This window comes from Carex rostrata, chromosome 16 (genome assembly GCF_964058835.1).
Source record: "Carex rostrata chromosome 16, lpCarRost1.2, whole genome shotgun sequence".
Classification (NCBI taxonomy): domain Eukaryota; kingdom Viridiplantae; phylum Streptophyta; class Magnoliopsida; order Poales; family Cyperaceae; genus Carex; species Carex rostrata.
In genome coordinates, this window is record NC_135933.1 from 6,262,837 (window position 1) to 6,407,015 (window position 144,179).

Genomic DNA, 144,179 nt, shown 5'->3' on the forward strand with positions numbered 1-144,179 from the left:
TTATTTATTAAACGAGTTTGCCAACTCGAGTTGTAAATGAGCCGAGTTAAACGAGCTGTAAATGAGCAAGTTACGAGTTCGATGTGAATATTTGCTGTTTTAACTATTGTTACTTGTCATTTTATAAACTTGACTAATTAGTGTGAATACTTGCTGTTTTAACTATTTGCCAAAATTTGACTAATTAGATGTGAATACTTGCTATTTTAACTATTGTTACTTACTGTTTTATATATTAATAGTTTGAATATTGCCATTTTAAAAAAAAAAAATTTAAATACTTTTATCGATACTTATCAATATGTTTAAGCACCAAACAAATTAATTAATTTATGTAACTTTACAGCAGAACAATTCACACTTCAATGTATACATATGAATACTTGATATGTTATACATTTTTTTAGAAATACAAATGTCATATGTAAACAATTTATATTTTAGTTATAAATACTTTATTTAATACCTATCAATACATTCAAGCACCAAATAGATTAACTAATTTACTGATTTAAGTTACTTTACACCATAACAATTTACACTTCAATGTATAAGTATGAATACTTGAAATTTCATATATTAATATTTTTACAAAAACTACCGTGCTGGTGATTGTACGGTGGTGGTCTCCTCAGGTAGTTAATTCACGAATCACATTTAGGAATTTTTTAGAAATATTTTACAACATAAAAATTCACATTTTAATGTGTAAGTATGAATACTTGATATTTTAAAAATGAACGTTTACAACAATTACAATGCTGACACTTGAGATGGTCATTACGCATTCGCTTGTCCTTGGTTTTCTGCATGTGGTCCCTATCGTAGTCGCTTTCAAGCGACGTTTGTGGCCCCCCAAAGTCGATAGTCATTCCCCAATGTAGTTAATGCCAAAGACACGTCTGTGAGTTTCTCAGAAATACTTTACAATATAAATATTCACACTTTATTTAGTAAGTATGAATACTCTGTATTCTCGAGAAGAATACTTGACAAGGTATGAATACTTGAACGACGAAGAACCTGAAAGTACTTCATCTTGGATCTCATTTGAAAGAGAAAATTACGTAGAAGATGTTTATGGTTTTAGATTCGCAAAATTTCTCACAAATCGTTAGAAATATTGACGAAATTAAACGGAAAAAAAAAACTCATTTCTAAAAACGTGTAAAACATGGGTGTGTAAAAGAAAGTTGATGTCTAATTTTTTTTTTAATACTTTGTGTCTTAAGTATGAATACGTAATATATTATATGATAATATGTGGACATATAAGTATTCATACATGCGCGCAACAGTTGTAAATTTTTTTAAATATAGGTGGTCTCCTAAATAGTTAGTAGTCATCCCATATATTTAGTGGTTCTCATCATATTTTATGCATCAGTTAGTTAGAAGAACGTTTATGAAACTGAAGTAGGAGGACTGTTAGGCGATCCCAAATTTGTATACATCCACTTCTAAATTCCAGTTCATATATATTTTTGGTTCTAAAAATGAAAATGGAGTACTGGGATGGGACATGATTTGAATGTTCGGCCCTTCTAGCCTCTAGGGACAATAAATTCAAACAGCAATTTTCAAATAGTGTCTTCAAGAGCTGCTACCGAAAGTCCGACCAATGTTATATGGAAAAAGAAAAAGAAATTGTGAGGCATTTGGAAGTCCACTCTAAAATTGTCGAACAACTGATCAATGAACTTGGTGAAAATTTAATTATTGCTTTCTCATTTGTTTCAACTAGGGGTGGCAACGAACCGAATCGAACCGAACTTACCTTAGGTTTGAGTTTAGTTTGAATTAATTTCGAATCGAACTTGGTTTGATTCGTTTCAAACCGAACCCATTTCGAACTACACATTTTTCGAATCGAACCCGAATCGAATCACGAACTAAATTATTTTTTAGCAGTCCTAGTTATACCAGTAGTTTATACATTAATTTTTTCTCGCGGGACAATTAACATGGCTTCCTTTTACCGGTATAAACTAAATGAGTGTTTTTAAGTTGAAAAATTGTTCATGAAAAAATACATCAGAGACGGCTTTCCTGGTATGAACTATGAGAGACGACCGAAGAGAGAGGAGAGACAGTCATCTAGGCCGGAGAGAGGAGTGACAGCCAGTCGCCGAGAGCGTCAGCTAGATTTTAGAGCTAGAGGGAGAGTGAACTAGGTTATTGAGATTGAGAGCGAGTGAATGTCGGCTAAGTTAAATTATGACTCTCTATCTTAGATTTTAATTTCATCAGGTAAATGGACGGCCGATGTTATTATGAGATTCAAACCATAAAAATGATCGAACCAGGCTAGGTTTGGGTTTGGTTTAAATTAATTCCGAACCGAACCTGGTTTGGTTCATTTCAATTCGAATCCATTTCGAATTGAATTAAACTCGAATCAAACCCGAATCGAATCACAAACCTCAAATTTTTTTGCCAGCCCTAGTTTCAACAATAGTTAGGGCCCAACAATTAATAACTTATTTTTTTAGTTTTTTTTTTAAAATAGTTAGAGTTGAAATTTTTTTTTTTTTTTTTAAAAAAGGCAGAAGCCCATTTCATTAGATTGAAATTGGTTAATTACAAAAGTGTCGATTTTTGTGAATTCCAACAAGGAAAATCACACCGACTAAGTATCTAGGATCTTAAGCCACAAAAAACAAAAAAGAGCTCATAAACTATCCACATAAGTACCATTACTAAACACAAAAAGTAAGACATAATAGCTAAGCCACTCTGATTGGGGCTAAAGGGAGGTTTATAACAAAAACTGTGAGCTTTCTTCATAGGTCTATCAAAGAGTCTCGGAGGGTGCATCTACATCTGGGTCAGCATACACCACCATCGGCAGTGGCATGAACTGGTTAAGAGGTATAGCGTCTTCTATCACAGGAAGCCAGTCCATCACAGCCTCTTGAACGGGTTTCTTCTTTTTACCTGTCCAATACAAGCAAGTAGATTTAATCAGCATAATTAACATTCGAGCAGATTTTTGGGAGACATGATTAAAGCACAAGTCATTCCTATGTTTCCATATCGTCCATGTAACAGCACAGAGTACAATTAAAAAACCAGCTCTATCAGAAGCTTCAAGTAGGGAAGCATACTGTATCAAATCATTCCAAGTATTCCATTGTTGCATTACATTTTGGCTTTTTCCTAACCAGAACCATATCTGTTGAGCTAACCTACATGTCAGGAATAAATGGTCTACCGTTTCTTGGTGATGACAAAATTGACACTGTGTATTACCTAACCAGCCTTTTCTAATCAAGTTATCCTTGGTCAAGATGAAATTATGCGCAACTAACCACATAAAGATCCTTATTTTAGGGGGTATAGGTAAATGCCACCATAGCATTGCATTATTCGGTCTTGACCCTCCAAAATTCAAAATATTGTAAATAGAATGAGTGGAAAACTCCCCTGATTGCTCCCATCTCCAAGCAAGGTTATCATGAGGCAAGGTGAATGAGATTGAGCTAATAATATCAAGCAATTCTACCCATTCTTTATGATCTATTCCTACCAACTCTATCCTAAATTTTAGCACCTGCCCTTGAGAATGAATGACATCAGCTAATAGGACTGATTTATTAATGCATTTATTGAACAAGGAATAATATTTGATGTCTAAAGAACAGTTTTGGTACCACTGGTCTAACCAAAATCTGACCTGTGTTTGTATGCCGGGAGAATAAGAGGTACTCATATCCCCTATGTGACTGATTTTCAGTAAAGATGACCAAAATGGTGAGAGAGAAGTAGGATTGGATACCATATATTTATGATGTATAAGTGTTTTCCAAAGGCCCAAATAATTATGATTTTTAAGTTTCCACCACCATTTAAGCATAAGAGAAATATTCATTTGTCTAAGATCAAGAATTCCTAACCCTCCAAAGTTTTTAGCTAACCTAGATGTATACCAATCAAGAAGGATATATTTTTTCTTTTTAGAATTACCCTGCCATAGAAATCTCCTTCTAACTTTATCTATAAATTTTATGACCGTAAGAGGAAGTTTATATACTGATAATGCATATAGAGGTATAGCTGTAAGTACTGAATTGAGAAGTGTAAGTCTACCGGCAATAGACAACATATTACTTTTCCAGATTTGTAATCTACTATCTACTTTGTCTATTAAGAAAGACCAGTCAGCTATTTGTAATTTTTTATAATGTAAAGGAAGACCTAGGTATTTCATAGGAAAAATACCCCATGAACATCTAAACAACTGATTAAGATTTAGATCTCTATCTACATGTATGTCATACATTTCAGTTTTATCATAATTAACCTTAATTCCAGAAATTGATTCAAATGCTAACATGGCCCACCAGGCAGCTTCCACATTCTCCTCTTTAGCTTCTAAAAAAAGGATTGTGTCATCTGCATAGTGGGTTAGAGTTGAAATTTTAAATTTTGATCTTACTGAATTGAAATAGAAAAATTCGTGTGTACGTAACTGTGTAATTAAGTTTTTATAACCTGTGCCGGAACAGCAAGTCGGCAAATAGACACGGTCCGTCCGTACCATAATCTACCAATGAGATGCGAACAACAAAGTCAGCAAGTACGAAAGTTGGATGTCTCTCTTTGATCCCCCGATGCAATCTCAGAAATGGTTCATGATGTGGCCTAATAAGATAGTCCAATCCTTTGTAGTAACTCAAATTTTATGATTATATACAAACCGTCCGATCAGAATCCAACAAATTCAGCTAAAGATGGAATCATGGGAAATAGACCGGATGGACGGGATCCAAACTCAAAATTTGAGTTACGTGATTTGTTTCCCTAATAAGGTTGACCACGTGGAGGAGAATCATTATTAGTCGTAGACGTCACTAAAAGTGTAATCCCCCAATGAGATGCGAATATGCCAAAAGATACTGTATTGGCTTGAAATAGCATATTTTATCATAAATAAATTTACCCTCATTTGTCGACTTTATCACGCCCGTGCCATTGTGTCCTCCTTTGAAAGGTAAGTACGAGCCCTCTAGTGAAAATTTGTTCTCTGAAAATGGTAAACTTGCGAAACATTATGACTACTGGAATAGTGTTGTCGACGAAATGCCACGTGTAATTAAAAGGCGTAGAAGCAACCTCAGGCCCGGTCGTTTTCAAGCCAGAGCATGGGAAATTATGGTTAAAAATTCAAGTCAAATCTGTTCGGTGGTCAATAATATAAAATTGAGATTAAGATAATACATAGATCTGAATCATATGATCACTCTTTCCTTTCTAATTTTAAGAAAAAAATGTTTCTTTACTCGCAGCGTGTCACGGATTTCTCTGTTTTTTTAAATTCCCACGCTGGTGCGGTTGTGGTTATCTCTTTCCTCTTTTTTAATTTTTCAATTGAGAATTATATTTTTATTTCATTCATATAATTTTAAAGACAAAGTTAGAAATTTTAAATTAAAAGAATTAAAAATATAAATGTATAATTTGTAGAAGTTTAGATTTAAACTCAAATTTATACAATCACATAGTATAATTTTGAGGAACTTAACGTACCCGAAAAATTTAAGTCAAATCCATTCAGTGGTTATTTCTTGAGAATTATATATTTATTTTATTCATATAATATTAAAGACAAAATTAGAAAATTTAAATCAATAGAGTTAAAATATAAAATGTATTATTTGAGGTAGTTGAAATTTAAAGTCAAATTTATACTAGCAAAACTAGAGTGTAATGTGCTCACAAAAAAGGATCGGTGAGCACATATCTAAAAGACTATCAGATTGACTTCGAACTATAAATTCAAACTGTTGAAATTCAAGTACTTCGTGAGTGATGCATTACATGCAATTTTTTTAAAGTTTCAAATTTATTTAACATATGGTCAAGCGGTCAAAACAATGAACATCACACTCTAGTTATTTTTCTAATTGTTTTATGTATTATTTTTTCATCATCTTTTGACCACTTGATCATGTACTAAATGAATTTGAAACTTTAAAATTTTTGTATGTGCATGCATCACTCACAAAATCCTTAGATTTCAACGGTTTGGATTCATAATTTGAAATCAATCCGATAGTCTTTTGGAGATGTACTCATCACCCCTCTTGATGAGCATATCACATCCTAGTTTTGCTCCATTCATATATACAATCACAAAGTATAATTTTGATCATTAATTTTATAAATTACAAGTACATATTTAATATTTTATGAAAGTTAAATGATATATTTTAAAAAAAAAGTGTGTGATTTGTATTCATTTGTCCGTAATTTATATGTTTAAATTAATCATGAGATGGCTAGGCACCCATAACTAGAACAATAAATCCAACCCTATGTACTAACATACATGATTGTTGTCATGTTGATTAAACTGAAAGGAACAAGGTCTGTGTCGGCGTGTGCGCAATTTTTTTCCTTTTTTCTAAATCATTAATGTGATCATCGCTTGAAGTTGCTGTTTTCAAGGAAAGAACTTATTAAATAAGTAACTCGGCATTAATAAGGTATCTCGTGCTCGAACTCGAAATTATTTCAGTGGTTCATTCGGGGCTCAACTCGAAAAATTCCGATACATAATTATATTATTAAAGAGATGGGCTAAAATGAGCCATAGAGTAAAACAAGTTTTTTTGCTTCATGACACTATATTTTTATTTTGAAAATTCAAACAACTGATCTGAACTGCTCAACACGATCATATTGAAATGTGCTTGGACACCAAATTTTATATTTTTGGGATTTTTTTACTATTTATTAAGCTAATTTGAAAATCGTTGATCCGATGGTCCAGAAATTTTTACTGTTCAATATAGAGAACATGTTGGAAGATTTGAATTGGTTGTTTAGATTTTCAAAATGAAAATATGTGGAGTACAAACTTGTTTTACTCCATGACTCACCCAAAAAATTTTAAATATTTGAATTAATTTAGTATAAAATCAGACGGTTAAAATTAAAATATTTATAAATTAATTTTAATGTATTTATTTTTTAATATATTTTGACCACATCACTCGTAAAGTGGATGGATTCTAAATGATTTTAATTCGTTATTTGAAACTAATTCGAGAAATTTTAGAGTTGAGTTTACAAAGGAGTTCAGTAAATTTAAGAACACACTAATTTTACTGTATTACAAAAAAAATTATAATTGCAATGTGGTACGTACAATTTATAAAAAAAAACGACGTGCATCCAGACTCCGTTGGTTTCCAAAATCAGCGGTGGTCTCTGATCCTCTGAAGTTAATCATATCTTAAAGAATAAACTTAAAGAATAAAGAATATGCTGTTTTAGAACACGCTTTGTATTTTCTACTTACAGAAATAACCTAATCATCACCATTATGATCATTTTATTTTGTTAATAATTGGTAATGGCACTCTAATAACCTTTCGTTTGATGACACTAACTATTTTTAATCTTGATAACACCTACCAAGTTTCACAAAAAGAAAAGAAAAAAGACAATAAGTAATTTTTCATTACCTTTCATTTGTTTCCTGAGAGTGACTATTTCATTTAATTTTCATTAGTTTCAACTATAAAAACTATTAACGAGGAACAAATACAGGCATTTTGATATTTTATTTTGTATGTTACTAACTTAGTCCGAGTTTCAAGCTACTGATATTTGAAAATTTTCATGCTTTGTTTGTATTATAACGATTTTAATTTTTGAACAAAAACATAATTTTGGAATTAGAACATGCATGTACACACATATATATATATATGAGGAGAAATCCAATTACACCCTTTTTTGGTGTCACCGAATTACACTTCATTTTCAAAGTTTTCAAATTTCAAACAGTCGATCCAAACAATTTAACATAATGGATATGTTAAAATGTGCTTGCAGATCAAATTTTACATTTTTTTGAATTTTTTTTACTATTTATTAAGTATTTAACAAAATCACTATATTCAGACCGTTGAATTTTTGTACCCATCTTAATAAATAGTAAACAAATTTAGAAAAATGTAAAATTTGATCTGCAAACACATTTTAACATATCCATCAAGTTGAACGGTTTGAATCGACTGTTTGGACCTTGTAAACACAGGGTGTAATCAGGTGTCACCCAAAAATGACGTAATTGGATCCCTCCTCTATATATATATATATATATATATATATATATTTTTTTTTTAGGAAAGGTTCTTACATATACGATACATACATGAGTGAGTCTATGGTACTATGCATATTACGATTTGGCCCGTAATACTGCTCAATATTCGACTTTTCAAAATCCTAACGATCGATCCGAACCGTTCATCTTGTTCTCCATATTAATATGTGTTTGGAGACCAAATTTTACATTTTTTGAAATTTTTTTACTATTTTTTTAGATTTATTGAAAATCACTATTTTTGGATGGTCCAGAATTTTCAGATCAAGTGATTTTCTAAATATCTAAAAAAATAGTAAATTTTTTTAAAAAAATGTAAAATTTGGTCTCCAAACACATATTAATATGGAGAACAAGATGAACGGTTCGGATCGACCATTAGAATTTTGAAAACTCGAATATTGAGTCGTAGCACGGACCAACCCGTGATATGCATAGTACCATAGACTCACTCTACATACACATAGATAAACTATATCAATACGAAAAAGACGATTGAATTTTGTGCACATATGATATTTGATTTATACAAAATATATGATAATTTAATTTTGTTGTTAAAAAAGAATCAAGAATATATATGCCTGAGGGTTTTTATTTATTTATTTTGCATCTCTTTCGGTTCAAACTTTTTTTATTTGGTCGTCTTTTCTAAGAAACCAATGAGAATATTATAGGGACAATCTGACTAAGGCAGATATATATATTTTTTTTAAATTAAAAAAGTCAAATTTTTACGGAGGAGATTGATTATTTTTTTTTTTTCGAAAAATTGATAGAATCGGTGCAATTCCATCAAAGACATACTGATGGAATGACACCAATAATTCGATTCCAACAATATGTGATTAAGATGTAGTTTAACTTTTGAAATTTTTTAAAATTGTACTATTGGCGAGATTCCAAAAACATGGACCTAAAACTATATTGATAAGGTTTGTTCTATTTTTCGAATAAACAATAATTAATTTTAATTTATATTCCAAAAAGTAAAGTGTTAATTTATAAAAATAAAATTAACAACCGATGTTATAACTGCAAGGGGTACTAACGTAAAATTTCTTTTTGTAAACTGTCCGGGGGCTTAAAAGGGTACTAAAGTAATTTCCTACAAGAAGAGAGCTCTGTAAAGAGAAGACGTGGCATTCGTTTAATGCTACTCCTCCGTCGGAAGGCTCCTACGAAAAGAAAGGAACCGCGACAGAGAGAGAGAAAAAAAAAAGGAGATTGAAAAAGACTCAAACTAAAATTTGAACATTTGAGAAGATAGAGCGCGAGAAGAGAACAAGGCTCCGAAATACAGCGACTTATGGTAATGACCGATGTCCCTTTCTAGTTCTAATTCATCCATTTCTATCTGGTGTTTCGTTTTTTTTTTTTTTTATCTCTCCGTTTGATTTTTCTTATTTGTGCCTAATTTGAATGAGATTTTTCTGTCTTTTCGTAAACGACCACTTGATTGCTGAATTTTAAAATCGACTCTGTTTTGTTTTTGTTTTTTTTACTTATTGTTATTTTTATATCTTTTCCGATTTCGGTGTTAGTACCGTCTCTTTCTCTCTCTTTCTCGCGCACAGACTCAAAGAAGGCCTGTGGTAATAAGCATTTGCCGTGAGGTTGAATTAAATCTATCTGGTTGATGCTATGTCTTGTTGTAATTTTGTAAGGCAATTTTTGTAAGCAGTTTCTATTTCAACCGCTATGCAATTGGATTGCGGTTATCTTTGGATGTTCTCGAAATTCTTCACCGTATATTTGTATTGTAGTTCGGAACCTCAGTTTGAATCTGTTCCCGTGTTTTCATAATTTATGGTTTGATTAATGTCGAGGCCTAGGTCACTGATGGCACTTGAAACTGGAGTAATTAATTTTTTTTTTTTTTAATTTTGATCTTAATCTATAGTTTCTTAAAGGCTCTTTTCAGTCTGTTGTGCTGATTACAGGAAAACTGACTGGCTTAGCCAGTTAGCCTTCAGATATAGAAGTCTACCTCACCAAATATTGGGCACTATTTAATTGCAAGTTTGCAACTGATAATAAAGTGGAATGAACAATTAATTAGTAAATATCCATAAGATATTCTATATTTGCTTTGTCAATGTGAAGTTCAAGATGTGCTTCTCAACTGTATCTCCACTTTGTTTCTCTTCCTTTTTTCTTAGTTCACTAGTTTTTGATTTATATAATGTAATGTAGCTTTTCTGTTATCATAAATTGCTTTCATTTGCCCTGTCTAATACATAATATTTCTTTTTAGGGAAAGCTTTTCTTGTAGACTTCTTAGTGCTCTCCAAAAAAACTGAAAGAAAAGGAAGAAGAAATTAAAGAAGAACGGAGAAATTAGAATGGATCGTACACCACCTGCATTCCGCTATTTGACTAACAGGACCTCTGTATCCCTTAAAACATACCAATACCTTATTTTAATTCTTACATTCTTGGCATATACAAGTTACCATGCAACGCGAAAGACCACAAGCATTGTTAAGACCGTGCTTGACCCGGAAACCAATAATGTGGGCATGTGGTTCCACTCAAACATACATCCGAGGGCCACAACAGGCGGAGGGTGGGCCCCGTTTGACGGGCCTGGGGGCCCATCTTTACTCGGCATACTCGACCTTTCTTTCTTAGCTGTCTATTCTATTGGCATGTACTTTGCAGGACATCTGGGTGACCGGTTGGATTTAAGAATATTTCTGACAATTGGAATGATTGGTACTTCAATATTTACTTCGTTATTTGGGGTCGGTTATTGGTTAAATATACATGCCTTTGGTTATTTCTTGGTGGTCCAAATGTTAGCCGGACTTTTTCAGTCAACAGGCTGGCCGTCAGTTGTGGCAGTAGTCGGAAACTGGCATGGAAAGAGAAAAAGAGGCTTGATTATGGGTATATGGAATGCACATACATCTATTGGTAACATATCAGGCTCTTTGATTGCATCTCTTATGTTGAATTACGGCTGGGGATGGTCATTTGTGGTACCGAGTTTGTTGATGGCATTTGTTGGGTTGGTTTTGTTTGTGCTCTTACCGCCTGGGCCTGAGTCGGTTGGTCTGAATGGGGATGAGATAAGAAATGGTGTCAGGGAGCCTCTTTTGGGAGGAGAAGGAGAGGGGAATAGAAAGAAGAGGGAGGCTGTTGGGTTCTGGGCAGCTTGGCAAATACCAGGTGTGACTGCATTTGCATTTGGCCTCTTCTTTTCTAAGCTGGTGGCGTATACCTTTCTGTATTGGCTTCCGTTCTACATTAGCCATACAAGTATGTATCATGTTTTCCTCTCCATCTTTAAGATTTGCTTTACAGTTATTTTGTAGCATTACAGAACCACATTTACATATCAATGGGATGGGTCCAGTTTGCCAAGGAAATTGCTCCAATTTAATGGAATTTTGTCCAGAGTAAACTTTAAATGACTATTTAGCATCAAATTCAATTCGTTAGGAAATTAAAGTCAGATGACAATAAGCCAAGAAAAGAAATGAATGCTGGCAAAAAGGGACTCCAACTGGAAATAATAATAGAGGTATCCTTGGCAGTTGTAGAGCCATCGTTACAAAGATATTCTTGTGCTTCTATCAATTATTTTTCTACCATGAGGAGTCGGGTTATAAAATTAATTAGTTGACTTCACTGGCCAAATATTCTGGCTCTCCAACTGATAGTTGGGTGTTGCCTAGTGCTTGTTTATATATGATTCCCAGATCTGACTAGTACAATATCAAATAAATGGGTATCATAAAAAAATTAAGTTATTCCTGTACTGCGTAAAAGAAAATAATTAGTTTGTATTACATAACCAACTTTACTGCAAGCTCCATTGTAAGTTCTAACACATGTTCAACTTATGTTTTAGAAATTGGTGGCGAGTACTTGTCAAATTGGAAGGCAGGAATGCTCTCCACCCTCTTTGATGTAGGTGGCATCTTAGGTGGCATACTTGCTGGTCAACTCTCTGACAGCCTGGATGCTCGTGCCTTTACCTCAGTTCTCTTCACCTTCCTCTCGATGGGTGCACTTTTCATCTACCGCTACTTCGGCAGCTCCTCTCTTTTAATTAATGCATCCCTTATGATTGTTACTGGTATGTTTGTCAATGGTCCCTATGCTCTCATTACCACTGCTGTATCGGCAGATTTGGGAACACACGAGTCGTTAAGAGGTGACTCAAGAGCATTGGCAACAGTAACAGCGATAATTGATGGCACCGGATCGGCTGGGGCTGCGATTGGGCCGTTGTTGACAGGTTACATCTCCTCAAAGAGCTGGGATGCTGTTTTTGGGATGCTTATGGTGTCAGCTTTCTTTGCCGGGTTATTGTTGGCGAAACTTGCTTGTGCGGAGATAAAGAGGAGTGAACTATTGCATTTTTGCTTTCGTGGTAGGAATTCTTCGGGTGAGATGGCTAATGGGGTCTCACATCCTGTTTCTGGGGTTTGAGTTAAAAATGCAGACTTGAAATATTTCATTGTTTGTTGTATTGAAGTTAATAGGCTTTTTAGTTGCAGTGAAGTCCCTGGTTCGATTAATTCTGCTTGGAAGTGGTAGATATTGAAATTTAGTTGCGGTGATCAGGTGCCAGTGGCTGGTCCCGGGGATTGGGTTTGTAGTCTTTTATTTATGCCTTTTGTTTTTAAATTCGTTTCCAACTTATCCCTTCTTTGTATGTTTTTTTTATTGGTTTTGTTTTATACCTTTATGGGATAAAAAAAAGAAAGAACACTCAAGAACAATGCTGTTCCTGGGAAACAAAGGATTTTTTTTTGCTTTTGTAAATATATAGAGGTTGTATACTGTTTGTCCTGGAAATTGAATGAAGAAAGCATCCTCAATATTTTTGTTTTTTTGCATTTGTTGAAGGAAAATATCATTCTAGTATAAAATGCTGGTTTAAGCTGGAATCACAATTTAAACTTCTCTCTGTTTTCTTTTTATCCCGTCCCTGATATGTAATAAAATGAACCAAGTGGTGGCTAACCTCCTTTTCTTTCTTAAGAAAAGGAGCACCCTCCTATTCTTTCATCTGGACCGTTTAAAATTGATTATACATTTGGACCGTTTAAAATTGATTATACGGCTTCAATTACTTTTTTTCTTTTTTATATCAATATAATATATTAAAATGAATCAGATGTAATTGAAGCCGTGTGATTGGTTTTGAAAGATATGGATTGAAGAATAGGAGGTGCTACTTTTCTCAAGAAAGAAAAGGAGCAGATTGGAATTCCGCTAAGGTGGGTGGCATTGCGCTGCTATAGTCGCATCCAAAGGTTTGCATTCCAAATGATATTCTGTTGCCGTTATTTTATACTGTCTTTTATATATTCATTCTCTTAAAGATTAAAGTTCAATTATTAGAGATTTAATTTAATTGAAGCTCAATATTGTTTTTGTTTACTTTGTTGATATCTATTCAGTGGAGGATTTATAACCTTGGTAAAGGGTGTTTTGTCATCTCTATATAAAAACTTTAATTATGTATATTGAAATTTAATTTTTTTTTTTTTTTCAAGTTATTATATACTTGAGCCTTTCTCATAAAATGCCTAAAAAAATACTTGTAGTTCAGTGGTCAGATTGTAATCTGTGGTTGTAGAGACTTGAGTTCAAATCTTACTGCTACACATTATGCATTTTACAAGTTAGCTCCCCAATCTAAATTTTTTAGTTCAGCCCTTGTGTCCATTACTGGTAGTGTACGGTTTGGGAACTCCAATAATAAAGGAGGCTCACTGAAAGTATTTTGCAGAAGGCTCAATGTGCTCGTTCTAAATTGTGAATACTAAACTTGTGCAAGTTCAATGTGTGAACTGCACGCCTAAAAATCATTTTTTGAAGAGATGTAGATTAAAATTTAAATCACACAAGAGGTTTCTGAAGTATGCTGGACAGCTGGAGTTGCCCGAATTAAAAAAAAAAGACAACAGTGTGCTTTCAGATTCAAACACTCAGCTGGTTTATGATAGATTTTATTTTAGAGCTTCTTCCATGCCGTCTCATAACACAAATTAGCAAATGAAAATCAAAGCACATTAGCACATTGTTTCATTTATACATTTTAGCAATCTGATCCTGATATTTGGTGGTTACTACGTCTCTCCTTACTTTCATGGTTGGCGTCAGAAGACCATTATCAACCTGAAATTGTTAAAAAGGGTGTGAACTTAATTTGATTTTGTAATTCTGTGGGAAAATAGTGTTTAATAGTACGAACGAATAAATTACATAGGTTAAAATGGCTTGCCGTGAAAGGCTCGTCAATAATCAATACTGGTCCAATCTGGAAAGTGCAACCGGCAGTCCTGAATTATATCACAGGGATTAATCCACTAGTAACTGTTGAAGAAAAAAAAAATAGAGTAACAGTAAAAATAGGTTAAAAAGACTGTACCAAGTTCTGACTTCATCGTATAATAACTTCAGTAACTTTGGGTATTTCCATTTTCTCATCCAAGATGGACAGTCGCTTTGCTGATTCTAATATCTCATCCTTATTGGGAACAATGATTGCTCCAAGGCGCCTTTGATCCTTGTTATGGTTCATAAATCAAATGTCATATGACAAGAATTGAAGACCAGTATATATTTCCTTGGTGCGAATTTGATTATTTAGTTAGTCTTAAATTGTACCTGACCAACAACCACCATTTGGTGGATCAATATACTATTCAGTGCAGCTTCTTCCAGATATTTTGGGTCCACATTCTCTCCTGTAAAATCAGAAATTAAATAAATTAATTGACATTGAATTGCCATTTTCATAAATGATTTTTGATGCTAATGTAATCACCCCATTTGGGAACTCACCAGGCTACGACATGTAGGAAAAAGAGTGAGCCTATGGTACTATGCATAGCACGGATTGGTCCATAATATGGATCAATATTTTCGTTTTAAAAATCTTAACGGTCGATCCGAATCGTTCAATATGATTCTCATATAAATATGTACTTGCAAACTGAATATATCTTTTAGAATTTGTTAACAATTTTTTAAGATAAGCAGGATATAACTGTTTTTGTGATTTTCTACTTATCTTAAAAAATAAAAATAGTAAACAAATTCTAAAATATATAAATTTGGTCTGCAAGTACAAATTCATATGGGAATCATGTTGAACGGTTTGGATCTACAGTTAGGATTTTGAAAATTTTGAAAACGAAAAAATTAATCTGTATTATAGTCTTATAGATCAATCCGTGCTATGCACATTAACATAGAGATCTAGAAAATATATATTTTCATTGATAGGTTTTATTTGACAACTCAACCTGCCCAAAATACACTCGGCCCAATGTAAACTAGAGATCTAGGCTCTGTGGGCTGGTAAGGGAAAGGAAAGATGAAGAGTGAGAAAGTGCGGAGGAGAAATATTCGGACCGGTCTTACAGATTTTGAGGTCTGGAGCAGAAATTTTTTTTAGACCCTTATATACATAACTTTTTTATTAGTATGTTAATTGATTATTAAATTTGTAGACTAATAATTAAGTTCTAAATTAATTAATGAAAAATTAATATTCAGAATATGAAAAATAAAAGCAATTTTTCAATGATATTGCGTCATCATACTAAAATCTTGCTATCTTGCTATTATTATTTGGTGCCATTAATAACCCCTACATTATTAAATATATATAAGATGTAGTCATGCATGGAACTCTTTAGAGGAAAAAAAAAAAAAATCTGCTGCGATTCAAAGATCGGGAACAGTAACTCTGAAATTCATGTTTTTTTTTAATTCAGCCTTTAAATTTTTTTTGTGCAAGCATCTCAAAACAATTTGACAGTTAGATTTGAAAAAAGTAGGAATTTTATAGTACTGTTCACACGTGAAAGATCACAGCAGATTTGGATCAGAAAAAAAAAACAAGAATAATAATTAGATCCTTTTAATTCCAAATACGTGATTCTTAACCTTTTTACTCGACATATCACATAGAGTAAAGCTATGGTGTGATGTGCTCACCAAGAGAGTTTGGTGAGCACAACTCCAAAAGTTCATTGGATCGACTTCAAACGCAAAATTCAAACCGTTGAAATCCATGTGCTTCATGAGTGATGCATGTGCATGTAAAATTTTGAGTTTATTTGCTACACGGTCAAGCGGTCAAATAAATAATAAAAATTGACTATATAAAACAACTTATAAATTAACTTAATAAAATGTTAATTTCTTTGACCGCTTGACCGCGTAGCAAATGAACTCGAAACTTTCAAAATTTTGCATGCACATGCATCACTCATGAAAACGGTTTGGATTTGACATTTGAAGTCGATCCGATGAACTTTTGGAGTTGTGCTCACCAAACTCTCTTGGTGAGCACATCACACCCTAGCTTTACTCTATCACATATATAATACAATGAATGTATTCGTCACTATATCAATAAATAACAAGAGTAGAACCAGGGTGTTCTTAAGCTCACCAAACTAGTTTGGTGAGCTTAACTCCAAAACTCATCGAATCGGTTTCAAATAACGAATCCAAACCGTTAAAATCTGTCTATCTTACGAGTGATGTGTTTACATGTAAAAATTTTAAACATTCGAATTAATTTAGTATAAAGTCAAGCGGTCAAAAAATGTTTAAAAAATTAATAAAGTAAAATTAATTTATTAACTAAAATTAATTTATTAATCTTTTAATTTTTGACCAATTGACTTTATACTAAATTAATTCGAATGTTTAAAAATTTCACATATAGACGCATCACTCGTAATGTAGGTGGGTTCTAACGGTTTAGATTCGTCATTTGAAACCGATTTGATAAATTTTGGAGTTAAGCTCACAAAACACTTTGGTGAGCTTAAGAACACCCTAGTTCTACTCAAATAACAAAATGCAAGGTGAGCTCATTGACTATTTGAATGAATGCGTGACAATGGGTTATTTTAATAATGAAGAAAAAACCAAAGAGGCGTACAAGGTGAGCTCTTTGACTATTTGACTTCAGGCAGCGCATCAATTAGTATATTACCATTTATAGTTATCTCTGGTTGCCATAATGAGGGAGTTGTGGGGGCAAAGATGTTGCTAAATAGATAGACCTAAATGGACTTAAATTATGAATACACTTCGGCAATTAAGCCTAGGTCAGGTCCAGGACAATATCATCATGATAATTTTCGGTTGAAGTTCAGATGAGCGGTTTCTCACCTCTAATGTGCTACAAGCCCAACAAGCCCAGTTAAGCAAGAGATCATATTTTTGTGAGCTTCTTTTCCTACTTGACTCAATCTTGCTTCTTTGCCCGCCACAGCACTTTCTTCACATGAGTATCGATCTCCAGTTTTACAGTTGAGCCTCAATTAATACGCCAATAGATGTTATATTATTTTGGGCCTTTTTACACAACTAATTTTTTGTTTTGGGCCCTTTGGATTTTGGGGTCCGGGGTCAGGGCCGGGCCTGCAGGTACCTACTCTTTGTGACACTTCTCATCCTCTTGTGACTAATCCACCTGTATCACTGTATGGTAATCTTGGTATATGTGGATTTTCTTTTATGAAATGGAGTAGAATCGCCTGTGTCAAATCTGTTTGAAATGTTTTGCATGGTGGTGTATGTGTAGATGATTGATGCTACAAGTACAAAATATTTACATCAATGGCCACCTTCTTTTACCAGTAAGTCAACAATATTTTTTTGAATTGTATTAGAGGTCTATCTCTCATTTTGATATTTACCTGTCAAGGGAGAATTGAAACAAAAAATATTAGCTCAAGTACAAAAGATTTCACAGACAGATACATTTGAAAAGGGGCCAAGTATTTCATAAATCAAGAAGTATTTTTTACAACCTAAAACTATTATCCCTCTAATTACTGTTAGAAATTAATAAACTTAATTTTAGTCAAATGTATTAGTTAATGGTTGAAATTCTAGAATTGTCATGAATGTATTGAAATTCTCTAGATGCATGTTGTGGTCTTGTAGGTTGTCTTGAAAGATGAAAAATGTGTATAGAAAATAGAGAGAGTTAATGAGACGATTAAATGTCATTTAGTGTTAGTGTAATGTGTAGAAAGTTCTTATGGGTCTATATAATATGTAATGAGTCTTTTGGATGTAACAAAGTAAGAAAATATTGATAATACAAGTAAATTTTCTACCGTACAGTGTTATATCTCCCATTACTAAAATATATTAAGTTGGCTCTATATTAAATCCATCCTATCAACTATAGCGTATGTTTTCTTTTTAACCCCTATGCACTATCCTTTATACATCCAAGTATCAAAACACTGCACAATTTCATACACATGTAATTCATGCTTTTGATATGCTCCATTGGACCTCCTGATACCTCCATCAGTATCCGATATGAAGCTCCATGTAGCATGTATTTCACATACCATCTCTATTCCATAAATCACAAAATCACTGATGAATCAACAATTAAATATCGAATGAAATTAACTAAACTACATGAATTGTTTACGTCAGTAGCAATGTTTGTGCAATTATGCAATTAATGAAAACAATATACATTTCTTCTAAGTTACACAACGACGACAACTAGTCCGTATCATATGTCTGTCAACCAAAAATGTATAGCTTTCAAAAAACCTGTTTTTATTGTTTATCTATTTAAAGCTAGTAGGTGAAGTGCATACTCATAGGTTAGGCTTGGAAGAAAGACAAAATAGTTGAGGCCTAATTGCTGGATTGGAAAAATTAAAACACGAGGAGCTTGAAATGGCACTACTTGAGAGACAGGTGGAGCAGGACTGCAGGAGTACCACATGGATTTCAACTAAATCGTCAAAATCGAAAGGCGAAGAGTCTTTCCTTTTCTTATTCAACCATCTGTAAATTTAATTTTGTTTTAAATCTCAATGGAAATGTCCAATTAAAATGAAAGGGCATATTAGTTAGGAAATTAGACAAAATACTCTCCTTTTTCAAAACATAGAACAAAGGGGAATTTCATATATCCCCCTCAAAAACCTTGAAATTACGTATTTCCCCCTCTAAAATTCATAATATCATATTTACCCTTCTAAAGTTCAAAAACTCACAAATTTATCCAATTTATTGATATTTCTAATAAAACTCATTTTAACTATATAAATTTCCCATTTTACCCTTTATCCCTCTTTTCTTTTCTTCTTTTCCTTCGTTCCCAGAGAAATGATATCCCAAGCTCCTTATGCACATGTGCTCTCTCTCTCTCTCTGTTAATGTTAGATGCCAAAATGTAAACATGGTTGTCAAGCCGGGCATGTTGTGCAGTTGATTGAACTCCATTTATAGGTGCTAAGTTACAAAGCTTGCTCTTTGTTTCCTAAATACAAAATCAGTATCCGTTTATATTCATATCACATCAATACAACTATGGACACAATTTTTTTTGAGTAAAACTATGGACGCAAATTAAAAACAAACAAAAAATGTATCAGTTCTTTGAACTCTAAATCCCGAATCCTAACCCTTCACACCTCTACCACTTCAATTCTACAAACAACTCCTTTGCCTTATTCACCTTTTCAAAATAAATCAAGCTCGTTGTACTGTTAAGATAATTTCTTGGTTTCTTATAACTGTTATTGTTACCAAGCACAGCTGGTGGCACGTGCGAGTTGCACTGTGGGCACCGTTGGTTCTCCTTCGAGATCAAAACATAGAGCAAACACTCGAGACATGCAGTTGCCATCGTGGACGAATCACTACTGTCAACCAGATTGATTTGTCGTTTTATCAGCAAGTTTGACTTTATTGATGATGAAGAGAGAGATAGTGAGCTGTCAGAATGAGCAAGGCTCTTGCTCTGAGATTCACGCCCCATGCACTCCAATGCAGATTTAACTTTTTTTCGTCTCTAACATTATTTTTTTGAAGGTGAAGCCCTTAGACGTTTAGATCAATAATTGAAACCATAATGTCTTACAACTCATAATAATTGCTGCCGAAATTACAAATTAAAAATGAAAGCCATAACGTTTACTGGTAATGTTACCAGGCTACTACAGAAACATATAAATTTACTTGAGTGAGATAAAGAAATGAAAATAGAAACAAATTATAAACTACTAGAAACTCGGTGTATCCAAAATCAAGTATTTGGAAGAAAGCATTGTTGAGTTGTGTTTCCAATTCTAACTTTCCATCATCTCACCTCTAGCAATCATTCCTTAAAGTGGACCTTCAAAATGTTGCTTCATTCTTCTTATCCAATTTACAAAATCATGTGGTTGTCTGAGCATTCTTATACTGATGTAATTTATAGTGGGGGTTATTGGTATGTTGCTATATGTGTGTATGCATTGTGCCACCAGCTGACATGCCTGCCAAGATGTTAGGTCGTCGATCTGATATTCCATCATTCCGTCTCTAACATTAACAGAGAGAGAGAGAGAGATCGATAGATTGAGCGCTCATGTGAATAAGGACTTTGGGATTTCATTTCTCTGGGAATGAAGGGAAAGGAGAAAAGAAAAGAAAAGAGAAATAAGGGTAAAATTGGTAATTTATTTAGTTAAAATGAGTTTTATTAGAAATATCAATAAATTGGGTGAATTTGTGAGTTTTTAAACTTTAGAAGGGTAAATATGATATTATGAATTTTAGAAGGAAAAATACGTAATTTCAAGGTTTTTGAGGGGGATACATGAAATTCTCCCTAGAGCAAAATATCCTCCTTTCAAAATTCTTAACAAAATGTCCCTGTGAACCCCACTTGTTCCCTCTGTTTCCCTGCCTCTTCCTTCTTCCTATTTACTCTCATCTATTATTTGCTAATGTAAAAATATACAATTGTGATTTTATTAAAATTTTGAATAATTTTTATTTTTTATGTGTATAAATGATTTAGAATAAAAAAATTAAGTGTGAAATTTTATTTGCTAAAATCAGAAAGTTATCAGTGTATATGTAAAATATTTCCAACAAATGGGTTTTGTACTGCTAGTAAAGTAATGCTTTTAATTGGTCTAATTGAACTACTAGTAGCCATTCCCAGGATTGTCCTTACGCTGAGAAGTAGCTAGGGAGGCCCTCTTTAAAAAAATATTATAAGATATGATATTATATTAACTTATTTTATAAAAAAAATATCTAACATATAAATATTTTTAACATATGTATTTTATCTAATTTATTCGGTATAAAATTTCATATTCTTAGTTTTCACAAATATGTGAATTTTATCATATCACATGTTAAGAAAATTTAGTGAGGTACTTGTGCTTCAATAAAAATATACTAATTATGTATATGATATAATCTTAAGAAATAAATAACTAATGCAAAAAATATTGAGTTTGAATACTATAACAATGAGTGGTGTAGATGGTTTGGGATATATTTTTTACACCTTTGAAGCGCATATCTGGTCCGATTAATTACCAGATTCAACAAAGTTTAGTTTTTAATTTTTCACCATAATGTATTTACTGGCGAGTTGTATTACTTGCATTGTAAATGATTCAAAGCTACTGAAATTATTTCTTGCATTGGTTATTTATATTCTTAATTTCTTAAGATTATGTCATATACATAATTAGTATATTTTTATTAAGCATAAGTATCTCACTAAATTATTCTGAACATGTGATTGATAAAATTCTTATAATTGTGAAAACCAGAAATATGAAATTTTATACCGAATAAACTAGATAAAATGTCGTATGTTAAAAATATTTATATGTTAGATTTTATAAAATAAGTTAATGCCATGTCTTATAATAACTTTTAAAAAGACCCATATATATATTATTCAAACAAAAAAAAATACATATACACTAATAACTTTCTGATTTTAGCAAATAAAAGTTCACACTTACTTTTTTATTCTAAATTATTTATACACATAAAAAATAAAAGTTATTCAAAACTTAAATAAAGTCACAATTGTATATTTTTACATTAGCAAAGAATAGATGAGAGTAAATAGGGAGAAAGAAGAGGGAAGGAAAGAGAGGGAACGAGTGGGGTCCATAAGGACATTTTGTTAAAATTTTTGGAAGGATGGTATTTTGTTCTATGTTTTGAACAAGAATGACACTTTGTAAAATTTTTCATATTAGTCAATTTAATTTTTAAAATAATTAAATAAAATATTATATGGTTAAAAAGGATATAAGAAATAATATTAAATGTGTACGAGGATATTGGATATTGTGGTGTTTAATTTGATGGGAAAATTAGCTATTTCAAAAGTTTAGATTGATACATTAGAAATTTTCCCTATCATTTTATACTTATGTGCTCCCAAAGGAACTAAAAGGAACTGGTGTGTTTTTGTTAAGTCAAGCTGTTATATATTTGATCTCTTTTTCACATGTTAAATTAATTAACTACATGTCCTCTTTGTTATCCTTCCCATGGTATACAGGAATCTTAATTATTTTCCCTTAAATGTTCTCTCATATATATATACCTCACTAACATGTATATGATAGTTGCATAGTTATTGTATCACCAGTGCACCATCTGTAATGAAAGGTATTTGTTAGATATTTTATAGATAACATTTAATTCAATTTGCAAAGTATGTAGGTGATGTCTCTTTCTATTTGGGAGTATAGATCTAGAGCGTTAACCAAGGAATTGTTTGTTTGTAAGGGATTGAATCGTCTGTCCCCAGAGTCACTGTTGGTGGACCCCCTAAACCCTAAATTCTAAACCCGGCCCTACCTCGCATTGACTGAGGGGGCAGGATTTTTCTGCACCCCGGGGGGCAAGTGATCTGCTTCCTTGTTTGTAATTTTGTTTGAATTTACTGATAATAGATAGGGAAATGTTCTATGTTGGAATTAATAGCTCTTCTTTCAACATTGCTATCAGGGTTGTGGTCGCATGTAAATTTTGTATCACTCCAAATTTTTGTAATCCATGTAGTATGTTAACATTGCTATCATGGTTGTGGACATTTTTGGAATTTTAATTTCATTTTGATGACGAGATTTGTCAAACTCTTGTAGAAAACATTGTTTGTTGATGTTTTAAACAGTCAATCAAATTGAAATTTTTTTTTCATAATATTATTGAAGCAATGGAGAAAATGAGGGCATTTGCACCCTCATATGCAATTCACTAATTTGGATATCAAATTAATTAATGTAGCTCCGTAGTTTAATTGTTCATTTTGGTATAAAATGGCAGCTACTTTCCAGTATCCAAACGATAACCATTACCATGCCTTACATGCATATTATACTTGTCTATCTCTTGTTTTGAGAATTGACGACGCTGAAGCAAGAAAGTTCGTATCTGCAGGAACCAATAACTATAAAGAACTCCATATTAAAAAAAGAGAATAGTCAAGTGGGAGTGCTAGTAAGAATGTAAGATAGAGCCAGCTAAGTCAGATATACAAAGTCAATATTTATTTATTCAATGCTGTTAGATCTGTGTTGGGAATGTTGGAGTCGGTCTGCCTATGATAACGAGAAATCTTATTCATAACACTAGTTACGAGAAACTAAATGCACACTAAATGTTTATAAAATATTACTGAAAATAGTACGAGAAAATGAAAAAAAAAATATTAAATCACACTATAAGAAGCATCCACACAAGACCTCAACCAAATTGAACCCATTTTCTAGTTTCCATCTCTATATATGTTTTTAAGAATGCCACCAGTAAAAAAAAAAAAAAATAGTCAGGAAATATTCAGAGGAATTTGTTTCTTTATCTCCTCTGACTTGTTCAGCTAACGATTTTGAAACTAGCTAACCGAGTTTAATTAATTTGCTCCATTGCCTCAGTACCCAAATTGAAGACGAGTTCGACTGAATTCGATTTTGACCCATAAACGTTAGCAATATTTTTGTTTTCTTGCTTAATTAAAGTTGTACAATTTACTAAATGTACGTAGTCCATAGTTGTATCTTTTTATTATAGGGAGATAAAATAGATACGTTGGGAAGGAGCAAGATTTTCTTTTACAAAGAAAACAGAATTTAATTAATTAAGCACAAAACAAATAACGAGGAAACGCTATCCCTAGTAAAAATATTGAGGAATTAATTAAAAGTCAACCACTTGTACTACAGATAGGAAAATGCATGCAAAGGAGCAACTAGCTCCTGGATGTAAGTGCACTTGCATGGGAATAGTGCTCATGCTACCTTCAAAGCAGACATGTCGCTGTGTCCCGCATAGGCCAAATTTCTAAGAACATCAGATCGATCTTCTACTTGTTCTTCCAGTTACTGAGACTTCACAGAGTATTTGGTAATATCTAATTATGTCAGAGTTATTATTATTATTTTTTTTGAAAAAAAAAAATTCAAGTCAGAGGTAATTATTACATGAAACATATATATGAAGAAGTCTCTGAACACTAAATTAATATGCACACACATACCACATGAACAAAACAACAAAAAATTTATATCATAGCAAAGAAAACCTCAGATATAACCATTCTCATAATTTTGCAAAGTAAAAGCTAATTATAGTTAATTATTAGGTTATAATCACAAAGTCTTAATTAACCGTCTCTAGTTATGAGACGGCGGGTGGGTCTTTGGGGGATCATAATCTATATCGATACCCCGGCCTCTCTTTCTCTTATGTCCACCATGCGAAGACTCCCTGTTCGATTTAGCCTTTGTCTCACTAACGCCTACTATAAGTTTTCTCCAGCCCTTGATGGATTTGTACTTCATTTCTTCTTGATTATTTTCTTCTTTACTAACAGTGAAGTACTTCCATTGTTCACTTTTCGATAAAATACTCTTCGTCACATCATCTGTGTTCTTTAGCACATGCCCTTTCACCGTCTCTGGCACCAGATACGAAGCCTGCATTGCATTCGTTGGGTTTGATTTTGCACGTGGAAACAAAACAAGAGTCATTATTTTGCGTAATTTAGAATTTCAGATTAATTTTGTATATGAAAATTACTCCCTTGCATAATAATACTTGAACAAACGCTTAAATTTCAACATTCCAATCAGGAGCAAAAAAAAAAAAAAAAAAAAAAGTTGATATGCGGTGCAATAATGCAGGGGAACAATGCTATTGGACAACAAGAAGCTGCAGGAACAAATGAAGTCCTTGTCAAGAAACTTGTTGGTTCCATTGATAAAAATGTCACTGTATAACTTATACTAGCAAGATTATATAGAAAAAAAGTATGAGAACATGTGCAGGCATATTATATTACTGGACTTAATTGGTAAATAATGATAATCACTTTAAAGACACATCATTAGTACTTTGATTTAATCATGGCTATATAAAAGATCCGAATAAACAAAATGCATAATATATTGCTCGCAATACAACGACAACTTGGGCAAAGAACTTCTACCTCAACATAGGAACTAAATTTGCCCCAAATACATCACATTCACTGTTGCTCTTGCTAGTAATTAATATACTAATATCACCAAATTAAAAGGAAACCATTTGCTATTAAAGATAAAATAAGAAAGACAGCATTGTACTAACCTTCTCTGAAATACGAGTTACTGGTAATGAGTGGCAAAAATGAACAGGTACGAAAGAAGAGAGAAGGATTATTAGGATGCTACTCATGCTAGCAGCAAAAGACATTGCTTTGTGAGGCTTCGTATTTTTTTTCAGGTGGGGTTGGGAGGGGGGGATAGGGGAAGGTTTTTAGCTTACTTGTTAGTGTGGAGATTGATGCCCGGGAACAATATTTGTAGACATGAGATAATTAATATGTTAATTAAATGAAGCCGGTTTCCATGGAAGGGAACAAATAAGCATCATGTACCGAGAAGAGGAATGAATGTTTGCAAGGTTCGATAGTATCTCCATAGACCGGGTCTTAAAAGCCAATGTAACAATTACCATGTAAATCAAGTTACCTTCAAAAAATAATGTCTTGCGAAAGTGCAGCGGAAGGAAAATTGTTTAAAATATCCTTCATTTATAAAATTTGAAACAATGTTTTTTTTTTGTACTAAATTTTTCAACAAAATATTCTCAACAGTCACATGATGATTTTTATCATTTCCTTCCTTTCTCTTTTTCTTCGCACTCACTTGCTTCCATATTTTATTGTTTTTACATTTTTTTAAATAAAATCGCTCTTCAACATTTCAATGTTAATTTATAAAATTTAGCCTCATATTTTAGAATAAAATATTATATTTAAACATATTAAGATGTCAAATGGATTATAATTCAAAAATCTCAAGCACAAAACATTAAATTTGCACCTCTCAAATTTTGAATATTTGATAATTACTTCGAGTGTCAAATTTGATATTTCAAAGTGTGCTTTGAATTAAAAAATAATAATTTTAGTTGTATGGAAATAAATAATTAGAAATTTCAAATGTAAAGTTTGAAAATTTAGAACTTAGAAATAGAAATAGACCAATAATAAGAACATTGAATTTCCTAAATATCATTTTTATTCTAAACTTTCGTATTATTAAATTTGACTTTTCAATTGTTTCCGTAATTTTTTTTTTTGAAAGCAACACAATTTGATAACATCAAATATGAAACTTGAAGCGATTACAAAATATTCAAATTTGAGATGTGCAAATTTAATATTTTGTGCTTGAATATTTTGAAATATAATCCATTTGACCTTAGTAATTTGTTTAGATACTTCATAAAAAATATTGTAAAATATGATGTTAAATTCTATCAATTATGAAATGTTTAAAATTGTTAATTTTGTATAGTAAAATTTAAATTTTAAAATGTAGAAATATAAAAATGTGGAATTAAGTCAGTGGGAAGGAAAAGAAAGAGAAGGATAGAAATGAAGTTTCATGAGATTCAAAAGGATATTTGTTTGAAAAATTCTAAAAAAAAAAAAAAAAAATCTTGTTTTGACTTTTATAAATGAATGACATTTTGTAAAATTTACCGTATCAAAAAATGGTGCTTCCCAAGTGGAAACACTAGTGAAAAAATGTTTTTCATTGTAATAAGATAAAGGTTCCCGAGCTACAAAATACAAAAGGGTCTTACATTGGTCCGAGTACACGACCATAAATATAGGAAAAGTCAAACGGTCTTTTCCGAAGACCAATCAATTAAATGTGATTTGTATATTATCGACATTCTTTTTTTTTTAAATTAAAATGTTTATGTTATGAGAAAGTAGTTAACTTTTATTATTATTCATAAAAAAAAACTTAAAAAGAAGGATGTTCATTCTATATTTGAATTCCGTAAGTTGTTATAGCTGTTAGTGTTGGCCTCACAAAATCAGGAATTCATACCATAAACAAATCAAATTGAGTGAGTCTATGGTACTATGCATATCACGGGTTCTTACCGTGTTACGGCTTTATATTCGAGTTTTCAAATCCGAACGGTCGATCCGAACCGTTCATCTTGTTCTCCATATTAACATGTGTTTGGAGACCAAATTTTACATTTTTTGAAATTTTTTTACTATTTTTTTAGATATTTAGAAAATCACTTGATCTGAAAATTCTGGACCATCCAAAAACAGTGATTTTCAATAAATCTAAAAAAATAGTAAAAAAATTTCAAAAAATGAAAAATTTGGTCTCCAAACACATATTAATATGAAGAACAAGATGAACGGTTTGGATCGACCGTTAGAATTTGAAAACTCGAATATAGAGCCGTAGCACAGTGCCAAATCGTAATATGCATAGTACCATAGACTCACTCAATCAAATTAACTACATATATAGTAGATAAGTTTTAGTTTGTTTATTTTTTTTTACCTGACTTGTACAAATAAACTACAAATATTATAGAATTTTATTTTTAATAGAACATTTGTGAAGAAAGGCGTTTAAATTCATTATAGTTGGATTTCAAAATTGTCCCAAATGCATCCCAAAGTTTAATCTTGCTAGTTGTTTTGTTATTTGCTAAATTAGTTGCAGATTGTTTGCTTGCCTTTCTTATTACTATTTTGAGGATTAAAAGTTTAAAACTATTTTGAGCTCGATCGGCTTTATCGACAAAGTTCATGTATTATAAGATGAGACATTATTGCACGAAATTGTCAAGTCTTGAAGAAGAGAATTTGCAGTTACATATTCTTGCTACTTTTACTTCTATCTGTTTGTTATTTGCGGGGCCTACATAACAGTATACAATTTTTCTTGTATGGAAAAATAAAACTTCATTGTTTTGGAATTCGGATCTCCTCCGGTATCAAGACCGGAAGATAAAATTATTAAATTCAAACTGCTTTTTAATTCGGACATGAATCTTAATAGGGGTGGATCTACAGCTAAGTCATCCTTTGATTTTCATGAATTATGAAATTTTCTTCGAAAGGAGTTGGTTATATTTTTGGGGAATTTCACATATACCCCCTCAAAAGCTTTAAAATCACGTATTCTCCCCTCTAAATTTTGGAATTACGTATTTATCCCTCTAAACTTCCAAAACTCACATATTTTCCATTTGATTGTTTTTTTTATATTAAAACTCATTTTCAATTTATAAAATACTCCTTTTACCTTTTATTAAAAGCATAAAATATTTATAGCTTGTTTACAAAAAAAATCGCTCTTATAAGATACCATCATACCATTACTCCTTATAAAATATCCATTTTCTCCTCGAAACTGGATACCCATTATACTCTTTATCCTTTATAAAATATATATTTTGCGTTTGAAACCGATCAAACATAAGAGCGGTATTTTTCTTAAACAAGCTACAAAATTTTGTGCTTTTAGTAAAAGGTAATTTGTGGATTTTATAAATTTAAAATGACTTTATAAAAGATAATAAAATGGATAAATTTGTGACTTTTTGGAAGTTTAGAGGGGATATGTAATTTAAAAGTTTAGAAGGAGAAATACATATTTTCAAGTTTTTGAGGGCTATACACGGAATTCTCCTTATAATTTTTTTGGATACATGTCCTCCGATGCAAGGTCTATGCTGGTTTAAATTTATTCTCAGAATATTTTATTACTTTTACAAACATAATGAGTCTAATATTAAGAGTAGAACTAGGTTGTTCTTAAGTTTCAAAGTGTTTGGTGAGCTTAACTTCAAAACTTATCAAATTGGTTTTAAATGACGAATTCGAACCGTTGAAATCTGCCTACCTTACAAGTGATGTGTCTACATGTGAAAGTTTTAAACATTCGAATTAATTTAGTATAAAGTCAATCGGTCAAAATTAGAAAGTTAATAAATCAATTTTAGTGCAAACAAATGAGGACATTTGGTCAAATATATGTCTGTGTAATTTATTATATTAAAAAAAATTGTATATATTATTTATGAGTCTGGCTAGTATAACATTGGTGTCATGTGACACTAACTTCAAAATTGATTAAATAGACTTCAGACAACTAATTCAAACCGTTCAAACTGATTTATTTTATGAGTGATGCATTTACACGCAATTTTTTATTTTTTTTATATTTTGAAGTTATTTTAGTATCAAATCATGCGTAAAAATGTTGAAAAATGAATGTATTAAAATTAACTTTAAAACTCGCACATTTGACCGATTGACATGATACTAAATAAGTTCAAAAAGTTATAAATTTTGTATGTAAACGCACAACTAATGAAGTAGATCGGTTTGAACGGTTTGAATTTATCGTTTGAAGTATATTCGATAGGTTTTAGAATTAGTGTTATATAGGCTAAAATAACACTGATGTTATACTAGCCAAACTCATTATTTATTGTTCACTTAACAATGTGCAAGATACCTGATTAGTAATAATTTAGTGCATCAAATATATATGTCTAATTATTTATTGTTGACATTACAAATTATTTTGCGTTATTAAATTACTTTTTATTTAGTAATGTCTTGTCTGTGTATCTAATTTTTTTTTTTACTCATGTGAATTACAATATCAATTGATTTGAAGTTATAATGATAAGTTATGGATTGAATTAGATTAGATAATCATACCCCCGATTATACGGATCAGATTGAAAATATAGACCAAATCTAATCAACTCAAACTGTGTACACTCCTATGTTGCACATGATTTTTTTTTTTTTTTTTTTCAATTGCATCTTGTTTATTTTATGAATTATCATGTTGTCAATGAAAGAAAAAAATTTTTGCTCGGTACTGATTTGACAACAAAAAAAATGACTCATACATAGCTCCTTTAATATTAATCATATAATTAAAAAAAATAAGTTTGCGATAGAGCTTTTTTACTTTTTTTAAATTCCAATAAACATGTTATCGATTGTTTGATTTTTATAATATATTGTATTGAAAAAAGTGTCAGACGACATATTTTTTTATAGGCAGATATTTGCTTTACGTTTATCTAAAAATATACATCTATTTCTCCGAAGTGTCAGACGAAATATTTTTTGTACGACTATATTACTCTTGTTTGTTTATGACTTGTATGAAATTAACAATGTCATATTGGCATATTTTGCCGTACGCAACAAAATGAACTTGGGCATTGTTGAATAATAATCTCATAAATAGTATATAGATTAAGGGTTCATATGCAAATGTACAAAATAATTAAGTAGTTCACTGTAGCAAAAAATGAGATAATTCCAACCGTCATATTAACCATGTATTGTATATAGTCACTGTAACAAAATAAAAAAAATAACTTGTTCAAATTACAAAATTCTTTCTATCTCCTCAACTTTGCATCTCTAAAAATAACATGGTATCAGAGCACTAAGATCTCTGACTACAAAAATCATAAAACAACAACAAAATCAGCAAAGGGCAAATGGCTCAAGAAGGGCAACACGAGGCTACCAACAATTCCTCCAAGCTCACAAATGCGTTGCTTAAAGACAAAAATTACCTTACATGGGCAAAGGCTGCAGCAAGAGCGCTTAGCGGCCGAGAGATGCGTGAATACATCACAGGAGATAACAAAGTGCCTGAAATTGTAAATCCACTTTCGCTGACCAAAGCGAAGAAGAAAGCAATGAAAAAATGGCGAACTCAAAACGATAAAATCATAACATGGCTCACGAATTCTATGGAGACGTCCATTGCGGATCTATTCCTCCTTCCCGACACGGCTTTTGAGCTATGGCAAGTCATAAAAGATATGTACGGGCAAGAAAACAATTATTCCCTTATATATCAGCTCAAATTAGAAATCCAACAAGAAAAACAAGGCACAAGAAAACACGTAAAGTACCTTGGTACTCTTCAAAAGAAAAAAGATGAACTCCGGTTGTACCGACCTGCAACCATCGACTTGGCAATAATAAAAAAAATGAGAAGAAGAAGATGATATATTTGAGTACCTCGCGGGATTAAACCCGAGCTATGCAGCCGTACGGACTCAGATTATGAAGACCATCCCTCTTTCCTCTTACTCCCAAATCAAAAACATGATTCAACAAGAAGAAAGCCGAAGAGAGGCGATGGGTGATTCTCAACTCACAATCGAAGAATAACACGAGACCCATGCCTTTGTAGCAGCAAAAAAATTCCAATTTTTCCAAATTCGGCCAATACCCTAGATCCCAAAATTATTCAAATAGCAATGAAATCAAGAGATGCACGGGGTGTAAGAAGGAAGGGCACACTCACGAAAATTGTTGGTTTCTTCATCCTCACTTGAAATCGAAGCACTGGAAGAATCAAGGAGGAAGAGGAGATCGAAACAGTGGGAAAGAAAGAAACGGAGAAGGGTCTGCACATGTCGTGCGTGGATATTGCGCTGAACCAAAGTTCACTTCTATTGAACCAAAATTTATTTCCGAACCATGCCCAACTAATTTTATTAATGGGCTAGCGGTAACAAATGGACCAGGAGCAAACTCTTTTAATGGGCCCTCAGCAACACACAGAGCTGGAGCGAATTTTTTCGCTGGCGGGTCAAGTTCTAGCCGAAACGGGTCAGAGGCAGCAGCAGATCAATTGCAGTCTCTATTTCAACAAATGTCTGTGTTGCTGACTCAACATAATTAGTCTAAATTTTCTGGTATCTCTTTATACTCAAAATATTTAAGTTTATTAGATAAAATAATTATTGATAGTGGTGCTACAGATCATATGATTGGCAACTAAGCACTTCTAAAAAGTTTAGATATGACAAAAAATGACCAATTTGTCTTGGTAGCGAATGGTATGAAGGCTAAAATAAATGGTATAGGTGAAACTATATTTTGTAACAAAAAATTATTCAATGTGCTACATCTAGATATGTTTCCTATAAATTTACTTTCGGTTAAAAAATTAACACAAGAATTAAATTGCGATGTGATTTTTTCTTGTGAAAATGTTGTATTTCAGGACCGGGAAACCGGGACGAAGATTGGTGAAAGATTTCTTGAAAATGGACACTACTTTTTGAATCCAAAAAATTATTTTTGTGCTTCCGCTAAATCCATTGATATTGGACTTTGGCATAGAAGATTTGGACATCCCTCCGACAAGATTTTAAATTATATTTTGGATTGTAAAAATTTAAATTATGCTAATTGTGAAGTTTGTAAGTTGGCAAAACAAACAAAACTTTCTTTTTCTCATTCCAAAAGTAAAAGTGAAGCTATGTTTGATTTAATTCATTCGGATGTATGGGGTTCTGCCCCAATTGATTCATACAATGGATTTAAATATTTTGTTACTTTTATTGATGATTTTTTAAGAACCACTTGGTTATATTTACTCAAATAAAAAAAATAAAGTGTTTAGTAGCTTCAAAGAGTTTTTTTTATTTTATAGAAAATCAATTTAATGCCAAATTAAAAATATTTAGATCGGATAACAAAACGGAATTTGTGAACAAAAATTTTGAAACCTTTTTTTAAAGAAAATAGAATTATACACCAAACCACTTGCATTAATACACCCAAACAAAATGGAGTGGCGGAAAGAAAAAAATAGACATTTGTTGGAAATGACAAGAACCTTGATGTTTCAAAGCAATGTTCCTAAAATATATTGGTCGGATGCCATACTTTGCACTACTCATTTAATTAATAGATTGCCAAGTTCAAAGTTAGAAAATAAAATTCCGTTAGAAATCCTTTATCAACAAAAAATCACTTTTGATCATTTAAAAATATTTGGGTGTACAAGCTTTGTACATATTAAAAGGAAGGACAAGCTAGATTTTGTATCAACAAAAACTATTTTCTTAGGATATTCACCATTTAAAAAGGGGTACAAATGCTATGATCATATTAATAAAAAATTATTTATTTCTAGAAATGTTATATTTTTTGAAAATGAGCCATATTTCAAAAAAGAAGAAGAAATTCTAGAGCCTAATCAAACCCAAATTGAAAGAATATATTCGGTAACACCCTATATATATTGCACAAAATAATTTAGAAGAAAATGAAACAAGTGATGTTGAAGAAGAAATATTTGAAAATAATAATGACATAAATGAAACTGAGGTAGAAAATAATTCGGGGCTTAGACGAATAATTAGGGTATTACAACTGTCAACTAGACTTAGAGACTATGTTACTTATATCGTACAATACCCTATACAAATTTTTGTTTCATATGGAAAAATTTTGCCTTCATACCAAGCCTTCCTTACCACCATAGAAAAAGAAATAGAATAAAAAAAATTACCAAGAGGCCATTCAAAAACTGTCTTGGAATAAAGCAATGAAAGAAGAGCTAAAAGCTCTAGAAAAAAAAATGAAACATGGGTAATTGTTCCATTACCAAAAAATAAAAAACCCGTTGGATGCAAATGAGTTTAAAAAATTAAATATAATTGCAATGGTACCATAGAATGGTATAAGGCAAGGTTAGTAGCCAAATGATTTACACAAACATATGGCATAGACTATAATGAAACCTTTGCACCGGTTGCAAAAATGAATACCGTTAGAGTGTTATTCTCCATTGCCGTAAACAATGGTTGAAATTTATACCAAATAGATGTTAAAAATGTATTTCTTCAAGGAACACTTGAGGAAGAAGTTTATATGACCCTTCCACCGGGTCTTGTAAAAGAAAAGAATACTAACCTCGTTTGTAGATTAAAAAAAAATCAATTTATGGACTCAAGCAATCTCCAAGGGCATGGTGTGACAAACTATCTCAATATTTAATTTCTTGCAATTTTAAAGTTAGCAATGCCGATCACTCATTGTTTACCAAAAGTGAAGGAAAAAACATAATCCTTGTCTTAGTATACGTAGATGATTTAATAATTACCGGAAACAATTTAGAAGCAATTAGAAAAATCAAACTCCAATTAAAAGAAAATTTTGATATTAAAGATTTAGGATATTTAAAATATTTTCTAGGAATAGAAGTATCATTTTCAAACAAAGGTCTATTAATTTCACAAAGGAAATATACATTGGATTTACTCAAAGAAACCGGTAAATTAGGTTGTAAACCGGCCTCTACACCAATGGATAATAAAGACAAATTAAATACCGAGGATGGTGAACCCTTAGAAAATATAAACCAATTTCAAAGACTTGTAGGAAAATTAATTTACCTTACGGTAACCCGTCCGGACATTTCTCTTTCGGTAAGTCAAATTGGTAAATTCATGCATTCACCAAGAACACCACATTTAGATGCCATAAATAGAATTTTGAGATATTTAAAAGGAAATCCCGAAAAGGGCATATGGATGAAAAATAATAATTCTAATGCAATATGTGGCTATTCCGATGCAGATTGGGCCGGTAGCTTTGATAGAAAATCCACCACCGATTTTTGCACATTTGTAGGCGGAAATTTAGTCACATGGAAAAACAAGAAACAAAATGTCGTGGCACGGTCAAGCGCGGAAGCGGAGTATCGAGCCATGACATCAACCGCAAACAAATTGATATGGCTCAAGCAATTGCTCAAAGACATGGGAATCAATGATGATCAACCCATGAAAATGTATTGTGACAACAACTCCGCACGTCACATCGCTCAAAATCCCGTATTTCACGAATGGACAAAACACATAGAAGTTGATTGCCATTTTATTAGAGAGAAGGTCCAAGCCAAGGAAATAGAAACACCGTTTGTTCGAAGTGAAGATCAACTAGCGGATGTGTTCACAAAAGGATTGGATCCAAAGTAGTTTGAAGAAATCACAAACAAGCTAGAATTACTTGATATTTATAATCCTAGGGGGTGTTGAATAATAATCTCATAAATAGTATATAGATTAAGAATTTATATGCAAATGTACAAAATAATTAAGTAGCTCACTGTAGCAAAAAGTGAGATACATTCAACCAGTGTAATAAAATGCGCCGCATATGCATATGCAGTCCAAAACCGCATAAAGCCCGGCTATGCGGTTTCAATATGCAGATTTTATAGGTTTCAGTATTCACCAAAACCAAACCCATATAAAATCGGATCCGGACTGCCCAGTTGATGCGGACTGACAAGTTAAGTAATGTTGCAAGTTGTTCCCATCTATTAATAGGCTCTAGAGCGCTTTATTTTTCTTGTTTCAGAGAGTTGGGACTAAAGTATTCATTGATTATAAGTGTACCGGATGCGCTTTTTTCTTTCTTTCACGTAGCTGTGCCTGTGTTGCTTTTTTGCTTAGTGACGTTAGGCCCAAGAGGACACATATTAGTATTTTGGGCCAACCAATGCAATTCTATTTGATTTAATAAAGTTTTGGGCCAAACTTCAAAATACCCCACTAATAATTTTGAGTGTTTTTCACATAAAGCTAATAGAGCACTTCACTCAAATAAAATACTTCAAGGATTTTATATAATTTTCACATTTGCAGGCTTATATATTTTTGTATTTTCTATTATATCTATAAAATTATGAGATATTATGTTATATTTTATTTTATCACTCTTTTTAATCCGCATATGCGATCGTATACCGTATATGCGGTATGCGGTGGCCTTCCACATACCGCATAGAAACCGCATTTTATAACATTGCATTCAACTGTCATATTGATCATATATTATATATATATAGTCACTGGAACAAAATAAAAAAAACAACTTGTTCAAATTACAAAATTCTTTATGTCTCCTCACCTTTGCATCTCTAAAAATTAGGCATCAAGCCATCAAGTGCTTGTATTTCTTGGACCAGGGGTCAAGGTAGAAGCGTTGACGAATTAAAACCTCTCTCCAGTCCATCTTATCCTTGAATTGCATACAGTTATATAAATGCAAACGATGATGTACCGGGTACCTCCAGTGATTTAAAAAATGGAGAAGTATTTTGACACACGCCTCTGTGTTTGCATCATGCTAAACTATTTATCTCGCGTCTTCTCCACTAGAATTTCAACCCAAATACAAGTAGTCCGACAATAGGCAACTCCTGAGAGTGAGAAGAGAAAGGAAAATAAGAATTTAATTGATAAAATGATTTGTTTAGTTCGAAGGTTCTTCCCTTTCATTGTTGGTACGGCTTTTGGCATATATGTGGCACAGAATTACAAGGTGCCCAATGTTAGAAATGTCGCTGACTCAGGCATCGCCATGGCCAAGAAGTATGAAGAGGCGCATCGCAAACCTGCCCCTACCAAGAAAAAGATTGAGGAAGAGGATTCGGAATGAAGTGGAAGAGAAATTGTTAATATTTGCTACTTTATGTATAACTGATCGATATATTGACTTCGGGTCTTTCTTTTTGTTATTTTTGTATTTTGTATTCTGTTTCAATATATAATTATGCGATATATAGCATATTAGCGTACTAATTATATTCTTCTTCTTGTTTAGCTACTTCTAAATGTATGGAATTAAAAAAAATACTCTAAACTACAGCATCCTTCTAAGTTCTAATATTATTTTATTTTATTTTTGTTGCTAATTGCAATATATACATTATTTAAAATGGAATAATAACACAAAAAAATTTAAATAAAACCAACTAAGTATATATCACCTCATTTCCAGTATTTGAATATACCAAAGAAACAGAGCTACAACTCAATTAACTTGAGCAGAAATTTTTAAGAATACCACATTCAAAAAATAAAAAATAAAAAAATAAAAAATCAAATAATCATGTTTTCTGAAAAATTAAAATTTTGATATGGCCGCATTTCCTAGATGTAGTCACTTTTTTTTATTTTTTTTCCTTCTCATGCCGTTCAATTCAAAAAAAAAAAAAAAAGGATTCGAACTTTTTGACCAAAATCACGTTTGACTGAAATTTTTGACCGAAGCTAACAGAGAGAAGGAAAAGAAAAAAGGAAAAAAAAAAGGTGGCCGCATCTAAGGAATGTGGCCCCGATTAATGGTCTCCATTCTCTAAATGCGGCTCCCAGAAAAGGAGTTCGCATATATGGGATGTAGCCATGATATTTTTTGAATTTTCAGAATTTTGTGGTTATTTGATTTATTTCTTTTTAATATGGTATTTTTAAAAATTTCGGTAACTTGAGCAACTAGCTGGATGCAATTAATTTATAAATAATTTGCTAATCAACAAGAAGAAAAGTTAGGTGGTGCAAATATGGAGATAAAGAGTAAATCGATCAATTTTATTTTCGATAAAAGCTCCTAATACATAAAATTAGAAAGGGAATAAAATAAAGTGTCTTGTATTGATGATGACGAGATTAATTGATGAGATATTGATGCATGGGCCATTGGTTATTTGACTTATTTCGAAAGTTCAGACATATATAATAACAAATGAGGAGAAAAGAAGTTATATTTAGGATGTAGAAAAGTCATGTTATAATCATACGTGTGACAGTACGATACAGTTTTTCTTGACACGTTACGACATGCGCATATTGATTATGTACTGGGATTATCATTCGACACGCATGTCGACGTGTGACCAAACATTATTACACTTAATTAAAACAACATAAAATAAAACTTATGTATTTGTAAATATTCATATTTCAAACAATAAATCAGTTTTCACACATTATTTAGGATAAATTTCACTTGAGGTCACTAAATTTTGCACTTTGTCACAAATTGGTCACTCAATTTTAATTTGTCCTAATTAAGTCATTCGACTTTTTATTTATCCCAAATTAGTCACTTTATAACTTTTCCGTTCAAAATTCTAACGGATTATGTTCATTCCGTCCAAGATACTAACGGAATATGCTCATTCCGTCCAAAAATTCTAACGGAATAAGCATATTCCGTCCAAAAATTCTAACGGAATAAGAATATTACATTAGCATTTTAAATGAAAAATTTATAGAGTGACTAATTTGAGACAAATTGAAAGTTGAGTGGCTTGATTGGGACAAATCAAAATTGAGTGACTAATTCATGACAAAGTACAAAGTTTAGTGACCGGGGAAATTTACCCCATTATTTATTTATTTATTTTAATAATTTTCTCTTATGTTCGACACTTTTTTGTAATTTTTTATTCTTAAATAGACTTAAAAATTGCAAAACAAATATGACTGCATGTGATCGTGACTAGAACCATTCAATTATTTCTCACAATTTTTTATTTTTATTTTGATAAAAGACTGTTGCCCGTTTTATTAAAAAAAACTTGTTCAAACTTACAAACGTACAAAACACATAAAAAGTTAAATCGACTATGGCACGAAACTACACTACACAACATAAATTTACATTCCTAGTAATTATTATATCCGGTCCTGAAGTTTAAGAACAAATCAATTAATTGGGTGTTTGACAACTAACGCACACAAATTATATATTTGGTCAGGAATCAGGATCAGGTTTTCTACAATACCACAGGATGAGCGCTGACTATTTCAATATCAAAAAGCAAGAAAAAATATTTTATTAGATGGAAAATGTATTATACGTACACGTCGACGTACAGGAGCTTGGACAAGGGGCCAAGAAAGAAACGTAGACCGACTCATCATTTCAACCCCTGTCATTCTTTTTCATATATAAAGCTTATAATCCTTTGCGAGTTACCATCAAAATTCAAAGCCATTTCAAACCCCAAATTAACGGAACAGCTTAATTAGCAATTAATGGCCTTCTTCAAGTATGGTCTAGCTTTCCTTCTAGGAGCTGGATTCGGTTCAGCCATTGCACACAACCGCCACCATTGCCACCGCCGCTGGAAGCTGGCTAACTCAGATGCTGAGGTGGCAACAACTGGACACCACGTGCGTAAACCGTGCAAGCTGAGGAAGAACGAAGAACCCAAACTTGAAGGAGAGCAAAGCACTACAACTATTTAGAACCTTTTTATGATTTTTTGTTGATTGAATAAAGCAACTTCTATGAAGTTCAAATTATTATGTGTTTTCCATTGTGATGTATATTTCTATGTAATGGAAGGGATCGATCGTTCTTTGTTTATTTATTTATTTTTTAATGAAGGGACTGATGTTTACATATGTGGTTTTTGGTAGTATATGTTCAACACTTAACGTTTCTGCATATCCAATAACTCTTGTAAGTTGAAACTGAAATCGGAGGATTAATTTACAATTGAGCATCAATACCTGAAAAATCTGTTAAAATATTACACTTTTCAATTGGCCCAAATTAACGTTATCCATAGTCAGGACTAATAAAAACTTATAAGATGTACTCTGTTTCCTCTGTTATTCAGGACTTGAATAGTAGAATTTTGTTTCTTCCATTTCGTCCCAGTACCACCTATGGCATGTACCTTCTGCTATGAACCAAATGATTTGAACTTTTGATGGATCAAGTCTGAGAAGAAACTGGGACGAGTAACTTGTAATTGGAATTGCTTTCCTTGGGCATATCGTCGAACAAGTTGTGTGCTTGATTTAAATGAAACTATGCATGGGGCTGAAGACTACAAAGGTTTTGAGCCTTTAATATGGGCTCAATCTCGCTTTACATTTCCAAGGTTGTACCAAGGCTGAATTGTGTGTTTGAGTTTTATTTATTCTAGGCCCAAAATAAGTTTGACCATGTATTACGCCGATGTAATGTAATCTTTTCTTTGTCTGATGGAATAAATCCAAACAGGACCGTTTTTGGGGGAGATGGGACCATAGGCAACCGAAGTGTATTAACTTAGAAACGACAATATAACCAGGGCCCACATATTTATGGATTAATAAATGGAGGATAAGGAGTAATTAAGGCTAAACAAAGACTTGCATGCTAATTCCTTGCAACCATGTAAATACTTTGAATTATTCCTCCTGTGACTTTTAAGAGTTATTACTTCACTGCTTCAACCTGAGGAGTAGACAATTTGGGTCATAACTACAGTCACTATAGGCTTTTTTTTCTTGTTTGCTGTATATAATTTATATTGCGTCTAAAGAGAAAATGGAAAGAAGAAAGAGCGCTAAAATTGTAATTTGTTGCTTCCACGAAGTTTGTAGAGTGAGAGTGATATGCATATTATGGAGAAGCCCGTGTTATGAATGCAAATAGTCGGTTCAAATAGCTGAACTTGATCTTTATATGAAAATGTACCTTGAAAGTTGAAACCAAATTGTGGTTGCGCTATTGTGGAAGGCAGAGAGATGTAAACAGGGATATTTATGCTATAACATAGCAATTGGTAAAATAATGTAGGAATTGTGGTTGTAAACACTCTTATTAATTCAATCTTGGTAGTCTCTACCATGCTTTCAAAAAAAAAAAAAAAAAAAAGTTGAAACCAAATTTTGTTGAATATATTATAACTTTTTATGAAGGTAGAATATTATTTGATTTAAAAAAATTGGACCCTTCGAAATTAGTGATTTTCTATCTATAAAAGTATAGTTAAAAAATTCTGAAAGTTTTACAATTTGATCAACAAATATATTTTCATACAGAGATCATATCAAGTAGTTATGATTAACCATTTGAATCTTGAAAATGAAGATATAAATTCATAGTACAAGTCAATCTATAATATGTATATCACCATCTCCTCACTCGACAAGTTTGTACATATGCACTCTTTATGTCTCTAATTAGATATGGCTTGTGTTACTTTTTGTTTCATTTTCATTTCCAATTATGGATCTAACGGTGACTTATAAAAAGATCTAACGCTTCTGATCCTGGCGAGTACAATGTAATTGTCAGTTAAATCATGACTCATCTTTTTATTTTCCACTAAACAGGAGCAGAAGTGATGAATATATATCATATATAAGTAAGTGTTAGGAAATTGATTACTCTTGCCAGAAATATTTTTATTCCAATCTAATCCAAACTATTAACTAGTCAAAAGATCGAATTGTTTATTCCAATGGAACAGTCAACCTAGCTACGTTTATACATGATATTTGGTGGATTTTTGGACAAGAATTTCTCTAAATATATGCAGATCATGTTCAGCAGTCCAATACAGAGAGAGCATCTTCATGACATGATACCATTGTCATCACGTGGATCCTTAAAATAGAAAATAGAAATTCAATTAATCAGTTCTACTTTTAGTTGGAGTACAAGTTTCATTAAACGGCAAGTATTATATATCTACAACAAATAAACCAATAAAACTGATAAAGGATTCTCAATTCAACCAAAGTCTACATTGATATTTGATAATATGGCAATATATACACGTGGCTCCACTGAGGACAAAGCCTCCACAATTACGTGCTATTTACTCATCCATATATAAGCTCCAAATTTAATTAAGGTAAAAAGGGCCTTAATACTTGTGCTCCACAAATTATCTGAAGTTGCAGAATCTGACCAAATTGCCTTGCCTTTGCATTATATAAACAGTTAGCCTTCTTGACTCTCCATGCAGCACTGATAATTCACTTAAGTTGTAGGAGAGAACATGATTGCAGAAAAGGATGCGGCACTTGACGTGTTACCAGATGCATGGGATTCCAAGGGTCACCCTGCCGTCAGAGCTACATCAGGCGGCTGGTTGAGTGCAGCTATGATATTAGGTCACAATATATTAATTCTTTCTACTCAATTTACTGTAGTTAAGACTTAAATGAATATTTTTTGGAGAGTTTTATAAGATGGGAAATAAAATTTCGTATGTTATTTTCATGAATATTATGTTGATTAGGGATTTTATGTATATACTGCATCAGAGCAAAAGTGACTTGTTGATCATCTTAATTAGCTCTACTGTTATTTCCAAGGAAAAAGTTTGATATGAAGTACTATAAGAAGTTGAGAACTAATATGTCTATGGATATTAGTTTATGTATTATTTGTAGATTGAAAATGGAAGGAAATTGTTTCTAACAAAAAAGTTTTGTCAAATGCCAGAAGGTCAAAGGCAAATTCAATGCAAATTTTATCTATATACGACAGTGTGGAGGAATCTTTATAGCATATAGATATGCATATGGATCTAACTAAAATAGAAACCACAACTTGAGATATATCTTGTACTAATTTAGTAAAGTTTAATTAATTATATAATTTTCATTGATAGGTGTTGAATTGTGCGAGAGGCTGACAACACTAGGAATAGCGGTAAATTTTATCACCTATTTGATTGGCACCATGCACCTCGGCAACGCTGAGGCTGCCAACACAGTAACCAACTTCATGGGAACATCGTTCATGTTGAGTCTATTTGGTGGTTTTGTTGCTGATACCTTCCTAGGCCGCTACCTCACCATCGCTATCTTTGCTGCTGTCCAGGCTTCAGTAAGACCTTCTCTTCTTCTTTTAATTTTGCAATGAAAAAACGAAGAGTGTTAACATGCACCATCATTTTTTATTAGCATGAACTTTCAGGGATTGGTTTTGAAGAAAAATATGATCTTTAATTAGTAGGACAGTTTTTGTATGAGATCAGGGAATTATGTGATGTTTTATTGATTTGATGCATTAGTAGTTCTTATAAAGTAAATATAACGTTGTAAGAACAGTAAATCAAGCCTTTATTAGAGTATAATTAAGATATTTTGCTTTTATGAGATGCAAGCTAGGTTATTTTTCAAATTATTTATTAGTAATAACAATTTCCTTTTAACACCTTTATTTAATATTTATTAGTCATGTTTGGCATTTGTCCATCATTTTCTTCTCTCTCTTTTTCTTTTCTTTTGAAAGGGAGTTGCAATCTTAACAATATCAACTGCCGTACATAGGCTACGTCCATCCGCATGCACTCAAACCTCTACCTGTATTAGGGCTTCAGGCTCACAGTTAGGTGTGCTATACTTTGCGCTTTACCTCACCGCACTCGGCACTGGTGGACTCAAGTCAAGCGTGTCAGGTTTCGGGTCTGACCAGTTTGATGCGAAAGACCGAGCAGAAAAGGTCTAGATGATGCAGTTCTTCAACTGGTTTTTCTTCATAATTAGCATTGGCTCTTTGCTAGCCGTGACGGTTTTGGTCTATATTCAGGACAACTTCGGCAGGAAGTGGGGGTATGGGCTCTGCGTCGGGGCGATTTGCTTAGGGTTGATTGTGTTTCTTTCTGGGACAAAGAGGTACCGATTCAAGAAACTTGTCGGGAGTCCTCTGACGCAAATCACTGCTGTTGTTGTGGCTGCATGGAGGAAGAGGAAGGTTGAGTTGCCGGCAGACCCGTCATTGTTATATGATGTGGATGGAGATCATGAGAACAGAGGAGGAGGAGAGGATGGATCTATCAGAAGCAAGGTTAAGCAAAAGCTTACTTCCACACACAAAGCAGTTCCGGTATCATTCTTCTCTTTCTCTCTCTCTCTCTCTCTCTCTCTCACAAACAATATCACATGCTCACACGCATAAACACAAAATTGATTGATGTTTTTCAAAAATTCAGCTTGATGTAAAATTTGGGTAATTTTACATATGAATAGGTAAAATCTAAATATATTGATCTAGTATATTAATTTAATATTTATTACTTTAATTTACCTGTTCATCATCAGAAAAATCCAAGTTACCCTTCATTTATATCTTAATGTATAAATGGAATTGGTTTATGAAAAAAATATTTATCCAGATAAATATATTGTATATAGGATATTAATAGTCATCTATAAGCAACGGGTTCCCCTGACTATGATAAAATGCAATGGGTAATTAATTATAATGTGCATTCAATGTTTATAATACATTCATATGATATCTTAAATTATTAAAAAAAATGTTGTAAACGTGTTTTACATCATTTAGATATAGCATGCGTTAAACTTAAATCAATTTAGAATTTGATTGGTCAACCATAAAAATATTTTAAATTAGACCATTAAAGACTCCGGGACCCTTTAATCAAAAAACCGTTTAAAGACTAAAAAGTAAAAACTGTAGATGCTGCAATGAAATCCATTACTAACTACTTTATAATGGAAAGATGTGAGCTAAAATTGGCATCTGGCATTGCCTTTTCTTATTGCTGTCTTTTCCAGTTTCCTAGATCATGCTGCAATCAACAAAGATCCATCATCATCCAAGCGAAGCAAATGGCAATTATGTACTTTAACAGATGTCGAAGAGGTAAAGATAGTGGCCCAAATGATCCCAATTTGGGCAACAACCATCATGTTCTGGACCGTCTATGCGCAAATGACCACCTTCTCAGTGGCTCAGGCAACCACCATGAACCGCCACCTCGGCCATTCCTTCAAAATCCCAGCAGGATCCCTCACTGTCTTTTTCGTCAGTTCTATTCTCCTTACTGTTCCAATCTATGATCGAATTGTCGTCCCAGTATCTCACCACTTCACTGGCAACCCACATGGCCTAACCCCACTCCAACAGATCGGGGTAGGCCTTGTGATGTCCAATCTTGCCATGATCGCAGCTGCTCTGACTGAGATCAAGCGGCTAAAGGTTGCCAGATCAAATCCAGCTTACCTTAAAAAAGGAGTGATTGTTCCCATAAACGTGTTTTGGTTGGTGCCACAATTCTTCCTTGTAGGTTCCGGCGCAGCATTTACATACATAGGCCAGCTTGATTTCTTTCTGAGGGAGTGTCCCAAGGGCATGAAAACTATGAGCACCGGGCTGTTTCTCAGTACACTTTCTTTAGGTTTTTTCGTCAGCTCGATTCTAGTTGCAGTCGTTCACAAAATAACAGGACAGACTGGGCATAAGGCCTGGCTTGCCGACAACTTAAACCAAGGTAAACTGTACAATTTCTATTGGTTATTGGCAGCAATGTGCCTGGTAAACTTTTTCTGGTATCTGGTGGCAGCGAGATGGTATGTTTATAAGGAGAGTAGGACACCAGAGGAGGAAAGCATGGCAGAGATGAAATTGGTAGAGGCAGAGGCATCTTTCGCAAAATTGGCATGAATTTAGTGAAGCAAATCTTAATGTCAAGTTTGGGTCATCCTTTTGTTGAATGTTTTGGGCTGGGCTTGGTGCAATCGCAAGATTGTTGAATTGTAATTTAGATGTTTTGTGTTGGTACCGTATATTATTCAAATGACTTCTTATGTTTGGTTTACCAAATGATCCTACAAGATACTGCATATAGGAGAAATACAACGCTACACTCCTTATTATACGATAATTTCTGGCATCAACAATTTTTGTTTTTTTTGTTATAAAAAACCCGTAGGTCTAATACAATTACAACACACATTCAGACAGTAGGTGATACTCAGAAACTGAAAACCAAATCTAACCCTCCTGAGTCCTGCTATTACAGCACCTTTTTTATATTCCTCTTACAGTCAAAACAGGGAAAAGTATAGCCTACGTGATCCCAACCATAAATTCTCCCTTTCTTAGATAGATTGTCAGTCAAATCGTTCTGGCATCTTTGCACGTGAATCCACATATAGCTTATTTTGCTGCAGCAATTATTTACCTCACGTTTGAAAGTTGTAAATTTAAAGCAGATGTTGAAAAGATAAGTACCTTATTAACCAATTTTTATAGAAAGCAGAATTCACCTAAAACATTTTAAGTGGAGAAAATCTCACAATCAATCTCAATAAAAAAAAATTACACATCAGGGACAAATAAACACTCCATATAAGGAGAAAATTATCAATATAAGACTTGTATAATGTACTAAAACACTACATGATAAATCGAAGTTTCCACTTGGTCTCTTTCTATGTTCTCTTCATGATGTATCCAACTAAGGCACCAAGGAGACCCACAATAAGAAGAAACTTGAAAGAGAACCCACTGCTCCTGTTTCTCGCTTTTTTCAGAAGTGCCTGATTATTGTTTATACAAGAAATGATTAATTACCAGAGAAACTAACTGTAAGTTAAAACTACTAGTTAATTTCACTATAATGGTTTGTACCAGCTCTTGCCGAAGCTTCTCATTTTGCTGAAGGGCAGAAGTTCTCTCCTCTGTAAGCTTGACGATTTGTACCTGTTTGTAAAGAAATTGCAAATAAATAACATCTCAATTTATGAAAAAACAAAACAGTAATTTAAATGGTCAATGATTAAACTCAACAAGATACCTTGGGTTCCACCTTTGACCTCTCATCAAATGATTTGGATACCTGTAATCATTTGCATAAAAAGAAATAACTTTGCATTAAATCAAGACTAAACAAGTTTGTATCCAGCCATGAATGGGTAATATTTTAAACTACAAACTTACAGAATCAAACATGACTGAACTACGATTCCCGTTTTCAACATTGGAGAAACGAGGGGATGTTCCTTCTTCTGGCTCCTCTGGTACAGGTGATGGGTGGTTCGTTGGTATGTACACAACTCGCAATTTGCACTCTTCTATAACCTTTCCTGGTTCTTTGCTAAACTGTAAATTGATTTAATTGCAGTCAGCATCAACTACTCTTGTTCAATTTATGTCATCAAGTACACTAGTACAGAATAATAGTTCCATGGCATGTATTACATACTAGATTGTAGCATGCATTATCATAATAAACGGCTCTGATTAATTTTTTGCTCTTTTTTTCTGATTTTCCTTTGTTTTGAGCATAGTTCAATATTTTGCCAATTCATAGTTCTGAAAAAGCTAAGTACCAGTTCCGCAGTTACGTCCTTGGTAGTTGAACCATCTTTTGTGACAACAGTCTGTATTAAAAACTTGTCTCTGCAATGCATGTCAGGTGGAGCCTCTTTTTGTGCTTGCATAGTAACTGTTCAAGATATTTTATGCATTATAAGAAAGTAAGCCACTATTTAGCTTAAAGCTGTTATTTTAATAGAATCAAGGTCTAAATTAGCCATTGTAGCAAAACTGGATACTACTACTATGTGCTGAGCATCCAGAGGACAGATTAGAAGGGTAAAATCGGAATGATAGGGTAAGGTTAAAATGGATTATCCAACATGTAATCTCTTCCACTGCCAAAAATTGACTAGTGTATTTTCCCCATCTTTTCCATTCTTTATATCGTAAAGTCAAATCTCAACTACACCATGCAAAGATTGAATAAGTGACAAAGGTGAACTTATACTTGATCTATGACACCTCACCCCTGCAAGTTATGCAGTTGGTCTACAGTTGCATTCCGTGATGCATCATAACTGTCCATTTTAGTGTTGGTTATATATTACCAAGCGTGGCCACAGGATATGAAAAAGGTTTTTATTTGTGGATATTTTCCATACATATGGTAATGATTTACGGGGCTATACCTGTTACATCACAAATAGATCTGGGTTGCACAACCCCGATATTTGGCCGTACACAATATTGCTTGGGATTTGTTGTTTTAACCTGCAATTAAATCAATAAAACAAATAACTAAGCAATAGTCCATGAAAAAAAAATTACAGGAGTTCATAGATTTAAATATAAAATTGCTTTCTTAACTAAAAGAGTCTCTTGAAATGGGAATTCAATAAAGAAAAAAAATTACACTTACAAACCTTAAAGGCCACAAATTGATCACTTTTGTTGGTGAATTGCATAGAACATGTGCTTTGCTTCTTTACTTCAACTACATAAACAAATTAGAAAAGGATAAATTGGTACATTTTAATTAAGATACAGATATGTACAGCTAAAATTTGGATAAGTTAAAAAAATTGAATTGGAGTAGATTTGAACTAAGATGATATCAATGGTAACATTCAACAGCAGGAAAGCACATAAATCAGAATTCAGATATATATAAACAAATGACAACTAGATATAAAAACTAGCCCTCCTTTCATTGATCAGCAGATCTCCAATCTAGATCAGGTTCAGAATGGGGGACAAAAGAGTTACTGATTCATCTGAAAAGAGAAATATTGTTTTGAATAAAGGCACTAATATGATTAACATACATATACTTTGTAAAATTAGATAAATCAAGTCGAAATCTGTTTGGGGGGGGGGGGGGGGGGGGGGGGGGGGGGGGGGGGGTGGAGGTGTGGAGGAGAGACAGTTCCTCTTTCATCCTTTTTAATGTTTAGATCCAACCCAAAAGAACTACAGAATGTGAGTTGCAGTGAACGTAGATCAGCAAAACCAACTAAATTATACATAAAATACCCAAAATGGAGAGAAAGTCCCTACATACATTACCACATTTTCCCAAGTAATTCCCGTAATGAATGAGGGAACAGAAACGAAAAATGAAAATAATGCAGAGATTGCGACTTACAAGGAAACGCAAGCTCGGAGGGTTGGATCTCAAGCAAACCACTAGCCATTTGTCTTCTGATCTCTACTCAAAAGAGCACGAATGGAATCAAATTCCGAATAAATATTTCTCCTTGATCGTTCAAATTAGTAAGAGAGGTCGAAATGTTGAATGAGGAAGGGGTTCGAATTTGGGGATATTTTACTTGTCGTTGGTTTCAAATTGTAGATTTCCTATCTGTATTGTTTGTTCCGTGTCTCTTCGCTTGGAATTTCGCTCGGATCAAACATCAGCGATGTTACTCATATGCATCCTCAAAGAAATATTTATTTCAAAATGCTCCCTTTATAGCTGAAGTCAACGGTCAACATACGTAGGTAAACTTTACTAAATTTGTAAGGTTATATGAGAAAATTATACAGAGAAATTTTACTTGAAGTTCAAACCTTCTTGAACAAATCTGGCCTTTAAAGAAATTAAAAAGGGTTGGCCTGGTACTCTGGTAGTTATTGCCAATGATGAAGGTTAGCAATCTGACAACTTTACCCCGATTGAATAGAACGGAAGCGCTTTAGATGGAGGTTAAAATGGGAAGAACGGTTGAGGAGAAGCTTTTACAGCTGGCACTCCAACGGTGTCAGCTGGCAGCTACGAGGCCTTGAACCTTGAAAGAGAAAGTGCTTTTCAGAAAACATGATTTACCATAAAAAAGAGGACCACAGCAGATCCATCACAGTATTCATCACGTGATCTCTCCAGTTCTGTTGTCAAAACTCAAAACAGTAATTCAGAATTCACGGCAGATCTGGACTGCTCGGTCTGACTTATTGCTCACAACAATCTAGCAATTTGCAAGTGCATATCAGTGTTGTAAAAAAGTTCTTTTAGACTGATTAATTGATTGATTAGTCGTTGACGGTAATCAAATTGTCACTAATTTTTTCAATTAATTGGCCAATTATTTTTAATTATGACCAATTATTTTTTAATTATTCTTGATTAATCGTTTGACGGTAGCATGTCCGTCCGATAACCATATATTGTTATTTACAAGTTACAACATTGGTGCACTGCATATACCCACGGAATTCATATCCAGGTCAATATGAAATCTGAATTGTTCGTTTAAATCTGATACGAATCTCATAGCAGATCCTTATATTTCATATTTGATTATGGTACCTAATTTGGGTATCATATCAAAATATGTTTGATTTCAATGAAATCGATGATATTACCACTACTTTTCAAAAAATATATATATATATTTCAAATAGACATCACATTAATTTTAATCAGACTCTGCCAGTAATGTATCCAGTCCACCCACCGAACTTTCAGATATGTTTTTAATGGCAAATAGGAAACATGAATATGATGAATAACCATCTATTCCATCTAACATTGGATTTTTTTTTTTCAAACGTTGAAAACTTATACAAGTTCACACTTTGAGTGTAGTATTCGTATAGAAAATAGGATAAATTTCTTTGGACATTTAGAACAAAAAATTCCTATACTAAAGTATAATAAAATTAGCCTATAAATTATAATTCCAATTCCAATTTTTCCTCTTAAATTATTTAAATTTTTATTTATTCTAATCAAATTCTTCCAAAAGCTTTTCGGTCTAAAATTAACATTAATCAAAAGTATGTCAATGAAAATAATTTCAAAAGTTTTTTTTTCATTTAAATTAATATAGATAAAACTAATATTACGTCAACAAAAATTGTGTCACCTCAGCAAAAAGATGTGGTTCGCCCCGGCAAAGGATGTGAACTTAACAACAAAATATCAACCTTTTATACAGTGTAGCCTAGTTTTAAATCTGAAACAAATTAAAATTTCAGTGACCAGAGGTTAGACAGAATTTAACAAATAATTTATAATGTGGACGGATTCAATTATATTATTTTATAGTAACACATTTTGATATTATATGTTTATAAGTTATTTTTGTGATTTTAAAGTTCAAATAATCGATGTAAACCGTTCAACATGGTCTTCATATTAAAATGTTCTTGGAGACTAAATTTTATATTTTTTAGAATTCTATAGTATTATTAAGATGCGTACAAAATTGTTGTTTTCAAACAATTATAGATCATTGAAAAACAACAATTTTCAAAAATTATAAATAAATAGTAAACAATTTCCAAAAAAAAAATGTAAAATTTGGTCCCAAGCACATTTTAATATGGAGATCATGCTGAACGGTTTGGATCGACTAATTGAATTTTAAAATCACAAAAATAACTTATAAACATATAGTGTTTAATCTGGAGATCATGTTGAACAGTTAGAATCGACTATTTAAATTTTAAAATCGCAAAAATAATTTATAAACTTATAGTGTCACGTCACCGACACAATAAAATTGGGAAATTGGATCGTCCCTCATTTATAATATATAATATGTAACGAAATTAAAACTCGTTTGACACCGGCATTTTTTTGAGGGAATTATGGACTAACTGACTACTCTGACTCAAAATTCCTTCGTCAAACCAAAAAAAGTTAATCGAGAATATCACTCAAAGTTATTTTCTTAAAACCACTAGTAAAATATTTTGACCCTGTAAACAAGTACTTTTCTATCTCTAAGATTTGCGCTTCACATAGATACTCCGTAGACTCCAATAAAGAAAGGGACAATATGCGAGCTATGCAAGTAACAAAGTGACAGTAAAGCAAGTCTTCCAAATTAGAGGGCTTTGGAATATTTTCGAGGCCCAAAAAAAATTAAAGTATTTTATATGTAGACACTGAGTTTGGCTAGTATAACATTAGTGTCATTTCAACCTATATAACACCAACTCTAAAACCTATCAAATCGACTTGAAATGGTGAATCCAAACCGTTCAAACTGATATACTTCATTAGTTGTGCGTTTACATGCAAAATTTATAACTTTTCGAATTTATTTAGTACTAAGTCAAGCGGTCAAATGTGTGAGTTTTTAAGTTAATTTTAATACATTAATTTTTCAATATTTTTACTGCTTGATTTGATACTAAAATAACTTGAAAATATAAAAAAATTGTATGTAAACGCATCACTCATAATGTAAATCGGTTTGAACGGTTTGGATTAGTCGTTCGAAGTCGATTTGATAGGTTTTAGAGTTAGTGTTATATATGCTGAAATGACACTGATGTTATACTAGCCAAACTCGTAGACACAATAATATTTTAAGTTTTTCATATATATAGTTATGTTATATTTCACAAATAAAATTATTACTTCTACATATAATTCAACAACAATAATTAGATTTTAGTCTAGTTTGGCAAATACACATTATTTTTATGTATAAGATCACAAGTTCGAAATCCATATAGAAAAAATCATTTATTATAATAATATGGATATTAAATAAATAGGTGGCTTGACCTCCAACCTTTACTTAAAAAAATATTATAAGTCAACAACTTAGTATGTAGTTTTGAAAATTATGACTTTCAATATTTTTATAGAATAATAACGAATTGTTGTTATCATTAAATTCTAAATTTTAAAATTTTAAATATAACAGTTTGATTTTTCTAATTGTCTTTTTCGATAAAACTTATTTAAAATTACTAAGTTTTTTTTTTTTGAGAACTCAATGCAATATGTTCGAAATTTTGAGAGGTACAAATTTAACATATTGTGTTTGGTGTTTTCGAAATGTCATCCAATGACAGTCTTTTGACTAAATATAACCGAATTTTTTAAAAATATCATAATAAAAAAAAAACCAAATAGTAGGGGTGTCAATGGCACTCTTTTATCCGTTTATCCGACCTGTACCGTATTCGATAAGATAGGTATAGGTAAGATTTTTTTTTCATAAACTTATCGGGTACATGTATGGGTATGGGTAAAGATTTTTTTTCGTTATCAAAACAGGTAAGGGTACGGATAAAGCCTATTTCGTATCTGTTACCCGATCAAGTAATTATATAAAAAAATTATATACATTATGAGGAGGGATCCAATTACATCTTTTTTTGGTGACATCGAATTACACTCTCCATTTACGAAGTTTTCAAAGCTCAAATAGTCGATCCAAACCATTCAATATAATGAATATATTAAAATGTGCTTGCAGATCAAATTTTATATTTTTTTTACTATTTATTAAGTATTAAAAAAATCGCTATATTCAGACCATTGAATTATTGTGCCCATCTTAATAAATAGTAAAAAAAATTCAAAAAAAAATGTAAAATTTGATCTGCAAGTACATTTTAACATATCCATTATTTTGAATGGTTTGGATCGACTGGACTTTAAAAAATATAGAGTGTAATCTGGTGTTACTAAAAAAGGGCGTAAGTGGATCTCATATATTATATATCTTAATGAGTATTGAATTATTATCCATGTCCAACAGTCCAACTGGCAACTACTCTTGATCTTGAAAAAATAAAATTTATTAAATTTTCTAACTTGAACAATTGACCATTTTATGTAACTGTGTTAAACATAATTCATCATTAAAACACTTGAACAATTGACTATCTTGCTTTTATTTGCATGCCTGATTTTTTTTTATTAAAGGACAGAGATATTTGTGTTTTTGAATTTGTTTTTGATAAAAAAATAATTTAGTTGGAATTAATTTTTATATTAGTAATGTGATTATTGATAAGCATAAATTATATACACATTTGATCTAGATTTTATCATAAAACAACCTCAAATATCTTGTATTTTTTAATATAAAGTGATTAAAATACACCTGGAATCAAGTTACTGCGGTTATTTGGCTTTTCATTGCAGGAAATGATGAAAAATGGCAAAAATACCCCTCAGTGCGGATCAACCACACGCACTGCGGATCAGTGCAGCCGCATTTCCAACATCCAAGCGCTGCACAGGAATTTTTCCCAAGCCTAGTGCGGATGTAGTTCCACCTGCAGTGCGGATGAGCCCAGCCGCACTCAATACTTGGCCGATTTCAGAAACTTCAGAAAAACATTATCTACACATAGTGCGGGTCATCCATCCGCAGTTCCACCCGCACTCAAATAATTCGCAGGAGTTAAATAAGGAAACTTAGACTCAGTGCGGGTGAGACCATACGCAGTGCGGATCAGCCATCCGCACTGGACCCGCAGAAAGCCAAATTTACACAGTTTCAACACGATTTCTATTTTTGGTGCTTCATGGACATGTTTTACAGCTAAATATGGACAAGACAACCTAGGAAATAATCCGAATATAGCCCCCACTCACCTCACAACTATGCTTCTTAATTGGGCATAGTCCTTGGCTATAAAAGAGGAGGTTCATTCCCATCCAATTCATTATCTCATTCTCTCTCTCCACACACACAATACTTAGCGATAAATTTTGAAGTAAGGAAAGCTTTCAAATAAGAAGAAGAAGGGTTTCCTGAGCAAGATTCGGCAAGATAGAGGTTTTTGATTTGTTAAAGGGTGTAATTACTTCTTTTATTTCATTTCTTCTTACTTTGCCAACTTTTTGTAATAGATCTCTTTAAGAGAGAGTAGTTATCTCTCTAGGGGTTTAGGGTCAATTTTATGAACATTTTTTTTTCTATTTAATCAATGGTAATATAATATATAGAATAAGAGAAAAGGTCTTGGTCCACAGACCTTTGTCCACTAACTGTCCACAACTTTATTCAATTCCAAGTTCAACTGTTTAAACTTCCGATGGTCCCCACCTTCTAACGAATCCCGTCTCCTCCTATTTAACGCGACACTGTACCTTTCTTTTTTTGAATTTCATTTCTGATCAGATCTGCTCTGCGATTTCCTTCCTCTTTCGTCGCGACGGAAGATTTAGACGTGAATCTCATTCAAACTATTCGCAATTTGTTTCTTCTTTTGGATTTCTCTTCCCTAGTTCGTCGCGAGTTGATTCAAGCTAGTCGCCATTTCATCGGTACTGACTTTCATTCAAACGAAATCGTGATTTTTGCTCTTTTTTATTTTTCTTCTCTCATTCATTTTTCCTTTGCAATGATGATTTTTTTTTTAGATTACTGACTCGATCTCATTGTTTAAACATTATTGCGACGGAACCTTCAGGAGTGGATTTCGATCGGATAGAAGACAACGAAATTCAAATCTATTAAGTTTTTTCTATTGAATTTGTTGTTTTCATTGCATGCAGTAACAGATCTAGCATTTTAACATAAATTTTATTTGAATATTATTTGTATGTTGTAATTTCGTTTGATTTTGTATTCTCCATTTTTTACAGTACATATATATCTGAATTACAAGATATTGTCACATTTTACAGGATATCGCACATTGAATTTGGCAGCGATGACTGTTGACGTCATCTCTCCAGCAATATGGAGTATATCTATTAATTTTTACAGTATTTATCTTAAAATGAGATCCATGATGACATACTTTCGGGTTCATCGTCACACAAGTATTTATACCTCATCGTGCAAGTATTTATACCTATACTTGAAGTATTTATCTCCAACCGTAGATCCTGCATCTCCGCATCAACCTTTCCCAATCATCCATGTGTCAACCTTTCTCTAACAAAAACTAGTTGGCCACATAGGTATAAATACTTGTAATACTTGATATTAATACTTTTAAATGTCAACAGTGTCATATGTGGAAAATACTAGGTATAAATACTTAGATGACAAGGTATAAATACTTGTGTAACGACGAACTCGAAAATATGTCATCATGGATCTCATTTGAAAGATAAAAATGCGTATAAAACGTTCGTGATTTTAGATTCGCAAATTCCTTGTAGATCGTGAGAAATATGAACTAGATTGAACAAATAAAATTGAGAGATAATGGAGAGATGAGAGTAGAAGACAATTATCAGGGCCCTAATATATATAGATTTTTCCGCATTAGAATGAAACACAACAACAACAACAAAAATACTTTAAAAAAAACTGCGACAAGAAAATATTGCGAAAAAAAAATTATAACTACCAAAAATAACCTGAATCAAGAGACGAGAGCCACATATATATTAACCGTTGATTAAATTAGAGTATACTATTCAGATCAATTAATCCTGGAACGTCACAATCTGATGGGAATGTTTTTAATCAAATTAATGTGACTAGCCCTCTAAGAAGACCAGGAAAAGTATGCCTAGACTGTAAATAAAGGAACTTTTGATTTGTCAATAACACAGAAAGCAGCACAAGAATGCTTTACCAATTAATACATTTTCATTTTTCTCTTGGAGTGGTACTAATTAAGGAGCGCCTCTCCGAAATCAAAATATAAATTTTCTTGGAGGTAAGATCCATGCTGCTTCTTCATCTTTTTGTTTCCTTTTTCTTTTCCTTGAGAAAGGATCGATGGTAGATGCATCTTTATGTGATCCCATGCTGAAGTAGTAAAACTGGTTACAGACCGATAGACGTTCTCATCTCTCTCTGAAGAGTTATATATATTTATTTAATTTCAAACAGTACTTTGAATTACCACTTACCAAGAGGCCAGATAATCCATATTTTGTCAGGCTACATAGCAGTTCTGACTTTCTCACACTGTCTGGTTTTAGTAGTAAAAGGGTTGGATCCGATCTCTTCTAAGCGATTTGCACATGTGATTTAAAAATGACAGTCCAAATCTACCTGGAAGCATTCAATGAATTAATTCTGTATTACTGGAGAGGAATCTCTCTGGTGACTGGTGAGGAATCAACTCAAAGTTTGAGTAGCTTCTTTCGATTAGATTCAGGTAGCATAGTTCGGACTGCATCATCAAATCTAAGATCAATTATACAAGTCGAGCAATTTTCGAGCTCTTGATCTCTGTGTTCTCAATTTAGGTGGTGGTCAAGTTTGATTATCTGGTCAATCAAGATCTATATCTGGTAATGTTGTGATTGTTGTCTTATCTGCCACAACAAAGTTGATTTCGAAATATTGGTGAGGATTTTTAGGTCAAATGTGCAAAATGACAGATTAGGTGGGTAACTGATCAGGTCTCAAAGTTTAGTGGATACGTATTAAAAATACATAAGAAATGTATGATAGGAGATGCATCAATGGGGTACTCTTAACAGCCCCTGTGTGAACTTTCGGTTTTTTACCCAATTCTGATTTTCCTACTGTATTCTTATTCCTTCCAATAAATACCAAAAACAGCATAGTAAGGCTTTATTTTGCTTTTGTTAGAAACATTTGTAACGGCTCTATTGTCTCTTAGGAAAATAGATATACACGTATTGTGTAAATTGTAACTATGAGAAATACATCAATATAATAATTAATTCATTCAATTAGATAAATATTTCAACTTGGGTTACAGGTCCTATGGATTTTGAATCAGTCAGATTGATTTTTGATTAGCTAGCCAGTTGTTTAAGATGAGGCTTACTTAGCCAACTCTTTAATTTGGATAACATACCTTAAGCTTTGAAACACCCCTTTTGATATGTTTTCTATATACATTTAATGCTTTTCGGAGTTTGCTTTGCATAATAATTTGATTTTGTTTATTTATTTGTAGGTCAGCTATTTATCGGGTCGATCAACATTCGAATAACTCAATTGTTGGGAGGGACGTAACCAAACAAATTTATCAAGACTACATTTCTGACAACGACCCAAATGGAAAATTTGCATCCAGACAATGAAAATTGGGAAAATTTATATATTAACCTGGGGTACATAAGCCAGATACTTTTTGAAGAAAACAAAAATGACACTATTGATGAATGTTTTGAAGGGGGAGCTCTTCAGGCCATTGAGAATTCCTTCTATGATGTTCTTGAAGAGAATCATTCGTCTCTACAACTTAACGGACATCATTCCAACCAGTTAGAAGCCTCCACATTAGGCTTGAATCAATTTTCGGGTTCCATCCATGGTAAAGCGCAAATTGAGAGCGTAACTGCTTTGGAGTATAAGAGAGGGATAGAGGAAGGATTGAAGTTCCTTCCTAGTTCTAGTAACAATAAACTGGAGGTTGATCCGCAATCTATGAAGTTTTGGTTTCCTTTTCAATTTAACAATGAGACCGGTTTAATTAAAAGGAAGTTACAAGAAGGGAAAGGTAAAAGGAAAACAAATAGTATCGTGTTGTCCTTCCTCGAGGACCAAAAGTGTAAAATTCCTATGTTTTATTTTAGAAATCTCATTAGAGACGAGATGTTCGACAAAGTGTTGCTTTGGCATGGAGACAATTTTGAATGCCCAAGTGCTAATAAAATTGATAAGGTGATAAATGAGGAAACTATCCATCTTAGAGCTCTCCTTCTCCAATGTTCAGAAGCAATAGCTATGAATGAGTATCAGAGAGCAAAAGGACTTGTTAAAGAGATAAGAAAGCATTCTTCTCCTGATGGAGATGGTGCACAAAGGATGGCCCACATATTTGTCATTGGGCTCGATGCTCGCTTAGCTGGAACTGGTAATGAGCTCTATAATCAACTAGCACTTTCATGCTCTCCTACCAGGGACATTTTAAATGCACATTCTCTACTTCAATCGGCAAGCCCTTTCATAAGGGGTTCTTTCTATTTTGCCAACAGAGCAATAGGTAATTCATTTGATAAGGCACAAAAAATGCATATCATTGATTTTGGCATTGACTTTGGCTTTCAGTGGCCATGCCTGATGCAAGGTATTTCACAGATGAAAGGGGATGCTCTAAAGCTTCGAATCACAGCTATCGATATTCCCCGACCAGGCTTTAGCACTGCCCAACAAATTGAAGAGACGGGACAAAGGTTGGAAGATTATGCTAGGAGCTTCAACATTCCCTTTCAGTATAACGGTATTTTAGTTGCCAAATGGGATTCCATTTGCATCGAGGATCTCAGAATTGAGGGCGATGAAGTGCTTGTAGTTAACAGCCTGTACAGGTTTGAGAATTTAGGCAGTGAAGCTGATACCACAGAATGCTCGAGAAATAATGTTCTTGATATTATTAGAAAGATGAGGCCACATATTTTCATTCATGGAATTATAAACGGGTCATTTAGTGATTCCCTTTTCGTCACTCGCTTTAGACAGGCGCTGCTTCACTACTCAGCAATGTTTGATTTTCTCGACAGTGTTGTTCCAAAGGCAAACAAGCAGAGGCAGTTCATAGAAAGGGTAATATGGGCCCATGAAGCTATTAATGTGATAGCATGCGAGGGTTCAGAAAGGATTGAAAGACCAAACACGTACAAGAAATGGCATCAGAGGAATCTGACAGCAGGGTTTGAACAACTGCCATTAAATCCTACTATGGTTAAGAGAATCAAGGATAGAGTAAGTGAGGTTTTCAACAAGGATTTCTTTGTTGAAGATGATCAACAATGGCTTCTACTGGGATGGAAGGGGAAGATAATACATGCTCTTTCAACCTGGCAGCCTAAACAAACTTAATGTAACATTTATAATTATTACACATATTTTGAGCAATTCAAACAATTATGTTTGGTTTTGTGATAATATAGTTGCCAAACATGCAACAGCCGAGTGAAAATATAATTGGTAATAACATTTCCGTTATTGGATTTAAACAATGTCCAAATTATCCCAAATTTACTAAAGAAACATATGTTTCAATTCTTTTTAAAACAAACCATATCTGAATATTAATCTGCGCTTTCCTACGTTACTAGACATCAAAATCTACTAAAACATATTCACGAGTAAACTCTCATAGTTGGTTGAATTAAGAGGCTCAGATCATCCATCTAGATCCAGAACGTGAGAGTAAGATAAAATAAAAATAGAGTGAAACTATGGTAATATGCATATTACACAAAGGACCATGCCATGGACTCATATCCCTGTTTTTAAAATTTGATTTTCTGCCTATCTACAAAAATAGTAAAAAAATCTCAAAAATATAAAATTTGGTCTACAAGTACATTTTGATATGAAGAACAGGTCAATCCGTAATATGCATATTACCATAGGCTCACTCTAAATATACACCGATTGAACAAGAATACATGGTGCCTTCTGGTGAAGTAAGAAGGAAATAGAATTATTTTTATAAGAGTAGGAACATAATTCAAAGAACAGAAATATACCATACCGACCAAAAATTTCACATCAAGAGATGGAACCATAAAGATGTAAGAGTTTCTACTGGCACACCTAATTTTGAATATGAAGAAGGAATGCATCTTTATAAATTATCACCAACCACCCTCAATCACCTAGTGCTTTTCTTTTCTTAGCTGTGTTCATGTAGGGCCGTATCACATATTCATTTTGTGCTTCTTTCTGATCTAGTGTTCCGAGCTTTATCTGAAATTGGCATGATTGGCAGTGTGATGTTAATTCATAATCTGTGTATAATAATTACAACCAAGTGTAAGAAAAATGGATCTAGTTTTATACCTGAAAAAGCTGCAACTCAAAGCGAGGACCCACCTCCTTCAACTCGATGGATTTTGGACCTCCATGCTTTTCATATACATGGTGCCTTCCAATTTACAAATTAGAACATCAAAATGTGCACAAAGTGTTCAAAATACAAGAGATTATTACAAAAAGAATAAAATCAAAATACACACCTGAAGGAGATGTAATCTGATTGATTTGCAAAAGTGATTATTCGCTTGGAATCAGGCTTTGGAACTGGAAATAAATGTTTAAGAATATTTGCTGTCCTTTCTCCAACCTACAATTTATAATTTGAATTAAAAGTTAAAACACGAAGAAATACCCTAGAGATTTGGTAGAAAGATAAAGATGGATCGACTTAGAAATCATAAAGCGATGCAATTGCCATCATTGACATATGAGTCAATAATAGATGACAATGAGGTATTTGAGATATCTGACGCGCATCTGGGTACAGGTTTCTTTTGTTACTGTGAACTTTAAGGACCTGTTCAGATATCTTACATTGGTTTTGGGGCTCTTTAAGGACACTTCACAGACATGATTGAGTCTCATATTAGTGCACCTTGTGACTCACACATAGGTGTAGGTTAATTTGGGAAAGACAGTGAAACTCTGAACATTTCAAGGGTTTAGAATTTCTCATTTGATGGTCATTGGAGAAGCTCCATTTGTTGGTTCAGTAAATGTTGATTCAATTAATCCAGAGGCCTTTACTTGCTCTTCAAATAGTGGTTGTGCAGTGCATTTAGCAGTTAATACATAATAATTTGTGTTATCTTTACTGTTAAAATGTTTCAATTGCTATACGTAAGATATCCATTTAAGATCTTATAAGGAAAAAAACCGATGACCTTAGTGCTGAAGTTGTTAATTATCAAATGTGGATAAGCCTCTGACATTGTCCCCATTGCCTTCCTGTCCTTTATATCATGCCTTGTTACCTATAAAAGAAAGGTAACTTATCGATCAATTAAAAAACACCAGAGGACTACACTATAACATAATTATAACAAAATAGTCTACATACCACATTGAGCAAACTAAAATAAGCTGTGGGACCAAATGGCAAATGAGAAACTATCAAACCATCAGGCACACCACGATGCTCATGCACCAATATTACATCAGTATACTCATGTGCACGGCAAGACTCTACTATCTCTGAAAGCACCTACAGACAAAGATGAAATTTTATTAGTGTAACATCATATCCAAGTAAATCACACAGTGAAATATGAAAACAACAAGTTTGTATTACCAAGTGACTTAGAGGTTTAAAATCCACCATATAAACATAAAATTTATTGTTTCATGATGAAAAAGATCATTACAGGACTGACTAACTTGTTACTTCAATTCAATAACTACAGCCCTACAAAACACCAACACAAAAACACACACAACCACCACTACTACAAATAGGGGTTTTCATAAGTTCGGTTCAGTTAAAACCGAAATAAAATAGGCAAACCAAAATTTTATTCGGTTTTAAAAAATACAACCAAACCAACCAAAATAAACTTATCAACCAAATTAAAAACCGAACCAAACAAACTGAACTAAATATCAATTTGTTCGTTTGAACTGAAATTAGAAGACTAATAAAAAAAATAAACATTTTTTGTTAATTTTTTGAATTATTTTAAAGGCTCAAAAAATAATTTATTTCAATACACAGAATTGAATTAGGATTTAGTGATTTTCATACTCAAGGAGAACGAAAACATTAGTAAAAAAAATATAGACTCAAAAGATTTATACTCCTCTTTTTGGTCGGTTTGGTCTAACCGGTTTTAAAAAATTCTAAACTGAACTCAACCAAACAATTAAACCGGTTTTATAAATGAACCAAACCCATCCATTTAACCAGAAAAACTGAACCATTCAACCTGAACTCTCTCAGTTCGGTTTAAACTAAATAAACCAGATCCAATGAACACCCCCAACCACAAAAGATGAAACCCAAGTATGCACAAACCAATGCACGCAAAATAAAACCAATTACAGTAAAAAAAAATAAAAAACAATAACAAATGCCAGAAACCAAGAGAGGGATAATCCATACCTGACCACCACGATTCATCCTGATAGAGTTGGGGAAAACTATCTTCAGCTCCTGATTATAAAGCAAAGTGAGCATATGTAAAAGCGAAACAACTCACAGAAAATTACAGAAATATAATGTAAAACAGGTAGGCTACCTTAACAAATTGAGTCAAAGGGGCACTAGGGTTTCGAGATGTGGTCAACATTATCTTGGGGTCACTCACAGTAGCACTGGCATATTCATCATCTATCAAGCTTCTTGGGACTTCTCTCACACAATTAATAAATAATAATTAAGCACAATATTCAAGTATATCATATAGAAATACAGCACTCCTATTTGCTACTTGTAGTTTGCATCATTTGTAATTTGCAGCATCATTAAGATTCCCATTTGATGTAGCTATAAATGTGTACATACAGTATTGGTGATAATAGACCAAACAGATAAACCTCAAGAATCACCAACAAATAAAAAAAAAAAATTATAATAATAAATCAACACAATTCCCAAAGTATCATCATTTACTGATGGCGCTACCAGTCCTCAACCAAACTGAATTGTCTAGGTACAGATATAATGTTGCTATAGCAAATATTTGAAATAAAAAATTAAGAAGAGAGAACTGACTAGCAGTGTTTTCATCTTCTAAATCAATCTCGCGGCGGAGTTCGGACTCCACATTGCGAAGCTCGGTGGGGATTGGTTTTCCCTCCTCTAGAGCCTGCCTAACCTTGCGCTTTTTCTCATAGTGTTCTCTCTCTTTCCCTTCCAAGCTCTTCCTGTAGATGTACTCCTTCTTCAGCCTCGTGTATCTTCTCAACATCTCTCTCGCTCAAGTTTAAACTTGCTGTTGCCCCTACTTTTGTGTCCTTCTCCTCTCTTTCTCCAAAACCCTAGCAGCTCGGGTCTCCGGTACTCGAGGAATCCTCGATTAATTCGACCCGAATGTTACCCGGCGACCGGTCTAAAGTCCTTCCATAAACGAGCCTTCATCCGGCCCAATACGGAAGCAATTCGTACGTAATAAGGCCGTTATATGCATTAGGATTTACTTGAAAAAAATTAAAAAATGAATCGGGCTTAATCTGGGTTTAGGGTGCACGGACGGACGATGCAATCCAAAGAACGCTACATATGGCTCTTGCGCTGCATGAAGCAAAAAGAACGCTACATATGGCTCTTGCGCTGCATGAAGCAAAATTACTCTGTTAAAATCTTTACCCGTAATGTGCATCGTTATAGTTGGGATTGCAAATTGCCGCGAATCAGATTACCTGACCGAGGATAATTGAAATGGATGGTCCAGAGTTGTTCTTTTAACTTAGCACGAATCTCAATGCACAAATAATATTGCCCCCCCTGCGCTATCCCGAATAGGCACTGGCTGAGAGCAAATCTGAGACGTCTGTTTCAATTTGCTTGAGTCAGGCACCTGGGGGGATACGGATCCTCCGCCTATTACATGGGTCGTCGTTTCAAATGGCAGACCGGCTAAATATGAAATTCGGACGGAAAACTGATTATTGGATTTTTTTTAGAATGGTAAAAGTAAAAGTTTCGGCAAAATGTTTTCTTATTTTTGTTTATCATACGGTTCACAAACACAATGATTAGCTTTTTAAATTTTTTGATACATCTCATACTGGGAACTGGGAAGCATGACACGTCCGATCCCGCTCCCTTCCGTTCAATTCCCTTTACTATACGTAGACGTTTGCTTCACACGAACATTAAAACAACATGCACACATCATGAAATAAAGTCTGATGCCACTACATTTGTCAAATTAAAAAAAAAAAAAATCGTCCAGGGACATATTTGTTTGCATAATTTGATGGGTTATTTTAGCAGCGTTTTAATACCAGGCGAGCTCTCTATGTCGTGGGCTTAAAAATCAGATTTGACGGGCTTAAAATCTGTTTTACGGCCCATCAAATTCAGATGGAAAAGTTAGTCTGATACGCTACCCGGCGTACACGACAATTTTTGCAAGCGACTTCGGACTCGGACAGCGACACGGGAAACCTATTCAAGTGTACGGCACTATGCTGTCATGAGCCGACGGCTTCCTATCATCTGAGGTAAAATAATTTTTTGTTTAGAATCTGAACTTTAGATCTTGACCGGCCGATTTGCTTTGGCACGATATTAAAGAGACTGTGCATTAAACTAGGACTGGATTCGCCCGAATTCTGATCGGACGGTCGAGATGTAAACACAATTATTCTATTACCTCAGTGCATGCTGATTGCGGACTCGCCACAGTGACACTGCGTTTCAAATTCAGACGGACTCAAAAAGGGAAATCGGCGATTTTGTCGGGATTGTTTCCGCTTATACATCTTTGGCTTTGGCGCTGCTGTATTTCAAATTCTCTTTCTAAAGAAGAACTATTTCATCACTATAGAAAGAAGTGAAGTCTATTAGAGAGAAGAAGTTAGGGTCTATAATCTCGAAATAATGTCTCGTTCTCTCGTTTCTCCGCCTAGAGCGAAGGCGACTTCCTGCCACTCGCTCCTGCAAGAACTTACGGTTTGCTTCCTCTTTCTTTGTTTGATATATTTGATTTTGTTACTTCTCTTTGAAATCAACTGTTTTCATTCTTGGTTTGATCTTTACCAATTCCCAGTGCTTAAAATTGGTATTTCGACTGTTACAAAGTTTTTGTTGAGATTGCATGGCCATTTTCTTGAAGCCTGTTTACTTAATAAATGTGGAATTTTTGACAATTTCTGAACTTTGCCTGTTTCGTTCTAGTTGTCTCTAATTTGATTTCCCAAATACACCTTCAAGCTTGCATGGTTCCCTCCAATTTTCATTAATCGTTAACTATTTCACTCTGGTAGGGGTTATTATATATGTGAAACCTATTTTTTTGTTAAAGTTGCTTGCTTACTATGTTGAATCTTGAGATTTCCACTGCATTAATGCAGAAATTTGACTTACTGAACCATGCTGCCGTGTCCTATTTCTTTGTTTCTGTTGAGTCTAATTTATGTGAATTCTTGCAATAAGCTTCTCAATAGATTGCTCTTTCTAACCCTTCCTGTACCTTTTAATTTGCTTAACACACTTTCTTGTTTGATGTCTTAATTTGTGAACTTCACCAACTAATTTTAGAAATGTTGTTACATGGGACCAGGATTTATGGGAGGAAATTGGAGAGATCGAAGAGGAAAAAGACAGAATGATACGACAACTTGAAGAAGAATGCCTTAATGTCTACTGGAAGAAAGTAGATACTGCGAGAAAGCACAAGGCAGATCTACATCAAGCCTTGGAAGATGGCAAGGCTGAAATATCTCACCTGATGTTGGCATTAGGAGATCACGAGTCCCTTTGTCAGGTCAGAGCAAGAAGTTCTCTAAACAATATTATAAATAGGTTACATTCTCTTATTTCATGCTACTACTGATTGGATGTGGTACCACCCTCCGATGGCTGGTTGGATTGGCATTTTTATGGTTTGGAATGTTGAATTGGTTCTTGAGTGGATTTAATTTAGATTCCAACTTACTGGTCACTTAAAACTATAACAGTTTTTGCAGGGCATTACATCTCAAATTTGTATAAGTACCACATTTTTGCATTATATCTCTGGTATGGTGTTGATGGGTCATTAAGTGATCTGGATTTATAATGGAATTAATCACACCAATGCCAACATTTTTGTTTTTTTTTTCTTGTATCTATTGTTGATTTTTATTTGATGGTCAAGTACTGGTTACATTGTCTTTATTATTTCAGCTGGAGAACAAGAAAGGCACTCTCAAGGACCAAGTGGCCATGATACAGCCTCTGTTGGATGCTCTTAGAAGCAAGAGAGAAGAAAGAATCAAAGAGCTTATGACGCTTCAAGCCCAAATTACTCTTTTAAGTGCAGAGATTGCTGGAAATGTTCATAGTACCAGACCAGTTCAAGTTGACGAGCATGACTTATCCGTAAAGAAATTAAGTGAGCTGAGTTCCCAATTGGAGGAGCTACAAAAAGAAAAGGTTGTTTATTTCATTATTAAAATTTTGCAATTGAATACTTTTTCTTGTGCTTATATTGGCTTTAATAGGACATAAGATTGCGAAAGGTGAATGCATATGTTGCATCAATCCATGAGTTGGCAAATGTGATGTTGCTTGATATAAGCAAGACATTTTTAGAAATTCATCCATGCTTTGGTGATGGAAGGAAAGCCACTTCAAGGAGTATCAGCAATGACACACTTACTCGGCTTGAATCCACCCTCAGTGATTTGAAGCAAGAAAAGAAAGATAGGCTTCAGAAGGTATATATTTATTTTTCTCAAGCGGTGAATTATTTGTTCATTGGTTACTCCTATCTTTAAAGGTAAGTGTGGTTAATTTAAATTTGATTGTATGAAGCTGTCAGCAAAGGTTTAGTGGTATTATAAATTTTTTTCTTTGAACTAAGATCTATCATAACAAGTAAATGTTGTTGTTTGCATTTTTGCAGCTCCAAGGTCTTGGAAGCACACTCATTGAGCTATGGAATATCATGGATATGCCATCTGATGAACGAAACAAGTTCGAGCATATCACCCGCTTGATCTCAGTGTCACCCGATGCTGTATTCGGTCAAGGACGCCTTGGATCTGCGGTTATTGATGAAGTAAATTCCTTTCTTTTGTTGACAAAATGTAATAGTCATGTTCAGAGTAGGTTGTGTATTTTAACATCTAATTTAGCTGCAATTCTTTGTTTTGATAGGCTCAGCATGAGGTGGAATGCCTGAATTTTCTGAAGGCAAGTAAGATGAAGGAGCTCGTGTTGAAGAAACAAGATGAGCTTGAAGAAATATACAGAGGAGTGCATATGGATATTGAAAGTGATGCTGAACGCCAGATACTGATAGATCTCATTGATTCTGGTTTTTATTCATACTTTGCTAAAACAATTATTATTTTAATGCTGCTAATGTGTGTAGTGACTCTGCCTCTGTATATTCACTTCTTTCAAATTGGCATGTAGGTTCGGTTGATCTATCTGATCTAATGGATGGAATGGATGGTCGAATTGCTAAGGCAAGAGAACAAGCTATAAGCAGGAAGGATATATTAGAAAAAGTAGAGAAATGGAAGTTTGCAGCTGAGGAAGAAAGCTGGCTAGATGAATATGAAAGGGTACATTTATTTCTCTCTCAAGTTTTTGTTAAATTCAGTACATGTTCTTGGTTTTGTCAAGTAGATGGTGACTTACTCAAAAAGGAGAGAGAACTCAGGCATGATTTTGTGTGTTCAAATTTGCAGGATCAAAGTCGTTATAGTGCTGGCCGAGGTGTTCACAAGAACATGAAGCGTGCTGAGAAGGCTAGGATACTGGTGAACAAATTACCAGGTGACCCTTTAATATTTTGCACCTATAAAATCAGCTTATGATCATATTCAATGCTAATTATCTATTTTATGATGTAAATATGCAGCTTTGCTGGAGAGCTTGACTTCAAAAACCAAAGCATGGGAGAAGGAGAAGGAAATGTCATTTTTGTATGACAAGGTAATCTTGGCATGTACTTGTACACCTTTTAATTTCAAGCGAAGTAATTGTCAAGTCAGGTTGATTTATGATGTATGGTATGCTTCTTATTAGGTGAGATTGCTTGATACCCTTGAAGAGTACACCAGGAAGAGGAAGGAGAAGGAAGAAGAGAAAAAACGATCGAGAGTGGGTCTCCTTAGTTTTTTATGTTCCTTTTGAGCTTATTGTTAATATAATCACTAATTATTATTTTCAAAGTTGAAAGTTCCTCCGATAGACACTATTACAACTGCAGTTAAAAGCTAACAAACTGTACTTAAACTTGTTCTGATCTAGATTATTACCCACCAAACAACTAAGGATTTGGACAAGATTTAGCAAATTATGAAAGATATAATAAAATTTTTAAGGAATATTTAGAGCATATCATAAGCTATTACCATGCGAAATCTAGGTTAATTTCTGAAGTATTTTACAACATTTCATTACAGGAGCAGAAGAAGCTGCAAGATCAATTTATGGTTGAGAAGGAGGCAATGTTTGGTGCAAAACCAAGCCCATTACGTCAGTTCCAAGTGAAGAAACCTCTGGGGCAAAGCTCCAATGTCAATGTGGTCCCTACTGGGACCCCATCAACTCGTCGCATCTCCACTTCTCGGCATGGTGCCACCTCTTCTGGTAAAGGGAGAAGGGAGCTTGGTGGGAAAGCAGCTGTTTCAGTCATGCCAGTCAACTTTGTTTCTCTTCCCAAGGATAATTAGAACAAGCAACAGTAGTCTTTGCTCAGTGGTATGTGCACAGCCTTTGTGCCAAGAAATATTAGAAATGCTAATAGTTGATGTTACTTTGTTGATATCTCCTTTCTTATTTTTTGGGCATATATCTGTAGTTATTGTTACTCGGTATAATGTTGCTTATGTAAATGAAGCACAAAAAATGGCGTGCTTTACTATTTGACACCTGGGTTTATTATTCAAATAGAGCTGAATGCAAATCATGACTGATTCGATCTTATAAGTAGTTGGTGCCTTTCATGTTTAGTTCACCATAAAAGACTTTAAACACATCACTTCAGCAGTGTATACTGTTACAAGATAAAACACCCTAAGCTTTGGTTGTAGCATATCTTGAAATTGCATGTTTCCCTTATAAAATTCATTATATCATATTTACTCTTTAAAATTCAAAACTCACAAAATTACTCAATTTATTGTCTTTTCTGTTAAACTAATTTTAATTTTATAAGGTCCTACTTTACCCTTTAAATTTTCCCCAATTTGTCGCAAGTACAGTTACTGTCACTTAACTGTTTATAAATACTTATGCTTCTCTTTTAATTTTTGTGCGTGGCGTTCTTAGAAACCTCCTGTGATCTCAGAATTCTCTAAAACTGGAATCTCTAGCAAATCAAGCATATTTAGATGCTACACAAATAGGAAAAGGAATCCTTATATGTCAATTTGTTTCATGCTTGGAATATAGCCGGCCGAGAAAAGCATACGAGAACCCATAAAGACATCAGTTGTTCTTCCACTAAACTTTGTGTGCCAATTTGTTTCACTTGATTTGCAGGATCTTAGGCCTTAAAAGCAAAAGTCAGTTGGTCTGCTAGATTGAATCTTACGCAAAACACATTTGTAACAGCTGATGCGAAAATCAACACTAGTTGCATATGGTTCAATTTGCACCAGTCATTTGTGCTTATCTACTTATTTCGTTTTTCATAATATAAGATTGAGTTGTGAACATTCTTGTAATAATCAATTTGCCAATTTGTAACATAGTATTTTGTTTATACATGCGAGTAATTAAGACCAAAAGTTCATATCCATTGCCATTGTGATGCCACGATAGTCCAAATCAAACCCATTGGATTAAAATAAGAAGGTTCAGATCATAACTAACAAGACCTTTCCTTTTATAAAATCAGAGACCGTTGATCCAGTGCATAAGATTGTATCCTAAGTTACAGATGTAAATTACTAATTGCAGCAGACAGATACTATAGAGTCTAGTAAAACAAACACAGATAAATCCGAAATTTTTATTAATAGGAAATTATTTAAATAAATATCGATAATGGAAAACGAATTTGAGTTTTTTCGAGAAATAAGGAAAACGTGATAGTTTATAACGTCCTCTGGACGTTATAGATCATCACGGCCAGAAACAGCCTGTTTCGGCCTCTATTTCTGCCAGAAACAAATCATGTTTTGACAGAAATTAGCACTGTTTTGGCCAGGAATTGGCACTGTTACAGGCAGTGATAATCTATAATGTCCAGAGGACATTATAAACTATCACGTTTTCCCTATATCTCTAAAAAACTCAGATTCGTTCTCCATTATTGATATTTAATTAATTAATTTACTATTAATAAAAATTTCGGCAGATAAACAACTTTGTACATTGACAAAAAAAATTTCCCTTTTTCTTTTTCCCTGGGTTATTCCTATGTGGAATCTCTTCAGATCCTTACATATGGGGGCAGAGATGGCCCACTTAAATTAATGATTCTTTTTGTAATCTTATTTGCAGCGAAAAAAGCAACATGAAATATTTATTTTTTTCCCCATGTTTTCTCCTTATCAGGTGACCTTGTGTTTCACTCTACTTGATAGCATTTCTATAATTTCTAATTAACTTCTTTCTCAAAACATTGCCCAGTTATCTGCAGTTTAATAGACTATGGAAATTTACTGACTGCTATTTTTAGTGAATTAGAAACTCAATATTTCTTCATATATAACCCTTATTTATTTATTTGTCCATTTTGAGCTCTGGCGTTTGCAAGTAGAGGCATTAACAAACTATTGGGCCGCTGCAGCAAACAAAATTAATGCAAAGAAACGAATGAATGGCCAGCTAAATATTTTACAAAAGGCAGTGAGCATAATAACTAATAAATGGATAGAAATTTCTTATAACTTTTAAAATTCCATATTACATCATAAAGCTAGACACTATAATTCAAACGAAGATAATACAAAGGGCTAAGAAGCTAAAAGACAAAAAGGGCCTCTGCTTCCTCTTCCCAGCCAGTACATTCCTCCTTGCTTGCTCTGTTTTGGATGTGATCTCTGTTTCCTCACCTCTCCACTTCTATGTAACATATACAACTATATATAATTTCTAAATTAAGCATTAACATTTATGCACATATTAGTTCTTCTGGGTAGTTTCTTTGGCCTTGTCTTGCATTTGTAACGCGACAGCGATTACTGTCTGATCAAGCGAAGAGACCATTCTATTATTAGCTGCAGCCTTCTCAAACTCCACCTCATCAATTTCAACAACCTCAATTATTTTACCATTTCCTTCGATCGATTTTAATGCCACGGGCAGCTCCATCACTTCTCTTTCCTTCTTCTCTTTGTTCTCCTTGTGTTTACCCCAGAGCACAGAGTACAAGCCTATCACAATCAAGACTGAACCAACAACACTGCATTCAAAATAAACCAAGTTTAGACAAGCTTCTCTTTTATTAAAATATTGAGGTGTTTAATAACTAACATCAAAATTGAAATCATTACCTTCCGAGGTATATATTTTCGGCAAGAATGAAAGAACCCATAATGGCAACTACGATCATCATCAGAGGACAAAAGGCTGATGCAAATACTGGTCCCTTGATTTGAATGACTAGCCCTTGCACATAATATGCAATGCTAGATGACACTATACCCTGTACATTCAGATATCAAAATGTTTTAGTAGGTAGTTTTCATTAATTATTTACTTTCAAAGTATATAGTTTTCTTATTTTGTGAGAGAGATACTAACAGCATAAGCAGCAGCAAGGAGATTCATGTCCCAACCAATGCTCCACACCGATATTTCGCGCTCCATCACAAATGTCACAACAATTGCTTGAAGGGTCCCCACAAAGCAAATCAGGGTGGTGAGAGAGAGAGGAGCATCATACATCTTGATGGTTTTCGCCTATACACATAACAGTTAATAACTTAATATACAATATTATTCTCTTGCATTTGCATCCACTGATGAACTAATAAATAATAATGCTAACATAAAGAAGAATAAAACGATTTACTTGGAGGACAAACAGAGAAGCCCAGGCGAGAGTGGCGATGATAAGGAAAATGGAACCCTTGAACCAGTCCTGGTCAGAAGGAACTACTGATGTGTCTGAATTTGGTTGGTGAGCGTGTAAATATTTGGTCCATATCATCTCTAGAATTGGTCCTTTGTATAAGGTCATAAGCATAGCACCGGCAACTGTCACCACTGTACCGACCACCTTTGCCTGGCACCTTATTTTCTTCATATGCAACTTCTCCATTCTGTTTTGTTCAGTTTTTGTTCATATTTAGTATATTATAAATAATGAAATTATCACTTAATTATTGTGTGTATGATTTGTATTGCTTTATTTGTTTTAACACGATAATAACCTGAAAATTACAGCCAGCACAAAAGTCATGGCAGGCAGCATGTTGCTCATGGCACAAGAGAAGGTTGGTGAAGTGTACTTCAGGCCCGCATAATAAAAATTTTGGTCGATCACCGGTCTGTCATGTTAATTGACAAGTCAGATTGATGAACATTTAACTCAGATAATAGGAAATTTTAAACTATTAAGTCAATTTATTGATAAAAAAAACAAACCCGAGAAGCGCAAGCACAAATATTTGAATGAAAACCCAAAATGTCATCTTCGGTCGTACTTTCCTGTAATATGATCAACACAAATTATTACTATGCCATATTAGTTATTTGCTGTATAAAATTATATAACTTGATACAATTAACACTCACCTTTCAAGAATTAGTGCAAAAGGGGCAATAGATAGAGTGGCGAATGCATGCCGGTACACGACAAGCACATAATGGCTCATTCCATGATTTAGAGAAACCTTGGTTATTATATTCATGCCAGCATATCCAAACTGGAGAGATATCATGGCCACATATGGCTTACAAGTCTGTAGAAACTTGGCACAGCAGCTTTGTCCGTCCATTTCAAGAAAAAAAAACAATGGAGGTGCTGATTGTTGATGAGTTGAAAGTTGCTTGGAGAAAGGGAAGGGAAGAGTAGAGGAAGAACTAGGGAATTGTGTGCTCTCTCCTGAGGAGAAATGGTTGTATCGGTCTGGTATTTATAAGCACAGGTTCTGTAATTCCTATTATTATTAAAAAAAAATTATTACATAAGCAATGCTATTCCTAAGATTTTGGTGGTGGAGCTTGTGTCCCACAAGTGGGACAGTTTGCATATTCTCCGACTCTCACAGGTTAATTTGGGCCGTAAGCTTAATTAATTAGGGTGTAAATGTGCTGTCTTGTGTTGTGTCTAGTTACATCATACTTTGTATTACATCTAGTATTGTGATCAAGTCAAATTTTTACATATCATGTTATATCGTGATCAAATTGAGATGGATGGTTACATTACGTGAAGGATTATAGAACAACTTATGATCTTGGAATTAATAGAATAGTTCATAATGGAAATGACAGTCTTTTGACTTGATAGATGACATGGTGAATGCAGTCTATATTGCTTATACTCTAATTTGTTTCAAGTAGCATCTAATCCTACCATAACTGTTGCAAATGCATTCTCTCCTGCTTCTCAATTAATCTTAATACATGGTGAATGCAGTCTATATTGCTTATACTCTAATTTGTTTCAAGTAGCATCTAATCCTACCATAACTGTTGCAAATGCATTCTCTCCTGCTTCTCAATTAATCTTAATTTTTACTAGGTAACTTACTTGAATTTTACTCTCTGAATGGAATGCTTTGGAACAATCAATTTCTTTTACTTGAAGTACAGGTTTTGACTCAATTATATGGAGATGGATCTAATGGTCTTTTTACAGTTCATTTCTTATACATATGGCTAGAGCATGGGGGATAAAAAATATGCAATTTAAAACTATCTGGAAGGCAAACATACCTCAAAAAATCAAAGTTTTCTTATGATTATTAAAACAAGACAAAATTCTAACAAAATCAAACCTTTTGAAAAAAAAGTTGGAATGGTGATATTACCTACTCCTTTTGTGGTGATTTTGAAATCACTAATCACCTTTTTGTTACCTACCCTTATATACATGCTATTTGGTTTTGGATTGCCAACTATAATTTTAATTTGAAATTATTTAAGACTTATGGTACTTAGACCGTTGTATTCCTCTTAAAGACAAACTTTTAGTAGAATTACTTAGGGCTACAACATTGTGGACATTTTGGCTAACCAGAAATAAAATTTGTTTTGACAACTCAAATACCCCTACTCTAGCTAGTGTAGGTTCAGCTATTATACCTCTCTTCTTACTAGTGTAAAATTAAAAATGATGAAACTAATTTTAAATTAACCTTAATTTTGCCATTGGATATTTATCCTTTGACCCAAGAACACAATCTGATGATTCAATAGGATTTTGATACCCCAGGAGAGGTAAATTCTCAGGATATAGAGGAAGCAGGACTTGGGTTAGGAGGACTGATCGAATCTCTCCGTTTACCTGAGAAATAGAGTTGACTCTGATTCTGATACCGTCTCCTATACTCCAGACTCTGCATCTCAATCCACTGATGAATCTTATATGGACTGTGCCACTGCCTCTTCTGATTCTTAGCTTAGCATAATACGTTTGAACTTTTTACTTAGTCATTTACTATGTTAGTATGTTTTGTAATATGTTGGCTTAAACTCTTTGATGTTTGATATATTTTGCACAATGGAAATCTTTTTCCATTGCCTTTTGTATGAACTGCTATTACCGTTTCTAAATAAAACAGGTGGGGTTACCCACTTTTGTTAAAAACAAAAAGTTTATTGAAAATTTACCAATATTAGATCAAGATCCAATGGTTCTGATTATATTTGACTCGTGTGATTACAGACTGTGTCGTGCTATTTTTTTTGAAAAATAATTATTCACACAAATGATCACAGCACAGAATATGCAAATCACGATACGTAGTTGAGACATGTAGCCATGTCGTACAGTGATAAAACCGTGACATATCCCTTTTTTACATCCATACGTAAGCTTATAAAAATGTTAAGAAAATGACAACATAATTATTATATAGTACCTGTTATTTTTCCAGACTTATCCAAAGGAAACTTTACCATGCACTTGTTAGATCCTGTACACACGGTATCAAGTAGAGCTACACGTAGTGTCCGGGTAGATTTATAGGGAGCCAATTGGCTTTAAATTTACACAGAGTTCGAATATTGTTTGCTAATACCAAACTAGTCAAATGCTGAGTTGCAGCTAACCAGTCAGTTTTATAGTGAATCAGCAAGAATAGCAGCAGACTCCACTGATTCACTCAAATTGGCAAAAGTAAATAAGTTATAGAATTTCTATAGATATTGCCACATTGAGAAAACAATAGAATAAAGATATATACTTAATCAGCCAGGCACTGAATCATAGTCTCTATGCATTTATGTATCATTGATTTTCTAGTTATGAGTTATGAGCAAAATTCACAGATTTGTTCTCCCATCGTGTCTATTGAAACTCAAATTTGTAACCCTGAGCCACATATCCTCGAAAATAAATCTGCTGTGATTCTCAAAAGAATCACAGGACCTGCTTTTCCAAATCCACCCCTCTATTTTTTTAAATGCACAAATCTCAAAATATGTTGTTTTTTATACACAAATCTCAAAACAAATGAATGAATAAATTTGGAAAAACAGGATCCTGTAATTCTCAAAAATCACAACAGATTTGTTTCCCATATCCTCAACACTTTGCTTGAGCTACATATCCTGTTCGATTGATTTTCTAAGTTGGTAAGTAGTCTTCTTTAATTTCTCTCTGGTACTAGAAAATGAAATAGGAAACCCAACAAGCTAAAGTTCTGGGCCCTGATAATTATCTCTCCATTATCCTCCCAATTTTATTTGTTCAATCCCGTCTACATTTCTCACAATCTATAAAGAATTTTGTGAATCTAAAACCACAAACGTCTTCTACGTAATTTTATATTTCAAATGAGATTCATGATAACATACTTTCAAGTTCGTCGTCACACAAGTATTTATACCTCGTCATTTAAGTATTTATACCTAGTATTTTTCACATATGACACTGCTGACATTTAAAAGTATTAATATCAAGTATTACAAGTATTTATACTTATGTGGTCAACTATTTTTCTTAGAGAAATGTTGACGTAGGGACGTTGGGGATAAATACTTACAAGTATAGGTATAAATACTTGCACGATGAGGTATAAATACATGTGTGACGATGAGCCCGAAAGTATGTCATCATAGATCTCATTTGAAAGATAAAATTGTGTATACGTTCGTGGTTTTAGATTCGCAAAATTCCTCATAGATCGTGAGAAATGTGAACGACATTGAAAAAAGAAAAAAAAACTCACCTCTAAAAATGTGTATAATTTTTCTTCCCATGTAGTTTGATTGATTCCCCCATATAGTCATATTAAGTTAGACATGCAAGTATTAATATCTTAATTTGCAAGTATTAATTTATTATCTTCCAAGTATTTATACCTATGAATTTAATTAAACTTGGAAAACCACAGTATTTTGAATAAATTTAATTAAACTAGTTAAGTTAATTTATAGAAGTTAAAATATGTTTAAGAGATGGGGAGATGCGAGGTCCACGATTGAGGATAAATACTTACAAGTATAGGTATAAATACTTGTGTGACGATGAGCCCAAAAGTATGTCATCACTGATCTCATTTGAAAGATAAAATTGCGTAGAATACGTTCGTGGTTTTAGATTCGCAAAATTCCTCATAGATCGTGAGAAATGTGGACGATATTGAAAAAAGGAAAAAGGAAAAAGAAAAATTCACCTCCAAAATCTGTTTAAGAGATGGGGGGGGGGGGGGGGGGGGGGGGAATGAGAGTGGGGGATTTTATATAATTATTCTAAAGTTATATGGATTCATAAATTGGTTTGTTTTAAATATAAATGAACTTTTCTTGATGAAAAAAGGGGAAATAAAACAACACTTTAGTAGGTTATTTGCAATGCATATAAAAAATTTAGGTACAACCGGTTTTAATATATATACTTTTATGATTTATGACTAAAATTTAAACTTGAAAACTGTAGTAACTTTTAAATTTAAGAAAGCAAGTTTTTGTCAGTTTAATTTACTTTATTAGTATGTAAGAAACAATTTACATTAAATGTATAATTTTGGAGAAAGATTGTGATAAAAGATAGTAATATTATTCCAGTAATAGTGACACGTAGACAAAGGCCACAAGTAGGAATCAAATGACAACTTTTTCCCCCAAAAACAAAAGAATCCCAACAGGAAATATATGCTGTTGTGCATAGCAATAATGACACGTAGAATCTGTTCGGCTGCTCTCCACAAAACAATGTTCACGTGAGAAAAATAAAATTCAGTCAGATTAATTTTTTTTTTTCCACGTGAATAATAAATTTCAGTTTAAAAATTTTCTATTTATTCTTATTCTCATTCCCACGTAGCCGAACAGGCCCTACATGGAAAACTCTACATGGAATCACCGAATCATTTTTATTCATTTTTTCGGAAAAAAAAAAGATTCAGCAAACAGTATTCCGGAATGAGTTATCCACAAATTGGGGCCCACGGCCCAGAGTTGCAGTCTGCGTGGCAGCAATTAGAGAATTCTTTTTGTTTTAATATAGCAGCGATCGAGAGAGGCACCCAACAAAGCTGGTGGTAGTGGTGGCTATTTTGCAAGCTGACGATGACGAATTCTCACAGTAGATGTCGCTGTGTGGTGGCGCCACAGTGGGACCCACTTGTCAGAGCAGCGTAAAGCGTTCTTGTTTTGCATGTATTGCTGCAGCCCAGCAGCACCACAAACACAAAGGCTTGTTTGTCACTTGTGCGAGCCTCCGTGCACACATTTAATTCCTTTTGGATGAAAAAGCATGAATTGAATTAATTAAACTGGAATGCTCGAGGTATGATCAAATTGGACGGCTCGAATACCAAATTATAAAAAAAAAAAAAAAATGAACTTTTGCTTAAAGAATGTTTAGTTTGCGCTAATTAGGTAGGGAAAAAGGTTTCCCAAATTTATTATCCTAATTGACAACAATATGGGATGACATTTTGTGTTCGCATTAGATTCCTAGCTCTAAAACAACCTCAAATCAGAATCTTAATTCAGTGAATGTTGGAATTTAATATTGCATCTTAAGGTGGAAGTTGCCTCACTCTACACTCTCAATTATTGTTATTAAAACTGGATTGGACTGAACGGGTAGATCAGAAAAAACTGGATCCGATCAACTGGCGGGTTTGATTCTAATGAAAAAAAAATATCAAAGAAGCATTTAATTCGGAAAAGAATAAAATTCTGGTTTTTGCAAAAATCCAGTGAACGAGTCCAAAAAGTTTGGTCTATTTTTATTTTGTGACACTTGCTGCCCATTTATTTTTTGAATAGATAGAAAATTTTGATCAGAAAAGGTAGCATATGGCCTGTGTTATTCTATGGATAATTATGTGTTGTCTTTTGTATTTTGGTAACGTTTTTTTTTTTTTGAAAAAATAGTGTTTGATTGAGCATGATTAGAATGTTATCCCAGTATTTTTTTTCAAACAAAATTCCAAGATGCTGAATTTTAATATTAATCGTCGGAAGTTCATTTGATCACATATAAACAATATTCTAAATAGCGTGCTATAGCGATACAATAGCGGTGCTATAATATTTTCGGACCTTGAACGCTAAGCTATGGGATAAATGTACGCTATTTCAGCTACGACTGCTTAACGATAATAGCGGTCTGCTATCTGCGCTACGCGCTATAGTGCACGCTATGCTACATAGGTTTTTATATAAAGGTCCAACTAAAAATTAATTTTGAAGATCAATTTTTTCATGGTCCATATTGATTTTTCTTTTAAAATAGAAAAATATAGTTTATTCCATAATGCTTAATTTTTTTAATAGAAAAAATATATAGTTTATGTCATGATGTTTAGGTTATTTTGAATGTAAAAAAGAGAGACAGATTATGATATTATTAGAGATATTTTGAATAGCAATTTGAACTTTGTACTAGTTCAATATGAATATTTTAATTCTTTAATTAATTTTGTGTTACTTATTGCTTTATGAGACTTTAGATAGTATTGATAATTAGTCAAAATATAAAGTATAATTTTTGAAACAAAAAGCGCTCTATAGGATAGCTTTTGCTATATCTATGCTATTCGCGATAGTTTTTTTTTTTAGTCTTTTCACTATGACGCGATAATTACTATTTAGAACCTTGCATATAAATGAAGAATTCCTTTGTAGTTATTCAATTTTAAAATAAAATATATAGCTATAAAACTTCTTTCATAGAAAGAAAATATTCCTACGATATTTTATTTTATAATTCTATGAATAAATTTTGGGCTTAAAAAAATATATATATATATCTTACTTTTTAATAATATATAAATTTATTTGCAGGACATTGTATAATATGTATGTAAAAAATTTCACTATATAAAACATAATTATTTTTTTAGAATAATTATATCATTTTCCTTCTTTTCATTTATCCTCCCACTTTCTCTCCAAATTAACTTCCTTAACTGTCTTTTATCCCCCCATTAATTTCGTTGAGAATTTACATTTATTTCCACATTAATTGATGTCATTTAATAACAATCTCCGCATTAATTATACTGTCATTTTAATAATAATCATCGCATTAATTATACTGTCCTCTAATAACAATCCCACATTAATTATACTGTCCTTTAATAACAATCACCGCTAACAATTATTTATCTGTTTAATGATGTTCAAGAAAGTATTTACCATTGTTCTGACAAATATTTATCATTATGTCTCAGGAGTATTTATCATTGTCCCTGACATGATAATACTTTGATCTGATTAAACATTACTTATTAACAAGTTCAAGAACAAAGTTCAAGAAAGTATTTATCATTGTTCTGACAAGTATTTATCATTATATCTGAGAAGTATTTATCATTGTATTTGACGTACATATGTTTTACTGAAAATTACAATTATGTCTGAGAAGTATTTATCCATGTAACAAAAAATATTTATCATTGCTTCTGAGAAGTATTTATCGTTGTCTTTGACATACATATATTTTACTGAAAATTGCAATTTAAAGTTGATAAAAATTGATAACAACCAATTTTTTTAGAAAAAATAACATTATATGGTTTAAATTATTTATTATGAAAAATATATATTAAACTTCCATTGGGCCGATTATTATATATGAATTCATATAAAATCATAACAAATTTTAATTCATGCAACATATATACATATTGCCTTTTGTACACATGCAATTGATCCACGTAACATATACTTCTCAAGATTCAATACAATATTTGTATAGAAGTTATGTCCTTACCACTTAGTAAAGGCTTAGTTACGATCTAGTTTGGACCGAAATTTCATACATACTTAGTTGTATTAGATCCAATATATAAAAAAAGAAGTGTGCATGTAATCCATGACATGATGCCTCTTAGTTAAAGGTCTCCAACAAAATTGCATCTCTAATGAAAAAAATACAAGGATCAACATATATATGCATACATACATAAGAAAATTATAATGTGTATGCATACATACATACATACATATAAAGAATAAAAATTCTCAGTTAAAATTTTCATCCAAAATTATAAGAAAATATTTATACATAAGAAAATTGCAATTATGTCTGAGAAGTATTTATCCATATAACATAAAGTATTTATTCATGTAACATAAAGTATTTATCATTAATGTTTTACTAAAAGTTGCAGTTATGTCTGAGAAGTATTTATCCATGTAACATAAAATATTTATCCAAGAAATATAAAATATTTATCCAAGTAATATAAAATATTTATCATTATGTCTGAAAAGTATTTATTATTGATGTTTTACTGAAAGTTGCAATTATGTTTGAGAAATATTTATCCATATAACATAAAGTATTTATCCATGTAACATAAAATATTTATCATTATGTCTAAGAAGTATTTATCATTGGGTGAGAGAATTGTTTATTTAATGGTTCTCAGTTGTGCGGGGACAATCCAAACAAAAGAGAATTTTGTGCGGGGATAACTGACAAGTATTTATGAGGAGATTGTTTATTTAATGGTCCCCAGTTGTGAGGGGACGATTTAAAAAAAAAAATTTGTGCGGGAACAATTGATGGATTGATTTATTCTTTCATAAATAGAGATAATTGCATATGGATTAATACTTTGTAAATTCAGGATAAATACTTTGATGTTTCAAGTTAAATACTAACAGTTTACGAAACGCTTATTAATGACTGAGCGGTCCTTTCATGATTTTTTTGGCAGTTTGTGTGAGGTTTTTTTGTGGGAATGAAGCTGCAGAGATTGTTATCAGGATCCATATTTTTAAATAGTATTTATCTCTCCTAAATATATAAGTAGTTAAAAAAAATTAGCAGTTATACCGATTGATCTATCGATTCTACCGATGAATCATTAATTTGAAGCTCTACTCACATCCAATTCGGTTCTAATAACATTGTTGTAGGTTCAGAATTCCAATTTATTGTCCGTTTGAATTAATTTAAAGGGTTGGTAATTATGGCTTGTGATTTAGATCTCCGACATTTTTATTTTTACTCAATTAAAAAAATAATTTCATAATAATAACTATGATCCAGGAACAATTTTAAAACTACCCAAGCCGTGAAAAAATTCCACGGTCCCAATTTTTTTTTTTTATAAAACAGAATTTTTTATTTTTTTTTAATTTAAATATTAGAAATGTTGAATATATTTCTTTAAAAATAGATGAAATACAATATAATTTGATTTATTAGAAAGAATGTAACAAATAACTCAGATCAACATTTTTTAGGTCTGATTTTTCGCGGCTGTAGGAAAAATTAATATATTTCATTATGTGTTATTATAAAAAAATAAAAATGCTTGGATTCTGAGTTATTGATACCAGTTCAAAAGTCATTTCTAGGTAATACAGAAAATATTGTCATCCTTCTAGTACATTTAATTTCTAAAAATTGTATCTATTTTTGAAAAAAACAAAATTTTTAAGTTATTTAATAATTGTTATTAAAAAAGAATTCTTAAAATAGATACAACTTTTTAGAAATTAAATATACTAGAAGGATGACAATATTTTCTATATTACATAGAAGTGACTTTTGAATCGGGATCAATAACTCAGAATCCAAGCATTTTAATTTTTTTATAATAACACATAATGAAATATATTAATTTTTCTTATAGCCGCGAAAAATCCGACCTGAAAAATGTTGATCCGGGTTATTTGTTACAGCCTTTCTAATAAATCAAATTATATTGTATTTCATCTATTTTTAAAGAAATATATTCAACATTTCTAATATTTCAATTCAAAAAATAAAAAATTCTGTTTTCTAAAAAAAAAAAGAAGAAGTTGGGACCGTGCAAAAATTCCACGGCTTGGGTAGTTTTAAAAATGTTCTTGGATCATGGTTATTATTATTAAATTATTTTTTTAATTGGGTAAAAATGAAAATGTCGGTTTAGATCTCGTCCTGAATAAAAATCAATCTTTATTATTTTAAATTGATGCACGGTTCATTATGTAAATGTACACCGTTCATTTTTTTTTACGTGTGTTAAAATTTATGTCAATACATTGGACGAGAAAATCATTCTCTACAATTCAATTAATCTTGTGTCTTTAAGGTAAAATTCTGATAACGCTGTTATTAAATCACACCATTGGAAAAAATAGAATCAGCATCGGTTATATACAGATATCAGTATCGGTTCACTACCGATTCTGATGAGGGCGATACAAATACTAAACAAATCTGTATCGGTTGTTACAACCGATACTACTAGTTACTATCTGCATCGGTTGTAATTAACAACCGACACAGATCTATATTGTAAATTAGATTTTTTAAAATTCAGTAAAATATTATCAGCATCGGTTGTACAATACAACCGATGCAGATATATATTTGAAAATATATTTTTTAAATTCAGAAATTCACTATCAGCATCGGTTGTACAGTACAACCGATGCAGATATATATTTGAAATTATATTTTTTAAATTCAGAAATTACTATCAGCATCGGTTGTACAGTACAACCGATACTAATACTCTGTTGAATTTTTAAAAAATATTTTTTATAAATGGCCAGCTTCCATATTTATTTAGCTGGCCGAAATTTCAAATTATCACAAATCCTAAATTCTCAATAAAACACATCCTAAATTAATTTTCAATAAAACACATCCTAAATTAATTATCAATAAAACACATCCTAAATTAATTATATATCATACACATCCTAACTTATTACAAAAAATTCTTGTTCCTAACTTCCTCTCGTCTTAATTTCTTTCAGCAAGACTTGGGCCCACATATGGCGAAACTCGGCCAAGCGTTGTACCGTATATTTAGCGGGAATATCCTGCATTTTTAGAATTTGTGAAGAGCATATATATACAATTAAATTGATTATATTTGAAGCAACAATTCTTATTTTTGAAAAATTTATAAATGCATATATACCTTCAATTGCGGAAAAACATGGAGACAGTGCTTTATTATGTCTTGCATGAGCAACATGGTATAATATGCACATTCCCAGCCGGCTGGTTGTTGTGGGCACTATATAACAAGTTTCAAAAAAATAAAATGTTTGTATTACGAGCATACAAATGACTTATATGTATATTCATTATAATTATATCGCAATAGGAACTATTACCTTGCAATCGTTACGAACCGTTAAAGAAGCACCCATTTCCTTTATGAAGACACTGTTGAAATATGAAAACATTGCACAATCAGTACTTGCGAGACATTTTTTAAATGATAATATAATAATGAAATCATTAGTATTCTAAACAAAACGTAAAATTTAGGAAAGGCACTTACTCCTCGATAGCAGCACTGATCATCAGCATTCTTTTAGACTTCTTATCGGAATCGTACACGTACAATGAACGTTCTGTTGGCATAAGTACGACCAATATCCAATGATTTCTGCATGTTAGGTTTGTAGCATGTCATATTATTCAATTTATATGAATTGAAAGAAATATAATAAAATTAGAATATATATATATGTAACACTAACATCTGATGGTATGGTATGAAGATTAATCTCTTGTCCCGATTTTCTCGGAGTGCTTTCCCTATGTATTGAAGAACACGTCCTCGGTCATCATTCAACAGGGTGGCATTCGTTTGACTGGGGTTCATGAAACCAACCTGCTCACCGGGATATTCCTCCTTGAGGTATTTGTGCCAATACCTACAAAATAAAGACACAAAGGTGATCTCAATTTTAAATCATCCAGTGAAACTAGGTTTTTAAAATTCGAAGAATATCCAGATGGAACTTTGACACCATGAAGGCATTCCAGTAAGCTTTTTTTCTCTGCTTTCGATAGCGTATGCATTGCGGGTTTTAGATATGTACAAGTTTTTCCTTTTTCTCTTTCCTTCTCTGCTGGTTGTAGATCTGGCCTTATGTTCAAGAATTGCATGTCTTTCCGAGCATTGATACCGTCCTTAGTTTTACTCGGAATATTCAATAATGTTCCAACTATGCTATCACACACGTTTTTAACCACATGCATCACATCGAGACAGTGTCGAACCTCTAAGTGCTCCCAGTATGGTAAATCCCAGAATATTGACCTCTTCTTCCAACATATTTTCGGAGCCCCTTTCTTTCTCACCACCTTCTTTTTAAATTTACCCAATTGAACTTTCAAATCTTTCACTCGCGAATAAACTTGCTTACCGGTCAACGGATAATTTGCTTTGGTATTCTCGGTTTTTCCATTGAATTCTTTTTTTCTCTTTCGGTGTGCGTGGTTGGCAGGAAGAAATCTACGATGACCCATGTACACATTTTTAGAGGAGTTGGGTAGCCACACATCGACTGTATCATCCAGGCAAACAGGGCACACTTTCTCTCCTTTGACACTATAACTTGACAAATTTCCATAAGCCGGAAAATCATTAATGGTGCAGAAAAGCATGGCCCGTAAAGTGAATTTCTCTTTGCTGTATGCATCATACATTTGCACTCCGGGTTGCCATAATTCTTTTAAATCCTCAATCAATGGAGCTAGATACACATCTATGTCGTTCCCGGGCTGTTTGGGTCCTGATATGAGCAAGGTCAACATGATGTATTTGCGCTTCATACATAACCAAGGCGGAAGATTATAAGTGCACAGTAGAACCGGCCAACTGCTATGCTTGCTGCTCATGGTACTGTGCGGATTTATTCCATCTGCACTAAGCCCAAGCTTTAGATTTCTAGGGTCACGTCCGAATTCAGAAAACTCTCTGTCAATATTCCTCCACTGAGGAGAATCAGCGGGGTGCCGCAATTTCCCATCTTTCTTCCGGTTTTCGGCATGCCAACGCAGTAATTTCGCATCTTTAGCATTTGAGAACAAACGTTTGAATCTCGGTTTTACGGGGAGGTACCACAATGCTTTTGCAGGAGGTCCTTTATTCGGTTTACGATCATCACTTTTATCACTGGCAATCTGCTTTGGTTTGTAACGTGATGCACCACATTTTGGACACTCGTGAAGGTCTTCATACTCATTTCGATATAATATACAATCATTTGGGCACGCGTGTATTCTCTGAACTTCCAAATCAACTGGGCACAATATTTTCTTTGCTTCGTAAACATTGGGTGGTATCTCGTTTCCTTCCGGAAGCATTTCTTTTAAAGTTTGTAATAGCTCAGTAAAACTTCTATCACTCCAACCGTTAGATGCTTTAAGGTTATACAATTTTAATACACCTTTCAATTTTGAAAATTTAAAACAACCAGGATACAATTCCTTATTAGAATTTTCGTACAAATTCTCAAACAAACAGTACTGCTTATCATTATCAAAATCCTCTTCGATATCACGTAACATTTGATCAAAATTATCACATTTATCTACCACTATATCATCATTTTCTTCGGTATGATACTCCTGTTGCTCAGTACGAGTACCTGCGTCGGTTTCCAATCCCCGTAAGTCATTCCCCTCATCTCGAACGGTATGGTATTGCTGATGCTCAGTACCAGTGCCTATGTCGGTTGGAAAACTCTCACCGTGCCATATCCAACACTTATATCCTTGCTTGAATCCACGTCGGATTAAATGGCTCCTCACTTGGTTCGGGTTGGATAATTTTTGACCATTGTTACAATCACGACAAGGACAAGACATCATTGTACTCCTCCTAGTCGCCATATCTTCCATAGCAACTCTGATAAATTCCTCGACACCTGTCGTATATTCATCCGATAGACGTGATGTTTCGTACATCCAACTGTGGTCCATCTGCAATTATAGTAGAACACAATTAATTTAGAACAAGCTTGGGGTACTAAATTCTATTCACAATAGGGCTTACATGGGGCCTGGTTACCATCCTATCCCACTCTTTGAATACTTCGTCTCAATTAGGATGTGACCACGTGTTAGTCGTGTTTTAGTATTTAAGAAAATTTCGACAGCATTTCCCCTCAGTTCCCCGAGTATTCGGGGAACTAATAAGGAGAAATGCTGCAGAAATTTTCTTAAATACTAAAACACGACTAACACGTGGTCACATCCTAATTGAGACGAAGTATTCAAAGAGCAGTCCCAAAACGGGGACTATTCAAAATTAATCCCTAATGGATTAATTTTGAACGGGTATCATGACCTAAAGGCATTAATCATTCGGTTGTGGCTCATAAGACAGTACTCTAGCTACATACATAATACAAATCTATTTAGTCCAGCTATCGAAATACACATTCATGCACAAAACTAATTAAACATGAGTTTTATGTTATACTTACAACTTTTTTAGATGCCGTACCGAGTGAGATGAAAATCGCTGCACCAAATCTCTCAATAATAGCCAAACTACAAAATTAAATCATCAAAACCTAATTAAGGGATGTATATATATATATATAACATGGACTTGGCTACGGTGCTATGGGTTACATAGATGCCTCTCGTGCTACGGCTCAATATTTGAGTTTTCAAAACCCTAACGGTCGATCCGAACCATTCATCTTATTCTCCATATTAATATGTGTCTAGAGACCAAATTTTACATTTTTTGGAAATTTTTTACTATTTTTTTAGATTTATTGAAAATCGCTGATTTTCTGACAAATCTGGACCATAAAAAACAGCAATATTCAATAATTCTAAAAAAATAGTAAGCAATTTCCAAAAAATGTAAAATTTGGTCTCCAAACACATTTTAATATGGAGAATAAGATGAATGGTTCGGATCGACCGTTAGGGTTTTGAAAACTCAAATATTGAGCCGTAGCATGGGAGGCCTCTATGCAACCCATATATAGCATATTAGCCAAATCCTATATAACATATATATGATGCATGCTAGGGTATATATATATCAAAAGCTCATATATAGCATGCATGTGCAAATATAGTTATATCAAAATTTCATATATTTCATGAATTTCCTCATCTTCACAATAAAGAAAAGCTTCAAATATAAAAATGTATTAAAACCTAAAAGATAGATTAGGGTTTATAAAATGAGCCGAATTAGAGCTTAAATGGTGCTAGATCTAACATTAAACTTGAGAAAAGAAATGATCAATCAATTAATGAACCTGAGAAAAGAAGAGTGAGTTATCTGATCAATGCCCACTAAATTAGCTGCTGCGCCAACCAACGGAGGAAGAAAGAAGACTGATTCTGTGAAGAATCAGACTTAGGAAAAAGCTAAATAGCGACTATCAGTATCGGTTCTATCACTAAAACCGATACTGATAGTATCAGCATCGGTTTTAAGCTAAGAACCGATTCAGATAAGCCGATCTTGATTTCAGTTTTTCCACTAGTGCTATCAGCATCGGTTCTGAGCTTAGGAACCGATGCTGAAAGTACTATTTATTTAAATTATTACTATCAGCATCGGTTCCTAAGCTAAGAACCGATGCTGATAGTGCTATTTTTTTTAATTCCATAGAAAGATATATTTTTTTTTGATTCCATAGAAGAAACAAGTATATTTTTTTTTATTCCATAGAAGAACCAAGAGTCGATATCACAAACTTCACTTGCTCTCTCTCCAGACTCCAAAAAGTCGGTATGGATTGAAACAAATTGCTCTCTCTCTCTTGCTCTTTTTTTTTTTAATAACTGGAGAGTACATGAGATTGAAACAAATTGAGCACTCCAGAAAGTCGGTATGGATTGTGGCTATCTCATTTTTTTCTCCAGTCTTCTTTTGAGGAGATGTAGGATTCAAAGTCTTTCTCCCCTTGATTTTACTCTAAGTTGGAGGATTCAAAGTCTTTACTTCTTTGATTTTATTTTGAGAAGACGGAATATTCAAAGTCTGATCTTCAATTCGTTAGTCTTTCTCCGCTTCGCCATTTCGCTTTCGCCTTCTATGTCGTCCGAAGATAATTTCGCCATTGCCGACTTTTTGGAGTGTGGAGAGAGAGCAAGTGAAGTATATGATATCGGTCCTTGGTTCTTCTATGGGATCAAAAAAAAATATACTTGTTTCTTCTATGGAATCAAAAAAAAAAATATCTTTCTATGGAATTACAAAAAATAGGACTGTCAGCATCGGTTCTTAGCTTAGGAACCGATGCTGCTAGTAATCCGCATTATTTTAAATAAATAACACTATCAGCATCGGTTCCTAAGCTAAGAACCGATGCTGATACTTGATAATTAGCATCGGTTTTTAGTTTAGAACCGATGCCGATACTATCAGCATCGGTTGTAATATTAGAACCGATGCAATTAGCTCAGGTTCTGTGGTTTCAGTGGATATTAGTATCGGTTTTAGTTATAGAACCGATACTGATAGTTATGAGTATCGGTTGGTTCTTACAGCCGATTCAGATAAGCCGATTTTGATTTCTGTTTTTCCACTAGTGTCATATACTCGGTGATAAAATATAAAAAAAAAAAATCCTAAGTACCTTTCAAAATTAGAAAGAGGGAAACGCATGATAATTTTTCTGATGATAAAAGAACCACAATATTTATTTTCCGAACTTGCTGGAATAATACACATAATCAATTGAACTTTAATTTGTTTGATTAAGGACATATCATCTACAGTGCATGAGCTGATGTGAGAGCATTACTGCTACTAGCTAGGGAGAAAAATTATTGGCATGTAGCCCATTTGTGGAGCATCAGTTCTCCACTTTACAAAATTTCGAGATTATTTATATAATTTCTTTCAAATATATAATTAACTATATGTTAAGCTATATATAATTTCCTTCATGATATCTTTCTTCAGCTGAACATATATATTTTTGTTCAATTTTCCGAAAATTTCTTGATTTCACTGTAACGTGTATTTGATTTTCTTAACTATTTTTGTAACGATCATGAATATTAGATTATTAGCTAAGATTCACAAATGATTCGTTTTTAACACCATTCAGAATGATAAAAGGGAATTTCTGAATCTTTTCTGATTTCTTTAATGAAGTATGCTCAAATTATTAGCAAATGTTACACAATTAATTTACCAACTAATTTGTGGATTATTTGCATAATTTGTTTAATTTCTTTCCTAATTAAGCTCCAAAATTTTAATATATATGCAAATAATTAAATAAATTATTTTCAGTTACATCTATATTGATATCTTAATCACGGAATTTAAACCTGATCACTAAATTATTTTGAATCACAAATTTCGAATTTATTATTACTATATACAAGACAAGGAGATAACCAATGGATAAGCAGATCTACTGTTACTTAATTTCTTGAGCAATTAATAGAGCTTACAGCGTCGAATATATATATGCAACATATGTTTTGGAGCAGTCAAATATAGCATATATTTGCAAACATCATTTCTCTTATTCGAAAAGGATTGCTGTTATATCTTGCTGTTGGTCGAGGACACCAGGTGGTGCATGCATGGCTACGAGGCTGCCACCGCTTCTAATTAAGTTCTAATAGTGATCAATAAGTTTGATAGCGATTAATTTAGATAGGGGCACATATATGCATGCATGTACATCATGCATGCTAGCTAGCTAGCAACTTCTGCTATCTAGATTCGCTCGGATCAAAGCTAAGAATCCATGCATGTTGGGGATCCTCTCGATCGTATAATTAGTTCCCTTTACCGTGCTATAATATATATATATATTGCGTTATTCATGTCTTATTTTTATATATAATTAAATCATCTCATATTTAATTTCTCTTTTTGTGTTATGACTTGAGGCACTTATCTTTGCTTATGGAACATGAGTCATATGAGTGATGTCTTCTTATTATAATGGAGATTATACATCAAAATATTAACATTTAATTATTTTTGTAAATAAATAATATATTTATTAATAAGAGATGGGCTATAGTGCATTACAATGCATGGAGGGGTTTGTGCATTGGACTATAAATCTAAAATTCAAAATTCAAATGGCCGATCCAAACCGTTCATCTTGTTCTCCATATTAATATGTGCTTGGAGACCAAATTTTACATTTTTCTGAATTTTTTTACTATTTATTAAGTATTTTACAAAATTGTTGATCCAACGGTGGCTGCTGATTTTACTGTTTTGTTAAGCCACCGTTGGATCAACAATTTTGTAAAATACTTAATAAATAGTAAAACAATTCAGAAAAATGTAAAATTTGGTCTCCAAGCACATATTAATATGTAGAACAAGATGAACGGTTTGGATCGGTCATTTAGATTTTGAATTTTAGATTTATAGTCCAATACACAAACCCCTCCATACATTGCAATGCACCATACCCCATCTCTTATTAATAATATTGAATATATATATATAGTGTGTGTTGTCCGTACAACTCGGGAAATTCGAAAATAATTTAAAATATTCTACAAAAAATAATATACTTATTCGAAAAATTATTATTATGTTTCTTTTTAATTAGCCATAGTAATTACAAATTTTAATTTAGAATAATGATTTAGTAAGCACTAAAACGTTTTTCGTCATTGATGCCAAACCAAAAACTATTTTAAAATTACAAACTTGTTGAAAACCACGAATTATTTCAATTATGTAAATATTTTGTAAAAGAAAATTTAACTTGGAAGCACATCAAGCCAGTTTGGGATAGCCACATAAAATCAAAGAATAGAGATTCTTAATGTTTGTCCAATAATAACTTTGAAGTTACATTGCAATGTTAAAAAGGTCGCATACAGTTATTTTTCAGCTATAAATAATAAAAAATACACTCAATATAAATAATAAATTAAAACAATCAAAATAATTAATAATAAAAACGCTCAACATGAACAATAAATGCTATGCTAAAGCATATCAGTCTATATATCTTATTGTTCAGTTCAAATATTTTAATATTCAGTTTTTGTGCTTTATAGTTAAATATAAATACTTTAGTATATATTCAGCTTATGTGCTTTATTATTCAGTTTAAATAATTACATTAGTATTTACTTTAGGTCTGTTAGTTTAAGTTTTCTTAATATTTTTTTGTCTGTGTTTTGTTATTTAGACTGTCCTTCAGCTTAAATGTTTTAGTAATAAGCATGTCTTTTATTACCTAGTTTAAATAGTTTAAATATTTTATGAGTTAACTTAATTACTTTATTAACCTTCAAAAAATTTTAAACTTTATTATTGTTCAGGAAAATTTTATTTTTAGCATTCATAAAAAAAAAAATGACAAACTAAATAACTACGAATTTTAAAGAATTTTATTTTTGTCACTGTTGCGATTAATAACAGATGGTGGACAGAAATATGATATCTGCCATGTGAAAGAGATCATATCTCCTGCCCTCTGGGTTGCAGAAAATTCCTGCCCCTAGAGTCACTGCAGGGTGGGCCCGGTTACTGTTTACTAGGGGCTCACTCTTCAGTGACTCTAGGAGTAGGAATTTCCTAGTTACTGTTACTGTTACTAGTTACTATTTAATAGACTAATATATCGTTTATTGTACACTTTAAATGTCTCTTTTGAATTCATCCAAAGTTCATCAGAGCATATACCGTCAAATTTCATTTTAAATGCTTTATTATTTAGATTAAAATACTTTATTATTCATGACTTTTTGCATTGTATTGCTGATACTTCGCTGGAAGTTCGTCAAAGTTCCGTCGATTGTGATACTCATAGCAACAAGTGATATCAGTAACAACATCGTAGCATTTCTCACCAAAAAAAAAAGAAAAAAAATAAAATCCTGTTTCGCTCAATTCCCAAACACAATTTTGGTTTCATATCACGTACAGTGTAGTATTTAATCTATTATAATCAATGGAGTAATTAAAGAACCACTGGTTTTTTATATTTTGCATCCAAAATTTCAGTTCCATTTTTTTTTACCATTAGTCCTTAAAAGTATTAAACTTACAAGTATTAAGGTCGATGGTTGAGATTTGAGCATAAAATTTAAGTCTAACATAACTTTCCATTCAACATCAACCTGTCACACATAGGGGTGGCAACGAGCTGTTAAAGAGCGAGCTAGGTCACACTCGTATTCGGCTTGTTAGTGTATCAAGTTGAGCGAGCGAGTTTAGATTTTAGGTCCCGAGCTAAAACTATTGCTCAAGACCGACTGTGGCTTGTCCGAGCGAGCCGAGCTAGCTCGTTATTAGCTTGACATATTTATAAATTTGTATATTTTCTTTCCTGCTATATCTTAAATTTTCATAACACATCTTATCAATTATGGCTAAAACAAAATAATATTTATATGACTAATTACTGAGGAATGCTCTTAATTCAATTGTAATTAAGCAAATCAACTACTATAAATTAAGTTTGCATCTAAATTCATACATACAAATATATCAAAATCCTAAATTCATACAAATATATTCACAGAATAAATTCATGCATTCCAAATCAAACAAATTCATACAAATGAACTTAATTGCTTATAATTAATTCACACATATTCCATATAAAATTACCGATCAACTTAAACACAGTCCAAAGTGCAATTGCCATAACACCTGGCTATAACATCCATAGACCATAATATCCCGAATATGAAGTGAACGGATCCGATTAAACTATGTATATTAAATAGCTCGTTAACGACCGAGCTGGCTCATGCCGAGCCAGGCCAAACTCAAACTCATTAATTCTGGCTCAAGTATGTAGCGAGCGAGCTAATTTTAACTCGATCCACTAATGAACGAGCTGTTACCGATCGAGTCACGGGCGAATACCAAGCGGGCCACGAGCCACGAGCTTTTTTGCCAGTCCTAGTCACACGTTGTAAAACTGAAAGGGTGTTACAATTTGTACTGCTCGCCTAGGGAACTCCGAGAGCCCCTAGGAAACTCCGCTGGGAAGAAAAATCAATCAAAAGACGAAGACGAAGACGGAGCTGGTTTGAGAGTCATTTCGTGACCAGCTACTCCATCCTGCCTCTTTACCTGTTCCCCCTCTTCAGTTTCGGTTCATCTTGTTTTGTCTCAATTGAGTGGATGACTCCGTTTAAGGATTTCATCGTTTGTTATTGTTTCCGTTCGTCTCGACTTTTCGAATTTGATTGAGGGTTTGTGAATTCATTCCACCCGTAGTATCTACTATATCTATATGTGAATAAGGTATGTTTTTTTTGTTGTTGCCAACAATGAGAACGCAAAGAGTTGTCTCCTTCCTTCTCTCTTTATTTTTCTTCCTCTTTGAGTGAGTGGTGACAATCTTGGTCCGATTGACTCAGTTTCCGATTTCGGTTTGGTTCAGTGCCATCTCGGCTGACTAGTGACTGTCCTGGTTCGGTTTGATTAAGTGCCCTCTTTTTTCTCCACTCTGAGCGGTGACTGTTCCGATCTTGTTTGATTCAGTGCCTCTCGGCTGTGAATCCCTCTAGACAGCGTCGAATTCAAAAAGAAGAAGACGTTTTGGCCTCAAGGAAGGGTTCAACGCGGAGTAGTCCATGAGCTATGCAACTCGAAGAAATTACTGATGTGTCTACATTATTATAAAAGAAAATCGGAAGACCCACTTACTTGTTATTGGGACGCAAATAGACCAATTCGCATTCTCTAACTTCACGTATCTTTTATTTCTAGACATAATAAATTAGATAATTGTACAAGTAGCTCAATGTATGGGTTTTAATGCATTTTAATTTAAACAAAATAATCATATGTAATAGCTACTTTGTAAATCATCGGATCAATGCAATCACCTGCCTATAAACTTTCAATCCCAAAAAAAAAAAAATTTAAGTCTAATATAGAAATTTTCTTTAAAAAAAATTGATGAGTCAATGCCACTAATCATTTAAAAGAAATATACAAGTTAATTGAAACTACTGGGGATCTAATTGGAAAATAACTTACACTTCAAAATATCATACAAATATTGCTAAAAGAAAACAAAATATGCGAGGAAAATTAAACAACACAATCAATTGAGAGCAAGAATAGTTACCCCAGCCGATTTTTTTTTTTTTTTAAATAATGAATTATGCCACCAATTAAGTTGAAATTATGATTTAGAAAAGAATTTACACTCCGATATCTATTAGAGATTTAAACCTACAATATCAACTAAAAATCTATGACTTTAATCTACATTAACAAGGACCTCAATTCTGAAAGCAACAAATATTACCTCAATCTTTTGATTGTTCCATGTAATCTTGAAGCAAATATTTTTCCTAAGAATAAACACTCGTAAATATGTATCACAGACAAGGTGGCATTTAGGGTGGGAAAAATGACACGGTGGAGCCAGTTCTGTCACGAAACAGCACGGTATTACATACTATGATTCGCGTGTGTTATGCCGTAATCATTTGTGTGGTGTAATTATCTTTTGAAAACAACTGATTTGAATCTTCCAGCATGTTCTTTATATTGAAATGTGTTTAGAGACTAAATTTTATATTTTTTTAAAAAATTTTACTATTTATTAAGCCATTTTGAAAATCGTTGTTTTACTGTTAACAGTAAAAAACTGTAAAAGTTTATGAACCATCAGATGAATAATTTTCAAAGTGGCTTAATAAATAGTAAAAAAAAATCCAAAAAAATATAAAATTTGATCTTCAATCACATTTCAATATGAAGATCATGTTGAGCGGTTCGAATCAATTGTTTGAATTTTCAAAATAAAAATATAGTATCATAGAACACCAAATTGATTTACTCCGTGACTCATTTTAGCCATCTCCTTTTTTTTATTCTGCCTTGGTACCTTACTTTTTATCACTACACAACAAAAACATCTATTAAATTAAGAAAGTTCTTCAAATCATTCATCACTCTTTATTATTTGATATTCTCCCAAAGAATATATACTTGTTCCACTGGGAGTTCATACGTAGAAGTGGATTCTCCATCAGAAACAGAAACAGAGAGAGTCAATGTCAACAAAGAAATAATAAATAAGAAACAGAGAGACGGTGGATGCAATGTGATGCCACCCCCCAAATTGTTTCTCCCAAATAATGCGGGGAAATATCTTCTGCTTTAATTAGCTTTCTGGCGCCGCTTTTTACATTTCGGATCTCGTTATTTTATTCTCTCAAGTCGGCCAAGACTTTCTTATTTTCCTTTGTTAATAATAAAAAAAAGGAAATGACGAAAACAAAATATTGTATAATACATATCAATGAATAAAAGAATTAACCTTTAAATTTAATTAATAGCAAAAGACAATAGGCCGTGTGGGTTCAAAACTAAAAAAAAAAAAAAAAACATTTATAGATAATAATTAATATTTGAAAGACTAGATTTTTTATCTTGGCAGAACAATGATCGGGGTTTAATGATAACGTTAGCCTCAACAAAAATATCTCCTTGTATGACATTATAATACAGATCCAATCGGTCTATCTTGAACTTAGGCGGATCCATTTGATTTTTAGAATTTTTATATTTATACGTGATTTCAATATAATTTAAAACAAAATGCCGTAAAACTGTAAAATTGATCTTCAATTTTAGAATGAAAATTTTATATAATTGATTTTTACAATTCAAAAATCTAACTCTGCCTCTAATCTTGAATAGAATGCTTTTGAATTTGAATTGCAGGTTCAAGTCCTAAGGACATGAATATTAGCAGCAATTAATGGACCTTCCATTTTGGAGACGAGAGGCATATACTGCGGGGAGTCCAGATGAAGTATATATTTCACAGTTTCACTGCAGCTAAGATTTGTACATATTATATGCTCAAAGATTAAGATTTATATTATTTTACAAAAAAAAAATTCACTATAAAAAGCTATACAGCTTATAAGCAACATAAAGTTATATAGTGATAAGTTCTACAAAATCAAGATGAAGTATTCTGTTAATGAATTACTCTCATTCATATGATGGGGCCTGTGCCTTAAATTTTTATTTTTACCATCTTAAAAATAATAATCAAATAATCAGTTTCTTTTCTTTTAAAAATTCTATTTGTACTTTGTCCACAATTTCACATTGTGGACCAAATTTAAGTGTAATGTGAACCAAATTTAAGTGTCTGCAGTTTGAAATGACAGACCATATGTTAGTAAGATTTTTGGGACTATGATGAACCAATATATAGTCCACAGTTTAATTAAAAAAAACTGATAATTTGGTTTACTTTTTTAAGATGGTAAAAATAAAAATTTCGGAGTCTGTGCATTATCTCCAACATTATAAAAGGAATTGGATTGTCTTTAAGACGTTATTGGAACAAATTTATGAAACAAATGGATGATCAAGCAAACTAAAATTAGGCCCAAATTGATATACACCGGTTCAAATGGTGGACGATACATTTACAAGTTCAATTCTTGTAATTTAAATAATTTGACTATTATTTTAAAAAATATACATTACATGAATATATCATAAATTGTTTTTACTTGAATTGCACTATTTTTTTTTTTAAGGTTAGCGGCATAAACCGCTAACATTTGTATTGATAAAAAAATATTATAATTTACATGGTCCTATTATATTCAACTAATTACATTTTCACCCCATCTGTGTTATCCCTCTCGTATCTCATGTCCTACTATATGCTCATCCTATGCATGGAGATTCCAGTTATGAATATCCACCAATGTGTCCTTCATCAATAGAGGGACCGGTTTCGTAATTCTGGAAAAGGTTCGTCTGTTCCTTTCTTTATATAGTGCCCACACATCTGCCGCCCAAGTTGTTTGTACTATTTATTTAACACCTCCATCTTTCTCCTTAAAAAATGTTATTAAAATTGATTCAAATAGACCAATAATATATACTTAAATCGAAACAAAATGTTATTAAAATTGTACTAATTATTCAAATTATTATAATTCAAGTCTATGTATATTCAAATAGGTCATTAAATGTGATTTCTTTGGATGTCCCATGTCGGTTACGGTATGGTTAATGGTTAAAGATTATCATTTGCTTTACTGCTTATATATTTCTTATTAATCGATATTTTCTTAACCAGAAATGCCTACAATTTCTCTTTATGTAGATGTATTTATTTCATCAACACTTGACAAAATTGTGACCATGCCAATATGATGTGCATGCCATTATATTTCACTTTTGCCTTTTAAAGGGTCCGACTTAAAAGCCCTGTCTTTCCATTTAGAACCGCATATCACACATGGCGTCAAATCTGCCATCTTTTTCCATTCACTCCTCTCCGGTACAATGTAACCGGAGATATCCATTAATCTCAAAATTTGAAGGAGTCTAATAGACTTAGACATAACAAGCCTGAACTGCTTAAGCGAAATAATATCTGAATTTTAGCATATCATTGAACTCTATCTCATTGTTACAAGTTTTTTTTTTTTTTATTATCAGAATTCAAGACTCCATTTATACCAGAGAAGAGAGGAGTTCAATATACTTTCTCTTCTTGCTAAAAGTTCTCCATTACCATGGCCTAATATTATTATATAAGGCCTAAAGAAAGATTCATTATTTTGGTCAGAGATTCATCTCTAGCACTAAAGGCTGGGATCTTTATGTTCAATCAAACTCAGTGCACTCAATGCGGTAGTAATTATATGGTCAATGAAACTAAAAATCTATGGTTATGAAACTTGAAATCGGCATCAAAATTGGATACTTTTTTTTTTTTTTTTTGAAAACCAAACTGGCAGAAGCTGCCAGGGATATATTCAAAGCTTAAAGGGTCCAATTACAAGTCTATCCAACCATGACATCTCTTGAACCCCTGAAAAAATTAAAATAAAATAACAGTAAGAAAATTACATCTCAAAATTGGATACTTGAACCTAGAATCGGATGAATCGGATTGGAAACTCGAATTTTTTTTAACAGAAATATATTTTGTACTAAATTTATCAAATAATCCATTCCAACACTCATAATAATTACATTTGGACGGATAACAATCAAATTTGCAGTACTTAAAAAAATATTTATCTAATTTAAAAATTAAATAGACGTACTATCCGATAAAACAATAAATAAACTGAATAAATTTACAAAAGAGAAATAAAAATTAAATAGACGTATCATTTTCATATTTTATATTGTATATGCGTTAATTTATTTTCATAGAAAATATTTTATTTCATAAATAATTAATATTTTAATTTTACTCAAATAAAACTAATAAATAAATAAAACAAGAGGAGGGTTCAAATGCCTCCATCTCTCTCCATTATTTTCAAAGTTCAAACAGTCGATCCGAACCGCTCAACCTAACCTCCATACTAAAATATGTTTGGAGACAAAATTTTATATTTTTAGAAATTTTTTTACTATTTTTTTAGATAGGTACAAAATCAGTAAATCTGAACCATCTAAAAACAGTATTTTTGTAACTATCTAAAAAAATAGTAAACAAATTCCTAAAAATATAAAATTTGGTTTCCAAACATATTTTAGTATGGAGGTTAGGTTGAGCGGTTCGAATCGACTGTTTTAACTTTGAAAATGATGAAGATAGATGGAGGCATGATGGAGACACAAAAACATGGAGGCATTTGAACCCTCCTCATAAAACAAACCGTGTCTATATAATAACAACCCCAAATTCTTTCGACTGCCTTCCAAAAAAAAATAAAAATGACTCAATTGAATCACCCAAACATTATACTTTTGCTCTAGAGGCAATAAAATGAGTAAAAATTCGGCCAATTGTGTCGATTTAGCACCAATTTTATCAATATCTGAGTTAACTCGGAAAATATGCCGATACTGTTCCGACTCGGCCGATTTTTCAAACAATGCAAAAATCTTCATTTATATGAATCATATCTAAGCAGAGCACCACTTCTACTAATCTAAATTATCTTTATTAGTTATAATTGTTTAAGTTTCTTAGTGCAGTAGCTACAAGAACAACTGACTAGCTAGCTACAGAGGTATTTTCCCTGAATGTAGCTTTAAAATGAACACAAATGCATTGCCCAGACTTTATGAACTTTATGTATATTGATTGGTGCAACTTTAGCAAAATGTATGGTCCAAGCATGAACAGGTCAAGTCGACCGTTCAAACGTGATTTATTGAGACAAGACTCCATAATAGAAAGAAGGGTCGAGATCGATAAAAAGTGATGATCAAAAGAAATCAATTATTACTGCACTTTATTAATCCCAGATGATCACACGAAATGTTAATTTGTATATATGTTATCTTCCTAAATTTAAATGAATTTGCTTTAACAAAATCTCTTTCAATAGAAAGGTATTTGAGTCTGGCAAGTATGTCATCGACGGCGTTCATCGATTATTTCATTGTTGGTAATCGTCAACCGACCTCAAGGAAAATGCACAAAGGAGAGAAAAAGAATTCAAAGAAAATATTAAAGGAGAGAAAAAGAAGAAGCCCACAACAGAACGCTAAAAACTCTGTTAGTATGTGCTTGTCAAATTTGTATTCCTCAGAGCTACGCCATCTGTGTAGTTCAATTACTAATATCTTTCTTTCAGTATATCTCAATTAGTAATTTGTTGCTAGTAAAGTTTAATTTAGTAATAATATTTGACTCTTAATTCTCCCACGTTCTGTTCTGGTTGCATATAAATATCTACACTGTCTAATGCTCTCAGGAGTTTGTTGAATGGAATGCCTGCGGGCTTTAAATTGCAAAAAAAAAAAAAAAAAAAAACTTTGTAAGTTTCTTATGAAATAAGAATCTTGTGTGTGTTTATTATCAGCATCAGCATCAACTATATAGATTACTTAAAATTATTTACGCAAGTGCTTTCCTAGTAAAAATGGATAAAGGTCCCAACTTTAACAAAGCTATCTTTTTTGTTACAAATAAGCTAATCAGTAGTAACAAATCCAAACTCTTGTGAGGCATCAACTAAGGAAAGCATGTTTTGTATGATTGATAGATACATGACTAGTGATTTGTGTAATACAAATTCACTGCAACAATGACAATGGACCATTTCCATGTCTGTTAGTACTTAGTATTATATTAATTTTCTTTTCACATTTTTTTTATTGAAATTTATTGTGTGTTGAGAAATAGAAATATGGCCTCAGAAAATCACTATAGGCTCATTTAGGCCATATTTAGTACCTATATATAGCATAATTTCTGTAATTAGGTAAAAATTCAGCAACATGTATATATTTTAGTAATATATATATAGCCAACGGCTAGAAAGGAATTGGGTTATAAATAATCATGTACAAACATGTAAAGATCAAAACAAATTATTAAGAAATTCATTCATCATTTCTAAATTCTTACTGTGTTTATTTGGTGATTCAGTTCATAAGAAAAATTGAAGGCAGAATTAGCATAGACAGTCATAAAAATTATAAATTAGCAACTTGATCCCTCCTCAATTAGAGGAGGGATCAAGTTACAACAATTTTTGAGTTACAACAAGTATTTTTTTACATTTTCAAAGTCCAAATCGTCAATCCAAACCGTTAGATGTGATCTCTACAATAAAATGTGCTTAGAGACCAAATTTTACATTTTTTTGGAATTTTTTTACTATTTATTAAGATGGGTACAAAATTCAATGGTATGAATTTGACTAGTTTTTGTACCTATCTTAATAAATAGTAAAAAAATTCAAAAAAATGTAAAATTTGGTCTCCAAGCACATTTTATTGTAGAGATCACATCTAACGGTTTGGATCGACGATTTGGACTTTAAAAATATAGAAAATATTTGTTGTAACTTGTTGTAACTAAAAAATTGTTGTAACTTGATCTCCTCGTATAATTAACACTTTAGGCCTTTAGGATATAATAGGACAAATAAAATGGATATAATAGGACAAATAAAATGATGTAAGCTTGTGCTTGAATGATAGGACAAATAAAGGATATAATAAAACAAATAAAAAAAGTCTAACCCTCAAGAAAGGATATAACAGGACAAATAAAAAGTGAAGCAAGCTTCACTTAGTTGCAGTTGACAGTAACTGGTAATATTAACATTTAAACTTGTGCTTGAATGATTCATTTACTCACTTCCTCAGTTTTACTAATTAAAGTCAATGTACCACATTGGGAGCCCAAGGATTAAAAACTAGTAGGTGCTCCTGATAGTAACTTGTACCATAATATATACATAAATGAAGCAAATTAACTTAGATCAATCATCTGATATAAAAATTGACACTAGTGGCATACACCTAGATATGGTTCTCATGATAAACATCAAATTCTTGTGCTGAATGATTAGTCTTGATTATGCATTACATGATGTAAAGAATGAATAAATTCTGTTATGAGCTTTTGCAAACTTGCAAATCAGGCTTCCAGATCTTGCTGTTTGATGCGAAGTATTTATTTATTAATTTTTTAATTCTCGTCTGACTCAATAGTGAAAAGTGTTATCATTTTTTGTTATATATATTTTAGATATAAATGAAAGAAGTCTTATCTGTACTAAATTTAATCTTTGCATTTTTTTTAACTATATATCACAGACCTGATTGTGTTCTGAAAATAGATAAATTAGAATATCAACAAAGCTTTTTTGAGAAGTGAATATCAAAGAACTTAAACCTATAACAAACTCGTGAAAAGTTCTCAATCCACTAGACAGCAAAAAATAATATTCCAATCTAGAGGTTTCGTCGTTCTAATATATATTTTTATTCCTGGGCCTTTGATTATTCCATAAGTTCTTCATTCGTCTATTATAAATTATAGATTCCATTATATGACATCTAGCTGATGTTCTATCTACTTGTGCAGTTCCTTATAACTTAATGGAAACCTCAATAATACTCTTGTTTTCTTTTATTCTCCATCTGAACAAGACTAGATAAGTTGGCATTAATTGCGTCGGAAAAGTGGATCTTATTCTGAGGAATAAGCTGATGATGGTGACAGCGACATGGACATATTCTAATTTTGTGGTTTTGTTCTGGTTATTTATGGTGGATTCCGAATAAAACATTCCATCGTGATAATTGCGTGTTACGACTATATTAACCATATCAAGCTTACCAGATTTCTCTCTTTTTTATGGAACAACACAAATGAGAATCAATTACATCATTCTAATTTCCTGTTTAACAAATGAATACGATGAAATACAAAACCGTAAGCTGTTTTTTTTTTCACTATAATTGTACGTTCAGGATTTTTAATTTTTAAGTAACTAAAAACATGCATGATCAATAGAATCATTGCCATAAAAGATTTTTAAGTTTTGATATGGAAATATATGTATTATTAACAGATTTATATTTCTTATTTATTTATTTGATATTTAAAAATAAGCTCCTTTTTTTAATGTGTAGCATTTAAAAAAAAATTGACATCAAAATTAGCAAAAACTCAAAACATGACAAAAAATAAATCCAAGACAAATCTTTTTCTCGAAGAAAAACGTAACCCAAGCTATATATGTTTCACTATATGACAGAAAACAATTTTAAATATACTTGTTTTAATGTTAAAAAAATAAGTATTAAAGATTAGTATTTTGAATATTGAATATACAGTCAAAACACAATCCGCAATTTATTCAAAGCTAAATACGATGATACAAATACAACACCACAATGTCCGACACACAAGAAGACAAACGTGCCCAAAAAAAAAAAAACTACAAACAACGATAAAATCCTAATTTGAGGTATAACTCATTAGAGAATTTTTTTTCATAAACCATAATTAATAAAACAAATTTTATGAAACCAATATGATTGGTTTTTTTTTTTTCAAAAACCATAAGGACCGTATGGACCATACGGTCTTACCTATTTTTTTTTTTTTTTTAAAAACAGAAATTTTTTATTTTTTTTATTAAAATATTAGAAATATTGAATATATTTCTTTGAAAATAGATGAAATATAATATAATTTGATTTATTAGAAATATTGCAACAAATAACCCGGATCAATATTTTTCAGATCGGATTTTTCCCGACTGTAAGAAAAATTAATATATTTCTTTATGTATTATTGGAAAAAAAATAAAAATGCTTAGATTCTGAGTTATTGATCCCGGTTCAAAAGTCACTTCTAGGTAATTCAGAAAATATTCTGATCTTTCTAGTACATTTAATTTATGAAAAGTTGTATCTATTTTTGAAAAAAATAAAAACTTTAAGTTATTAATGATTGTTATTCAAAAAGAATTCTCAAAACATATACAACTTTTTATAAATTAAATGTCCTAAAAGGATCACAATATTTTCTGGATTATCTAGAAATGACTTTTGAATCGGGATCAATAACTCAAAATCTAAGCATTTTTATTTTTTTCCAATAACACATAAAGAAATATATTAATTTTTCTTACAGCCGCAAAAAATTCAATCTGAAAAATATTGATTCGGGTTATTTGTTGCAGTCTTTCTAATAAATCAAATTATATTATATTTCATCTATTTTCAAAGAAATATATTCAATATTTCTAATATTTTAATACAAAAAATAAAAAAAAATAAAAAAATTCCTGTTTTAAAAAAAAGAAGTAAGACCGTATGGTCCATACGGTCTCAAAAAATGCAATTTTGGAGACCATAGGGACCATACGGTCCTTATGATTTTTGAAAACAAAAAAAACAAATCATATTGGTTCCGTAAAATTCGATTTATTAATGATGATTTATGAAAAAAATTCCTCATTAGAGGGCTCCTACGTCTTTCTGGTGGCTCCCCTCCGCTTTAGCTGAACAGGCTAAATCTTCTCGTGTGACATGTGTTGATCAGGTGTCAGATCAAATTACTAGAAGACCAAGGCAGTTTGGGTAATGTACATTAACTAACATTATGTTTTGGGCCTTATTGGGTCTAACATGGGAAAACTCCTCTCTCAAAGCCTGTGTAACTCCCAAAATAAATTTTCTGTGGAACATAGACAACCTAATTAATGTTCTCAGGTAGCATAGCATTAAAACAAACTAGCAGTACTTCAGGACCAAACAAGCACAAAATGAAGGATAAGAAACCCTATTGCGTCCCAAAACTTGGAACAGATAATATTTCTGCAACAAAAAGTGTTAATTCTACTTTTCTTTGCTTTTCATTTCCCTTGCTGCTCAAAAGAAAATTTTGTGACAGAAAAATGCTCTCTAGTTTCGGGATGCAATAGCATATTAGCATCTTCCCTCTCAAGCTTAGCACCTTCCTCTCTTTATTTCCAGCATCAATAGGTTCAACCACCGTTTACCATTCAGGACGAAGGCATGCATAAGCCTTATGGGGCAATCTACCAGTAGTCTAGAATAAATTTCAGGAATACCAGGTGTCAGACAGGGAATTCTGATTCCAAACCAGGAAGATCACTGCTAAAATTTTTTGCTTCCACATTAAATTAATATAAATTATAACAACAAACTTTATCTAACCAGTCAAGTTCTATTTTTTTTCTTCCATTTCAGAATTCTTTTGTTGAAACCCTAGTGATGCTTACAAATCGCACTACATGTTAAGCTTTCTTCCAGGAAATCTGACATCATACATCAACATCGTATGATTATGACTCACCCTTTTCATGTGCCACATAAAAGCCATCTAATTAGATTGTGCTCCATCCAGGTAACTTCACTACATTGATATCCTTCATATATTCTCTCACTCTTTCAGACTCATCATACCGGCCGACATCAGAATATATATTTGCCACGCTCATGTAGCATCCGCTCTTTCCCAGACTTGCCACCATTAATTTCTTTGCAACTCTTTTTGCTGTTTCCATGTCACCATGGATTCGGCAAAAAGACAATAAAGCCCGCAATGTGGCATCGTCAGGTTTGAAAGGCATTTGATTTATAAACCTCTCAGCCTCAACTACTCGACCAGACCTCCCTAATGCATCAGCTATGCATGAGTAGTGCTTCAACTCAGGCTCCAATCTTAAACTTCTCATCCTATGAAGAAATTCCCAAGCTTTATCAACTAACCCGGCATGTCCACACGCAGAAAGCACACCTAAAAATGTTACCGAATTTGGTTTGACGCCTTCAATACACATCTCATCAAACAGTCTTATTACATCATGCACATTCCCATTCAACCCATGCCCGAGAATCAATGTGGTCCATGAAATTACATCTCTATACCGCATACTATCGAAGATCTTCCTTGCATATCCAAAGGCCCCACATTTCACGTACATGTCAATGAGAGCATTTCCCAAAGCCAAAGGAAAACCATGTGTTCTACGAATGGCGCAAGCATGTATGCTTCTCCCATGATTGAGCTGGCTTAAATGGGCACAAGCAAGCAGCAAGCTCACCATGACCACCGCATCAAGCACAATACATTCACGTACCATCTCCTTGAAAAACATAAAAGTTAACTCCGGATTTCCAGACTGTGCATATCCTGACAACATAGAAGTCCAGAGTACAGTATCTCTCTCAGTCATTTCATCGAACGCCTTCCGTGCATCTGAAATCTGAGACAGACCATTGTAGCAGATCACCTGAGCTGAAGCAACAAACACATTTTTATCCAAACCCATTTTCACGGATAATCCATGAACTGATGTACCGAGTTTTAAAGATCCAATAACATTACAAGACCGCAGGACAGGTGGAATTATGAAACTGTCGACTGGCACATCTGCATAACGCATTTGCCTAAAGAACCGAAAACAGAGGTGAGAATCAGCCGATTTGGAGAGCTCTGATATGAGGGTGCTCCATGTGACGCAGTTGCGATGGGGCATGAGGTGGAAGATGCGGAGAGAGGAGGGGAGGAGGCGACCATGGCGGGAGTAGGACAGAAGTAACTTGGTGGAAAGGAAAGTATCGGAGAATAGGCCTGTGCGGAGCAGACGGGCGTGGAGGTGACGGAGGTGGCGGAGCTCCGGCGACGAGTCTAGCAGGTAGAAGTAATGAAACAGAAGATTGGTGGTGGCAGTTGTCGCCGATTGTTTGTAGACGACGGATTGCATATCTTGTCGGCTCAATTAAAATCGGACGGCCTGACATAAGCACTCAATAAAAACAGACATTTCTTAACGCGATCTGAACTGTCTGATTATAATCTAACGATCCCAATAGAAAAATTGCCCCCGGCCTTCTAATTGTGCAGCGGATTCCAGTCACTATAAATCCGTTTTAGGCCTAAATGGGCCGAGAGCTGGTTTATTTGGGCTCACTTTATGAAACTATGAACGCTACAGAGTGCGGAGACCATAGGACTACGACCAGGGGCGATGGTAGCTTGGCACTCGGCAGTTTGTGACCCCAGATGTTGAAATATACATATTGAAAATATTCTCGTCAAATAGTTTTTTTTAAATGTTCTTTAATGTTGATAATTTTCCTAACAAAAGTAAGAATATATGCGCTGCTTTTTTTTAATATAATGTAGAGCACCTCACTTTATGGTGGGACGACAATCAAGTGGGTGAGAATTGATTGGAGAGTTAACTGTGCTGATACCTATATAAACTAGAATGAGAATCTCACGTGCAAATTACTAAATCTTTATATTTGTGAAGCCTTGTTTGTACCTTTCGAATTCCCAATTTTAGCCAAATTAATTTGCAGAATTTTAAATGATAATTCTGTAAACTATCGTAAATATGAGATTGTGCATGCATGTGTTTGTGCTCTGATATATTTGAAAGAGAAGTGTTAAATATATATATGTTCTCCATGTAAAACACAAAATAAACGGAAAGAGCAGTACGAGAGAAATACATAAATGGATCGAATGTTCATTTGTATAGATTGTATTGTTTACATGTACAATATCAGTATTTTTAGAGAATAAGAGAAGTAATACAATCTAAAGTTAATTAACAAATAATTAACAATGACTAAGTACGTAGTTTGTTGAGGAAGATAAATTGGCACAGCATCATCCGGTGATTCTGAACTGGACTTGTCCAGTGTATTGATATCACAGAGTAAATGGTATACTGAAAGTTTCTACCTCAAAAAAAAAAAAAAAAAAAAAAAAAAAAAGGCATTTTTACTATAAGTTTCTACCTCAACAAAAAAATAATAATAAGAAAGGCGTTTTTACTAAAAGTTTCATCTCAAGATATAATGATTTTGCATAACTCTCACACTTCCTAGTGATGTTCAAGGATTACCAGTGCAGGTCAATTCAGGTCTAGTGAAGATAGAGGACGTGGATTAGATCGATGCAGCAAGTGCATGGGTCTGGATCCATTTTTAATGAGAGAATTGGTTGACTGGATATTTTGGAGCAATATTGACTCAAATACTGTTATTAGTATCTTGTTTTTTTTTATGTTGTGGTTGTATTTTGTTATTTCTGCTTTCTGTGTAGCAGGTGCTTCAGTACTGACTACTGTAGTGATTGTAAAAAACATATCTGTTACCAGTGACTTGGTATGATGGTATCTGATACAAACTCTTGGTTTTGAACTTTCAATATAGAATCAAGGTTCTCTTATTTTTTTTAAACAACAAATTATTCTGCTTATTCCAATCCAAACACTTGTTACAGTTACACTATATATCGACATACAAATTTTACCAACATCGGCATTCGCCACACCATGAAGAAAATCACAACACGATGCTTAAACGAAAGACATCAAATTGAAAATTAATTAAGATCATTAATAGCGCTCAACGAAATCCTTGATGGCAGCGATGAGCTCGAGGGTCCTGTCACCAGTGGTTGGATCCATGTCGACAGCAAACTTGTTGAGGTAGAAAGAATGACTCACTCCACGGCTGATCAACATCTCCACCTCCTTCCCAGCCTTTTTCATGGACTCGAAGTACTCCAGGTTCGTGTCACGAATCAGGTCAAACTCCGCGACTCCAACCAAAAATGGAGGCATCCTAACCGTATCCAGTGGTGGTGCCGCTTCCCCCATGGGGCACGTGTATGGATGGTCTTTCGTGGCCCCCACCGGGAGCGCTAGTTCTAGGAATTTATCTAGCATATCTAACGTGAAGAAGACCGAGTCAGCCTTGAGATCTAGCTCTGACCTGCTCCGGGTTGATCGAACAAAACCGGGATGGAGAGGAATTCCACCGGCCACTTTAAGTGGGACCCAGAACTCATCTTCCTCCTCGAAAACCTTGGCCGCTACAGCATGAACTAGGTTGCCACCAGAGCTATCTCCGATAAGAAAAACACGAGAAAAGTCGACATTGTCAGAGAGGAGCTCAGAAGCAGGATCGTCAGCAGGGGATCGGGCAATTGCACGGAGGCGCAATAAAGCGGCAAAGCATGTATCAATGGCTGCTGGTAGGCGGTGCTCTGGGGCTAGTGGGAGCTCAACTGAGATGACAGCTGCATGGACATCGCGGGCAACACGGGCATAAAACTGGTGGTACATGAGCCATGAATGGTGGCTGATGCAGAAACCTCCGCCTTGGAAGTGAAGAATAATTGGGAGCTTTTTGCTGGCATCTGACTCGGGCAGGTAGAGACGAAGATTCGGGCTGCCAGACAGATCGTGAAGAGTGATGCCTTCACGTGAGATGTCGTATGGTGGAACTGGCTCCATTAAAGGAAGTGCCTCCGGTGGTCCTGTCCATGTACGGTCGACTGAGCCGTCATCAAAGACTCGAAGCCAACCGGATACCTCGTCGACCACCTTCTTTGTCTTTGGCTGATATGTAACTGTAGTACTCGCCATGGCTTTTCAAATTTTTTTTTTTTATTTGATGCTTTGAGGCTTTTCAAGTTGATGTCGATTTCAGATGGGTGAGCACCTGTCTCTTTGTAGGATTGTATCTGGGTTGGGATTTGTCGATGGGATTGTTGGGTTTATATAGATCTAAATTTCCAAATTATATGATGGCAGATATATTTTTAAAATGGTGGGGAAGTTCTTGATAATGTCGAGGGAAATTTCATCGGACAATTACAGGCTATTGATTGGTGCTTGATCAAAGTAGGTGATGACTGACTGATTATTTAAAAAAAAAAAAAATAGATAGGCGTATATTAAATCCAAAGTAATTTAAAATTTAATTTCTAAAGTCATTAAAAGTTTATTGCTAAAAATTAATTTCAACTATTTGATAAAATACAAACTTCAAATTTAATCCACCCTTATTTAAATAATTGTATATATATGTTTACAAATTTAATTAAATTTTTAGTAATTGTTTTCAAAATATATATCAGAAGAGTTAGAACATGCTAAAATTAATATATTTTTTGAAGCAAATAAATTATATTTGTCATTTATATGTTCTTGGTTTAATAGAAATATCCAAAATTTGTCGAATGTGCTGTAGTGAAAAAAAATATTTGTGTTAAAACGCAAAATTATGTGTTGACCGTGTGAAAAACGGTGACTTATATTTAATACACATCTTATTTAAATTATTGAAAATACTTCTATAGTTTTAATTTTTAATTTGTATTTTTTCTTAAAGAATATATATTATATGAGTTGAAATACGCTAATTTTTTTTGGAAAAATAGCAGAGAATATATATGTATAATTTGAGAAGGGGTCAAATGTTTTCATTCTTTGTATCTATACTTTTTAATTTTGTAATAATACATTTTTTAAAACTTATTATCCAAATAAAATCGATAGATGAATCTATGTTATTTCGGAATGAACTCTGCTGCTTTTCTTATATGTTTTTCTATAAGAAAAGCAGCAGGCTGCTTTTCGGATCTCAATCATTCAAATTTGTTGAGATTTGTGCATAAAAAAATTTCTTTATAAAGATACGTGAATAAAAAAATTTTAATGGTTAGGATCAGAAAAGCAGCACGCTGTTTTTCTATAAGAAAAGCAGTAGATTCATATCATGTTATTTCTGTATATGCACATAAAATAGTCTATCATTTTTATATGTAACATGTTGAAAAATCAATCTATAGAAGTAATCTATTATGTAGTCAAAGATTTGTGTGAAAGATGAGAAATTATGCGTTGACCGTGTGAAAGACAGTGAGGTTACCTTGAGACTTTGAGAGCTTTCCACCAGTTTACACGGATTTTGCTCTATCACCACCGGTGGGTCCAAATTACCTAATTTGGAACAATACAAAATTCCAAATGATCGAATGAGAACAGAACAAAAGTCAGAAATATTTTTCTTTTTTTTTTATTGATAATATTTTTCAAGGAAGACTTCCCATCTATTAGACGCGTCTCCGCCAGCGTTGATGTCACTCTTACTACTTAATTAGTCAAGTGAGACATTGACATGACATGGGAAATTGCTGCTGAAATTGCCCTGAAAATCTCAGCAACTTGCGGGAATTATGATTCCATGGCTTACAAACATCAGCATAAATTACGACTGAACTGTTACAAAAAAATTATATGTGGCAGATTGACTAAGATAATATATTTTGAGTTAGAGAAACAAGTTCAGAACCGATTAAATCAAAATCTCATGTTAATAGAAAAGTAAAAAATCATTGGCTTCAGAGGTCCCCTTATCTAATAAGAATCCGTATTCCCTCACGTATCGTATTTAATTGTAGGGAAAAAGAATGGTCTTAATTTAATTTAAAAAAATTGGTGTTTCTTATAAATATAAGGGGTCCGTTTTGAAATTTGTGCCAAAATAATAAAGAAAAACGTTATGAATTTGGTAATTCTACAGTATCAGATTTGATCCAAATTCATCTAATACGGTATACCATCCTTCCTGAAATGTTATATCTTTACTTGTATTCTAGTCCAGTTGAGCCAGTTGAATTCTCTAGAGGTGCTATCAGGTCGGGTTGGGTCCAGATACTATTATATTTCGACCCGTACTTTAAAAGTGTTCGGGTTCGAATTTCGATCCATATACTTATTTGTTTCAAATCGGGTCGGGTCCGGATCCGGATACCTATCTACCCGAAGATATTTTGGGTCCAGTCTTTCGGTTCCGGGTAGATAGATGCCCATAATTTGTTTGTAGATTATCAGATCTGGTTCAGATACGGGACGGTTCCGAATCCGGAGCATATATATGTTGCAACTCCAAAATATTTATGTATAATAATTTCTTAAACATCTCATATCATAAATCATTATAATATAAATTAAAAACTACTGCAAAATAAAAATTATACTATTGATATTGTTCATAAATAATAAAATATATCATACTACATAACACAATAAAAATAATAACTCTATGGTTGAACAAGAGATATAATTGTTAGAAAATAAAATATTGGAGATGACGGTTTCCTTTTCTATGGTTAAAAAAAAAACTATGAATGAAATACTAATAATTTGTAGAAAGAACATCAATGAGAGCAATAAATTTTCATTATTATGCAGAGGATATTAAGGCAAATATTGAATGATGTATTCATAGTAATGAATTTTACTTAAAAAATTAATGCGGCTATTACAGAAGGAATAAATTTGACATCCATCTGTGTGTATAAATATAGTGAATATGTGTAGAGGTGCTATCGGGTCAGGTCGGCTCCGGATACTATTATATTTTGACCCGTATCCTAAAAGTGTTCGGGTCCAAATTTCGATCCATACACTTATCTGTTTCAATTTGGGTTGGGTCCGGATCCGGGTACCTATCTACCCATAGATATTTCGGGTCTAGTCTTTCGGTTCTGGGTAGATATACTCATAACTTGTTTGTAGATTATCGGGTCCGGTTCGGATACGGGATGGTTCCGGATCCGGAGCGGGTATATGTCACAAAAAAATCAAGAGGATAAAGAGAAAATAACTTTAGAAAAAAAAATATTGAAGAAGAGATATAATTTTTGAAAAGTAAAATATTAGAGATGAAGATTTCATTTTCTATGGTTCAAAAAATCTATGAATGGAATACTAATAATTTGTAGAAATGACATATCAATGAGAGCAATAAATTTACATTATTATGCAGATGATATCAAGACAAATATTGAAGGATGTATCCATAGTAATAAATTTTATTTAAAAATTTAATGCGGCTGTTTTAGAAGGAATAAATTTGGCATATATCTATGTGTATAAATATAGCGAATATGTCACTGCATTCTATTTTCTCATATTCAAAAAAAGAGAAAAGGTTTCTGTCCACTGAGTTTTGTCCACCATCTGTCCACAAACCCTTATCCACCGTCTCTTAACTAATTTTAACGAACCGGTCTCACCTTGGGCTCTCATCTCCGCCTATTTAAACCTTCTCCGATTATTCATTTCATTTTTTGAATCTTTCTTTCCCGATTATTCATTTCCTTTCTTAGGCGATTTTCTTCCTTGCTGAGGCGATTTTCTTCCTTCCCTGATCTGCACGATTTCATTCAAATCAATTTCGGTAGTTCATTCAAATTGATTTCGCTACGTTTTATAGATGGATCGGTGAACGACTTTATAGATGGATCTGGAGGCGATATGAAGAAGAATCTGCGTGAGTTCACCGATCCACCGATTTCATTCAAATTTGAAATGTAAAGTCGTTCACCGATCCATAAATTGATTTCGCTACTGAAGAAGAATCTGCGTGAGTTCATTCACCTTGTCGTAAGTTCATTCAAATAAATTGATTTTCTTCCTTGTCGTAAGAAGAATCTGGAGGCGATATGAAAAAGAATCTGCGTGAGTTCATTCAAATAAATTGATTTTCTTCCTTGCTGAGTTCATTCAAATAAATAGATGAATCTAAGAGAGTTCATTCAAATTAATTTCGCTAATTCAAACGAAATCGTAATTGTTGTTTTTTTTTTTTACCTTCTCTGATTCATTTTTCCTTTGCAATGTCGATTTTAATTGAGATTACTGACTCGATCTCGTTATTTATACATGATCGCAATGGAACCTTCAATCGTGGAGTGCGATCGAATAGAAGTTGTTTTTGTTGAAGAGCACGGCAAAATTCAAATCTAGTAAGTTATTTATGTTAAATTTGTTGTTTTTCGTTGTATGCAGTAACAGATCTAGCATTTCAAATGAAATCTGAAGGAAAGAGATGATAGAGAGGCGATATGGAGTATTGATCTGTTAATTTTACTGTATTGCCCCATTAATTTTACAGTATTCATCTTGTCATTTTACAGTATTCATCTTGTGGAAATCTGGTGGAAATAGATGATAGAGAGGCCATATGGAGTATTAATATGTTAATTTTACAGTATTCATCTTGTCGAAATCTAGAAGAAATAGATGATAGAGGCGATATGGAGTATTGATCTGTTAATTTTATAGTATTGCCCCGTTAATTTTACAGTATTCATCTTGTCATTTTACAGCATTCATCTTGTGAAAATCTGGAGGAAAGAGATGATAGATAGGCGATATGGAGTATTGATTTGTTAATTTTACAGTATTTATCTTGTAATTTTACAGTATTCATCTTGTAATTTTACAGTATTCATCTTGTATACAAGATTCAATTGAAAATTTACAGTATTATGTGAAAATTTTACAGTATACAAGATTCAATTGAAAATTTACAGTATTATTTGAAAATTTTACAGTATACAAGATTCAATTTTACATTATATATTTTACAGTATGCAAGATTCAATTGAAAATTTTACTGTATACAAGATTTAATTTTTATAGTATACAAGATTCAATTGAAAATTCTACTGTATACAAGATTCAATTTTACAGTATACATATTCAATTGTAAATTTTACTGTGTAGAAGATTCAATTTTACAGTATACAAGATTCAATTGAAAATTTTACTGTATACAAGATTCAATTTTACAGTATACAAGATTCAATTTTACAATATACAAAATTCAATTTTACAGTATACAAGATTCAACCCAGTGCGGACGCTAATAATTAATCTAACTGCCAATAACAGCTAACCGCTAATAACTAACTCTAATTGCCAATAACTTCCTATAACTGTAATTTTCGAAAGTACAGTTTGAAAGTACATTTATTTTGTTCTGTTGTGCAAGTTGCAATCTTTTTGTAACTATCATGGGACCACTTCAAATAGTTGTTGGATGTTTTGTGATTAACTGATATATTTTATGTGATATATTGCATAATTATATAGCATGTAGAAGTAATTTTACAGTATTCGCGTAAGTCAAAGCTGTAGACAAATGGTGGACAAAAGGCTGTGGACAATTAGACGCCTCCCAAAAAAATACTGGACTCACCACGGCTTATGCAAAAATTAATATGCAAAGTTGTATTTTTTATATATTAATAGTTATTAATATATGTTTTATCAGATATTTATACGGGTATCGGGTCGGGTTCGGTTATGGGTCGGATAATTAAATGAAACTCATATCCTACCCATTACAGTATCGGTTCCGGTTCAGATCCGGGTCGGATATTAAATTATTAATTTTGTAACCATACCCATAATTTAACCGGTTATATTTTTTAAACCATACTCTATCCAAATTAATCGGATCCGGATAATCGGGTAAAAATAGCACTTCTAAATATGTGATTGCATTATATTTTCTTACATTCAAGTTGTGAAAAAAGTACTGGGCTCACCATGGCTTATGCAAAAATTAATATGCAAAGTTGTATTTTTATATATTAATAGTTATTAATATATGTTTTATCGGGTATTTATATGGGTATCAGGTCGGGTTCAGTTATGGGTCGGATAATTAAATGAAACCCATATCCTACCCATTACAGTATCGGTTCCGGTTCGGATCCGGGTCGGATATTAAATTATTAATTTTGTAACCATACCCATAATTTAACCGGTTATATTTTTTAAACCATACTCTATCCAAATTAATCATATCTGGTTTAGTTCCGGATCGGATCCAGATAATCGGGTAAAAATAGCACTTCTAAATATGTGACTGCATTATATTTTCTTACATTCAAGTTGTGAAAAAAGTACTGGGCTCACCATGGCTTATGCAAAAATTAATATGCAAAGTTGTATTTTTATATATTAATAGTTATTAATATATGTTTTATCGGGTATTTATATGGGTATCGGGTCGGGTTCAGTTATGGGTCGGATAATTAAATGAAACCCATATCCTACCCATTACAGTATGGTTCCGGTTCAGATCCGGATCAGATATTAAATTATTAGTTTTGTAACCGTACCCATAATTTAACTGGTTATATTTTTTAAACCATACCCTATCCAAATTAATCGGATCTGGATCAGTTCCAGGTTGGATCCAGTTCGGTTCTTGATCGAATTTGGGTAATCGGATAAAAGTAGCACCTCTAGAATTCTCTACATAATATTTTATTACGAGGGTTCATAAGCTTTTATTGTTTTTTCTTTCTTTATGCCTTATTTTTAGAATTATAGAACTTAAAATTTAAAATTTAAATATAAAAATAAAATTATTAGATATTATCTATATTATTTTCTCAATGTGCTTGTAATATATCATAATATTTTGATTTTGTTTTGATTAGAATCAAGAGCTTGTTAAATTATGCCGATGTATATAAATTATGGGCGTTGATTTTTCAACTAATTGATTTATATAAAACTAAAATCGAAAAATGACAATTTGTATGTGCATGTAGAAAAAATAATATAGATCATATCTAACTATTTATTTTGATAAATAAATTTTAGAATTTTTATTATTAGAAAATTAAAAATGAACACATAATGGAAACAAAAAATAGCAGTATATATTTGAACACTCCTCTTATATTATATTATGATTTAATAATTTTGAGAGCACTTTATCATTCATCATTTTTTTTTATAATTGACAGCAATTGCCGGCAACAAATATATTGATAAAAAATTAATTTACAAACCTAAAATTAATAAATACCCTCCCTCACTGGAAATAAATCTGATGCAATACAAAAATCCCTACAATCCCTGCGATTCCAAATCCGTCCGTTCATTTGTTTAGAGATTTGCACATAAAAATAATTGCTCCTTGAGATTTGTGCATTGTAGAATGTGAAGAGAGGGATTTGGAATCGCAGGGATTGCAAGGATTTTTGAATCACAGCAGATTTATTTCCCTCCCTCACTAACTATATACATTGGACTAATTTAAGTCCAACTGTTAAGTTTGAAGTGAATTTTTGCCTAACTGTTAAGATCAAAGGGTTGGTTCAGCATCCGTTAAGTACCGGAATAGCAGAATTGTGTGTCAATATTTCAGCTGAAAACAGTTCCAAATACGAATTAAAGGTTTACTGCTGTGTTTATTAACATATAATTATTTGATGCCTCAAAGACGGTTCTTCTTGTTTGGCTTTTTTTTTGTTTTTTTTTTGAATAAAGTGGGTATTACCCACCTGTTTCATTAACTGGTTAATGAAACAAATAAGAGTTTTTACAAAAGCAATGGATAAATCCATTGGATACAAAAGAAAATCTAAAAGTCTAAAATAGATATAACGCCCCATAAGAGATATGAAGGATCATCTTAGGTACCTTATCATCAAATTAATAGTAAGAAAGTAGCACGCCCCCATAAGAGATCTAAAGGCTCTATCTAATCAGCTCCATTTCATTCACTTACTCACATGACAAAATTGAGTGAAAATGGGAAGCCTCAGGAAAATTTTCAACTCATTTGATTTATAAAATTCTTAACTTTGATGAGTATCAACCAAAACATTCAATGATATGGTGGAACTTGCCGGTACCACCAAAAATTAGAGTATTCATGTAGTTAGTTTCGCATAATACCATATTAACTAAAGACAATTTCGCCATTAAAGGGTGAGTTGGAGATCCCAAATGTCAGTTCTGTTTGCACCATGAATTGATTGACCATCTCTTTATCACTTGTACATTAGCTCAACAAATTTGATTTTAGTTAGGAAAAAAATCAATTTATAATGCAATTGTGGACAACTTGGGATAGTATACTTCATTTGCATATTTTCTTAATGTCATAGATAGAACATGATTCTTAATTATCCTTAGTGTAGTTAGTTGGAGTTTGTGGAAACATAGGAATGAGGTTTGTTTCAATGCTTATGCTATTAAAAGTGCTAGAAATCTGATTTTACTAATTAAATCTTTTTGTTCTTATTGGGCAGGAAACATGAGCAAGAAAGTCAAGAATGCTGTTGGAGAGTGGCTACTGGTCATAGAAGATGCAATTTCCTTGAACCAGTACATGCCAATGGAACTAGTGTCTTTCCACTCAGGTTTAGAGGCCTCTGGACAGTAAAGAGCTGATGCTGCCGATGTGTTACCTTAGTGGAAAATGAAGATGCTTCACCAATTTTGTCATATAGTTATACTTAGCCTTAGTCCAATACTTTGTGGCTTAGTTTTAGCAAATTTAGCATACTTTTGGTGCCTTACTAATAGCAAGATTTGGCGGTTATATTGCCTTTTACTAAATTTTTAGTTTGTAAGGAAGAATAATGAACTCCAGCCTAATGGATAGATAAGGAATTATATTTGTAATTATTATATTTCAGAAATAAAATGAGTTTTTTCGCCTTTTTAAAAAAAAAAAATAAGAGATCCAAAGGATCATCTTAGGTACCTAATCATCAAATAGTAAGAAAGTAGCATAACCTAACTAATAGAGAATCAAGACACAACACATAAGAACAAAGTACATCATAAGTTATTACAATTAGGACAATCCCAATAATTACAAGTATCCGACTCAGAACCCTTTTTGTTTGACTATTATGGATCAATAATATAATTGTTGGTGTTCAGTCATATATAGGTTTAACTAATTGTGAGAGTGACATATTATTGTGTTTTTAGTGATGGTTAATTAGGTTAGCATGTATTGCAACTTAAGTCCCCATAAATATCTCAAATTTAGTGAGATATTTATATAATTATATACAATATTAATCTTGAAATGAAAAGGAAGGCTCAAGTTTTGCTGAAGGCAAAGGTTTGAATAGGCGTTCGTCTTCTTTGAAAATGATATTTCTGGAAAAAAAAATACATTCGCAGTTTCGCACTATGGAACTGATGGCTTATTTAACCATGTTATCTTATACATTTCATTCATATATTAAAGCCTGCTACGGAGCCTATCATTTTTGGAAGTAAACCAAACTATGTAGGAAAATCTAATAAAATATACAACAAATATGGGGCCGGCCTGATTTATCTTTACTAGTTCAGGGCTTCTTATTATGGCCCAAATAAATCGTTCGAGATCGGTTAAATAACTATACATTTCGTTTCTCATTTACCTACGCCTTTTGTCACGTCGCTGACAAGAGCATCAAAATCGAATCGTATCACCTAAGGTAAAATAATATTTTTGTTTGGATCTACACCATACAATCCGAATCTGACGACTATTAAAGCAGTCTGCGTGTTCCATCTCGAGCCGGATTGACTCAGATTCTGATCGGACGGCTGTAATCTAAACAGAAATATTTTGTTACCTCAGAGGATATGGATTCGTCAAAATCGATCCAGTTGGAAGGTAACAAAGAGAAATAAGGCCTGGGTTACTCGGTCAAGCGCGGGGGCAGCAGTCTTTTAAGTGAAAATTGTTGCAGATGGGGCCCTTGATACTATTCTGCCAATGACCGTTGAAGGCTTTATTCTGTGAAGTGGGATATAATGGTGTAGAACCGGAGACACTCGCAGAAGCGAAATGGGGAGGAGCAGGAGCGTGCGTTTGGATAGTTGTTTAAGACAGCAGCTGACTTGGCATTGTCGTGAGTGATTAGAGAAATACAGTTAACCATTTCGAGTGATTTCTGTTGCGTCTGTTTCATCTATATATGAGGAATATATTTGCAATGTCAATTTAGAGAATTATATTGTAATTTATTGTTTCTAGTTAGGTTTTGGTCTCGTGCTGTTTGTATCAGTTTGTTTGAATTTCAATAAAATTAATTTGAATATTTCTCTGTTTGTGTTCGATTCACATTGATTCTGATATCTTTACACCTTGTGTGTAACACCTTTCAATTTAATTTAAATTGATGCCGTACAAATCATAATTTAACCATCCCTCTCCTATCCAAGTCTCCGTCTCTCTCTCTAGTCTCTTTTATTACCCCTTTGTGTCTCTCTGTACAAATATTTTTTTTCGAAAATTATATATTGTATTATAGAGGAGGGATCAGTTGACGATCGTTAATTTGACAATCTTAATAATAAATTTTAAAAAATCTCAAATTAAATTCAAATTTAAAAGTAAACTGATAAGTATGTTAATTGTTGGACATCTAAAATATTTTAATAATAAAATTTCATACAATTTAAAAATTATTTAAAATATAATGCAAATTATCTGATTAACCACACAATAATCTAATAGATAAACATGTGGTTTAGGGTTTAGGGTGATGTCTTCTATTTTTTTCTCCTTTCCTTTTCTATTGGTACTCGATTTGTCCCAGATACTTTCTCTATTAACTGGTACTTGATTTGTCCCAGATACTTTCCATATGTGTGCTAGCCTTCTACCGATGCGTGCCAGCTTGTCCATTCAACACTCCCCCTCAAGTTGGTGCATAGATGTCTATTATTCCTAGCTTTTTTATTGAGTCGCTAAATATTTTGTGTGACACAGGTTTTGTTAATACATCAACCAGTTGCTGGTTTGACCGTACACTACTAGAATTTCCACTTTTTTCAAGGGTAGCTGATAATGCTAAAATATATAGCGAAAATCACTACTTTTTATAGTGAAAAATGACGAAAATACGTATGCAAAGTACCCATATTTCCGAATTATTCACCGCAAACGTGTTTTTAAGCTATTTTGGTAGATTTTGGAGAAAGTTGCGAATTTAGGCTGAAAACGGAGCAAAAATGTCATATTTAGGCTGATTCTGAAGGAAGCGTCAAAATAGGGCAACACATGGAGTATGCCAACACCTCACACGAAGTGCACAACATGCAACATGGTGAAATTCACTGAAATTCAGCTAAATACAGAGCCCTAAGGCCTCAATTATGTTGCATGCGGCATAAATGCTTATGCCGTAGGGGTACACGAATTGAATCCGTGGACTGTCTAGTTTGGATTAAATCTCAGCCGTTGGACAACAACCTTCTAGAAGGACGAATTTCCAGATGTGGCAAGCCTTGCTACGCTTTGAAGTATATTTTTAGAACTCTATTTTGGGAAGAATCCATGTTTAGAGCCTCTAAATATGGCATGGATGTTATATTTGGTGCCCATGCTCTCCCATGATCTTCTTGACTCCACACGCTTTAGGAATACTATATAAACCCCTAATGTAATAGGATTTGGATTTGAGGGTTTGGATTTGGGAGTTGATTTAAACGATTAGGCGGTGGTATAATATGGAGTGGGGTGGGGGTCCCAAAGGATTAACTCTAATTATCGCACGATTTTGATTTCCTCGAGGATTTAGATTTTCCATATCGAGAGGGAGAGCAAGAGAGGATACCTGTCAGTATTGATATTGAGGCTTACATCAGTTGGAGATTGAGGCCCACATGCATGTTTAATTCTGGCTTCTAATTAAAGACAAAAATTTCAAAATAGTGACATTAAACAGTACTTTCTCCCTTGACCTAACACAAAGAGGGAAGGCTGACAAAAAGATAGAATTTCAAGTATCTGATTGTTTCTGCTTTTAATTCAGTAATTCAGACTCCAAATTGAAACTATGAAATACCAGGTCTCTTCAAGCACGAGGGAAGAAATACAAGGTCCAGAACTTTACAAGTATATAAAGGCAGAAGATACTTTACAAGTATAACAACTAAATTTGGTACTTACGTGGCACTGATAATCGACACTAAGTTACCAATTTTGAAGTGGCATTGACACTAATTTGGTACTTTGGTTAACTTATTGGGTGCCTGTATTAACCTAAATTTTCAAGTAGAGCTTACCAAGGGGTTGAGAGCAGTGGGGTTGAGAGGAGCGAGAAGAGACACGATCAGTAAGGTTGAGAGGAGGCGGGGTTGAAGAAAGAGAGAAGCCGGAGAAAATTGGAGGGAAGAGAAATGCGAAGGTAGGGTTTTGGAGTAAATCAACGGGAAGAGACTCATGGGCCCCATATGTCATTTTAGTGTTAGACCTATTATTTTCATAATAGCACTGTTGGAAAAGTTTAATTCCTGGAGACATAAATGTTTATGTTTATTTGAGATCCCCCTTTGAATGTTTATCCAAATTAAATTACAACAGCAAGCAGTATTTAATTGAGTTGTATAAAAGAAAATTTTTGATTGAAAACATAAATATTAATTAGGTCTTTGTACTAAGCAAACATATATAATTTAGATACAATTTTTTTTACAAACGAGAACAACAATACATGATATCTCCCTTTGAATGATTATTGTGTAGACATGTACCTATTACAAACAAAAAAAAATAAGAGAACAAGGTTAGAAAAGGCATTCGATGAAAATGAAGCACTCCGGATTAGTAAAATGTAAAGTAAAGTGAAATGAAAAACCCAACACATATGTATGTTGATTTACCAATTAATACTCTTTATCAGGATCATCGGAGTTTAGGTCAACTTCTTCATCATCTTGCTTCATGCCATCATCGTGCTCCATGTCATCCTCATTCTCACTCTCCTCTATGTTATTTTCGTCCCTCACCAAACTCGGCAGTTCATTTGATGTTGCCAACGGAAGGTTCATTGTATCGATCACTATCTTGAACTCATTTTCTCGAATGACCATACCATCCCAATCAATGTCTTCTCCAATTGTTGGTTTAATTAGATTATCTGGTCTTTCCTCTTGGTAAAATTCGATGTTTGTATCGTCTCCTTCGAAATGAAACCTTGACTTAGGGCTTGTTTTCATTGCCACCCACCATTGGTGTCTTTCGGACTTTTGCGATGGATAAGGTAGGTAGCATACTTGTGTTGCTTGAGCCGCTAACACAAACGGCTCGTAATTTGTAAGGCGAGAAGTATGCTTAACCTCAACAATACCATGTTTGCAGTCCACCTTGACACCGTTTATTATGTCAAACCAATCACACCCAAAGAGAATTACCGTGTGGGTATCATATTGTAGCTCAATGACATCTTGAAGAATTTCATAGTAATCAATTTGTGTGTTGTTTGCATCCCACTCTCCTTTAATGCAAACCTCGCTACTTTTAGTTAATATGGTTGTCCATACTTTTGTGTGTGAAATCGATACCCGTTGACTTCGCAACCTTCGTAGAAGTAAGCTTCTTTGGTCGGATTCATTCCCGCCATACATATGTAGTAATCGCCTTCCTCACGAGAATTTATTACTTTTTTATGTAACCAATTTTGAAGCTCTCTTAACGAATTTTTGGGAGATCTACCGGGTTTGTGGCTACTCTGGTGTTGAACATGCATGTATCAAACTCTTTGCATATTAGAATATGTCAATATATTAGATTTTGATACGTTTTAAAATAAAATTTTCAAATCATCAAAAACAAATTTATAAGATTGTATCCCATATACTTCTCACAGATTTCCGGACAATTGAGGATAACATAAGTGTGTGCAGCATTAAAATCTATTTCAGATAGAGGCCTTCATCTTTTTCCTGCCAATGCAACGGGTCAGAGTATCGAATATCGAAAGTTGTCCCACCGAATGTCTACTTGTTTCAACTCCTTGGCCAATGTTAGAATTTTATGCAAAGTAGTCTGCAGAAAATATACCAATTTCTTTGGCAATTGTAGCCTCTACGATCGGACCCTCAACCCGTGCCTTATTTATGACTCTCATCCTCTGTTCTTTGTTATGCCTGTAAATGCAACAATGGTTAAGTGTTAGCGACTTCATAACCTATTATGATTTATAAATAAAAGCTATAGGTAAGTTTAGTGTTCATTTATGTAAAATAAGAAGAAATTACAAACCACAACGAACCTTTCACATGAAAACATCCAACGGGACGCTACTGACCCACCCATTCTAGCCTCGAATGCTACATGCAACACAAGATGCTCTATTGAATTGAAGAAACCCGGTGGGAAATTTTTTTCCGCCTTGCACATTATGACAATGAAATCATCTTCTAATGTCGCAAGACAGTTTGGATCAATTTTCTTCGCATAAATCTCTCTAAAGAATGTTGAAATCTCACATAAAACATCCCGTACAGCATCCGGGACAAAGTCTCGAAATGCGATGGGGAGGAGACACAGGCCCGGCCCTGGGGCTGTGCAGCCAGGGCGACCGCCCCGGGCCCCAAAATTCTAGGGGCCTCAAAAAAGAAAAATTAGTTTGTATATATATAAAAAAAATTGTATATATTAAAAATAAATAAACTATTAGAGCTCAAATTTTGTATATATAAATGATTCAAATTTTTCTATAAATAAATATGATTTATTGGCATATCAATAAAAAATCTGATCGGCTAAACAATTTGATTTAGTCGGTTTAATGATTTTGAACCAAATCAAATTAGTTTAGACTAAACAGTTTGATTTATTCGGTTTAATGGTTTGGTTCAGTTTGCTTTTCAAAACCGAATTATAACTTCGGTTCGGTTCAGTTTGAAAATTTTCAAAATCGAAAAAACCGAACCGGTCGAATTTTTATATATTATGAATTTGGTCCGGTCTACCCCCAGTTTATTTCTTAATCAATTGCTTTATATACTTTGGTTTATTTCTTAATACCCTGGTTTATTTCTTAATACACTTCGGTTTATTATAAATCAATTGCTTTAAATAAAAAAATTAATATCTTTCGATTTGAACCGAAGAAACCGAAATAAAACTTTAGTTCAGTTCGGTTCAGTTCGATTCTATTTTTAAAACCAAATTATAACTTTCGTTTGCCTAGTTCGGTTCAATTGAAACCGAACCGAACCGATGAACACCCCTAATTGCTTCCATAAGTACTTCAGCACCATATGTTTATAAGTGTTTTTGCGTTTTAAAAGTCCAAATAGTCGATCCAAACCATTCAACCTAATATCCATATTAAAATGTACTTGGAGACCTAATTTTATATTTTTTTGAATTTTTTATTATTTTTTAAGGTAAGTAGAATTTTTTTTATGGTTCAGAATCTTCTAACTATCTTAAAAAAAGTAAAAAAAAATCCAAAAAAAATGTAAAATTTGGTCTCCAAGCACGTTTTAATATGGATATCATATTGAACGGTTCGGATCGACCATTTGAATTATAAAAATACAAAAATGACTTAAAGCATATAGTGTTGAAATACTTATCGAAGTGTATTGGCCGGTCTCATAAAAATTTTGTATATATAAAGGGTCCCAAATTTTCTTCCGCCCCGGGCCCCAAAATCTTCAGGACCGGTCCTGAGGAGACACTCCATGAACACGTGTAGATCATGACTTTTAAGTCCAACAAAGGTGTTAGTGGTTATATTAACCAACCTTGACTAATTGGATGTGTAGTCATCTGGAAATCTTACTACATCCTTGAGTTATTTTAAAACAATCACCTTATCAGATAGAAAGAGTGCAAAAGGGGCCTTTGGTTTATGCATCTTTTCCGGGTTGCCGTCCACCGGGATTAGGTGCTGGGTGGGATGATCACAATAAATAGCCAAATCTTTCTTTGTTTTTTCATTATCCTTGATTTTGGCACCTATGCTTAAAAGCGTGTATAGCAAGTTTTCAGTGAAATTATTTTCCAAATGCATCATATCCAAATTGTGTTGCAACAAACTGTATTTCCAATAGGGTAAACTCCAAAAGATACTCTTCTTTTGTCAATGGTGGATAACACCATAACCCTCAATCTGATGTAATAGTGCATCTTTACCCCATTTAATATCTAGGATCAAACTCACTATGTCAAGCAGCTGCTCTCCCGTCAATCTTGGTGGTGGAGAATTATTCTCGACTCTACCTTTTATGAAATTATTCTTATCTCGACGAAATGGGTGATCCTGAGTTAACATGCACCTTGTACTATCGAACCAAGTTGTTTTTCTACCATACTGAAGGTGAAAAGCTTTTGTCTTCTCCATACAATAAAAACACCCCAACCACATAGCATCTTATAAGTCGGGTAATCACTCACCGTCCAAAGTAGTTGCGCACACATCTGAAATTTTTTTTTTTTTTATACCCATCCCATGTCATTGCTCAGGGAGAAAGACTTTATGTTTTGTTCATCATAAAATGAACAGTTCATGTTACTCAAATATTCGAACTAGAATTATTTACGAACCTATTTTGAACAAAAAAGTTCGAATTTGAATTCAAATTAATTTTGAATCGAACTGATTTGCATTAATTTCAAATCGAAATAATTATGAATTTTTTCGAATCAAACTCGAATGAATCACAAACTACGAATTTTTTGTGCAGCCTTAGATATATTTGCAACATATCTATTAATTATACTGAAGATATATTTTGTATGATTATCGTTGGTCATGACATGTCACGTGTCTGTCTGTACATCAGTGGGTCCATTAATATTTATTTCAACATGTTAGTCTGTACCTTCAAGGAGAGGGTCCGGATCCCCTAAAGTAACCCAACTCTTGGGTTTTAGATAGAGACCGTTTGATTCGAATCCATCGTTCGAGATCGCTTCGGGATTTGAATTCGTTGCTCGGGATGTGTGCGCTCCACTTTTGATGGATTGTCACGAATTCGAATCGGACGATCCTGATCTAAAACCTAAAAATTGGGTTACTTCATTGGATTTGAATTCATGGGATTAGAGGTAGGTAGGGGTGTTTATTGGGTCCAGTTTAGTTGGTTTTGAACCGAACCGAATTAGTTTGGACCAAACGGTTCGATTTTTTTGATTTTTTCAGTTTAATTGTTTAGTTCGTTATAATTTTGGTTTAGTTTTGTTTGGAAATTTTTAAAATCGAAATAATCGAACCGACTGAACTTTTATATATTATGAATTTGATCCAGACAATTTCGATTTATTTCTTAATACCCCGGTATATTTTTTAATCTATTGCTTTAAATACTTCGGTTTATTTCTTAACATCCCAGTTTATTTCTTAATATGTCGGTTTATTTCTTGAGTAGAACTAGGGTGCTCTTAAGCTCACCAAAGTTTTGGTGAGCTTAACTCTGAAACTCATTAAATCGATTTCAAATGACGAATCCAAACCGTTGAAACTCGCCTACCTTACGTGTGATGCATCTACATGTGAAATTTTTAAACATTCGAATTAATTTAGTATAAAGTCAAGCGGTCAAAAAACGTTCAAAAATAAATGCACTAAAATTAATTTATTAACCTTCTAATTTTGACCGCTTGACTTTATACTAAATTAATTCGAATGTTTAAAAATTTCACATGTAGATGCATCACACGTAAGGTAGGCGGGTTTCAACGGTTCGGATTCGCCATTTGAAATCGATTTAATGAGTTTTAGAGTTAAGCTCACCAAAACTTTGGTGAGCTTAAGAGCACCCTAGTTCTACTCTTATTTCGTAATATAATTTGGTTTATTGTAAATCAATTGTTTTAAATAAAAAAATTAATGTATTTTAATTTGAGCTGAACAAATTAAAATAAAACTTTAATTAAGTTCAGTTGCAATGCTAAATCAGTTCGGTTCTATTTTTAAAACCGAATTATTTTTAAAACTGAAAAACTTTGATCTAGTTAGGCGAGGAATTCTATCCTCTTCATTAACTCATAGATCTGGACCGTCTGATTGAGATCCACATTAAAGGGCCCCATGCGTCGTAGGCTGGGGCGGATTGGCTCTGATCCTGATCAGACGGCAGACATGCATTAATCTAATCCCCGGGCTCCGATCCTGATCAGCGCACAGAATACGCGTTCGCGTGGGTTTAATTGCCACTCATTAAGCGAGTCTCGCTCCATCAGGCGTAATCCAAAATGGCGAGCTCCCTCTGCTGCTCAAACCCGCCGAACCTGAGCCCGGCCAGCGGCGAAGGCACCGTCGTCGACGATTTCGGTGGTATCAAGGCGTACATTGCTGGTTCCATCAATTCCAAGCGCGCTGTTATTCTCATCTCCGATGTCTATGGTAATTGCGTTGCGCATTCTCCTCTAATCCTCCCTTTGCCAAACTACAAATGGATTACTGTGTTTCCGGTCTGAATTAATTGAGTTGTAAAGTTTTTCTAGTAATTGGGGTTGCCATTGGCATTGTAGCCGCACATATAATTAAAAATATCTTCTTTTGAGAAAAGGATTAAAATTGTGGTGCCCCTAATTTTATAATTTAGAAGGCTTGGCACACATGGATTGACTTAAATTGTTGATGTTGGTTCTTTAACATATGGGGCATTGTACATTTGGTATTGATGTGTATTTTTCTAATTATAATTTAACTTCCTCCTGTTTCATATTATTCCAGGATTTGAAGCACCAAACTTGAGGTATGTTTATTGTTACTAAACTGCATTCTCTTTATGAAAGAAACACCAATAGCTTAATTTTCTATATATGATAATGGAAATCTTTTAAAGCATGAGTATAAATAAAATTCAATATAGACCAATGTTTTGTGCATGAATTATCACGATATTGATAACTTCCAAAAAAATTCAAAGAACTATGTTTCTTTTGAAAAAGGGCTGAAGAAAGTTTTATGTTCTTCAGCATACTACTTCTCGTCAGTAAGCTTTAAGTTCCCCATTTAGCAAAGCAATAATTGCATTTGTAGGAAAATAGCTGACAAGATTGCAGCTTCCGGCTATTTTGTTGTGGTCCCAGATTTCATTCATGGCGATCCTTTCAAGCTTGATGATTCAACAAGGCCTTTTCCAGTCTGGTTACAGTCTCATACAACAGTTTGTTTCCTTCTCTGCCTCTTAAAATAAACATCATTAGTGTTTTAAATACCAAATTCTTAAGTTCAACATTTATAATGTTTTGTAACTGCAGGAAAAAGGATTTGAGGAAGCAAAGCCTGTAATAGCAGCTTTAAAAGAGAAAGGGGTTTCCTCAGTAGGTGCTGCTGGGTATTGTTGGGGCGGTATGTGCTCTTCTTGTTAAATTTAGATTAGATTTATACAAAATAAACCAAACAAAGAAAAAAAAATTGACCACATAATTTAATTTGATCAGAAATCCTCTTAGAAGGCAAATAAATTTGCAAGATACTAGGTCTGCTACATTTGCAGCACAGCTTGTATCTGTGCCATATATCTTCTTTCTGATTTGTTATTAAATTTACAGTTTTATATGAATATTCTTTGAGTTTTTTTTTTATGTATGTACTTGTTCACTGGCAGCTAAGGTCGTCACTGAACTAGCAAAAGCTGCTGAGATTCAAGCTGCTGTTTTGTTGCATCCATCTCTTGTGTCTGTTGATGATATTAAAGGTATAGTTCTTCTTCAGGAATGTTACTGATTCCAATGTTCATTTATTCTCCAGAAAACTAACTTCGAAGGTGTTCCAGTTGTAAACAACATAAATTGAGATCAGTTACTAATTAGTCTGAGACTGGTTGGGGTCAAATACTTTATAATTTGAGCAAAGCTAGGGTGTGATGTGCTCACTAAGAGAGGTTGGTGAGCACAACTCCAAAAGTCTATCGGATTGTCTTCAAACGATGAATCCAAACCGTTGAAATCCATCTACTTCGTGATGGATGCATGTACATGAAACTTTTTGAAAGTTTTGAATTCATTTAGTACAAAGTCAAGCAGTCAAAAAATGAACCTTTTATAAATTGTTTTATGTATTCATTTTTCATCATTTTTTGACCACTTGACATTGTACTAAATGAATTCGAAACTTTTAAAATTTTGCATGTACATGCATCACTCATAAAATAGATGAATTTTAACAGTTTGGATTCGTCGTTTGAAGTCAATTCGATAGACTTTTGAAGTTGTACTCACCAACCCCTCTTGGTGAGCACATCACACCCTAGCTTTGCTCATATAATTTTATGCCATTATAAAGGAAAAAGTGATTCTGGTCCTAAACCATTGCAATCTATTTACACAGTTCCTTGAGCATTTTGCGTTTTGCCCTTTTTTTTGGGTTCATCAGCTTTCTAAACTGTTGGATTTGGTTTCATCAGGTCGCTGAACCATTTTAGTGTCAGTTAGCCCCTAATCCGTATGGTGTTGCAGTACTTATTATCACCTAATCTAATGACATCCATATTAACTTTTTTTGAGACAAGTATTATTTACTAGATCCATATGAGGATGTAGTTACGGTCTTTGGGCCATTGACTAGTGAATGTAATGTAATGGCGAGGACTAATTAAAACCCAATGCCCAGGGGCTATTTGAATAAAATGAAACTTTGAGGGTCTCATTGAACAAAGTGCAGTAATTGACAGAGCTTATTTATCATGGGTTGGAATTTGTTGACACCGGATTAGCTTGGCACTGCTGACAATCAACTAAGCTAACTTCTTGTTTGGAAATCCATCCATTGGTGTCATCTACACCATATATATACCATGCACATGAAAAATCATGAAATTTGATATAGTTTCACCATTACGAAATGACTTGAAAGTTTGCAATGTTTCATATTTTGTGGCCCGTGATGAAACATCAAATCAAATGACAATAATATTGCTTGAAATTTTGTTCAAGGTTGTTAAGTTAATCCATAAAGGCTGTTAATACGCCTAAAAACTTTTTTGCATTTTTTCCATTTTATTTTATTTTATTTTATTTTATTTGTTCAAGATGTCAAGTTAATCTATAGTCACTAATCCCAGTTCCTGCTTCCATTTTGTTGGAGTCCTAAATTAAAAAAATAAAGAGTCACCTCAGTGCCTTGTCTTTTACTGCATATCACACCCTCTTGTTATTAGTCTCATCCTACTCCGAAATTCGTATAACCACCCAAGTTTATTTTACAAAAGTAAACGAGTCCCTAGCAAACAAGTTTGCATTTCTTAAATAAAAGCCCCTGAGAATATACAATATAGAGGAAAAAAAAAGCAATACTTTATCCTGCCACAAGACCCCGTCCCCTTTCCCTCTTCCTTGCAGGTGGGCTATCTATATTGGCTCTCTGTGACAACTTCCAAGGTCACAGACCTAAAATGAATAAGTCAAAATCTGACTATTTTTTTTAATTATGGCTCTTGTTGTTATCATAATTCAAGGTTTTAGAAGTTATCTTATTTTACGAGTAAGTAAGAAGTAAGAAAACTACAATAGAAGATTTCAATTTAGATTTTTTTTTTCCATGCGGGAGCTTCTGTGAGGCATTTTATGTAACAGTTGCTTATATTTGCAGTTGTTAATTTAGTTCAGATGTTATTATTTTATTTTATTTTTTTTCTAATAGATGCACTTGTTGCCATTGAAATTGATTAAAAACTTTTATTTCAATCAAATTATATTTTTTTCCTCTCTTGGTCCTTCTCATTAATTGTTTTTTCTTGACACGAGTTCAGAGGTTAAATGTCCTATAGCTATACTTGGAGCTGAAACTGATCACCTCTCGCCACCTGAACTGGTGAAGCAATACGAAGCGGTTCTAGCTGAAAAATCTGAGGTCAGTTTCCTTACAAAATTTGTGACAATGGACAACTAAGGAGCTTTCATAATTCTCGGGTTAGCAGCATTTTGTGTTTATTATGACAACCTATGGCCCTGCCATCCTATGCAGGTTGATTACTTTGTTAAGATATTTCCTGGAGTTGCACATGGATGGGCTGTCAGATACAAGGCTGATGATGAATCAGCTGTTAAGAGTGCTGATGAGGCACGCACTGACATGCTCGAGTGGTTCAATAAGCACTTAATTTAAATATGTATTCCATTATTGCTTTGATCTATCAATTAATATTGGTAGCTCAGAATGGTCTGCCTAGTTCATTTTTGAGAGACATTGCTTGTTTCATCTGTCTGCTTGTATTTTTTGTTAAATTTCTTTGCTTTCTTGTAGTGTTGCTTGAACTGAAGTCCCCCCTGAAGACATTCTCTTTTGTATTTTGAAGCATCTTAACCATGCTAATAACATGGATAGGTGAGTTCGCAATGGATTGTGCTTTCACCAACAAAAATCTAGACATGATTCATGTCATCATGTACCAATGCTCATGTAATCAAATTCGCATCCTCTGAGATATCTCATATTTTGCGTGACTTTTTGGAAAATCTCAACCATTGCAATACGTTTTGCGCGAATTCAAAGCTCAAATAATACTGACCCCCTACGTCACCCCCCGAATAAGTCGGTCACGCAAAATATGAGATATCTCAGAGGATACGCACTCCATGTAATCTGGGCCCTAGACGAGGTCTGTATCCTCTAGGGTATGCTGCAGTTAGGACTTAGGAATGGTCTCATGGGGACTCGTGACTGTCTAATTTAACACAATCAACGGTTTAGATGCTGTCAATTTCGGTGAAAGGATGCAAGTTGGCATCGATAGAAGGGGCGGTGTTAATAACTTAATATCAAGGCCAGGTTATTGATCGGCGGTTAAAATGTATAAAATCGTCAACTTGACGAAAGATTCTGTTAAATAAGATATGAAGTAATATATTTACAAATTGGCGAGTGGATCTACATATTTTAGAAACGAGTAGTTGTGTACCAAGTTAAAAATAAGATCTTAACATGAACTATTTCCGGAGTAGGTGTCATATGATTTCATGTTACTATGACAAATAAATTATTTCTGTCAGCCATGTGGAACGTTACTACTTACCACCGTGTTATTTTAATTTTGTCCTTTTTATTTCTCGCCGGTCTTAAATGCATGCATATACGATATATCTTTAGAAACATTAGAACCAGTATTTACAGAAGCTTAATTTTTTTTTTATCCCTCAAAAGTTAATTTGGGTGTTTGGATTACCCTTCTATCCTCTTGCCTCCTTTATAACTTCTGCTGATTAACAAGTTGACTTACAAATGATAAGTTTTTACTTTTTTCTTAACACATACTTCTTAAAAATATAATGTACGGAAATTCAGTGACGTTCAGTTATGCCATTTTCATACGATTATCAGATATGTCTAACAAAATTATAATTGTGCAAGTGTTAAAGTGAATAAATAAATACAAAAAATTGCTAAATATATTAAAAAATATATATTTTAATGTTAAAAACAAACAATAACATGATCATATTTTTTATAACTAATGTTAGCTATTAATGTAACATTAAAAGTATGTAATTATTTGTTAAAAAACTAACAGAGACATCCAAAACTAAGCAAGATGAGTGTGACTGAAAATATTTTCATACATAAAAATAATTAAAGACCGTGCTGATGCAAATAGCAGTGCGGCTTGAAGCTAGCAAGAAAAATAAAATTAAAGTCAAGAAGATACAAGTGCAAGCAACCTGTCAATTTGCCTATCGTTTTTTTTATTTTACCTCAATTATGTAAATACTACATTATAAATAAAGAATGAAGAACGCCAAGCTTTACCCCAAAATTAGGCCCGGGAATAAAATAAAATTTTGAAGAGAAGTAGTTTCGCTTGTATCTTGGCACTTAATCATCGTATGGTCATGTACATCTTATGTTTTTGGCACTTAATCATCGTACGGTCATGTACATCTTATAAACATAATTTATTTGTCAAATACTAATTGTTTGAAGTATGTATATGGATTAATTAGGCGAGTCCTCTAAATGATTGAATCATTTCATAATATGGACAACATCTTTTAAATCAATTAAAAAAATGTTAAAATTTTAAAAATATAAGTTTATGGATAATATTTGCATGATTTCGGTAGCTAATTAATTTTTCTGAAGAGAAGGATCTTGGTGCCAGTTTTATAATATTTTTTATATTAATAATTTAAATAACGAATTTGAGACGACAGTAACGAATCATTTAATTAATGTTTCAAAAAGAAGGGGCTCTCCATTTTCGGTGGATTACATAGAAATTTAGGATACATTACATGTACATTAGAAGAAAGATAAATGCTATTTGGTAGCTTCAGGTTCTATCTTTTCTTCACTCTCTGTTTTCTCAACTTCTTGCACTACCTTTTCATCCTCTCCTTCCAAAGGCTTCATCGTATAATACTTCGCGCACACAAAATAGTATGCAATATTAAATATTTGTATCACTGTAACTAGCCAATAATAACTATCCAATTTTCCCTTGTTAAGATCATCTGGAAGCCAATCTACTCCTCTTTTTGTACAATTATGCACAATAGTCACTAATGCTGTCCCTAAATAGTACCCGAATGATATTGCAAGCCAGAATAATGCCGTGGTGCTACTTCTCATGCTCTCCGGTGCTTGATCATAACAAAACTCCATCTGACCCACTGAGAAAAAGGTCTCGGTTAAGCCATGTATGGCAAACTGAGGCACAAGCCAGAAGATGCTGATAGTATCCCCATGTAAATTCATTGCATTTTTTCTCTTTGTTTCGACAAGTGCGGCTGACACGTTAGACAACATAGCAAAGACAAGCCCGATACCCATACGCTGGAAGCAGGTAATTCCAGTAGGTCTTTTGGTAAACCTACGTGTTAAAGGGACAAAAACTCGGTCGTATAATGCCAAACTAGTGAGCATGGCTATGACAGTGAAGATCGAGATAGACCCTGCTGGGAATTGGAAATGGCGGGTGATGTGCCGGTCCATTATGCGCCCTTGTTGTATTGAAAAAGTGCCGTTGTGTGAAAGAGCCATTATGAGAACTACATACATGACCCAGATTGGGAGCATGCGTGTGATAGATTTTAATTCCTCTACACGGTGCACTGTTGCAAGACGCCAAAGGTTGGGACGACCAGAGGGTAGCATGTCACCATCGATGACTATGGCGGCTCGGTCAAAGAACCTGCAATAAGTCACAAAAATGAGTTAACCCTATAAAATTAATTAAATGGTTGTGTATTATGTGCAGATGGTTATAACATCGGATGAGCTGGATTCTTGATAAGTTTTGCTATAGACAAAATGCTTGCTTATATTATGATGCATTCATGTGTTAGTTTTTTTTTTTCATTAAACTTTAAAGCTAATCATGAAGTTGACGACAGTATGCAAGATGTCTGACTAAACTAATTGTTTAAGCAATATTTGTTTATTAAAAGAACAGTACCTGCAAATCTTCTATATTATAATTCACCAACAGATAGTATTCACTTGAGCACATAGGAATAACAACAAAAAGACTGAAATTGTATTCTGGATTCCCCTATAGCAGGAGTAACAAAAATTGGAAAGAAAAAAAGAAAAAGAAACTGAAGTTGTACTCTGGATTCCCATAGAGCACCTTACCCACCTAGCTAATTAGAATATCAATCATAGGTCCATATAATTTGTGTTTATATAATTGTAATTATGAGTCCATAATTAATAGTGACTTTATCGTTCGACAATGAGTAAATATACAATCATAGTACTAACTACAGCAGATTTGGATTGGATTCAAGAAATAATTAGTGTAAACTTACTTCAGCTGATCTGTGTGCACTAATTGGCCAGTGACTGAGAGTTTGGCATCAAGCTCCTTGTCCTGATATAACAAATTCACATCATCTGGCCGAACTGCATTTCGTTTCTTGATAGCGGCAATGATGACCTGGGTCAACCGGGTCAAGGGGCTGCCGCCTGGCTTAATCCTAATGTAAAGCGGGTACCCCACGACAAAGAATACAACAGATAGTGCCATGACCATGGTTGGGATGCCAAAACCCCATCCCCACCCGACATTGTCTTGTATGTACACTATCAGTGTCAAGGCCAGCAAGGATGTGAATCCCATGCTAAAGAAGTACAGGTTGAAGAAGCTATGTCTGCCAGATTACATGAATCATCTGTAAATTAGTATCCAAACAGACAAAATGTTGATGTACTTTAAGCAATTTGGGAGTACGGTTTTAAAATAGTTGTTTGGTCTCTGTATGCTGGCTATAGAACTGAGCATTATGTATTCCATGTGTAAATTTAAGCAGTTTGCTACGATAATTTGAATACAAATAGTTTGAACAGGTTTATGTGTATGACTAATTATAAACTACAAGTTACGGTGTGAAAAACAAATACAGAGATTGGGTACCCCTTTTTAGCAGTCGAGTCCATTCCATCGAGTTCATACTGATCAGCACCAAAAGGAACAACGCATGGCCGAATACCTCCGGAACCGATTGCTGTGAAAAGCAATGAAGTATACAAAACGAAAAACTGCCACGAAGATGCCTTTTGACACAGCTGATGATCTGCACAAGGTGGCGGGTGGAGGGATGGAGCAACAGCTGAAATAGTTAGACTAATCATGCCAATTAGGAAGATTATCAAACCGACAGTTATGGACCAGAAACGTCCTGCAAAGGAGTCGGCAATTAAGGCACCGATGACAGGGGTCAGGCTCGAAGTGCCGCTAAAATTCGTCAGTGCATTGGAGGCTTCAACCATTGGCATGTGCATTATCTGGGTCAAGTAAGTAATCAAATTGGCATTGAATCCTGTGCTGGCAAACCTGTCGCAGATCTCATTTGCTGTAGATAGATACAGGTTGGACGATATATCAGTAATCAAGTTACTGTGATTTGTGAAACTGGTGAAGGCATTTGAGTAATGCACAGAAAGTTAGATTAAGTAATAAACCTTACCTAGTATGAAGGGCATGGTCTTGAAACCACCCTGTTTTCTTTTCTCCTCTCTTTCATCTTCAGACATTGCTGAGAGATAGAATTGCTTAAACCTCTTTCGGTGGGAGAGATGGGGAATGAACAGTCACTCCAATCTCTTCATGCCCACTAGTCTGGATGGATTGATTTATAAATACACACACGTTTACCAACTCTGTCAATTTATAACATTTTCTGGCATATGAATTCTGAAATATAAAGGACTACAGCTTACAGAGACTATATTATAAGCCAGGTTGATCTCCTTATCTTAGTGAACCCAAAACCAACAGAAACCAAGAAGCTAATACAGTACTGAAACTGTCATTGGTGGATGTAAATCTGTGATGAATTTCATTGTTTTATGTGATTGAAGTTTCTAAAATGTCACAGATTCAAGTTAATAAAATATGTTCCGCCATCTGGCATCAAATTTAGAAATTTTTCCTATTTTTGACCTACGAACTCAGTCTAGTAGTCTTACCTGCTAACAGGTCCTGTACATATGTATCAAAGTAGTGATTTGCTCACGGTCGGTCCGGGCATACCCGGGCATGGGCACGGGTGGGCGAGGGCACGGGCACGGGTGGGCGAGGGCACGGGCACGGCGGGTATACGGGTACCACAGGCCGGGTATTACGGGTTTTTTTTTTCAAAAACCCTGCCCTGCCCGTTTAATACCCGTGCCCGTTATACCCTCGGGGGCATGGCGGTCCGGGTAGGGGGGCCGGGCGGTCCGGTCAGGGTTTTTTTTTCTGTTTTTTTTACATTGTCGTTGTCGTACGAATATCAAATAGTGTATATAAAAAATATTCATGCGAAAATTTGTATATTTATTCGGCTAAGTACAAATCTATTTATTTATTTCTTTACACGAGTCATTTTATTTTCAAATTCTCACTCTAATTATATAGTTTCATAATTTATTTATATCTCGAAATTTTTAGTTTACATTTTAAATTGATAATATATTTTCTAAACGTTCATTTATTTTTAATAGGTTAAATAAAATATAAATTAAAAATATAATTAAATCAGAAACTTTAAAACAATAAAATACAAATACAAATTTTCTTAAATCAATTACTTTAAAAATAATTATGAATTATTTTAAAACAATAGATTAAAAAATAAAAATTACCCTCCTCCTTTATTCCGGGCTTGAGACCGGCTATGTAAAATAACATAGGCGGAGTTATAACTTTTTTTTTATTAGTAATTCTTCTTTAAAATGAATAATTTAAAAACTAATTGAAATGTTTAGAAATTTATAATTTAAAAAATAACCATAAAGATTAAAAGAGGTTAGAAATTTATACCGACACTACCTATCTAGTAGTTTGGATTTATATACCATTGTTCGCTCTCTTCGGCACCGTCTGAATTCGAATTAGCCTCGTGCCACGCCTCGGTACCGCTTTCTTCAGTGTCGGCTTCGGATGATGATGCTTGTTGAGGCATATGTTGCTTGCGCTCTTCAGCAGCAATCCAATCTTTCAAGCACACAAGTCTCTAAAAAATATTTGCACCCAACTTACTGCGTTTATCGGAGAGGATCCTATTCGCCGAACTAAAATAACTTTCGAAAGGGACGGTTGACACGTGCACAGCAAATACGTCGCGGGCCATCATCGCCAGCGTTGGATATGTAGGGATTTCATGTGTATGCCTATGTGGCGAGTATTTAAATTTTTTTCTATTACCACTTGGCTCAATACACAAATGACGTTATTTATATGACAATAGCAAATAAGAAACTTCTTAATAATTTCATCAAGCACCTAATGTGTACTAAATAAAAACAAATAAATTTATCCATTTCTCACACAAGAGGAGATAAAAATTTATACCTAAAGAGATTGTCAAATCTCTTGATTAGAGGGAAATCAATTTCCCTTCTAGATCTCTTGGAAACCACATCTTCGATTGAAGCGCCTCTCCACCTCTTGGTTCACCTTGAACCTAAACAACAAACTAGCACACCTCTTAGATAGATGAATGTGAAGTTTAGAACTTAGATCCAACCACCTAGCAAGAAGAGATGAGAGATGATAGCCTCCCTTCAAAGTTTCGGCCAAGGGGAAAGGAAAAACGTGGCTGCTCAAAGGGGCTGATTTTGGCAAGGGTCATAGGCAGAAAATTAGCTTATTTTTCTCCTAAATGAGTCCCTTTAAATAGGCAAGAGTTAGGACAATATTTGTGTAAGGTTTTAAATTAATTACACAAATGCCACTAGCCTTATTTAGCCATCTCATGCTCTCTTTAATCTCATCTTGTGATTGGTTTAATAAATTAATTTATGAACAAATAATATTAGTCATATTATTCTCTTATACAATGTCTTTATTATTCTTATAATGCATTCAAACATTATACCAAATAATATTTGCACAATTTCACAAATTTATTTATGATCTAAGCATGTCATATTATGACATTTTATTTTAGCATTTCATCTCATGTATTTTATCTTATACATCATTATGAAATGTAAAATACTCGTTGTTTCTCTTCAGTTGGTGTGACCGTATAGAGGATCTATGTCATCTTGGCAATAATATAAAACTTTATATTATTGACTGTAAGAGGTTCTATCATTACATTATAGTTATCCAAACGACATAGTAATCATTTACTCAATCCACTAATTTTGTGTCTATCCTTGTCACATGATATTATGAATAATATGCAAAATAGGATCGTGTCATTTTTGCATTATATTCGTTTTCTTGGTCTCTCAAGTGAATTATAATTATAACTACATCAGTTATATTGCATGCAATATAATTTCACTTTACCAAGGGGCCCAGTAATATCATAACTCAAATTGAGGGACAATGATAATATTAACATATAGATTTCTCCCGCACAAGTTGTACACAACGAACTACTATTTTATTCCTATCGTAAGATAGTATTTAAATAGCAATCACATTATATACTTCTCATGTGAAAAACCTACACATATCATATCTAAGATTTTAAAGACACAATGGAAACATTAATGACACAAAACACAATCCATATAATGTTCCATTCATTTAGGTCATGTTAAATATATAAAATATACATTTTTATATATTCATGCAATTAAATGATAATCCTTTATCAACATTTATAGAACTTCAATGTACTTTAATCTACATGACAATCTTCCTCGGTAATTAATGTTCCTCCTTAATTACTAGATCGTGAACTTATTTAGTGATTAAATGTTTCTCATCTTAGGAGTTCTATGATTCAAGATCAAGAGCATCTTTTTGAATACTTTCAAAGATATAACATATAAATCTCAAGAAACAAAAATATTAATATTCGTAATAAAATCATGAACAACACATAAATTATTATTAAAATATAACTTTCAAAACACACATCCTTCAGGATAGGCCCTTTGATGCCTCCTCCACCAAGCCATGACGTCAAGTCCATGTTCATTTTCGTTGAGCATCGACATATATCTCAATAACTCGTTTGTAGATGTGTGCGGTTGGCTCTCCGACTGAAAATCTGCTAATAATCCACCACTGCTAGTGCTCCTGGAAGTGGAACTATTAAAAATAATAAAAAATAGTTGACAAATAATGTAGATATTATAAATAATAAAGATTAAAAACACATGTATATTTATATTCATACCTAGGGGCGGCACGGGACGAAGACGGGTTTTGGTTGTTACTCATTCTTGAGTTGTATATGTTAAATATCTCATCGAACTTCGAATTCACGTATGCCTCCACCTCGGTTGAGTCTAAATGTAGATTATGTTTGTACCTTTCAACTACTTTGATCGTGTAATACTTCTTGTATACCGAGTTGAGGCAGTTCGCGATAATGGCCAGGAGGGGTACATCTTCCCAATATTTTAGAAACAATGGTACTGTACGGGGAATCCAATAATGGATTTGAAAATTACATTTGTAGTGTACGGGGAATCCAACACTCGAAAACATAATACCATTCTTTGTAATACTCAATTATCATCAATCCAATGCCCGGTAACACAAGAGTACCCAAGGCCATATTTACTGGCAGTCCATATATCGGAGGTAATTGAGACCTTATTGTTTTGGTATGCAAATTGAGCTTGTAGGTCATTTTTTTTGTAATGGTACACTGTTTTTTATTTCACTAACCATCTTTCTATGATGGATCCTCTTGTACATTGGTTGACCACACCCCCGAATGACCAACCTGGTAAAACTCATGCAATCACCCATACTTATTGGTTGTTCTTTATGGGTAATGTACCGAGCCAATTCACTAAGTATTTTTGATTCATCGTATTTTGGGTTGGTTCTGGTACCATCCGCGTTTATAAGGGTTTGGATTTCTCTCGGTTCAGGATTTTCACTTGGAACCTCACCCTTTCTTTCGTGCATTTCGGCATGTCTCTTAAAGCTAGTCATACCACTAGTTTGTTTATACTAAAAATTTTTCTTGCAACCTTTTACCTTACATTCTAGATAGTGCATAACTCCGACGTTATTTTTAGTAATGTTATAAAATTTCACCCACAGTTGATTGTATTCGGGAGGAGGTCTGTCTTCTTTCCTGCTGGTTCTTGTGGCGGGACACTTGTCGAAGGAGGGACAACTTCTTCTTGAATTTTAGGTTCACCTGTCCAAGGAGTACCTCCTATAGGGGCAGTGTCAATGAATTGACTCGATGCTACAGAAGAAGAGCCCATGCCTCCATATGTATACGGTGGTGTCGGTTGAAGTGTTTCTTGTGGAATGAATACGTTTGGATCGTTTGAAGTATAATACAGTGGCGGTGCACTCATTTGTGGGGGTTGTTGATAATTTGTTTGTAGCATTTGGTCCTTTCTTGAATAATTTTGTGGACAAGGGTATGAATAATTAGGTGGTGGCATTTGGGAGGAACTATCAGTATAATTGGGTTGATAATCTTGTGGATAATTAGGTGGTGGCATTTCGGAGCCAAAAAGATCGGTCGAAAATCTCGTGATGGTTTCTTCCACCGATTTGCAATGAGGAATTGTCATTTTTTAAACCTATTCAAAAAAATAAATGTAAATTACTTAACACATTCAAAAAATATATCTAACCTATTTATTTAACCTATTCAAAACAATTCTAACATACATTTGAAAAATAAATCAGAAATTAAAAAAACAGAAATTAAAAAACAGAAATTAAAAAACAGAAATTTAAAAAACAGAAATTTAAAAACAGAATTTAAAAAACAGAAATTAAAAAAAATAGAATTTAAAAAACAGAAATTAAAAAACAGAAATTAAAATAACAGAAATTAAAAAACAGAATTTAAAAAACAGAAATTAAAAAACAGAAATGAAAAACAGAATTTAAAAAATAGAAATTTAAAAAACAAAAATTTAAAAATAGACCCTACTAGAGTGCTTCAATTGGAGTGTTGTATTAGGGTTGTAAATACCCCATTATATTGCCATCTGGAGACCCTACTAGAGTGCTCCAAACACCTTCAGTTGGAGTGTTGTATTTGGGTTATAAATGGCCTATTATCTTGCCATCTTGAGACACTACTCGAGTTCTCCAAACACCTTTAATTGGAGTGTTGTATTAGGGTTGTAAAAGCCCTATTATCTTGCCATTTGGAGACATTACTAGAGTGCTCCAAACACCTTCAATTAGCATGTTGTATGAGTGTTATAAATGCTACATTATCTTGTTATTTGGAGACTACTTGAGTGATCCAGACACATTCAATTGGAGTGTTATAAATGCCTTATTATCTTGCCATCTTGAGACACTACTAGAGTGCTCCAAACACCTTCAATTCGAGTGTTTAATTAGGGTTGTCAATGCCCTATTATCTTGCCATCTAGAGACACTAATAGATTCCTCCAAGCACCATCAATTGGAGTATTGTATTGGGGTTGTAAATGTTCCATGATTTTGCTATATTTAGTCACTACTAGAGTGCTCCAAACACCTTTAATTGGAGGGTTATATTAGGGTTGTAAATGCCCTATTATCTTGCTATCTGGAGACACTACTAGAGTGCTCCAAACACCTTCATTTGGAGTGTTTTATTAGGGTTGTAAATGCCATATTATCTTGCCATCTGAAGACACTACTGGATTGCTCCAAGCACCTTCAATTGGAGTATTGTATTAGGGTTGTAAATGTCCTATTATATTGTCATATGGTGAGACTTCAAGAGTCCTGCAAACATCTTCAATTGGAGTGTTGTATAAGGGTTGTAAATGCCTTATTATCTTGCCATATTGAGTCACTACAAGAGTGCTCCAAACACCTTCAATTGGAGTGTTTTATTACATATGTAAATTTATCTTGCCATCTAGAGACACTGGTAGAGTGCTCAAAATACCGTCAATTTGAGTGTTCTATTAGGGTTGTAAATGACTTATTACCTTGCCATGTTGAGACACTACCTGGGTGTTCCAAACACCTTTAAATGGAATGTTGTGTTAGGATTGTAAATGCCCTATTATCTTGCCATCTGCAGACATTACCTGAGTGCTCCAAACACCTTTAATTGGAGTGTTTTATTTGGGTTACAACTACCCTCTTCTCCGGCCATATAGAGACATTACTGGAGTGCACCAAACACCTTCATTTGGAGTGTCGTATTAGGGTTGTAAATGCCTAATATCTTGCGATATGGAGACATTACTCGAGTGCTCTGAATACCTTCAATTGTAGTATCAGGGTTGTACAACGCCCTTTTATCATGTCATTTAGAGTCACCACTAGAGTGCTCCAAACACCTTCAACTGTAGTGTTGTATTAGATTTGTAAATGCCCAATTATCTATAAAGTCACTACTAGAGTGCTCCAGACACCTTCAATTGGAGTGTTATATAAGGGATGCAAATGCCTTATTATCTTGTCATCTAGAGACACTGCTAGAATGCTCCAAACACCTTCAATTGTAGCGTTGTATTAGGGTTATAAATGCCCTATTATCTTGCTATATAGAGTCACTATTAGAGTGCTCCAAACAACTTCAATTGGAGGTGTTGTATTAGGGTTGCAAATGCCCTATTATATTACCATCTGGAGACACTACTAAGTGCTCCAAATACCTTAAATTGGAGTGTTCCATTAGGGTTGTAAATGCCCTATTATCTTGCCATCTTGAGACTACTAGAGTGCTCCAAACAACTTCTATTGGAGTGTTGTATTAGGGTTGTAAATGCTCTATTACCTTGCCATCGTGAGACATGACTAGAGTGCTCCTAACACCTTCAATTGGAGCGTTCTATTTGGGTTGTAAATGCCCTATCATGTTGTCGTCCGGAGACATTATTAGAGTGCTCCAAGCATCTTCAATTGGCGTCTTTTATTTGGGTTACAACTTCCCACTTCTCAGGCCATATAGATACATTACTAGAGTGCTCCAAAAACCTTCAATTTGAGTGTTGTAAAAGTGTTCCAAATGCCCTATTATCATGCTATATAGAGTCACTACTAGAACGCTCCAAACACCTTCAATTGGAGTGTTTTATTTGGGTTACAACTACCCTCTTCTCAGGCGAAATAGACACATTTCTTGAGTGCTCCAAACCACTTCAATTGGAGTGTTGTATTTGGGTTATAAATGCTCTATTATCTTGTCATTTGGAGACACAACTAGAGTGCTCCAAACACCTTCAATTGGAGTGTTGTATTAGGATTGTAAACATCCTATTATAATGCTATATAGAGTCACTACTAGAGTGCTCCAAACACCTTTGATTAGAGTGTTGTATTAGGGTTGTAAATGCCCTATTATCTTGCCATCTGGAGACACAACTATATTGCTCCAAAAACCTTCAATTTGAGTGTTTTATTAGGGTTGTAAATGCCCTATTATCTTGCTATCTGGAGACGCTACTAGATTTCTCCAAACACCTTCAATTGGAGTATTGTATTAGGGTTGTAAATATCTTTTCATATGGAGACACAACAAGAGTGCAGCAAACACCTTCAATTGGAGTGTCGGATTACGGTTGTAAATGTCCTATTATCTTGCAATCTGGAGACACTACTCGACTACTCCAAATACCTTCAATCCGAGTATTGCGTTAGTGTTGTAAATGCCCTATTATCTTGCTATCTAAAGACACTACTCGAGTGCTCCGAATACCTTTAATTGGAGTGTTGTATTAGGGTTGTAAATGTCCTATTATCTTGCTATTTGGAGACACTACACGAGTGCTCCTTATACCATCAAATGGAGTGTTGTAAATGCCATATTATCCTGCCAAATAGAGTCACTACTAGAGTGCTCCAAACACCTTCAATTGGAGTATTTTTATTTGGGTTACAACTACCCTCTTCTCAAGCCATATAGAGACATTACTAGAGTGCTCCAAAGACCTTCAATTGGAGTCTTGTATGGGGGTTACAAATGTCCTATTATCTTTCCATATAGAGTCACTACTAGAGTGCTCTAAACACCTTCAATTAGAGTGTTTTATTAGGGTTGTAAATGCCTGTTATCTTGTCATTTGGAGACACTACTCGAGTGCTCCGAACACCTTCAATTGAAGTATTGTATTAGGGTCGTAAATGCCATATTATCTTGCTATTTGGAGACACTACACGAGTGCTCCTTATACCATCAAATGGAGTGTTGTAAATGCCATATTATCCTGCCAAATAGAGTCACTACTAGAGTGCTCCAAACACCTTCAATTGGAGTATTTTTATTTGGGTTACAACTACCCTCTTCTCAAGCCATATAGAGACATTACTAGAGTGCTCCAAAGACCTTCAATTGGAGTCTTGTATGGGGGTTACAAATGTCCTATTATCTTTCCATATAGAGTCACTACTAGAGTGCTCTAAACACCTTCAATTAGAGTGTTTTATTAGGGTTGTAAATGCCTGTTATCTTGTCATTTGGAGACACTACTCGAGTGCTCCGAACACCTTCAATTGAAGTATTGTATTAGGGTCGTAAATGCCATATTATCTTGCTATTTGGAGACACTACACGAGTGCTCCTTATACCATCAAATGGAGTGTTGTAAATGCCATATTATCCTGCCAAATAGAGTCACTACTAGAGTGCTCCAAACACCTTCAATTGGAGTATTTTTATTTGGGTTACAACTACCCTCTTCTCAAGCCATATAGAGACATTACTAGAGTGCTCCAAAGACCTTCAATTGGAGTCTTGTATGGGGGTTACAAATGTCCTATTATCTTTCCATATAGAGTCACTACTAGAGTGCTCTAAACACCTTCAATTAGAGTGTTTTATTAGGGTTGTAAATGCCTGTTATCTTGTCATTTGGAGACACTACTCGAGTGCTCCGAACACCTTCAATTGAAGTATTGTATTAGGGTCGTAAATGCCATATTATCTTGCTATTTGGAGACACTACACGAGTGCTCCTTATACCATCAAATGGAGTGTTGTAAATGCCATATTA

The 144,179-nt window shown here is 33.4% G+C and overlaps 9 protein-coding genes, 1 long non-coding RNA gene and 2 pseudogenes across 13 annotated transcripts; 5 read left to right on the plus strand and 7 right to left on the minus strand.

The window, feature by feature from the left end:
* The first annotated feature begins 9,259 nt into the window (after window positions 1-9,259).
* LOC144567387 (putative glycerol-3-phosphate transporter 1) lies at window positions 9,260-12,842 on the plus strand. 2 transcript variants are annotated; one of them, XM_078317512.1, is made up of 3 exons: window positions 9,260-9,431; window positions 10,377-11,383; window positions 11,979-12,842. In XM_078317512.1, the coding sequence occupies exons 2-3, from the start codon at window positions 10,465-10,467 to the stop codon at window positions 12,560-12,562; spliced, it is 1,503 nt and encodes a 500-aa protein (XP_078173638.1). In that variant the 5' UTR covers window positions 9,260-9,431; window positions 10,377-10,464; the 3' UTR covers window positions 12,563-12,842. The 2 variants fall into 2 exon arrangements, with proteins under 2 accessions (XP_078173638.1, XP_078173639.1); XM_078317513.1 differs by having other exon boundaries at window positions 10,383-11,383.
* Window positions 12,843-30,553: 17,711 nt separating this feature from the next.
* On the minus strand, window positions 30,554-31,721 carry LOC144567628 (uncharacterized). The gene is made up of 2 exons (XR_013515462.1): window positions 31,000-31,721; window positions 30,554-30,905 (listed from the first exon to the last, which is right to left on the minus strand). It is a non-coding gene; the product is annotated as an uncharacterized LOC144567628 (long non-coding RNA).
* Window positions 31,722-41,561: 9,840 nt separating this feature from the next.
* On the plus strand, window positions 41,562-45,300 carry LOC144567826 (protein NRT1/ PTR FAMILY 6.3-like; annotated as a pseudogene). The gene is made up of 4 exons (XR_013515516.1): window positions 41,562-41,758; window positions 42,262-42,479; window positions 42,888-43,481; window positions 44,177-45,300. The product of XR_013515516.1 is annotated as a protein NRT1/ PTR FAMILY 6.3-like (transcript).
* A 332-nt stretch (window positions 45,301-45,632) lies between these two features.
* On the minus strand, window positions 45,633-48,736 carry LOC144566997 (vesicle-associated protein 1-3-like). The gene is made up of 8 exons (XM_078317024.1): window positions 48,310-48,736; window positions 47,588-47,658; window positions 47,354-47,435; window positions 46,736-46,851; window positions 46,344-46,505; window positions 46,201-46,242; window positions 46,035-46,106; window positions 45,633-45,943 (listed from the first exon to the last, which is right to left on the minus strand). Exons 1-8 carry the CDS (start codon window positions 48,356-48,358, stop codon window positions 45,836-45,838), a joined length of 702 nt encoding a protein of 233 aa, XP_078173150.1. The 5' UTR covers window positions 48,359-48,736; the 3' UTR covers window positions 45,633-45,835.
* Window positions 48,737-55,427: 6,691 nt separating this feature from the next.
* LOC144567248 (scarecrow-like protein 9 pseudogene) lies at window positions 55,428-58,716 on the plus strand (annotated as a pseudogene). The gene is made up of 2 exons (XR_013515377.1): window positions 55,428-55,541; window positions 56,763-58,716. The product of XR_013515377.1 is annotated as a scarecrow-like protein 9 pseudogene (transcript).
* Window positions 58,717-59,206: 490 nt separating this feature from the next.
* On the minus strand, window positions 59,207-62,591 carry LOC144567249 (uncharacterized). Its single transcript, XM_078317338.1, has 8 exons — window positions 62,286-62,591; window positions 61,810-61,919; window positions 61,674-61,724; window positions 60,636-60,779; window positions 60,460-60,549; window positions 59,776-59,882; window positions 59,600-59,684; window positions 59,207-59,506 (listed from the first exon to the last, which is right to left on the minus strand). The coding sequence occupies exons 1-8, from the start codon at window positions 62,479-62,481 to the stop codon at window positions 59,408-59,410; spliced, it is 882 nt and encodes a 293-aa protein (XP_078173464.1). The 5' UTR covers window positions 62,482-62,591; the 3' UTR covers window positions 59,207-59,407.
* A 1,325-nt stretch (window positions 62,592-63,916) lies between these two features.
* LOC144567562 (65-kDa microtubule-associated protein 5-like) lies at window positions 63,917-68,152 on the plus strand. The gene is made up of 11 exons (XM_078317725.1): window positions 63,917-64,190; window positions 64,801-65,004; window positions 65,406-65,654; window positions 65,723-65,938; window positions 66,127-66,282; window positions 66,381-66,540; window positions 66,642-66,793; window positions 66,920-67,007; window positions 67,093-67,166; window positions 67,260-67,334; window positions 67,640-68,152. Exons 1-11 carry the CDS (start codon window positions 64,119-64,121, stop codon window positions 67,907-67,909), a joined length of 1,716 nt encoding a protein of 571 aa, XP_078173851.1. The 5' UTR covers window positions 63,917-64,118; the 3' UTR covers window positions 67,910-68,152.
* A 1,883-nt stretch (window positions 68,153-70,035) lies between these two features.
* On the minus strand, window positions 70,036-72,248 carry LOC144567298 (WAT1-related protein At5g07050-like). Its single transcript, XM_078317400.1, has 7 exons — window positions 71,928-72,248; window positions 71,778-71,840; window positions 71,564-71,680; window positions 71,203-71,452; window positions 70,932-71,090; window positions 70,682-70,833; window positions 70,036-70,590 (listed from the first exon to the last, which is right to left on the minus strand). Exons 1-7 carry the CDS (start codon window positions 72,128-72,130, stop codon window positions 70,311-70,313), a joined length of 1,224 nt encoding a protein of 407 aa, XP_078173526.1. The 5' UTR covers window positions 72,131-72,248; the 3' UTR covers window positions 70,036-70,310.
* A 31,556-nt stretch (window positions 72,249-103,804) lies between these two features.
* On the minus strand, window positions 103,805-105,628 carry LOC144567795 (Pentatricopeptide repeat (PPR) superfamily protein). The gene is made up of 2 exons (XM_078317976.1): window positions 105,081-105,628; window positions 103,805-104,990 (listed from the first exon to the last, which is right to left on the minus strand). The coding sequence occupies exons 1-2, from the start codon at window positions 105,457-105,459 to the stop codon at window positions 104,077-104,079; spliced, it is 1,293 nt and encodes a 430-aa protein (XP_078174102.1). The 5' UTR covers window positions 105,460-105,628; the 3' UTR covers window positions 103,805-104,076.
* Window positions 105,629-106,879: 1,251 nt separating this feature from the next.
* Window positions 106,880-108,245, minus strand: LOC144567725 (strigolactones hydrolase CXE15-like). Its single transcript, XM_078317890.1, has one exon. The coding sequence runs from the start codon at window positions 108,139-108,141 to the stop codon at window positions 107,107-107,109; it is 1,035 nt and encodes a 344-aa protein (XP_078174016.1). The 5' UTR covers window positions 108,142-108,245; the 3' UTR covers window positions 106,880-107,106.
* Window positions 108,246-126,070: 17,825 nt separating this feature from the next.
* LOC144567608 (endo-1,3;1,4-beta-D-glucanase-like) lies at window positions 126,071-130,120 on the plus strand. Its single transcript, XM_078317780.1, has 7 exons — window positions 126,071-126,260; window positions 126,594-126,615; window positions 126,903-127,029; window positions 127,124-127,214; window positions 127,474-127,563; window positions 129,616-129,716; window positions 129,831-130,120. Exons 1-7 carry the CDS (start codon window positions 126,110-126,112, stop codon window positions 129,969-129,971), a joined length of 723 nt encoding a protein of 240 aa, XP_078173906.1. The 5' UTR covers window positions 126,071-126,109; the 3' UTR covers window positions 129,972-130,120.
* Window positions 130,121-132,017: 1,897 nt separating this feature from the next.
* Window positions 132,018-134,917, minus strand: LOC144567319 (protein NRT1/ PTR FAMILY 3.1-like). Its single transcript, XM_078317424.1, has 4 exons — window positions 134,771-134,917; window positions 134,218-134,656; window positions 133,613-133,954; window positions 132,018-132,993 (listed from the first exon to the last, which is right to left on the minus strand). The coding sequence occupies exons 1-4, from the start codon at window positions 134,835-134,837 to the stop codon at window positions 132,120-132,122; spliced, it is 1,722 nt and encodes a 573-aa protein (XP_078173550.1). The 5' UTR covers window positions 134,838-134,917; the 3' UTR covers window positions 132,018-132,119.
* Between the last annotated feature and the right edge of the window lie 9,262 nt (window positions 134,918-144,179).

Coding starts and splice junctions, on each gene's coding strand:
- LOC144567562 (XM_078317725.1), top strand. CDS start 64,119: ATGTCTCGTTCTCTCGTTTCTCCGCCTAGAGCGAAGGCGACTTCCTGC. Junction 66,794..66,919: donor GGCTAGATGAATATGAAAGG/GTACATTTATTT, acceptor TCAAATTTGCAG/GATCAAAGTCGTTATAGTGC. Junction 67,167..67,259: donor TGTCATTTTTGTATGACAAG/GTAATCTTGGCA, acceptor GCTTCTTATTAG/GTGAGATTGCTTGATACCCT.
- LOC144567319 (XM_078317424.1), bottom strand. CDS start 134,837: ATGTCTGAAGATGAAAGAGAGGAGAAAAGAAAACAGGGTGGTTTCAAG. Junction 134,657..134,770: donor GACCATGCCCTTCATACTAG/GTAAGGTTTATT, acceptor ATCTATCTACAG/CAAATGAGATCTGCGACAGG. Junction 132,994..133,612: donor GTGCACACAGATCAGCTGAA/GTAAGTTTACAC, acceptor GACTTATTGCAG/GTTCTTTGACCGAGCCGCCA.
- LOC144567387 (XM_078317512.1), top strand. CDS start 10,465: ATGGATCGTACACCACCTGCATTCCGCTATTTGACTAACAGGACCTCT. Junction 11,384..11,978: donor GTTCTACATTAGCCATACAA/GTATGTATCATG, acceptor CTTATGTTTTAG/AAATTGGTGGCGAGTACTTG.
- LOC144567249 (XM_078317338.1), bottom strand. CDS start 62,481: ATGTTGAGAAGATACACGAGGCTGAAGAAGGAGTACATCTACAGGAAG. Junction 61,920..62,285: donor AGAAGATGAAAACACTGCTA/GTCAGTTCTCTC, acceptor GTGTGAGAGAAG/TCCCAAGAAGCTTGATAGAT. Junction 59,507..59,599: donor TTGAGTTGCAGCTTTTTCAG/GTATAAAACTAG, acceptor TGCCAATTTCAG/ATAAAGCTCGGAACACTAGA.
- LOC144567608 (XM_078317780.1), top strand. CDS start 126,110: ATGGCGAGCTCCCTCTGCTGCTCAAACCCGCCGAACCTGAGCCCGGCC. Junction 126,616..126,902: donor TTTGAAGCACCAAACTTGAG/GTATGTTTATTG, acceptor TTGCATTTGTAG/GAAAATAGCTGACAAGATTG. Junction 129,717..129,830: donor TTCTAGCTGAAAAATCTGAG/GTCAGTTTCCTT, acceptor CATCCTATGCAG/GTTGATTACTTTGTTAAGAT.
- LOC144567298 (XM_078317400.1), bottom strand. CDS start 72,130: ATGGACGGACAAAGCTGCTGTGCCAAGTTTCTACAGACTTGTAAGCCA. Junction 71,091..71,202: donor CTTCTCTGTTTGTCCTCCAA/GTAAATCGTTTT, acceptor TTATGTGTATAG/GCGAAAACCATCAAGATGTA. Junction 70,591..70,681: donor GAAAATATATACCTCGGAAG/GTAATGATTTCA, acceptor TTTTGAATGCAG/TGTTGTTGGTTCAGTCTTGA.
- LOC144567725 (XM_078317890.1), bottom strand. CDS start 108,141: ATGGCGAGTACTACAGTTACATATCAGCCAAAGACAAAGAAGGTGGTC.
- LOC144566997 (XM_078317024.1), bottom strand. CDS start 48,358: ATGGCTAGTGGTTTGCTTGAGATCCAACCCTCCGAGCTTGCGTTTCCT. Junction 47,659..48,309: donor CTCCGAGCTTGCGTTTCCTT/GTAAGTCGCAAT, acceptor TTGTTTATGTAG/TTGAAGTAAAGAAGCAAAGC. Junction 46,852..47,353: donor ATCTATTTGTGATGTAACAG/GTATAGCCCCGT, acceptor TATCTTGAACAG/TTACTATGCAAGCACAAAAA.
- LOC144567795 (XM_078317976.1), bottom strand. CDS start 105,459: ATGCAATCCGTCGTCTACAAACAATCGGCGACAACTGCCACCACCAAT. Junction 104,991..105,080: donor TCCACCTGTCCTGCGGTCTT/GTAATGTTATTG, acceptor TTGTTGCTTCAG/CTCAGGTGATCTGCTACAAT.